This window comes from Lithobates pipiens, unplaced genomic scaffold (genome assembly GCF_037356315.1).
Source record: "Lithobates pipiens isolate NorthernLeopardFrog02 unplaced genomic scaffold, aLitPip1_a1.2 Scaffold_22, whole genome shotgun sequence".
NCBI lineage: Eukaryota > Metazoa > Chordata > Amphibia > Anura > Ranidae > Lithobates > Lithobates pipiens.
The window spans coordinates 280758816-280902994 of NW_027507784.1; the positions used below are offsets into that span (position 1 = coordinate 280758816).

Here is a 144179-nt window from a genome sequence, read left to right on the forward strand (position 1 = left end):
GTAGCCGGAATAAGGTCCCCAGAAACCGGGCCTGGGGTCTGCTTAAACCACTTCCCGTACCCGACCGCCCCTGGCGGATGATTACGATGGACTTCATTGTGGAACTTCCCCCTTCTGAGAACTGTACAGCCATCTTTGTGATCTGTGACCGTTTGTCTAAGATGGCCCATTTCCTACCCTTGAAGGGAACACCCACCGCATCGGAGACGGCTCACATCTTCATCAAGGAGATAGTCAGGCTTCACGGGGTACCTTCCAATATTGTTTCTGATAGAGGGGTGCAATTCACCTCTCGTTTCTGGAGAGCCTTATGTGAGGCCCTGAAAATAGAATTGGCCTTGTCTTCCGCCTACCACCCGCAGACCAACGGACAGACGGAACGCACCAACCAAACCCTTGAACAATACATTAGGTGCTTTTCATCCTTTGTTCCGGACGATTGGGTTTCCCTCTTACCTTTGGCGGAGTTCGCCTATAACAATGCCAGCCATGCTACCACCGGCCAATCCCCGTTTTTTGCTAATTTTGGTTTTAACCTGTCCTTTCTTCCTGATATTCTTTCAGAATCCCACGTTCCAGCGGTACAGGACACCGTATCTTTTCTGCAGCGGAACAACCAAATCCTCCAAGAGACCATAACCAAGGCTCAGGCGGATAGCAAGAGAAACTTCGATCGGGGAAGAAGGGGAGAACTGATCCTTCAAGTCGGGGACCAGGTATGGCTTTCCACTTCTAACTTGAAATTAGCTTGCCCCTCTAAGAAGTTGGCACCCAAATTTCTGGGTCCATTTCCAGTTAAAAGGAGGATCAATGAAGTATCCTATGAACTGTCTTTGCCTGTTTCCATGAAAATTCACCCGGTCTTCCATGTAGTTCTGCTTAAGCCTGCTGTACCTGATCCTTTTCCCGGTAGAGGAACAGGCCCTCCTGATCCTGTGTTGATCGATGGCAATGAGGAATATGAAGTGGAGGCCATTCTGGATTTTAGAAGACGTCATGGACAAGGTCAGTTTTTAATTAAATGGAAGGGTTATGGTCCAGAGAATAATTCCTGGGAACCTGCTGCCAACTTACATGCAGATAGATTAATTAAGGCCTTTTTTACTTCACACCCTGAGAAGAGAGTCGTTAGGGGCACCCGGAGGTTGCCCCTTGTGGGGGGGGCAATGTCAGGAATCCGCCCGTTCTGCACGATCGGGTGTCCGTTCGCGCACGCGCGTTCGTGCCGCGGGTCGTCGTGGGCACGCGCGTCTCCAAGCATGAGCGGGTGCACGTCGTTCGGATGTGCGCGCGGCATACGCACGCACATGTGTGCGTTAGCGCTATTTGGCGCCAGTGGCCCTTTTTAAAGGAGCAGCTGCAGTCGTTCTGTGCTGTTCGTCTGCAGCTTGTGCCTGAAGAAACCTGTTGATCCGTCTGCTACCAACCTGATACCTGACCCGGCTCCGTCTGACTCTGTTGACCTCTCCTGCCCTGACCCCGGCTTGTTTGACCTCTCTTGGACTGTCTACCTGTTGCCGAACCTCTGCTTGTACCTGACACCTCTGCCAGTTCCTGCTTGCTCCTGCATCTGTACCTTGCATCCTGAAGAGCCTGCCATCCTGTTTCCACGGTCTGCAGTCTTCTCCTAGCTGCCTTCCTGCCACTGCGAGTTCCTGCTCCAGAGGATCCTCTCCTATCCAGTGCCTGCTGCTGCACCTGGCTGGACTCTCCTACCCCGCTGTGCTCCGGTCTCCCTGTTCCCATTCCAGTGAGACCAGAACCAGAGCCGTAAGAGCGGTCCCCTTCCACTAAGTCAGACTCACCACCTGAAGACCTTAACAGCAGCCCTCCTAAGCTGCCCAGCTGCCCCCCCCCTCACCCATCCACTCAGCGCGGGTACCCGCGGAACCGGCCGCGCGGGTACCCGCGGAACCGGCCGCGCGGTTACCCGCGGAACCGGCCGCGATTGGACCCGCGGAACCGGCCCGCTGGTACCCGCGGAACCGGCCGCGATTGGACCCGCGGAACCGGCCGCGATTAGACCCGCGGAACCGGCTTTGCAGGTATTCTCGGAGGGGGCAATTGACCCGTTGCCCCCCCCCTGGATCCGCCCCTGCGGGCACCCGCAATCGCTCGTGACAGAGAGAAAAACAGTATCTGTGTGTGTAAACACACAAATACCGGTTCTCTCAGGGGAGAGGAGACAGATTGTGTGTTCATACTAAGTATGAACACCGATCTCTCTCTTCCCCTAGTCAGTCACATCCCCCACAGTTAGAACACACCTAGGACACACAGTTAAAGGGGTTGTAAACCCTTGTGTTTTTTCATCTTAATGTATTCGATGCATTAAGGTGAAAAAACACCTGGCAGTCAATAACCCTCCAGCCCCCCGTTTTACTTACCTGAGCCATGGAAATTGGCCCGACAGGAACGCGCTGCCCGGGGTTCTCGGCTCATGATTGGATAGATTGATAGCAGCACAGCCATTGGCTCCCGCTGCTGTCAATCAAATCCAATGACCGGGGGGGCAGGGGCAGAGTCTAACATTCTTGTCTGTGGACGCAAATGCTGGACTCGGGAGCGTGCCCGCAAGCTAACCCCCGGGAGAGACATCTCCTAGAGGGTTATCTGATAAGAGGAGGAGCCACGAGAGCTACCGGGGGACTGGAATTCTGGGCCACTCTGTGCAAAACGAACTGCACAGTGGAGGTATGTATGACATGTTTGTTATTTAAAAAAAAAAAAAGCAAACCTTTACAATCACTTTAACCCAATAATAGCCCCCTAGTGTTAACCCTTTTCCTGGCATTGACATTTATACAGTAATCAGTGCATTTTTATAGCACTGATCGCTGTATAATTCTCAATGGTCTCAAAAATGTGTCAAAAGTGTCCAATTTGTCTGCCGCAATATCGCAGTCCCGATAAAAATCACCGACATTACTAGTAAAAAAAAAATATATAATAAAAATGCCATAAATCTAACAAACACAGGAAATTTCCCCAGGGGTTTTTTAGCAGCAGAGAGTTGGTGTGAAAATAGTTGATGTAAAAAAAATCATTTATTTAACAGACAATAGTAATTCCAAATGAACAATAATGCATCATCCATATAGGTAGTGTGACAAATACAAACATGGAACATCACTCATAGCAAAAAAACTCTATGTACAGGCATGGTTTGCCAATTGTATTCGTAACATATGTATCCGCATGAAAAACCCTGATGCATTTCGACCCTTGCGATTTCCAGTCTCTTCAGGGGCATTTATATTCTAGGGAAATGTCAAAATATCTAATTAAAGACTTTGGACAATATAAATATATATATAGGTATAGTATTTCAAATTAAGCAAAATTATGTCTCCATGCATATAGAGATATAGTTACCAATGGGTGTATGAGGACATGAGGATGTGTCGCACGAGTCAGCATTGCAGGATTATAGCCATCCAGTGATCCCATCGCTGCCACATGTTCCCCCCGCGCCCTCTGGGTGGGTGCATAGTCCACTGAGCTTACAGGGGGCCACGTTGTGGGACCCAGAGAGGAGGATGGGGGGGTAAAACACATGCAGATGGACATGCAAAAAAAATTTTTGTAAGTCATCATTAACCACTTGCTTACTGGGCACTTAAACCCCCCTCAGTCCCAGACCAATTTTCAGCTTTCAGCGCTGATGCACTTTGAATGACAATTGCGCGGGCATACAACACTGTACCCAAATGAAATTTTTATCATTTTTTTCCCACAAATAGAGCTTTCTTTTGGTGGTATTTAATCACAGCTGGGAGTTTTATTTTTTGCTAAACAAACAAAAAAAGATGCAAAAAAAAAAAAATCACGTTTAATAGTTTGTTATAAAATTTTGCAAACAGGTCATTTTTCTCCTTCATTGAAGTGCGCTGATGAGGCGGCACTGATAGGCTGCACTGGTGGGCACTGATAGGCTGCACTGGTGGGCACTGATAGGCTGCATTGGTGGGCACTGATAGGCTGCACTGGTGGGCACTGATAGGCATAGTTAAGGCGGCACTAATAGGCACAGATAAGGCGGCACCGATGGGCACAGATAAGGCGGCACTGATGGGCAAAGACGGGCACAGATAAGATGGCACAGATGGGTGGCACAGATGGGTGGCACGGATGGGTGGCACTAAGGGGCACTGATAGGTACCACTGATAGATGGGACTGATGGGCACTGATAGGTGGCACTGATAGGTGGCTCTGATAGGTGGCACTGCTGGGCACTGATGGGCGGCACTGATGGGCACGGATATGTGGCACTGGGGTGCAGCACCTTTGTTGAGGCAGACTGTGGGCACTGCTGGGTGGCACTGTGGGCACTGCTGGGTGGCACTATGGGCACTGCTGGGTGGCACTGACAGGGGGGACACATTTTTTATTCAGGCAGGCAAAGCAGGGGGCAGGTGGGCACTGGCAGGGGGCAGGTGGGCACTGGCAGGGCTGGCCGTGATCGGGACATCAGTCGGGGATTGGCTTTTTTTTTTCTCCTCGCGCTGTCAGCGCGAGGAGGAATAATAGCCGATTGCCGGCTCCGTTATATCACATGATCAGCTGTCATTGGCTGACAGCTGATCACGTGATAAGGGGTCGGGATCGACCCCTTGCACGGATCGGTGATCAGACGAGTCTCGTAGACTCGCCGATCACAGAGCGCGCCGCGCGCGCCCCTCAGGGGGCGCGCAGGCCGCTCGTGCACGGGACTACGTCAATAGACATAGTCCCGGAAAAGGAGATCCGCGCTGTAGCCCTCATTCGGCTATAGCGCGGGTCTCAAGTGGTTAAATAATATTAGAGGGAGTATATAGAAGTGCTTGGCAGCTGTAGGCTTATTATTACTTGGTCATTAATGGATTCATATTATAAAAGAATTCTAAAAAAACAAAAAAGGCAGAGGTGATCAAATACCACCAAAAGAAAGCTCTATTTGTGGGGGAAAAAAATATGTCAATTTTGTTTGGGTACAGCATTGCACAACTGCGCAATTGTCATTTAAAACGACGCAGTGCCATATCGCAAAAAATGGCATGGTTATTGAGCAGCCAAATCTTCCGGAGCTGAAGTGGTTAAAGCAAAAAGAAAAAAAATTCAAATGGTCCCCTGCAGGTTAATGCCATAATGTGCTAGCATGCCCAAACAGAGCCCTCCAGCAGCGTGCTACTACTTCCATCTTTGCACTGTCTTACTTCCTGACTCACGCTCTCCAGCCATTTTAATGGCTGGGCTGCAATGACGTCATTCCTGCACATTCGCATGGGAGTCACGATTGTGGTATTGTGCTCTCTGCTTTCATGACACACTCAGTGTTCTGTAAATGCAAAGAGTACTGTACATGAGCCAGTGATGCCATTGGCTTGAGCCAATATCAGTTCAAGCCATTTTAAATACACCTACAGGTAAGATTTTTTTAAACTCTTACCTGTAGGCCTGTCAGGGCTGGCTTCGCCCTTCCTCCTCTGGGCTGGCCGCTCAGCTGTCGGCTAATTGCCAGCTCTCCTCTTTCCACATTTAGCAGCTGTTCCCGATGATGCTCGTCTGACCTGCCTATCTAAAGCCTTACAGCTCACTCTTTCCTTTGCCTTTGTGTGGTCACATCACAAGGAACCATCTCCTGCTATTTGTTTCAAGACTGGCTTGCTGACATACCTCCTGGCTTCTTATCCTGCTTGCAGTTGCTCTCCTTGGATCCCTGACTTCTGGACTGGCTGATTACCCTATCTGGTTTATGAACTTTGGACTGGCTGACTACCCGATCTGGCTACTGGACTCTGGCTATGCTTGACTACGCTTTTTTCTATTTACCTTTTTATTTTTATTAATAAACAAGTGTGATTTGATTGTACTTCTGTCTCAGTCTGTTTCATGGTTCCTGACAAGGCCAAATTTGAAATTTTAACTTTGCTCCCACTTTAAGAGGGGACAGGGGAAACTGTGTGTAGGATAAGTGAATGGGGCGGGACCTATCAATGGTATGTGTGCCTCTGGTGCATTCCAGTTAATGACAGTTTAACTGGAATATGGAAATGGTTGCACTGCTGGTAGTGTGTCGTCTCTGAGCCAGTGTGTTGTGGCTGGAGGCCTATTAGGAGAAAGGTCCCACAGTGTGTAATGGAAGGTATTCTTGGGGTGCCTCAAAGACCAACAGGCTTAGAGCCTTATATGTTTCTATTTTCATGAAATGTTTTTTCTCCTTATGTCAATTTAAGTTGAAATTGTTATTAAAAGGCTTCTATGACCATTTTTTACTCCACTCACTGTGTGGTCTCAGTTATTGGGTTAGGTATATAAAGTGGTTGGGGGGTCAGTTGAGTTTGGCCGTTCAGCCAAGGTTCGGGACATCTGTTCTACACTGGTCAAGTTCCCCCCATCCTGCACCTACTATATAACACTTGATCATTACTGTATATCGCTGCTTTGTATCATTTGTGTGGTATTATTTGTCGTATGTTGACTTTTTTGGAAATAATATATTCAGTATTATGAGGGTGTGGGCATAACTCCCAACTTTCCCTGATTTCAAAGGACAGATAAAGATATGTTTGTAGGTGGGGTGCAGGGCGGTGGAATAACACACTCAGTCCAAGTGCAATTAAAGAACTTGTTGAAATAATGCAGAAACAGTTCACAAATAACGCGCTGGGAAGGCAGCCAAACCGGGAACACAGCATGTAGAAAGCAGAATGTAGCCAAGCTGTCAGCATCTGCAGAGAGGAGAATAATGCAGTCTGGTCATCTTGTGCCCAACAGGCGGGTGTCTAGAGAAATTGCAAGCCCTACCCTTTCCCTCCTAGTCAGGATAGTTTCCCTGCCAGTAGTATTGTCCCTACTAGGCAGGGTACCTGTCCCTACTCTACCAACTTGCAAATGCATGCCAAATCTGGGAGCCATGCCCTTAGATAGGCTCTGCCTGACCCAATATGGCCTTCAGAGTCCCATGGGGCTGCAGAATCCAATGTTTTCCCAGTACTCAGGAAACCATAGAGGAACTGTGTTCCTCTTAACTTCCTTTCCAGCGGCAGTACCGCTCTGGAAGAGCACAACTTGCAGTGCAGAAAGTAGACTGCACCTGCCTACATGTTAAATGTACTTTTATTCATATTAGTGGTTTTCTGCTAATTCCAGGTAATCTTTGCACTTTAAAAATCCCATATGTTTTCTGTTTTTGTGTTTTTTGATATAGTTAGGGATGCAGTGCTATATACAGTTTACCTGCTCACACCGTCATTCTTGTAAGGTTTTCATTTTATTACTGAACTATTCTTCGATTTAACATAACTGTCACTTTTTAAAAATAAGGATCCTTTTCCCTGATAGTTGTCTAGTGTCCCAGAATCCTGTGGAACAGTCCTAGGATTTTTGACACTGTCACGCTGTATTTGCATCTCGCATGATGTCAAGCAGGATCCAGAACACTGTGCAGAGTGGCAGCGAATGCCATTTGTTCTACAATCCGGCACTCTAATTATGCGCAATCACCTGCCTGACAGTAAAAGTATAGTTTCTGCAGCAGAAGCAGCAGTGCAGAAGTGTGCGAGCAGTACCACTGCACAACAATGCTGGGCTAGGGCTGAACTGACACCAATGATGAGGGTTATATTCTCCTATTGATACCAACACTAAGGGTCATATTGCTCCCACTGACTTCAATAATAGACTCATTTTCATACCACAGAAAGAAATTTTGCCCATGGGACTTTATTAATCACATTCAATATACAAAATACACATAGTGAAAAAAGCATTATTTTATAAAAAAAAACATGCTTTGATGTACATTATACAGTAGTGCTGTAGGATTGCTGCTCAACGCGTTTCATGAAACAAAGTTCACTTCATCAGAAGATAAGGCAATTTTCCATTTAATTACCCATATTCAGCAAATATAATGTTGGTGTTGGAAAAACAGCTTGTATATATTAGCAAGTCTTCAACCAAAAAATCAAAACAGGATATTCCCTCACAAAATAATAGGTGCAGATGGCTGAATGTCAGTCTGGGCAGTCTTGCCTGGGAACTGTGGGTGGACCCGGTCACCAATGAGGAGCCCAGTTGACAGATAAAGAGATCGGCATACGCTGATACTGGGATACCTGGCAAAAACAGTATCCAAGTGAAAGGTAGACCTCCATGACTCTAGTTGGAAGCGGTAGTTTTCTTACCACTGGGATCAAGGATGGGCTTCTTTTAAACCTTCTGACATGAACAATGAGACTTTTTTTTACTGCCACTGACACTAATGATGGGCTTTTTTACTTCTACTGACACCAATTATAGGGTTTATTTTACCTTCCACAAACATCAATGATGGGGATTATTTCCTCCCACAAGCAATGACAATGGGGATTATTTTTGCACTCACTGGCTAGCCATCAAAAGGGGAATTAAGTTACCAATATCTGACCACTGCACGTTCTACATTTTCCTGCACTGTACATATGTTACATATTTTTTACTAAAGCATATATTATCAAACCTGCTGTTTGATCATATTAAAATTTGACTTTTTGTTTTTGAAACAAATGCTTTTAATTTCATTTAAATTGTAAACCCTCTTTACTGTCTTAGCCTTAGGTACTTATTATGCAGCTGGACTCCTAGATGTGTGTGTGGTTAAGACAATGCGATTTGTTTAGAAGTGTAAAATTTCCTCCAGTTGTGTCATTTACAGAAATTAGCCCACAGTCTAGCCTGAAAACAGGGGACATTTGCAATAATGTCAGTTTAGCACGTACCCCACCTACACATTACATCTGTAGACCACCCAAAGCCCTACCGCCTGGTAAACAGTAATTGCCTTGTGCTTTTTTTTTTTTTTTTGAACTTTTCTTATTACTCATTCATATGTTTAACTAATTTTAATTTACACATTTACTAAATGGAAACGTGTGTTGGTTAGCATAGCATATGTAAAGTATGGCATAGATGGTTAAGAGGTTGATTTACTAAAAGTGCAGCTCTGCATAGAATCTAATCGGCTTCCAGGTCTTTTTTGTCAAAGCTTAAAGCAGACCTTCAGTAATTTTTTTCAACTTTCCATCTATTAAATCTTCTGCACTTGTTGTTTTAACTTTAGATAGTAAAACATTTTTTTCTGCTATTTAATACCTTATACAAGTACTAATATCACCAAACAATATAAAAATATTCCTCAATGATCCCAGCGCTCAAACGGAAAGGAAGTTATCAAAATCTAATCCAATTATAAGCTGCTATCATAAAATAAATCATATATCATATAAATATATAGTATAAAATGTTTCTTAACCCTCCATCATATAAAATATACTATATTGACAGCGCTAAATATTTAATAAATTTCAAATCAATATATATATAAATTATATATAAAAAAAGAGACGACAGTTCGTAATTTACAAGGGATCCACCAAAAAGGTTTTTTGAAGCCCAAACACGTGATTATGAAATCTCCACTTCAGTGTTCACAAAGTGAGGAAAAGAAAGTCCATCTCCAAGCCAAAGACACCAGTGCAGAGCAGCTTCACGATCAGTGACACCCCTTATGGTAAAGAACTTACCAGAGCCCGAAGGGTTACAGGCACATCACAAAAAAATTATTGGTTCCTTGGATTCCTTGTAGCGATGCTTCCAATTAAACCAATACCCATCAGGTTGTCACATTGAATAGTTAAAGATTCCTTAATTTCCTTAAAACTCTATCTTTGGTTTAATAGTACTCCACTCAGCAAAGATTCACATGTAGAAGAAATAAAAAACATGTTCCATAGTGCAAACCGTCTTTTATTATATAAACTTCTCATGCGCTAATAGAAATATACGTACACAGTTTAAAATTGTAAAATCATTCATCATCATTAGTATCAATCACAGTAAGTTCAGGTTTGTCTCAACGCAGTCCTGAGAATGAAAGATAACACACAGTCTCAGCGTCCACGGCGGGTCCCGGGCTATCACTCAAACCCTCTCCTCTGCGATGACGTACAGCTGCTTGGTCTCGTCGGTTTCGTCACTACGTCTTCATCTGTGGGCGTCTGATACTAATGATGATGAATGATTTAACAATTTTAAACTGTGTACGTATATTTCTATTAGCGCACGAGAAGTTTATATAATAAAAAATGGTTTGCACTATGGAACATGTTTTTTATTTTTTCTACATGTGAATCTTTGCTAAGTGGAGTACTATTAAACCAAAGATAGAGTTTTAAGGAAATCAAGGAACCTTTAACTATTCAATCTGACAACCTTATGGGTATTGGTTTAATTGGAAGCATCGCTACAAGGAATCAGAGGAGCCAATAATTTTTTTGTGATGTGCCTGTAACCCTTCGGGCTCTGGTAAGTTCTTTACCATAAGGGGTGTCACTGATCGTGAAGCTGCTCTGCACTGGTGTCTTTGGCTTGGAGATGGACTTTCTTTTCCTCACTTTGTGAACACTGAAGTGGAGATTTCATAATCACGTGTTTGGGCTTCAAAAAACCTTTTTGGTGGATCCCTTGTAAATTACGAACTGTCGTCTCTTTTTTTATATATAATTTTTATATATATTGATTTGAAATGTATTAAATATTTAGCGTTGTCAATATAGTATATTTTATATGATGGAGGGTTAAGAAACATTTTATACTATATATTTATATGATATAATACCTTATACAGCCCACTTCCTTTTTCTTGTCTAGTAAAAAGCCCAGGCTTATGACATTATGCACAGCTCGCTCTCTCTTACTCTCGTGAGATTTTGGCAGGAAGGGAGGGGGGATGAGTCATAAGAGGGCCAATGAAAGCTGCAGGGCTGCAGAGCTGGATGTGTGTCTGTCTAAATCCAGGAAGTGAACAGGTAGCAGCTTTAGCTGCCCACAGTTAAAATGGCTGCAGCCAGACTCAGTGGAGGGAGATTTCTGCAGCATATTTGGCAAGCACGAAATCACAGTATATATAAAATAATATACAAAGTGGTTGGAGCGAAGCTTCAGAATGGCACAGATGTTTTTATTACAAATTGTGAGCAGACTGCAGTTCCTCTCTAAAGTATAACTAAAGGCAAAACTTTGTTTTTAATTTTGGATAGAGTGGAGAGGGATTAGAACACCTGTCAGTTTTTATTGCTGTCTGTGCCACCATTAAGGAGAATTCCATGTTTATACCGCCCTGACAGTGGAAAAACCCCTACGCAGCTTAAAGTTAAATTGCTTCTCTTCCAGTCTCATTGTGTGGCCTTTCTTTCCAGCAGACTAGTTCAGACGGAATCATTCCGTCAGACATTCCGATTGTGTGTGGGATAGTCTGATCATTTTTCTTTAAAAAATCAGACGGACCTAGAAATAGAACATGTTTAAAATCTGTCCGACGGAGTCAATTCCTATCGGGAAAACTGTTTGTCTGTATGCTGCTCCGACGGACCAAATACAACGCAAGGGCAGCTATTGGCTACTGGCTATTGAACTTACTTTTCTAGTCCCGTCGTACGTCATCACGTTCAAAACGAATGGACTTTCGAACGGATTTTAGTCCGTTCGTGTGTGGGCAAGTCCGTTCAATCTGAAGTCCATCGTAACTCCGTCAAAAGTCCGTCTGGAAGACCGTCGGACCTTTTCTGCCGGAAAGTCCGGTCGTGTGTACATGGCATTACACTCCCTGGGACTGAGAAGTTTCATATTTATGCTGGGATCATTGTTGAGATATTTGTATATTGCTATCATATCTCCTCTCCTCCTTGGGTGAATAAATTTAGCGCTTGTAGTCATTCCTCATAATTGAGGCCCTCCAGTCCCCATCTTAATTTAGTTGCCCTTCTCTAGACTCTCTCCGGCTCCAGCACATCCTTCTTGAGGACTGGTGACCAGCACTGGATGGAATACTCCAGATGTGGCTGAACCAGTGTTTTATTAAGTGGCAGGATTATTGTTTTATCTCTGGAGTAAATTCCCTTTTTAATGTGTAGCACCCAGATGTTTAGGCAGGGTTGTTATCAAATTTAGTTGCAAGGTGATAGTTGCCTTGGCCAATTGTTAGGAGATCAATTGATTTCCCCCTAATTCTGGAATTGCTGCACTTTTCTCTTCTGTCATTAGGTGGCGTTGTAGCTGGTGACATTAGAAACGACAAGGGCATAGCAAGGACAGATTATGAAAGAATGGGGTGTTTCAGCTGGTGGACGGGGATTTTCTTGGGTCCCTTGGCCTGCTGGGAGAGCCTATTTATTTGGGTGGAGTCAGGTGATCGGGGTTCTGTGCCACCCGAACAGCTGTCTGTGTAGCTGTGTGTTGTATTGCTCTGGGCTGCTAGGCCAGAAACCTAAGGCCTATTCCAGGAGGACATCTGGCTGCTAGGCTGTCTGAGGGCCTATCCAGAAGTACCTCTATAAGGTTATGGGCTGAAAGCACCAACAACACCCAAAGACGGATTTTTCTGCAACTGTTTTAAGGGTGCATCAATTTTTTCAAAGCAAGGCCAATTCTTGCTTATATCAAGATTGCCTCTGTAGGGTTATGGTGTGGAGGCACTACCAACACCCAAAGCCCAATTTTTCTATACTTATCCAAAGTCTGTGAAAGAGACACCAGACTTTATCTAAAAAAAAATGTTAATCTTGGTCTGAGTGTACTATAATTTTGCTTCTTCACATAAAGCTTGCTCGCTGTGGTGCAAAAATTTGTTATTTCCATCCAAAGTCCACCAAAGAGACACCAGAATGTAGCCAAAAACTCTCTAATCTTGTTCCGAGTGTACCAAACTGTGGCCTCAGACTGGCTCCCCGAGCTGTTGTTTAAAAAATAAAGAAAGCTCCCAGGGAAAAGCAATTTAAATGTCATTTTTTTCGGTATAAATGTCAGTTTTGCTGCAGCAGGTTCTATACACGCGCCACTTTACAGACATACTAAGGGTACCCCCAGGCACTATATTTAAAGGAGTTTCTCATTTTTATTGTTTCACTTTAAGCATCAGTAAACTCAGTACTTCTTTAAAAACAATCTTTTTTAAAAGTTGTTTTTGCATTGGTACATGTCCCCTATGGCAGTAGCCAGGACCCCATACTCTTTTTATTGCCAATAACTTGCATAAAAGCCTTCAAAATGGGGAATTTAGATTTTTTTCTGGCCCTTCAATAGGGTTTGCATTCGGGTCCGAGCTTTTGCAATGTTTGAAAGTTCTGGCACAAACCGAACCGAGTGTTCGGTCCATCTCTACTTAATAAATAGCATTTAAGAATTGTTAGCTAGGCTGGTTAGGGATTTATATTCTTCATCAACTCATACACAGGCTGTCCCAGCTTCGGTTATTATGCCTAGCGATAATGCTACTGCAGAGATTTGGGGCGCCATCTAGTGGCCTTTTTGGTAATGATGCTCAGGTCTCTTTCAATACTTCTGAGCCTGTGCTTTCTTCTAATGTCTTATCCGGTTTTCAGTAAGCCAAGTGTCAGAATATTCCCGCTAACATGTTTCAAAGAATATTTTCCTTGTGAACTTTCACTTTTAGGATAACATCTTTCTTTGTCAGTTAAGGAAAAGATTTGGCGGGAAGAGTTTGCTGACATTCTCTCTGCTCACTTCCGCCAAGAATTTATTTTGAAAAGTGAAAAAAGATGACAAGGCCGATGATTACAGGAGGAGACCTATGTCAAGGACTTTTAACAACTGGCTTCAGGCCTTTTGTGATTTCTCTAGTGTCTTATGTGAGAAATTTCAGGAAAAGAGTTTCAGACTTTTACAGCATATTGACATCATCCTCGAGGCATATAAGAATTTCGGTGGTATCGGTTGGTTTAAGTTTGACAAGGCTTTTCATCAAAAACTCTTGGTCCATCTTTCTCTAAAGTGGGGGTTAAAAGATGTTGGCCTGTGGTTCAATCTTTTTCTACCTCAAAAGCTCTCTTATTCTAGGCAATCCACCGGTGCCCAGTCTTCTGCACTGTCTGTCTAGAAGAAGGGAATATGCTTCAGTTTGAATGATGGGCAGTGTAAATGGCCAAACTCCTGTAAGTATAGACTAGTGTTGGACAAACGGTTCGGCCCAAGCACAAATTTGGGCCGAACATTAGCTGCCCGACAAACACCCGAATTGTCAGAGCGTTCGACCATTTGTTCAGCCCACTGTGCCCCTCACAATGCACTGCTCGCTGCATAGTTTGGCTAAATCAATTAAGGATTTCCCCAGTTAGTTAACAGAACACTATCAGAGTGATGATTGGAGAAAGTAATGATGATTGTGCCCAATCATAGCTCATGGACCCACCCCCCTCTATAAAAGGATCTTTCCCACAGCAGCCATTTGCAGCATGATATTGGAGTAGAGATGGATAGAACAGGGCTCTGTTCATTACTCATAGCAAGTTAGTGTGCTATAGTGTGCTATTGTGATTCTGTTGTGAATGTAGAGTGACAGTTTAGCGTGAATATAGTGATAGTGCAATGTGAATGTAGTGTTACCATTCATTTTTACTTTAATGTCAGTTTAGTGTTTCAGTGCAAGTTTACTGCAATATATTGAGGTGTGTTAGTGCATGTTTACTGCAGTATATCGAGGTGCCTTAGTACAATTTTATGGCGGTATATCAAAGTGCCTTAGTGCAGTATAATAAAGTGCCTCAATGCGCCTTTACGGCAGTAAATATAAGTGCATTAGTGCAGTTTTACTGCAGTATATTGAAGTGTGCCAAATTGGGCTATTTCACTTCTGGATTCTCAATGGCTGGGAACAGGGTTTAACTATACAGATGAGATTGCAAATAATATTGACCCCTTTGATATCCCTTTAAAATGTTGGAACAAACTCTTCTGCATGCTTGAAGGGGCCCTAGTTGGTGCACATCAGGGTTGAGTTCCTTTTATGTAGGAGCAAAATTTCCTGAGAATGGTACAGCAATAATAAAAGTTCCCCATGGCCTGATGGTGAGAAACTGGGAAAGGTATATGTAGAATGGCTAAAGTTGAGGAAGGGGTGGAAGTAGACTTCAGAAGAATTGAACCCCTATAGGTGATGAGCTGGTCTGATGCACACTTCCAAAACGTCCTGGATTTTTCCCGGGATTTCAAGTAATACCCGGTGTCCTGCGAATCTGAGCCCATAGCGGAGCCCAGTCCCGGAACATGTTCTGGCACTTGACTCCACTAATCCGTCATTCAAGTGCACACCATGCCATGCACTGCCCAGCCAGCAAAAATCCCCCACCTCCCCCACCCACTCATGCACATGCCCGCTTGCTAGCTCGCCTGCCACTCTACAGGCTGCATAATGGGAGAGATGGGCTAGGTCTGCTCCACCTCCTGCCCATGTTCTCCCTGTGTCCTCTAACAACCCCTTGCACTGTATTCTGATGAGTAGGTGGAGGGCAGATGGGCTGAAGGGAGCCCACCCCTTCTTAAAGGTACATGTGCACACTGAGCATCCAGCAAATTGCACAATGGCTGCAAAGGTGTCAGTGCGTTGCCTGACCAATATAACATTGTAGCAAAAAAGGGTCCACTACCTCCACCTATGACTAGCCATTACAGTAAGCAGCATCATCAGAATGCATGTGCTTCCACTGTGGAGTCACTCATCAGTCAGTGATAGGAACTACAGACACCAGGTCAATAGGGAGTCACTAAGCAGTAGGTTGCAGGTACTAAATGGGCTAGGAAGTCTGTGTCTCAGTGTGGCAAAATGTGATGCAAGATGTACTAAAATGAAACAACTGGAAACAACATAGCGCATGCACAGTGCAGTCATCTTGTCCCGCATCTGGCCTTGCTGGCCGGATGGGGGTTATTTAAAGCCACTTGTTCTGGTCACTTGACACTGCTGGAACCACAGTGACACATGCGCCATTGCAGGACACCAGGTATTTGTCTTATGATCGAAGGTCTCTCTATTCTTGCATCCTATGCATTTAGTAGAGTGCCTTAGCTTTATTTCCTGTTGTTTGGGAGATTTGTTACTCTGTGGAGCATTCATTTGAATGCTTGATGTCTGTGATGATCTTTTTCATTGCATATCATTTAAGTTTTTCCATGTCTATTTTTTCAAGTTCTAGACACGATTACCCTGCTTTGGAGAGTCCCTGGTGTTGAGCGTTCTTGCAAACTATTGTTTGTAAGTTTATTTATTGTATTGTTTTTTGTTTGTTTTTTGGAGAATTATTCCCATCCTTTGTTACATAATTTAGTTACATTATCATTATCTATGTTATCCTTAGCTGGTCCTTGAATGCCTCTGTAGTTCTTTGTTTTCCGTGGCGGTTGCAGACTCCCTGAATTATCACTGATCGTAGTATATACTGTGGGTAAGTAAGGATATCCTCGGGTTGAATGTGCACATGTATGTTAAATTAATTTCATTATATATAATTTCTCTCAATTTGTAAATAATAAATACATTTCCTTTTCTTATAATCAAACGTTTTGTATTGATATGATTGTTTTTTTTTTTTTTTATGAGAATGCTTGTACTTCAATCGAACATCCCCTGAGGAAGAACAGGTTGTGGGCAAAACATGTTGGGCATTCCATCTAAATTGCTGTACCCATAAGGATTATACTTTATGTACTTGCTGTATAATTGATTTTATCATTGTTTAAATAAAATAATTTTATATTATCCTTCTGGATCACCGTATTAATATTTGCAATATTAAAAATCCCACAAATCCTCTTGTACCTATTCAAATTAAGGGATGTTATTGTAGTGGTTTGTCCATGGCTAAGAATTTGTCCAACAGAATCACTTTCTAGCTTGTGATGGATTGGGTTTTGGAACCCTCTCACCCAGTTTGTAGACTTAGCAGAGCGAAGGAGGGGTTCTGTCAGTCCCTGTGGTAGAAGCAATGCCGATACCACAATCCAGCAGTCTGCAGGGTCGACTCTCCTGCCTCTCAGCAATGCAGTGCCTCTTTCTGGCTTTTTGATGCAACCCAACCAGGCCTGAGTCCTCCGAGTCCCACACTGCCGTCTCGCACACATCCTGACCCCCTCATAGTCTCCTTCCTTCTTGCCCCGAAAGTTCCCAGGCTTTAGATTATATAGGCTCCCACCCCTTTGGCAGATCTTCTGGGAAACGTAGTCTGCATTCAGCTTGCCTGGGTAAAGAAGTCCTGTTATCAGCATACTTGTGTTTTTTTTTTTACATCATGCAATCAGTCCCCCTGTCAGAATACAATAGTTTAGCGGGGGAGATCGCTTTACTAACATTGAATAGTTAGTACAGCGTCTTCTTTCGAACTCTTCAGGTTTTTTTCATTCAGCCCACTCGGTTGAACAAAAAAAACCTGCTAGCGTGCAACAGGCATTAAGCAGGTCATAGATTATGCAACTTTATTTCCTGCAACCACAGTTAGTGTTGATCAGGCAATCCCTCCTACTGAGCTATTGTGTTCTTCCAGCAAGGGGGCGCAGGGATCTGTCTCTGCCAGGACAACACAGTGATTGCTGCTAGCAACTATAGCTGTTGGCAGTAATTGCATGCTAGAAATTCAACATGCTGGTTGTACCCAAGTCAATTGATGGATCAACTTGAGTACAATCAGCCTGCCCCCAGATGGATTGAATCTCGACCCGTCTCTGCTGAATCGGTGAAGATTCGATCCATCGATGGCCAACTTCAGATGAACACATAGTTTTATTCTGATACAGTCAGGCTATTTATAGAAGCAGAATGTTGTTGAATGGAGCACTGTCCACTGGGTGTGTTGGACCTCTGGAAATTTTGGCCGCTAAACTCTGTGTGGGAGCAGAAATCTGAATCTTCTGTATTCCATTTTATTCTCATTTCACATGTTTGGTCCTTCCTAAGAACACCAGCCCCAAGATGCCTACTATTACCTTTACTAGAAATCCCTACAGAAAAGTATTTTCAATGCTCTTCACTGATTTAGTTATGATTAGTTACTATAGCCATACTTTCACAGGTCTGATGGCTGATCCCTGTGAACTGTCTTTTTACTGTTAATGAGATTGAATTTATGGCCACTGGCCAGTAAGGTTTCTGACACTGGACCTGGATGGGGCATTTTGGGAAATCTCAACCTCAAAATCATGCAAAGTGAAGAGGACCCAGTAAAAATGGGAACTAAATCAGAGCAGGGTACAGAGGAAACATTATAGCTTATAAACGTAATAGTAGACATTTTGTGGTGTCTGTTCTTAGCAAGACCTTTTAGCAAGGCATTTTTCCCTTTTGCCTTTACTGTTACTGTGGCCTGTATTAGAGCTAAGCCCCCTTGTGTAGGTTTACACTAATTAAAGTGGCTGTAAACCCTTACAAACCACTTTGACCTACAGGTAAGCCTAGATTAAGGCTTACCTGTAGGTCCAAGAAATATCTCCTAAACCTACACAGTTTAGGAGATATTTGCCAAAAGACAGCGGCGCACAAGCGCACTGAGCGCGCCGCTGTTAACGACGATACGCCGCGAGTGGTGGCTCCCGTGCGCATGCGCTGGAGTGACGTCATCGCGGTTCCATCGAATGACAGCACCGGAGCAGCGAGACCCACCAAGAAGATGGAGGCTCCGTACACAAGGGGACAGCGGTGACTTCGCTGGCTCCTGTGTCAGGTAAGTGACACATAATGGACTACTATGCGATGCATAGTAGTCCATTATGCCAGCGGCGGATCCAGGGGGGGCAACGGGGCAATTGCCCCCTCTGAGAATATGCCCAGCGGGTGCCAGCGCGGCCGGTTTCGCGGGTACAATCGCGGCCGGTTCCGCGGGTACCCGCGGCCGGTTCCGCGGGTACCAGCGCGCCCGGTTCCGCGGGTGACTGTGCAGAGTGGACGGGTGAGGGGGGCAGCTGGGCAGCTTAGGAGGGCTGCTGGCCAATCAGGAAGCCAGCGGGCAGGGGAGCAGAGAGATGACATCATCTCTCACTGCCCTGCATCCCTCCAGTTCTGCCCTCACTGTGCAGGAAGCTGTGTGCAGCAGAGAGATTACACCATCTCTCTGCTGCCTATCTTCACTCTAAACTCAACAAAAGAACACCTTAGCAGAAAAGTGACACAGTAGGTGACAATCCGCAATGTGTGGCAGGCTACGTGGCAAGTGGCAATCCGCAATGTGTGGCAGGCTACGTGGCAATCCGCAATGTGTGGCAGGTGACGTGGCAAGTGGCAATCCGCAATGTGTGGCAGGCGACGTGGCAAGTGGCAATCAGCAATGTGTGGCAGGTGACGTGGCAAGTGACAATCCGCAATGTGTGGCAGACTACGTGGCAAGTGGCAATCCGCAATGTGTGGCAGGCGATGTGGCAAGTGACAATCCGCAATGTGTGGCAGGCTATGTGGCAAGTGACAATCCGCAATGTGTGGCAGATGACGTGGCAAGTGACAATCCACAATGTGTGGCAGGCTATGTGGCAATCCGCAATGTGTGGCAGGTGACGTGGCAAGTGACAATCCGCAAAGTGTGGTAGGTGACGTGGCAAGTGGCAATCCGCAATGTGTGGCAGGCGACGTGGCAAGTGACAATCCGCAATGTGTGGCAGGCTACGTGGCAAGTGACAATCCGCAATGTGTGGCAGGTGACGTGGCAAGTGACAATCCGCAATGTGTGGCAGACTACGTGGCAAGTGGAAATCCGCAATGTGTGGCAGGCTATGTGGCAAGTGACAATCCGCAATGTGTGGCAGGTGACGTGGCAAGTGACAATCCGCAATGCGTGGCAGGCTACGTGGCAAGTAGCAATCCGTATTTGGTGACAAGTGACGTGGCAAGTGACAATCCGCATTTGGTGGCAGGCGACATGGCGAAAGACACCCTCAGGGCTCCCATTGATTCTGCATTATGGTGAGTTGAACCATTTAATTTTATATTACAATGTATTAATAGAAATAATGTGCTTCAATCATCCTGATACCATAACAACCATGGTGCTGTAATGATTGAAGTGCCAATATCAGCCATTTCCCATATAAATTGCCCCCAAAAAAACATATTTTATAGAAGTGCCCCTCCCGAGACTAGACTCTGGATCCGCCCCTGCATTATACTTTACCTTTTCAGGGAATCAAAGAGGAAGTAAACCCATCAGGGTTTACTTCCTCTTTAAGGCCTCATGCACACAGAAGTTTTTATTTTTGAAGTGTATTAGGTTTTGCAAGTTTTTGAAAACACACAGAGGTTTATTAGCTTTAATGTCCTCAAGAGTAAACATCATACTTCCCAACTTTTTTAGATGGGAATGAGGGATATCTATTAGCAAAGGTATGTAGACATAGGATACATCTTCTGCCACACCCCTTTAAAGGAGAAATATACAAAAAAAAACAAAAAACACTTTTTACTATTCTTTTTAATATTCCTTTATATTGTTTTTTGAATTTTACAAATGCAGCAATTTGGAACTTGGGTGAAAGGTTTAGCACTGCAAAACTCTTTTTTAAAGATAAAAAATGCATTTATATACAGTTATATAGATTAGACCAACATGAGGGACAAATGAGGAGGAAAGAGGGACAGAGAAACTTTGTTCCAAATCTGGGACAGTCACTCAAAATCAGGGACAATTGGGAACTATGAAACATCCAGGGGCTTTCTTGCACCCAGGGAGCTGCATGTGCTGCATAACACTCCAAAACAAGTGGATGGTTGTATGTAGCCATACCCATGTAAATGATGATGATGTCTGCATCAGTGTTTACCCATGTATGCATGTACAGTGTATTTCCCCAAACGGGAATGGTGTGTTTGGGGAAATGCACTTTACACGCATGTAGGAGTAAATGCTGATGCAGAAGCAGTCAGCATTCACATGCGTATGGCCATGTACAGCAATTTGCATGTATTGGCAACAGTATACAGCACATGCAGCTCCCAGGGTGGGAAAAAGTGCTGTGAATTTCATGCTTGAGCACATTGGAGCTAATAAAAATCCATGTGCATGAGGCCTAAAATGATCAGTAGGATTCAGCTGTTGGAATGAGCTTGGGTGTGGTCGGTTTATAGTCTGAACCCATGTAAAAAAGCCCGCCAGGAAGCTGTCACTGTTCTATGCCAATCATAAGCAGCCGAGGCATTCCCTGCCCCTCAGGTACACTTATATAAGCCATTGGTATAAGTCATGCACATGCCGGTGAGTGTATATTCTTACCTCTCTGTTTCTGTAAGTTCAGCATACCACTACTACAAAGATACTCCTGTCTTTCTATGAGCCCTGCACTCCAGTGCAGAACTTTGCCATATACCTCAGGATTAACCAGGGGGTGCTTGGATATCTTTTCCTCATTGGAGCGCAAGTGCGGCCCCTTGTGGTGGATGGTTTAAACTAGCTATAAGAGTCCTGTGATAATTTCTCCATCCTGGGCTGTGGTCCAAATCCAATACGCTGTGTGGTCCCCTGTAATAAGGGACCATTGAGTTCCGGTAAGCGGCAGTTTGTCTATATGTGGTGGAGGTGGCTCACAGACATCTTTGGGTGTAAGTTTAATCGTCACGTTGGTGTTGAAGATCTATAGAATATCTGTGGACTATTATTTAATGGATTAATTTTTGATTAATTTACACGTGATAGTGACACATGGTCCTGTTTATTGGATCTATTTACTATTGTTTTGTGTGCTATTGACACATGAATTAGGCATCTATATATAATTAAATTTTTGAATTATTTATATTCATTTATCTGTTTTCATTTTTGTCACTGTTGATTTGCACTATATGTATTTGATATTTTTGAAGCACTTTATGTCACTTTTTGCACTTTATATTTCCAGAGCACTTTATGCATAATTTGCATGTTATAGTAAATTTTAAGTGTTATTATGGTGTTTTTTGCACTATATTGAATTGATGAGTGTTGTCATATTTTAGCGCAGCTCCTTTCAAGTTTACATATATAGGGCCACATACGAATAGCATAGAGCAGTTATGGCTTCCTATGTTCATTCCTATTCAACCACTAATCAGGTTATGGTGATTATTTAATACAACAACAAAAGCAGCAACACTTATAAATACAATCTTTTATTTGGATTGTTCTCTTCTGTCACATAAATCCATTCTATGTAATGGCAGGTATAAGTCTTTATTGAAGTAAAAGGCAAGCCACTTTATAAAGCAAGTCAAAGAGTAAAGAAATCAAGTGCAAGTAAAAAAGAAAATAATGATGAAAAATAATTTAATACTTTTGATTCTGGAGAAGGGGTTGATTTACTAAAACCGTAGAGTGCAAAATATGGTGCAGCTGTGCATGGTAGCCAATCAGCTTCTAACTTCAGCTTGCATGGATGTAAACCCAATTCATGAAATTTGAGCTGGGCACATATATCTGCATTGTTTTCTTATCTCTCTTTGAGAATGCCCTATGTCCTGTAGCTTTCTGCTGCTCTGTTCTTCTGTTATCAGCCTGATAACTTCTGACAAATTCTCAGACACGAGATAAAAGCAGGCTGCATTTTGTGTGGAGGGAGCTATAAATAGATTAGCAGACAGCTTGCTGTGTCACAGAACACCTCTGAGAGTTTGCCTATGTGGAGAGGGGGTGTGTGCCTTTCCTCCAATCAGCTGTCTTGGCTGTATGCCCAGACTTCACACTCTGTGTTAAACAGGAAGAGAAAATCTCCTAAAATGATCTGAGGTTTCAGTATATAAAATTGAAGACAGCAGATATACATGTAAAACTTATGTAGGAGGATTTGTTTCATCCCTGTGTATCATCTGAGGCTGTTCACTTCACTGGGTATATATGAGGGTTTACATCCACTTTAAACTTTGACGAAAAAAACCTGGAAGCTGATTGGCTTCTATACAGAGCTGCACCAGATTTTGCAGTCTTTGTAAATCAACCCCTAAGTGCTGGAGACCTATCACATCACAGTTTTAGGATTTTCTCTTTTCTCCCGCTTCAGTGAAAATCTATTTATAAATCAATTATTCATTAGGAGAATTTACACCTTTTCCTTCTCATCTGATATATACATACAGAAGTAACTATTTACAGGGGCTTTCCATTTCTAAAAACTAAAACTAAAATATATTTGTAACTTTAGACCTTATGCCGATTTTCATATTCCTTTAGGCTACTTTCACACTGAGGCATTTTTCAGGCGCTAAAGGGCTAAAAATAGCTAGAAATACCACCTAAAGCTCCCCCCCGCCCCAGTGTGAAAGTGCCCTTAAAGCTGAAGGGCCTTCATGTGGGTTTTATGTACATTGGTGGTTATTTACAAAGTCAAGTGCAATGACAGCCAGAACAGGACTGTAGCATTGTGTAACTATTAGTTACAAAAGATGAGTTTGTATTTGGCTTGGGTTCAATCTGAACCCAGAAGAAAGCTGTCAGTAAAAGTGTCAGGAACTAGATCACCTGCTAGTGGCACTGTGGTTCCCTGGGCTGAGGATGGTAATTTCAGTGTCCACCACTGGGTATGGCTCAGCAGCCAGCAGACCCAATAATCAGTTTCCATCTGATGTTGGCTGCTGTGAGAGTATTTTGCCCCCCCCCCCCCATTAAGTGCCTCTGGCTCTAGTGTTTTGCTGCTGCCGGATTGTATTTGCCTAGACGCTCCTCTTGCTCCTACCCCGTACCCTGCCACCTTGTACATGTTCTCCCTTGTTCCCGATCCCATTGTTGTTTCCCCCTTCCTATTTGCTCCCTGCACCTTTAGTTTTTCCATGCTTTTCGGTGTTCCCCATTTTGTATATATTGTATATAATTAGTTGTTAGGCTTCTGTTTGTTAGTTATTAGTATACTGTGATTGTGTGTTTTGGTTCACTTATACTTTCATGTTTGCTGGTGTTTGGAAGAATTTTGTTTTCCTGTAAATAAAATTCACGTAAAGCATATATTGTCTGGTCCTAATTTCCTGAGTGTAGCCTTTGACAGACCTAGCGGGGACAGGGGCTTTTGGAGAGAACTGGGAAACCTTTTTCAGCCCCCCCATGTTCCTCTTATGTTTAAGTCATCCTGTGTCTATTAGGGGCACAGGGTGACCAAGAAAATGGGACAGTAATATTTATCCATAATGTTTCCCAGGAAATATTCAAAGACTATTCCTGGTTTATTTGATTCTGAACTACACATGTTAATTAAAAGAGCTGATCACATTGGCCTCTGTACAATGTAGGAGACAGACAGTCTGCTATTGGGAGCTCCTGCTATTGTGTAAAGGTGTCCTGTGTTTTGACTTATGATAATGTGGATTGCGTCTTCTGAGCTAGAAGACGACAAGGCTGACCTGAAAAGTCAGGCCTCTGAGTCACCTAGGCTGTTTAAATAATTAGTTAATTAGCTCATGTGAATTCAAGTTTCTGGTTACAGTTGTATTGTTAGGGTAATATGATCAGGAGGGGGTAACCTCCTCCTCAAGTGTATAAAAGCCTGTATTCTTGTTCCAATAAACAGTTCTATTTCTGGTGTACTACAAAACTGGTGTTGCCTGGTTCTTGGGGTTACTATAGCCATATCCATTGGTCTTGTGTTCCAGGACTTGAGAAGCAGCTTCTTGGCAGAAATACCCAACAGGGTGTCTGCAGTCCATCTGGCCATGCTGCTGATCCTAACAACCAGGCATATCAGTAATGTTAATAAATTAGGTGAATGATATCATAAGCATCCCCATCCCTTTGTGCATGGGCAACTGTGGGGCAGCGAATCATTTTTCTGCAGTTAGTTGGCTTGCCACTGACAGCTTCCTTCTGGGATCACACGAACATGGGTTCAGACCAAACCCAAGCTGAATACAAGCTCATCCCTATTAGAATCAAATTTGTTATCGATTCATGGCATACCTGTGCTTTTCCCCTGCAGACCAAATCACCAGGTTTGATTTACTACCACCCTCAGCAGTATATGCTCTTTTTTTCAAACTCCCCCATTTAGCTACTGTTAGTAAAGGAAACACCTGGTGCATCCAGATATTGGAAGAACGCATGACTCAGTCCCCTTCCTGTCACATTACAGCATTGGTTATATATTGTCACAAGTGGTTGGAGAGATAGTTCTCAGCCTTGTGTTACCTCTGGCCAAAGCGACTGTTCCTTCATTGTCCATTCACAAACTTGGGGGTATGGAAGAGACATGTAAGCATTACTGAATTGCAGCACAGAAGAACAGGTATCATGATATGCACAAAATGGTTATGTTGAGTAGTAGAGCTGTGTAAGTCTCAAAACTGCATGAACAGAAGTTCAAATCCTTTGACAGGTTAAGCAAGTCTCATACATATTTTCTTTAAGGACCTTAACATTGAACCTGGATGTGCTAAGTAGGATGGAATTCCAGATTTAATAAACATGTTTCTTATGTGCCTAGCACATGTGCATTACAATTTGTAAGATTTTTCTGAAAAGGAAATCACATTCACGGTTAGAATTTTCTTTGGATACGAGATGATAAACTTTTTCTATCCTGCTCCTCTGAATTTTGTCATTACTAAAATGACTGTTGATTTGACACCACTAACCATTATACATTCAAACATTCTGAAAATTAACATTATTTAATTCAATTCTACTGGTGTATGGTCAACTTTACATGTCCAGTTTAAAAAAGGCTTTTAGGGAAAGAGTTGGGGCCCATGTCACTGATTTTATTTTTTTCAGATCAGAACTACTTTCCCCAAACAAGTCAATGGGAAAGCAAAAGTAGTTTGGGGCAAGGAGATGCAGCTTAAAAGTATAGTCCAGAAAGAGGTCAAATTCATATAAAATGCACCTGTCAAAGAATTCTAACTCATCTCAGAAACTGATTTCAAATGCAAGTGTGCACTTTAAAGTATTTGCACATATACACAAGCACTTATACTGTATCCACTTGGCTGTTTATACTGTTAGCCCTTCCCTGAAATCAGTCCTTCTAAAGCCGCGTACACACGGGCGGATTGTATGGCCTACTTAGTCCGTCATACAATCCGACGGACATTCCGTCATACTTTCGAATGAACGGACTTGACCACACACGGATGCACAAACAGTCCGTCGAAAGCTTGCGCGATGATGTGTACAGCACGTTCGACGGGACTAGAAATAGGAAGTCGAATACACAGCAATGCAACCTTCCGCCGTGTAAATCCTTTCTGAGCATGCGCCATTCTTAGTCCGTCGAACTAGCCTACTCACGAGCGGATTGTCCGCTGAAACCAAAGTACGACGGACAGAATTTCGAAAATTCCGAAATACTTAGTACGCCAGACTGCACGCTGAAAAAGTCCGCTGAAGCCCACACACGAGCGGACTGTCCGCTGAAATGTGTTTCGACGGACTAAGTAGGCCATACAGTCCGCCCGTGTGTACGCGGCATAACACAAATTAGTTGTTAGGGAAGATGCTGCCATTGGTATTACTAGACGTGAAGAAGTACCCATGGCTGCACCTCTAAAAACAACCAATCCGTTGCAGCACCACTGATGAGTAAGCCATAATAAAGGGCCATACACACATGCCAAATACCTGGCAGTTCAATAGAAACTGGCCGATGTTTAGCCCGTGTGTACGGCAGCCAGTTTGACAGAAGCTGATCAAAGGTCTGGCTTCTGTCAAAGGGGCATGACCAAAAAAGGTCTGTCGATCACCATACTAACATCAGATTGTTAGTACAGGACCTTCTTCCTGAGCACCTGTTTTTTTTTGTTCAGCTCGCTGGTTTGAATGAAAAAAAAAACTGATAGTGTGTACTGTACAAGGCTTAAGTAGCCTTTTTATAAAGAGTGGAGAAAATAACATAGGAACACAAGGACAGTTGTTGCACATGGTGACCAATGCAGTATTACCTATTATTCCCTAGGATAATCAATTAGGGAATAGAGTTGCTCACTGTTAGCAAGCACTCCAGTTTTATTGCTGTTATCGTTTCACTTTTTCTAATTATTTCAAGCTGCAGTTTTCCAAAATCCATAGAAAAAAACTGCTTACTGGTACTCTTGGTAAGCAGTGAACAAGCATGGTCAGCAAATGAAAACCATCCATTGATTAAAACAGAGAGATTTCAAGCATTTAGGTGCTCACATGTCTTAATTACATAGAACATACCCTACATACATTCAATGGTGGTTTTCATTTGTACATGCTAGCTATGCACTGTGTTCAGTGCTTAGCAAACAGAGTTCTTTTTAGATGGAAGACAGTTAATATATTTATTATAGTACTCAATGGAGAATGCAGTGGGTGGAAACTCCATTCTGGCTACCTTGTCCGATTTGAAACAATGGCCATCAAGGCAGGAACACCAGCAATCAGTTATAGGTAGCTATTATTGATACAATACTCTGACCTTCCTATTGATTTGAAATATATTATGCTTTATGTCTAATCAGAGTTGTCGTTATTTGCTACATCAATGGGACTGAAACTGTATGACAGGAGGCAAGGTTAGTTAAGCTAAGGCAAAATAATAATAATAATAGAAAATACACAAAGAAATTTCAGCTGAAAAGTGAAACTATATCTGAAATATTTTGATTTGAATAAATTGGATAAGGGTTAGTGCCTCTATTAGGCTTTAATTGTTGTCTGTGTCCCCTGTAGGGAGTAGAGTTGATTGTCAAATTTGGATGACATTTTCATGAATTCAAAAGTCCTGACCAAAATTCCAATATCCGTATTAAATTTAGCATTTTAGATTTCCAAATGGATTACGGGAGAAAGGGACCAAAGGCTTTATCGAAATCTGTTTTTGCCTTATGCTATTGCATGGATGACCTTCGCTTGGCTCTCAGTGCCACCAAATCCCACCCTTCCATCTTCCATCATTTTGCTGGTGAAACTTTAAAGAAAAGTGTCTGCATAGATCAAACCATTGCATTCAAAGATACACATCAAAGTATTTAAAGACCCAGATAAAATACTTTACTCTGTTAGTTTTTTTGTTGTGGATTCAGTTAATACAGAATGACTTGGCACCCACTGTTTCACATAATTTCTTTCATAAATTTCTTCTTCTCTACTGTAGGTGTCCGAGCTGAGTGGTTTTGGCGGTGTGTCTTTGCTTCCAAAATCACTGTCCACTGGGCTCCCACATTCAGAATCACAGAAACCACTGTCAATGGTGTCCAAATCTAAGCAAATCCTAGGATAGCCAAAATCAGCACTATCCCCTGAGTCTGGAGAAAAGGCATTATAATTGTCATTGTAAAAAACATTTTCATCATCATCCTGGCTTGGAGAATCTTGAAACTCCCATCCTTCTGGTGAAGCTGGCACCAAGTCCAGAATACTTATATTTTGTCCCAGGAAACCTTCATGCAGACGAACGTTAGAGTGAGCTGAAAAGTTTATGGCAGCTTGAGAATCTGATTTCTGTTCAAGCATGGGGTTCAACAGTTTGCTGCTGTTGCTGTCAAGGTTAACATAAGGGTAGCTGTCATCTGCATTCTCATCCATGGCAGCTTCCAGACCATCCCTGGTGTTGAAGTGAGGACAAGGCTGAGTGCCCATGGGTAGATTTTCAAAGACCTGGTCTAGAATTGTTTTATTACAGTCACACTTCCTGAAGTTTTGGTTGTCTCTACTTGGGCATGGCTTGGTAAGTAAAAACTTCTGTTTTTCGAAGCTGTTGAGATTCTGCTTAGATGCATTCTTTAGTAAACCTTGGCTGTAGACTTCAAAGATTTCTGGGAATGCCATGCTATCAAATGGTGTTGATTGGTAGTAAGAAGAACCCAGCCAGCTCTGAAAAAAATGAATATATAAACCACTGATTATGTGGCAGCAGAAGGCACTTTCTGGTTATTTCTGTCAGTTCTAATTATTTAGCTAATGAAAAATATTTTACAAGTAAAGGGAATTTATAGAAAATTGTAATTCTCTATCTGCAATTACAGATTTTGCCTGCTGATATCTAGTATTAAAGCCTAAGTTTAGTTTAAATAAATTAAAAAAATCAGTGCAAGGGATTGTACTAACATTCAATGAGAAGTATCCCTTGTGCTAGTGGCTGCTGTCTTAGTTGAAAATTTCAGTCCTTTGCTGGGTGGGATTAATACAGTTGATAGTTGATGGACCTGTTAAAGGCACCTATCAAGTTTTTGGCTTTCTGCCGCTCCATTCATAGAAGCTGTACTATAGCTTCCATCTATGTAATGTGTTCTATGAGTGGAGGAGGCGGGCCTTTCATTTATCTGCCTGCCCTATATTCATCAAGGCTCTTTTCCTTGATGAAAGCTATAGTACAGTTTATGTGAATGGAGGAGGGGGTAGAAAGGGTAGAAATAGTCAGTACTCTTGATGATTGCCTATACCGGTCCAACGGTTGCAGGGGTATGGGGGGGGGGGGGGGGGCAGAGGACTTAAGACTTTAACTAAGACAGCAGTTGCCAGCACAAAGGACTCTTCTTGAATGGGAGTACTGTCCCTTGTGCTGATAATTTTTTTTAACTAAACATGGGCTTTAATCTCAAAATGTAAAGCTTCAGCAGAGCAAACATCTTGCTACTGCTGTAAGATCTGGTGGTGTGTAAAGCACATGCCTACATATGGAGGAAACCCAATGAAAGCAGTAATTTCACCTTCATTTGGAAATACACATCTACATATCACAGAAGCCTCTCTATGGCGTCATTCACTTGTACAGGGCTGGGTGTTCCATGCAGGCAGTCCCATTGATTTCTGTAAGGACACAGCCACTGTGTCCCAATATGAAATCCTTGTGGTTGTGGGCATGTGACATGCATGCACACAGAGTGAGTTTGGGAACACGCCTGCACCCACACGGACATCATATTGGGACACAGCAGGGCTGTGTCCCAATAGACATCAATATGGCTGCCTTCATTAGAGATACATGGAACACCGTAAACGGTAAACGCGGCCCTGTTCAGGAATACAGTATTATATGCCCCATGTGAACGAGGCCTATATCAGAAAGCACCTGAAATAAAGTATACTGTAGTGTTCATACCTCTGGCCTGTAGATGTATGTTTTTTAAGTTGCTACATGTATAATTGTGTCTATATTCTAACAAGAAATGTCAAGTTTGTGTTTCTCTTTGTGGATGCCTGAAACTATTAATAAAAACTCTTTGAGGGGGATTTACTAAAATTGGTGCAGTCAGAATCTGTTGCAACTGCACAGCTACCAATCAGCTTCTAGCTTTCCTTTTGAATGCTTAACTTAACAAGTTTTAGCTAGAAGTCGATTAGCTACCATGCGCAGCTGCTTCAAAAAATTTCGGCCCATTTTAGTAAATTCCACTACAGCTACTTTGCCTTCCAGACTACATGACAGTTACCAAAAAAATGTATATCGTTCTGGTGCCCAATCTACTAACTTCACATTTTACCTGGGTTGAAGATGGGCCCAAGGAACCAGAATTAGAGGTTAGCTTGGCCCTGAATCACACCACTACTGCAATGCCTTTGTTCCCAAACATCTCCAATTTTCCTCCACTTAACGAGAGTGCATGACATATAGAAGATTTTCTATAGGAGAGATTGATTTTGCCTAGTCATCTAAGCATCTAGCATACACACGGTCGCACAAAGTTTTCGATAGATCCGATCGTCGGAACGCGGTGACGTAGAACAAGTACGACGGGACTATAAACGGGCCAGTAGCCAATAGCTTTCGTTTCGTAATTTATTCTGAGCATGCGTGGCACTTTGTTTGTCGGAATTGTCTACACACGAATGGAATTTAAAAGATCAGATTTTGTTGTCGGAAAATTTTAGATCCAGCTTTCAAACTTTGTGTGGCGGAAATTCCGACGGAAAAAGTCCGATTGAGCCCACACATGATCGGATTTTCTGACAACACGATACGATCGCACATTTTCCTTCGGAAAGTCCAACCGTGTGTACAGGGCATTAGACTTTTTGGAAGCCTAGCCACGTATAGGGCCCCGAAAACCAATCACCACCTTCAAGATTTCGAAGGGTGCAAATTTTTGATTTCACTCCTTACTACCTATCGCAGTTTCGAAGGCCATAAAATGCCAAGATAGCACAATGGGGAGGAAGTGGTGAGGAAGTGAAATCACCATTTTACTCCCTTAGAAAGCCTGAAGGCGGGGATTGGTTTTTAGGGTCCTGTACACGGCTAGGCTCCCAAAAAGTCTCACACATGAGCAGCAGAATACATTTTGGGGTTTAATTCCACATATAACCATGCCATGTTTGAACAATATATCATTTAGTGACAACTTTGTTTTAAAAAAAAAAAAGTGTAATTTTCCCGCAACTTGTGACAAAATATAAAATATTCTATGGACTCAACATGCCCATCAGAAAATAGCTTGGGGTGTCTACTTTCCAAAAAGGGGTCATTTGGGGTGGGTTTTGAACTGTCCTGGCATTTTATGCACAACATTTAGAAGTTTATGTCACACATCACTCACTCGTCTAACCACTTGAAGACAAAGCCCTTCTGACACTATTTGTTTACATGAAGAATTTTTTTTTGCAAGAAAATTACTTTGAACCCCCAAGCATTATATATTTTTTAAAGCAAAGGCTCTACAGATTAAAATAGTGAGTGTTGCAATTTTTTTTCACACAGTATTTGCGCAGTGATTTTTCAAACGCTATTTTTTTGGGGAAAAAACACACTTTTTTAATTTTAATGCACTAAAACACATTATATTGCCCAAATGTTTGATGAAATAAAAAAGATGATTTTATGCCGAGTACATAGATACCAAACACGACATGCTTTAAAATTGTGCACAAACGTGCAGTGGCGACAAACTACATACATTTTTAAAAGCCTTTACAGGTTACTATTTTAGATTTACAGAGGAGGTTTACTGCTAAAATTACTGCGCTCAATCTGATCTCCGTGGTGATACCTCACATGCATGGTGCAATTGCTGCTTACATATGACACCAGACCAAGCTTGCGTTCACCTTTGCGCATGAGCGCAGGGGGACAAGGGTGCTTTTTTTTTTGCTTATATATTATATTTTTAAACTGTTCCTTTCATCTTTTTTCTTTTTTATCATTTTCATTGTTATCTCAGGAAATGTAAATATCCCCTATGACAGCAATAGGTAGTGGCAGGTACTCTTTTTTGAAAAAAAATTGGGGTCTATTAGACCCTAGATCTCTCCACTTCCCTCAAAACATCTGACCACACCAAGATCTTGTGATAAAATGCTATGCTAATTTCCCAAAAGCGCTGAATTGCTTGTAGCTTCCGGTTTCTTACTATAGAGATGATTGGAGCCATTCTGGTCTCTGATCAGCTCTATGGTCAGCTGGCTGAACCACCGGCTGCATTCTTGGGTTCCCTGTTGGGACAGGAGAGCCAGAGAAAATCATGAAAGATGGTGGGGGGGGGGGATAGTTCCCTCCCACTGCTTATAAAAGCAGTCTAGAGGCCAATTAGCCGCTAGGATTTCTTTTATATGAAAGCCTGCAGGCATCATTCTGGTATAACCACTCAAAGCCCAGCAACATACCAGTGCGTTGCTGGTCCTTGTTGTATTTTATTGCAGCCTGTGGGCTGAATAAAAATAGAGATTGATCAGTGGGTATGCCCACCATTAGATTACCCCCCTTCATCCTCCCACTTCTAATGATGGGCATACACCATTTTTTTAACTATGGTGGTGAAATCACCTCCGACAGTGCTGGAGTCACGGTTTTATGTATTGTGGGAGCAAACACTGATGCTGTCAAAATAAATAAACCTGTGCTGCAGCTGAATTGTGTACCTGCTAAGCAAATGATGGTTAACAATAAAACAAACATTACAGTATAACAGTAAGACTTACCATACCTGCACTGCAAATACAATAAAACATAGTAAAAATAAAACATTGCAATCTGTGCCTAAAAAAATATATGCCGAAGCATGGGGGCAATCCGCCCCTAATGTTAGGAGTGAATCGCTCCTCCACGCCTGCCCCCATGCTTTGGTGTATGTGCTCTTTTTTTTTTTTAACTGTGGTGGTGAAATCACCTCTAACAGCGTTGGAGTCACGGCTTTATGTATGATAGGAGCAAGCGCTGTTGCTGTCAAGATAAATAAACCCGCGCTGCACCTGAATCCATGCAAAGCAAATACAACAAAACATAGTAAAAATAAAACAGAGAGAGAACAATAGATATAGAACAATAGTGAGCAAACAGTAGAGCAGACAGTAGAGAGCGAACATAAGAGAGAGAACAATAGAGAGAGAGAAGAAAAATACAACCAAACGGTTTTTGTGTGTCTGTTTTTTTTTTCACTTTTTTCACTTTTGTAAAAACTGTAAAAAAACTGTAGAGTGAACATGGCAGATTAGGGTCTCTCAAAATGTGATGGCCATCACATCTTTCGAGACCCTATGTTAGTGTGCCTAGGACTGTGTGGTACTATACCCTACGCTAATACTCAACTAGTGTGTGGTAGCGTTCAAAACAGTCACCAATGCAAAGACCAGGTTGGTCAGGACAGGAGGGACAATAAAAGCGGGTGTCATGCCTAAATCCGCGTTTTCTGCAGACGGGACATCTTTTTTTGGGGTGTTCTTTAGGTAGGAGTACTAGGGAGGACATGCGGAAAATGCCTCTCATGCAGCCGGCTCACTGCATTTGGCTTGGGAATTTGGGCAAGAGCAGAGTCTGTAAACAGAAGGGCTCTGACGATCTCTTTCTGGAATTTAAGGAAGGATCCAGTCCGTCCTGAAGCTTTGTAAAGCACAAAAGCGTTCAGCAAAGACCATTTGAAATATATAAACAGACACATTTTTGTACCAGCGTCTGGCCTTATGGGCAATTAGGAACGGCGCCAACAGCTGGTCGTTGAGGTACACCCCTCCCATGTTAAGGTCGTATTCGTGGACACAGAGGGGTTTCTCCACAACACCGGTCGCCGTAGGAATTTGGACTGTCGTGTCTGCGTGAAGCGAGGACAGAACAAAAACATTCAGTGATTCCCTCCACTTCACTGCTAACAAATTATTACACTTCAAGCAGGCTCTCTCCTCCCGTCTAAGTCTGGATTCTACAAGCTGTTGGGGGAAGCCCCGGTTATTAGATCGCACGGTGCCACATGCTCCAATTCCATAATCAAAAAGGTGACTAAAAAGTGTCACGCTCGTGTAATAATTGTCCACATACAAGTGGTACCCCTTTCCGAATAAGGGTGACACCAAGTCTTACACTATCTTAGCAGCGCTCCCTGTGTAGTCAGGGCAGTTCTCCAGCTCTATGTGACTATGTCTTGCCTCGTAAACCATAAAACTATATGTATAGCCCGTGGCCCTGTCACAGAGCTTATACATCTTGACCCCGTATCTGGCACGCTTGCTGGGAAGATACTGTTTGATAGACAAGTGGCCAGAAAACTTAATCAGGGACTCATCAACGTAGACAACTTGATTGGGAGTAAACAAGGCTGCAAAACGTTGGTTCAAGTGGTTTACGAGGGACCAAATTTTGTAGAGCCGATCAAATCCAGTATCACTCCAAGGACGACAGAGTTCATTGTCATTGAAGTGCATGAACCGTAAGATCTGCTCGTATCGTGTCCTGGTCATGGAGGCAGAGAACAAGGGCAATTGATGAATTGGGTCAGTGGACCAATATGACCACAACTCTTATTAGTTATGCCCATGAGGAGTGATAGGCCCAGAAAGGTCTTAAATTCGGAAACCATAATTGATTTCCAGTCTCTGGCAAGGGTCAGCTGGGGATTAGCAGTGATGAATTGATCAGCATACAAATTGCTTTGGTCCACAATAGAGCTATAGACTATTTCCACCTGAATTCTGGGTTGGCCAGTGAATGGAGGAAGTACGGGTGCTGCAAAAGTGGTGGGCTCCCAATTAGGAATGGCGAATACAGCAGGAAGGGCATTATTGGCTCGACGGGCCTGTGTTCATCTTCTTCTTGGTGGCAGCGGAACACTACTCGTGCTTGCCACCTCACAAGCTTGAACTGCACTTATGGGACTTGCCATATCACCAATTGTTACTGCAGTGCCGGATGTATGACCAGGATGTACTAGGCCGCTGGTGCTTGCCAGTTCACAAGAAGGAATAGCGGCACTAGTATTGGCTTTCTGCTCCATACGAGGGACCTGCGGTTCTTGTACCTCAATGACAGCAGAAGAAGATCGGGGTCTGGTACGCCTGACCTTGGCAGGGACCACAACTCCGTCGTCAGAACTATCTGTCAGGGTGCCTTATATGGTGATATGGTGATCACTGGTGAAAGGGTTAACTAGGGGGCAATCAGGGGGTTAACCTTTATTAGGTAGTATATGAGGGTACCTGATGCTATAAAAAGCTGACGGTGAACCTAAATAACTAACAGGCTAACTAGCGCCACCTGTGACATTTATACGGCGATCAGAAAAATGATTGATTGGGGACACTGGCGACAGGGTGCGAAAGGGTTAACTGGGGGAGATAAAGGGGTTAAACCTTTATTAGGGGGGTTAGGGGGGTAGGGGGTACCCTAGACAATATACTACTAAAGGGAGGTGTATGGTGCGTGTGAGGGTGTAACTGAAGCTAAAACCTAACTTTGATCACCCGCCAGGTGGTCAGGGGGTTAAATCTTTTTTGGGTAAAATACGGCGGCTGCCCTGACGCTAAAAAAAAAAATAGTTAAAGAGCGTCACCCATGACAATTATAAAGTGATCACTGGTGACAGGGGGTGATTAAGGGGTTAAACCTTTATTGGGGGGGTTAGGGGGATCTGATGCTGATCTGACGCTGCCTGGGGTGACGTAGACCATATCTGACACTAAAACCTAACCTTAATCACCCATCGGGTGGTCCGGGGGTTAAATCTTTATGGGGTAAAATACGGCGGGTGCCCTGACGCTATAAAAAAAATATAGCTAAACTGCGTCACCTGTGACACCTATACAGTGATCACAGGTGACAGGGGGTAATCAAGGGGTTAAACCCTTATGGGGGGGGGGGGGTTGGGGGGGTCCGTAGACCTATCTGGGTCTAATACTAATTGCCCGAACACTGATTAGTGTCACTAATGACACCAGTACAGCAATAAAAAAAAAATCTGAATGATGTACTGGGTGACGCAGTGACAGGTGGTGAAGGGGTTAACTGAGGGGGTGATCGGGGGGTGAATTGTGTGCCTACGTGACCTGGTGTCAGTGTAGTGTTGTGCAACTCACTCTGGGATGTCTTCTCTCCTCGGTCTGGAACAGAAAAGACCGACAGGAAGAGAGATGACATCACTTCTGTCAGTGTTTAAACAACTTACGTGACAGGGGAAGCAACTCATTCGCCAGGACCGATCACCAGGTCCAGGCCAGATATCATTGTCCTGGGCCTGGGGATTGATCAGTTGCTGATCGAATCCCATAGTCGCGGCCCCTCCCTCCCAGCCGACTGCACGCGAGACATATAGCTACGACATCTCACGCAGCCGGACCAACCTGCCGCAGTATAACTGCAGAACCGGTTAACCAGCACCAATCACAAAGCATAAAGGTGACGTTTGGTGAAACTCAGAATGCGGTGAGCATGGATGTCAAAATAGAAAGTCCGCTAACTGAAACTCCCTACGAAGTTGTAAAGGGTAATGCCTAGTACGCACAATGAGAATATTTGGCGAAAAAGAAAAAACACATTCGGAACGATCGTCCGATAATCTGTTTGTTAGTTCACAGCTTTTGAGAGACGATTATGGCAGTTTTTGCAAACAATATCTGAAGGAACATGCACAAAAATGTTCTCATAAGATAACAGAACGATTTTCGTGTAATTATTACAGTATTTGTACAATAAAAACTGTGTGACCATGAATGCTCAGAAATGAAAGCATACGTTACAATAAAATACAATACATTACATTGCTTTTCAATTTGTATTCTGTCATATGAGAATTTTTGTAACTTTAGTAACCTATTCGTTTTCGATATTAGACCAAGTAAAGCTAGAATAATTTTCACACCATTTGTACAAAAACATGTAAATCCACGCATTTACCATAGTACCCATCCTTGGATTTTTTTTTTACCCCATAATGGATTGCATTTTTATGCAGGAATCTTCTGCCAGTAATCTGATGTTCAATATTGTGTGCAAGTACCATGAGTGAGGCTCATCCAGCCATATATGTATATGTATTTGCTGAATAAAGTCTATTCTATAGTATATTGGGAAAACAATTAGGGTTAGGCTGGTAAACACAGAAAGAGCTGAAAATAGTTAATATATAAATTATTTATATGTGGTATTTTGTATTTACCTGGCTAAAAAGAAAAAAATTTAGAATTTTTTTTAAAGAAATGAACATAAACACTATTACTGTACATTTTTTTTTTAAAACGCAAAGGAAATATATTTTCATTGCTCATCAGACAGGTGTACATGCAGCCTTTTATGTTTCTTTTTGATAAAAAAACAAATACAATTAATATGGTTAATGGTTACTGTTGGTATATATTTTGTATTAACCTTGATAAACCACATCCTCCATGTGTGAAGTGACATTCACAATAAAAACCATGTGGGTGGAAAATGCATCACTTAAACATTTTTTAGTGGTTTAGCTGGTTATTTACACGTAATATAGTAGCTGTTGCATATTTGAGAAAAAAAGATAATTTTTTTACCCGTTCTGCCCATTATCCTTTCTAAAGTCGAACCAAACTTCCAGTACTGACTGACCACAGACATTAGATGGCTGTTTGCATGATGGATTTTACTGCCAAACCATTACTATTTAATGCTAAACGTACATAATCGTTCCTTGTACTAAAGTGGTCAAACTGGTTATGGGGTTAAAATTAAATAAATCCTCCCTGGAAAAAAAAAATGCTGCATACTTATCTATATTTTGTCAAATGCCTACTCCCCTGCTGCATGTTGTGGTTCCTCCCACTGGCTAGTATTTATTTAGAAGCTAGTGGAAGGAACTACAACATGTGATGGGGGGGGGGGGGGTATTTGGCACCCTGGAGGTGTGGATACCTACAGCCGATGGGGATCACAACACTTGTGGCTGTTTTTCACATGTTTTATTTGAGACAGCCCATCTGAAAGCAGGGAACTTCTGCTGTGCTCTACCATTAGATAATTCAAGATGCTCTGAGTACTCTTTGGGGTTGATTTAATAAAGGCAAAAAGACTGTGCACTTTGCAAATGCAATTGCACCTGCTCCAGAGCTTAGTAAATGAGGTAAGGCTTCACTTTGCAAAGAATAACCAATGATGTGCAAGGAAAATAAGAGAACATCTTTGTTGCTTGCACATGTATGGATGATGGAAATCAGCAGAGAACTGCTCTTGCAGAATGCAACTGCACTTTGCAAAGCGAACAGCCTACTTTAGTAAATCCACCCCATGTGTATAGCGCTACTCATAGTTCAAATTTAGGCAAATTCAGTAGAAATCTGCCCAAATGTAATCTGTGATTGGCTAGCTTAACTATAAAATACAGTGCATAATATCGTGCAGGCCTCCACAGCTGGAAAATGTGCATTAACCATTTCCCGCCTGGCCTATAGTCAAGGCATGATCTATGACCGCCTGTGTCTGCCAGACACAGCTGGTCACAGATCCAGTGTCTGCTGGACAAAGCCGATGACTGATTACTGTACCAACCCACTTCTGGTACCATGTGATCCCTGTAACCAATCATAGCAGATCACAATGGAAAAAAAAAACAAAAAACTTTTTTTACCCCTCTCTCTCTTCCCTAAATAATATCCTTATGTTTTATGATGTTGTAGTAATCTGTATATATATATATATATATATATATATATATATATATATATATATATATATATATATATATATATTCTTGTTTATTGATTTTGTTATGCTTTTTCAGCAAGTCCGTCTCTCTGAATCTCCTGAAGAAGCACAAGTCGTGTAACATGTAGAGCTCCAACAGTTGTAATAATCAGTTGCAAGTTGTTATATAATCTATTATTGTTTAATCTAATTAAATTATTTGATGAATTGCTATACTGGCTACACCTGGTGTAATCACCATTAGGTGCTTTAATAGCTAAAAGAGTGTATAGTTTACTTGTATACAGGCCTTGCACACTGATATTATATTACTCGATTTTGAGATATGGTCTTGCTCCAATGTTTTTAATATTTTTCTATGTACAATAAATTGAATTTTTACTAGTATACTAGAGTGTTTTTGCCTATACAGTCCGAGCCCCTTTAGTTCTTTTTTCTTTTCTCTATACACTGAGTATCGTAGCAGTATCCACAGTACCACTCTGTGGTGATACGTTTACTATATCCATTGCGTACAGTTGTATTGCTAGTTGCTGCAGAACTTAGTAAATGAGGTAAGGCTTCACTTAGCAAAAAATACCCAATCATGTGCAAGGAAAATAAAATAAAAGCAGTTTTGCAAATGATTGGTCAATGGTAGACAGCAGAGCTTTTGCTCATTTACTAAGCTCTGGAGCACCTGCACAGTCTATTTGACTTTAGTAAATCAACCCCTTTATGTTCTGGTAACACTGATTACTAGAACAGATAGAAAGGATTAATCTGCATGGCAGGAACACAGATGGAAAATAAAAACCTTACAGGAGTATCAACACATCCCGCTCTATCCAAACAATTATGACTTTAGATATACAGGGGTTGATTTACTAAAGGCAAATAGACTGTGCACTTTGCATGTGCAGTTGCTCCAGAGCTTAGTAAATGAGTGAGAGCTCTACTGACTTCCATCATCCAATCACGTGCAAGCAAAAATGCTATTTCCTTTTAATTTTCTTTGCACGTGATTGGGTATTCTTTGCAAAGTGAAGCTTTACCTTATTTGCTAAGCTCTGGAGCAATTGCACTTGCAGAATCAACTGCACTATTTGCCTTTCGTAAATCAACCCCACCATTTCAATTTCTTCGATAGTTTCCGCAATAGTATTTTCTACCTTATATTTCTTATGATTAATGAGTCAATTTTGTGTTCCTTTTACAAAACAGACACGACTAAACAAAGAAATGCTGAAAAACTGCCACATCAGATTTTTGTGTATGGTTAAGTGGCAAGGTTTGAAGGCATGCAAATGTTATTTTCTTCTAGTTAATCACTTCCTTTGAGGAAGTGGCAGGAAGCTGACATAACTATTGTGTGCAAAAGGTACAAAATAATTGAGTTTTTACACAAAAGTGTGCTGTTATTATACACAATAACATAGGTTTCTGTGTAATCACCACATTTCGCATCCTTCTATCTCAAGGGAGAACTGCACTACCACCGAATTTCCCCCCTTACTTTTTTGTGTTGGGTTACACACAAAACACATACACGCCCAGTGTTCTGTGCGGATCCAATGAAAATGGTGGTGTTAGATGGGGTGTGCAGCGGCAGAACAGTGCATCATTAGGGGCCAGCTACAAGAACTAGGTAGTGACAGCCAGTCCCCTGATGATGTGCTGTAGGGCATGCACTGTGGGTATGAATCCAAGACTTGTGGGGAAGATTCCTGAAAAACATTTAAAATGGAATGACAGAAAAGTGGGTGGAGAGGATGGACACTAGTGATCCTAACTGCCTTCCATATATCATAGCGACCCTTCCTGCCTTCCATGTGCCATAATGATCCTTCCTGCTTTCCATATACCATAGCAATTCTTCCTGCCTTCCATATGCCATAGTGAGCCTTCCCGCCTTCCATATACCATAGCAATCCTTCTTGCCTTCCATTTTCCACAGTGATCCTTCCTGCTTTTCACATGCAATAGTGATCCTTCCTGCCTTCCATAACATAGTGATCCCTCCTGCCTTCCATGTGTCACAATGCTCCTGTCTTCCATGTGTCCTAGTGATCCTTCCTTCTTGCCTTCCACGTGGCATAGTGATCCTTCCTTCTTGCCTTCCATATATCATAGAAATCCTTCTTGCCTTCCATTTGCCACAGTGATCCTTCCTGCCTTTCACATGCAATAGTGATCCTTCCTGCCTTCCGTAACATAGTGATCCCTCCTGCCTTCCATGTGTCACAGTGCTCCTTTCTGTCTTCCATGTGTCCTAGTGATCCTTCCTTCTTGCCTTCCATGGGGCATAGTGATCCTTCCTTCCTGCCTTTCATATACCATAGCAATCTTTCTTGCCTTCCATGTGCCATAGTGATCCTTCCTGCCTTTTACATGCAATAGTTATCCTTCATGCCTTCCATAACATAGTGACCCATCCTGCCTTCCAATGTGTCATAGTGATCCTTCCTTGCCTTCCATGTGCCATAGTGATCCTTCCTGCCTTCCATGTGTGACAGTGATCTTTTTTGCCTTCCATATACCCTGGTGACCCTTCCTGATTTCCATATACCCTAGTGATCCTTCCTGCTTTCCATATACCCTAGTGATCCTTTCTGTCTTCCATGTGCCATAGTGATCCTTCCTGCCTTCCATGTGTGACAGTGATCCTTCCTGCCTTCCATATACCCTGGTGATCCTTCCTGCTTTCAATATACCCTGGTGATCCTTCCTGCTTTCCATAAACCCTAGTGATCCTTCCTGCCTTCCATGTGCCATAGTGATCCTTCCTGCCTTCCATGTGTGACAGTGATCCTTTCTTCCTTCCATATACCCTGGTGATCCTTCCTGCATTCCATATACCCTGGTGATCCTTCCCGCTTTCCATATACCCTAGTGATCCTTCCTGCCTTCCATGTGTCATAGTGATCCTTCCTGCCTTCCATATACCATAGTGATCCTTCCTGCCTTCTATGTACCATAGTGATCCTCCCTGCCTTCCATGTACCATAGTTATCCTTTCTGCCTTCCATATACCATAGTGTCCCTTCTTTCCTCCCATATACCATAGCGCTCCTTCCTCCCTTCCATGTACAATATTGAACCCCTCCTTCCTCATACCATAGTGATCCTTCCTGCCTTCCATGTACCATAGTGATACTTCCTTTCTTTCATGTACCAAAGTGATCCTTTCTTCCTGCCTTCCATGTACCATAGTAATCCCTCCTTCCATGTACCATAGTAATCCTTCCTGCCATCTTTTCATGTACAGCAGTGAGCCTTCCTTCCTTTCTTCCATGTACAATAGTGATCCTTTCTTCCTGCCTTCCATGTACCATAGTGATCCCTCCTTCCTGCCTCCCATGTACCATAGTTATCCTTCCCTCTCTCTCCCTAAGGGTTTGTTCACACTAAAACACAGTGCAGGAAAGGTGTGTTCTGTGCGCATTTCCCACACTGCAAGCAACCATGCTGCCCTAGTTAGACAAACATGGGTGCCATTAAATGTTTATGGCATCATGTTTGGGAGGTATGCAATACCTATAATTACAACTCTGTGAGACTGAAGGCAAAATGTTTTATAAGTCAAGTGTATAGCACAGATTACTAAAAGGGCAATTTATTGTTTATTTCTTGCAATTTAGGAACAGCATTTGATATAATAATGGAATAAAGGCAGGTTGGCACCCAATGTTTTATTACATTGGTTTGTGGCACATGGCTTTTCAATTAGTTTGTGTCTTATACATATACAATTATTTTTTTTCAGTTTTATATTTAAAAAGTAATGTAGTATGAGTAACATCAGAGGTTATTTTCATCAAACCATGTTTTATATTTAACACATAGCCCGTGAAATGTGGAAGTAGCTGTTCACTTATTACAGATCATGTGATTTCTTGTATGTAATGCGTCTGGATCCATTTATAGAATCATTACTATACAGCAAGAATGAGCTAAGCAGCAAACCTCAGAACCCTAGCAGGCTTATGTCATTTTAACCTTTGCACCCACCCTGTGCATCATCTCACTCCCACAGACCTCTTCTATATATACAACTGTTCTCAGTGCTAAAAAAGTCATTGGATGCTAAAGCTACTAATGACTAATGGAACATTTTAGAATATGTATTTTGTTACCTTGAAATCTCCGTGATGAACCATGTAGAGTGGCTTAAAGAAAGATGCAGGGTCGGGTATGAATACCCACTCATTCTTCCATAGACTAACGATAGAAAAAAGAAAGCAGATAAAGATTTACTTATATTATTAGCAAGGTTGACACAAGGTCATTTCCTCTGTAATCAAAAGCAAATCAACAATAGTAAGTCACATATCTCTTTTAGTATACGTTTCCTTTAATTATACATTTTAAAGTAGATCTATTCCCAGTCACTACAATCTTATTCAATTAATCAATCAGCAGAGAACACCTTTTATCCATTGAAAATGAATGTGTGCCAAGGTCAAGCCACTCGCATTGACCCTAGAAGTTTAAAGATCTCACAGTACAGTGATTGCTAGCTTCCCTAGTGGACCGCCAGATATCAGATATGCATACCAAGCTGGCAGAATAAAAGTATGCAAAAATATCATTCCTGGAGTTCAACTTTAAAATAAACTTGTCATAACGGAAGCTGCCATTGCTAACCTCCTCCTGCTGTTTCTCTGGCTGTCTCTGGCATTATAATATGTATGATTCACAGACCCAGGGCAAACATGAAGAAAATGGAATCCAATGTAAAATCAGAAGTCCTTATCTCATTTCTGCTCTGGTCCAGTGACTAAGTACAAAAGCCAATGGATTATAACTGACAGCTAAACTGAGCAACTATTTTTTTCTTTAAAATGGAGAATAACCACAGTAGCACATCTGCTTCTTTTACTACACAATTCCTTCATTGATAATAATAATGATAATTTTATGAGAGTTATCATATGTTTGTAAGTGCAGGTTCACTTCAAAACTTAAGTTGACCATCAGCGTATATCTCAACAAAAGGGTGGAATGGGCATACTGTCTGTTCTGCTGCCTTGGAGCCCAAATATCCATCACACGTGCATAGAGAAAGTCAAATGGAGGCCAAGTGGACAAGACTGAAAAGAACCCTTCCCTTCTACTAATTATAAATTTGGTTGTTCTGTAGAAGGTACATATATACAGTGCTTAACCACTTAAAGAGCACCGCGTGTAAAAATACGTCGGCGGAATGGCACGGACAGGCCCAAGCACGTACCCGTACGTGCCTGCCTTCCAGCGGGCGGGGGGTCCGATCGGACCCCATCCCGCTGGCTGCGGCAGTCTGTTTCGCTTCAGGAGCGATCTGGGATGAGGGGATGGCCGTTGGTTTCTGGCCATCCCCTCTCGATCGCTACTGGCGAATGAGAAGCTTCCCCTGCCTGTGTAGTGTAAACACAGGCAGGAGGAAGTGATGTCACTCTCCTCGGGGCGGTCTTTTTGACCGGACGGCGAGGAGAGAAGACATAGTAAGTGTGCACCAACGCTACACTGACATGTAGGTGCACATAGGCACACTGTCACCCCCCGATCACCCCCCGACACCCCCTCCCTCCCAGTCACAGTGTCACTGATTGCAGTGATCATTTATTTACTGATCACTGCATTTAGTGTCAGTTGTGACTGTAAAAACTGTCAGGGCAGTTAGTGTTATGTCCAGGGTAGCCCCCTACCCCCCCAATAAAGGTTTAACCCCCTGATTGCCCCTAGAGTTAACCCTTTCACCCCCTTTTGTCAGTGCCACTAAGCGTTCGTTTTTCTGATCGCTGCATTAGTGTTACTGGTGCCGCTAGGTAGCTAGATATTTTTTAGGTTCACCACCAGGTTTTTATAGCGTTAGGTACCCCCATATATAACCTAATAAAGGTTTTAACCCCCTGATTGCCCCTAGAGTTAACCCTTTCACCAGAGATCACCGTATAAGTGTCACTGGTGACGCTGGTTAGTTATTTAGTTATTTAGGTTCTCCGTCAGGTTTTTATATAGCGTCAGGAACCCCCATATACTACCTAATAAAGGTTTTAACCCCCTGATTGCCCCTAGAGTTAACCCTTTCACCCCCCTTTTGCCAGTGTCACTAAGCAATCGTTTTTCTGATCGCTGCATTAGTGTCACTGGTGCCGCTAGGTAGCTAGTTATTTTTAAGGTTCACCGCCAGGTTTTTATAGTGTTAGGTACCCCCATATACTACCTAATAAAGATTTTAACCCCCTAATTGCCTCAAGAGTTAACCCTTTCACCAGCGATCACCATATAAGTGTCACTGGTGACACTGGATAGCCAGTTAGTTATTTAGTTATTTAGGTTCCCCGTCAGGTTTTTATACAGCGTCAGGGACCCCCATATACTACCTAATAAAGGTTTTAACCCTCTGATTGCCCCTAGTTAACCCTTTCACCAGTGATCAGTTTGCTTTTTATAGCATCAGGGCACCCACCATTACCCAATAAAGGTTTAACCCCCTGATCACCCGGCAGGCGATATCAATTAGGTTTTAGGGTCAGATAGGGTCTGCATCACCGCAGGCAGCGTTAGGTTAGTGCCAGTACCGCTAACACCCACATGCAAAGCATACACCTCCGGTAGTGGTATAGTATCTGAACAGATCAATATCTAATCTGATCAGATCTATACTAGCGTCCCCAGCAGTTTAGAGTTCCAAAAAAACGCATTGTTAGCGGGATCAGCCCAGATACCTGCTAGCACCTGCGTTTTGCCCTTCCGCCCAGCCCACCCAAGTGCCCACCCACTGTCACTTACAAAACACTAAACACATAACTGCAGCGTTCGCAGAGTCAGGCCTGATCCCTGCGATCACTAACAGTTTTTTTGGTAGCGTTTTATATTTAAATCCTGAAGGCAGTGCTTGGTTTTCGGGGTCCCGTACGCGGCTAGGCTCCCAAAAAGTCCCCCACATGTGATATCCCCATACTCAGGAGAAGCAGCAGAATTTATTTTGGGGTGTAATTTCACTTATGCCCATAGCATGTGTGAGCAATATATCATTTAGTGACAACTTTGTGCAAAAAAAAAAAAGTTTGTAATATTCCCGCAACTTGTGGCAAAATATAAAATATTCCCTGGACTCAACATGCCTCTCAGTAAATGGCTTGGGGTGTCTACTTTCCAAAATGGGGTAATTTGGGGGGGGGTTGTGCTATTTTGGGATTTTATGGCCTTGGAAACTGGGATAGGTAGGGAGGAGTGAAATCAAAAATTTGCACCCTTAGAAATCCTGAAGGCAGTTATTGGTTTTCGGGGTGCCATACGCGGCTAGACTCCCAAAGTCCCACATATGTGGTATCCCCGTACTCAGGAGAAGCAGCAAAATATATTTTGGGGTGCAATTCCACATATAACTATGGCATGTGTGAGCAATATATCATTTAGTGACAACTTTTTGTAAACTTTTTTTTTTTGGCATTATTCAATCACAAAAAAATATTCAATGGGTTCAACATGCCCCTCAGCAATTTCCTTGGGGTGTCTACTTTCCAAAATGGGGTCATTTGGGAGGGTTTTGTACTGCCCTGCCATTTTAGCACCTCAAGAAATGAGATAGGCAGTCATAAATTAAAAGCTGTGTAAATTTCTGAAAATGTACTTTAGTTTGTAGACGCTATAACTTTTGCGCAAACCAATAAATATACGCTTATTGACATTTTTTTTACCAAAGACATGTGGCTGAATACATTTTGGCTTAAATGTATGACTAAAATTGAGTTTATTTGATTTTTCTTATAACACAAAGTAGAAAATATCTTTTTTTTTCAACAATTTCAGTCAGGACAACAGGACAAACAGAGAGAGTGAATCTCCTTAACAGTGGGGCACAGACAGCAATAATAACTGACAGCTTTCTAATCCCTCTCCACTCTATCCAAAACCCCCAAAAAATATTTTAAGTACTTATTGTTTTTACAGCAATCAGTATTACATGCTTCCAGATGCAGCATGATTGACAATACACCAATCATTTATTTATTTATACCATATGTAGGCTGGAAATTTGTCACATCACTCCTAGGTCATCAACGCTTCTCAGTAAATAATATTATTATTGCTTATTAATATTGCTAATATTGCTTATTGCTGTTGTAATCACACCAGATAATCTAAAAAAAAAAAAAAAAAAAAATAGGAAAAAAAAAACCTACCACTTTCGCCTTTTGCAAGCACAGAGAATGGTAATTGCCACACTTAGAGGAGACAGCACCATTACTATAATGATGACCCATTTTTGCCAGGAGTTTTCTGAAACAAAAAAATAAAAGAAAAGGATTTTGTTTAAGGTTTTGAGAAAAACTCAAAACAAATGCATAAAATTAATTTTTTTTTTAAATCATTTAACATATGAATATTTTTATTACACTGAGATGACACACCACAACTGAAAATAAAAAGCGTGGGAAAGTGGTTAAAAAGCTGGATTCTTTAAATGTTGTTTATTGCTGTCATGCCGTAGTAAATAAAAAAGTCTTAATATTGGTTTGGCAGCTACACATTTTGGGTTGTGGATAAGTGAATTTAGAATTGAAGCACCACACCATGATATTTAAGTCCACATACAAATTTGTCACAATGATAGATTGTTTGCCATTTTATTCCAATATATACCTGGAGTAAATTGTATTTGGACATGAATATTACACTATGGTGCTTCATTTCTAAATTCACTTAAAGTGATTGTACACGATCACTCTGTAAAACAACCCATTCAGTTTAAAATAGAAACGTAAGGCAAAACAATTGTATACAGATATAAAAAAAACATCATAAATATATTTTTCCCTTTTTTTTTGTATGTGATCGCAATCCCTCTGTTTTTAACTGCATAAGAGCTAGAGGAAGAGAAACAGCAGCACACTGGTCTTTCCAGTGAAAGACTGGAAAGACAGTGAAAGACTGTGCAGGAGTTGTGTGTCAGGACAGGTCTGATCATTGAAGGAGAGCAGTCTGAGTTCCCAGCACAGCTAGAGAACTGACCATGGCGTGTTTTCCTGCTTAGTGTGGTCAGTTTTGATAGGAAGGCAGAGGGACTGGCAGGAACACCAGGGATTCCACACAAAGGAAGCAATATAAAGTTAACAGGATCATTTTTCATACAAGTACATAGTACAGCAGGCACGTATATGGAATATGGAATGTTGGGTTTACATATTCTTCAACTAAAGTCAAGAAATCAGAGAAAATGTAAGCCAATCGGTAGGTTGGTTACAGGAGGAACCATCTATAATCAGTATATATGTTACTACGTATTACCAGTGCTGATGCTATCTGCTGGGGTTCGCCATGACACCGGTGTACTCCAGCTACCCCAATGGCCACAATATAAGGTCTTCGGTTGAGCCCGGATCCTGGCAACATACATTTCATCATCTTCAAATAGTGATCGCAAGAGGACCAAGCTTTTCTCATCTTCATAAACCTGGACAGTCTTTTGGTTCTATAAAAACACAGTAATAGAAGAATTGCTCTGTAGCCACTGCTCAACCACAGACAAATTCACTGTATGCAAATACTCTTACCAGCCAAGATTCAGCATACTTCTTATAGCTCAATTCATAGGCCAGCGTATTACTTCTATATGTATCTGAGTCATAGAGTGTTCTCCAGGAAAAATTGTAATTCTCAGAAAAAGAGACGGTGAGATTGAATGGTGCCCGTGGTTTAACTGTTCATGAAAGAAGGTAACAGAAATAAAATATGAATATTTGACTAAAGCTGATCCCCAAACAAACAGCTGAATACACTATTGAAATTAAAATAAAAATGGGAATGATGTCATCTACCAAATGATTTGTAATTCCACTTAGCCACTTTTGCGATTGATAGACCTCTGCCAGACAGTGACACCACTTTCTCTGTGAGAGCTCTAGTTGAACTCTGGCAACGACATGTTTTTCCCACCCCACACACTCCTAGACATTCTGTTGCTTTTATTTAAAGGGTAAACCCAAAATCTACCTTTCAGTATTTTTGGCATTGTGCCTCACTGTATACAATTTTCCTAAATCGATGATTTTCTATCAGCTCCAGACTAGACAAATTGACATCTCTCCACAACTTGCCCACTCTCCTTTTGCATGAGAGGTGATACACTTGTATCTTACTTGTTACGGTCCCCGTATGTTGCACGGAGTTGGCCTCTCTGGATGCATCTACCTCTGTTATGCTAAGCTGGTCTGGATATGCTGCTGGAACATACTACTAACATACATCTGTTTTTTATACCTATGATGATTACTTTTGTAGACATATTGCGCCCTCATCTTCTCCCCGAGGATGGAAAATTACATAACATTTCAGAAAGTTGGGTTCGGGTCCAGCTGTGAACACCTTCGTAACCCTGGTGGCCTTTTACTCCATGAAAGGCTGGTTTGGTGCTCCAGCTTACCTCATGATCAGGGTGCTTTTGCATATATGTTGAATCATGTTGTGATTTTTATGTATTCATGTCCCCCCCTTGGGAATTTTTTTTTTGGATTGTAACCAATAAACTTTTGTCATACTTTTTTATTAATTACTATTATTACACTTTTTTTCTTACTCGCACCCTCCCCCTATCTGTCTATAAAGTCCTTGTTGGGCTTAAATTTTTTTGTAGTTGCTATTTGGGATGTTGACAGATTAAGTGGGTTCTTAGTGGTCTATGAAGCTCTTTCCTCTGTATACACTTATTAGAGATGTAGCTAAGTCAACTCTTTTATAATTTGTTTAAGGTGTAAGTGCATCTGCACACGCAGTGAGGTGAAGACTTTTGGAGAATGACCTGGTGTCAAGAAGGGCAGCAAAGAATCCACTTCTCTCCAGAAAAACATCAGGGACAGACTGATATTCTGCAAAACGTACAGGTATTGGACTGCTGAGGACTGGGGTAAAGTAATTTTCTCTGATGAATCCCCTTTCCAATTGTTTGGGGCATCCAGAAAAAAACCTTGTCTGGATAAGAAAAGGTGAGCGCTACCATCAGTCCTGTGTCATGCCAACAGTAAAGAATCCTGAGACCATAGCCTCAGCCAAAGGAGTGGGTTTACTCACAATTTTGCCTAAGAAGAAAGAATGGTACAAAAACATCCTCCGAGACCAATTTCTCCTAACCATCCAAGAACAGTTTGGTGATGAATAATGGCTTTTCCATCATGATGGAAAAACCTTGCCATAAAGCAAACGTGATAACTAAGTGGCTTGGGGAACAAATCATCAAAATTTTGGGTCCTTGGCCAGGAAACTCCCCAGACCTTAATTCCATTGACAACTTGTGGTCAATCCTCAAGAGGCAGGTGAACAAAACAACCCCCACAAATTCTGACATACTCCAAGCATTGATTATGCAAGAGTGGGCTGCCATCAGTCAGGATGTGGCCCAGAAGTTGATTGACAGCATGCCAGGGCGAATTGCAGAGGTCTTGAAAGAAGAGTCAACACTCTCTGCATAAAGTTAATGTAATTTAATGTCAATAAAAGCCTTTGACACTCATGAAATGCTTGTCATTATACTTCAGTATACCATAGTAACATCTAACAAAAAGACCTAAAAAACACTGAAGCAGCAGACTTTGTGTCATTCTCAAAACTTTTGGCCACAGCTGTACTGTTTGTGGAAGATAGTGTTCTAATATATGTCAGCATTCACTGTACCTGCCTGTAGTAAACCACTGACCTATTTCCTAAGTCTACCAACGTTCAACGTCTGTCTGTCTGTCTGAGTGGGTTTAGACAGGTATATTTACTGCTTTCTAGTCTACAGTCTAGGCCAGTGATGGGGAACCTTGGCACCCCAGATGTTTTGGAACTACATTTCTCATGACGCTCTACTACACTGCAGAGTGCATGAGCATCATGGCAAATGTAGTTCCAAAACATCTGGGGTGCCAAGGTTCGCAAGCACTGGCTCATGTATACTAGGGGCACTAGACGGATGATGACATTGATGAATGGATGTTTTCACTCACAGCTCTTGCAAAGAAAACAATTAACACTTAAAAAAGCAATATATCGATAACGTGACCTCCACTAAACTTGTTGGTTCTACTTTTTATTTTAATGACTGTCTTTTCCTGTCTTTTTTCCAATACTCTTTTCCATATTGATTGCTTATACTGTGTATTTTTTCATATATAAAATGTACATTTGCTTTAAGCTACTGAGGGACCCTTCCTCCTTTTTTAGGGCCCATGTACACTGTTGTGCTTTAATGCCCATTTTTGCAATTTTTCAATGTCCCCATAATAAAAATGATCTGTTTCTATCTCATTTCGAAAAATATGACATGTCTATTTTCTGGTCTTTTTGTGTGTTGGGAGACCCATTGACATCAGTCAGCACATCAAAATGCAAATAACATATGGCAAACAGGTATTAACAGCTTTGGTTAATGGCTGATAACCATATTCACTCCATATTCTAAATTGAAAAATGCTTTGGAAATGTGCATCAGCATGCATCAAAATGCATGTCCACATACAAAGCAAACAGACCAGCAAAAAATGCACCTCTACACACACTTAAATGGGCCCTTAATGGGGTGTTTAGTGAAAAAAAAATATTTTTTAAAATCAGCACAAGGGACAATACCTACAATGAATGTAATTTGTTTCTCGTGCTGATGGCTGTAGTTTGCATTTAAACCTTTCATCTCTCAATAACCCCCCTACCCCTGCTGCTGTAATCTTCCAATGCCACTCTCAAATGGGACCCGTCATATGTACTCAACAAGAGTGCCAACTGTGCCCGCCGTTTCTGCCACCCTTCTCTATTCATAGAGTTTTACTATAGCTTCTATGGATGAAACACAATCTATAAATGAGGAGAGGTGGATGAAAGAAAGATTGCGCCTTCAAATATAAACAGTGTTTCAATCACACATGTGAGGTATCGTCACAAAGTGAGAGCAACAATTCTAGCAAGAGACCTCCTCTGTAAATCTAACCTGGTAACCGTTAAATTCTTTTAAAGCATCGCTATGGAGATTTTTAGGTACCGTAGTTTGTCGCCATTCCATGAGTGTGCACAATTTCAAAGCATGACATGTTACATATCTACATTATAATAAAGTTGTGGCACGCTAATATGCAGAATAATTGGATGATACAACTAATAATAATAAACCTAAAATTGCTGCAGCTGTCACTAATGTGCTCCCACAGATAACAGTATGAAAAATGAAAAGTGTGGCAGCGCTGCAACATTAAAATCTATAAATAAACAACAAAACCACACTGACTGTGTAATATATGATTACATGAAATGAAAAAAGTCCAAACAATAAAGCAGCAATAATTTCTTCACCTGATGTAAAAAAATATAAGTGATGATTCTTCAGAAAACCTCCTTATCCAGAGTGCTCCCACCACCACATGGAATACTTACTTGATCTCCTTGCACTCATCAGGGTGGAAATTGCACTTGATGCACATCCAATGGATTCCAGCCTCTTCCTCTCAAGAACCAGACCATCAGTCTCAGAACTGCCGGGCAAGGGTGCAGAACTGTACCTTGAGAAAGAAGGTCCAGCTTGAGAGGGAGAGGTATGGGATCTCGAACACTGAGTTGGACCAAGAGGGGAAACCAAGGTCTTTTCGGCCAATAGGGAGCTACCATCACAACCTCTACTGCTTCCACTCGGAGTCTCTGAAGGAATCTGAGGATCACGGGAAGTGGAGGGAAGGCATACGCCCTCCTGAACCTCCACTGGTCCGTCAGAGCGTAAGTCCTGCAGGCCTGACTGCAACGACTTCGCATGTAGAACTTCTCCATTTTGAAATTGCAGGGAGAGGCAAACAGATCCACCTCTGGACTGACCCCTAATGACAGGATCCACTTGAAGGTTTGAGCATGAAGAGACCACTCGTTGTTGTCCCCCTGAGACCGGGACAGAAAATCTGCCTGAGAGTTCTGAACTCCTGGCACAAAGACCGCTGAGATGTTCATCAGGTTTTTCTGTGCCCATGATAGGATGGGTTTGACCTCCCGTAGAAGAGTAGAGCTCAGAGTACCCCCCTGCCTTTTCACGTAGGACACTGCCATGGTGTTGTCCATCCGTAATAACACAGATTTCCCTTTCAGAAGGTGAGAGAATTGCTGGAGAGCATACCAGGCTGCCCGAAGTTCCAGGACATTCGACCCCGGTAAGGGGAGACAAGCATCCCACTTGCCCTGTGCAAGATTCGATCTGTAGAGAGCCCCCCAAACTGTCCCACTGGTGTCGGTCGTGACCGTGACCCAGGAGATGATGGAACGACAGTTCAGCAGGTTCTTGCACTGTAGCCACCAGAAGAGGCTATCTCTCATGGTTGTGGTTATATGAATACTTTGATTTTTGTCCCCTGACTTCCACTGCTTGAGAAAACCTGCTTGGAAGGGGCGAAGTCTCCACAAAGCCCATTTGACCATCGGAGCCGTTGAGACTATCGTACCTATGATTTTGAGACACTGGGAAGCTTTTAGGTGCTGAGTGTATAGGGCCCAAGAGACTCCCTCGTATTGTTGGTATTTTTTCGTCCAGGAGAGAGATAGTACTCTGCAGAGTGTCGAATTGGGCTCCTAGATATATTAGCCGCTGGACCTGCTCTAGATGACTTTTTGCCAGGTTTAGAAGCCACCCGAAACTGGACAGAGTAGAGATCACCTGTTCCCGGTGTTCCAACAACTGTTCTCTGCTTTGGGATATAACCTGATAAAAGCCACTACAGCCAGGAGAACCTTTGAAAAAACTCGGGGAGAGGTCGTCAACCCGAAGGGGAGGCAAATAAATTGGAGATGGTCTTGGCCTACTTGAAATCTTAGGAATTTTTGAAAATCCTTTTCTACTGGGACGTGGAAATAGGCGTCCTTCAGGTTGATCGAAATCATCCAGTCCCCCATCTGTATGGCTTGTTGAATAGTCGACAGAGTTTCCATCTTAAATTTCCCATACTCTATGTATTTGTTTAAATAAGTGAGAGCTATCACTGGGAGCCAGGAGCCGCTTTTCTTTCGAACTATGAAAAGAGGAGAATAGACTCCCTGAAACCACTCTTCCTTTGGCACCTGAATTACTGCCCCTTGAGCCTTTAACAGATCCACATAAGAAGACAGTACTTGACTTTGTTCTTCCGAGCGAGGGAGCAGGGTGGGCACGAATCTGGGAGGAGGGGAGCTGGAGAAGGTCCATCTGTGGCCCAATGAGACCATCCTGACTACCCAGTAATCCGAGATCGAGGGCACCCAGACGTCCCGAAAGAGGGATAGCCGAGCCCCCACCCGACCCGCCTGGGCGGGCGCAATCTCAGAAAGACTTGGCCTGCTCCCTGAATGTTCATCCAGGGCATACCGAGGCAACCACCCTCATACAGGGAACCGTCCAGCCTCAAAGCTACTCGCCCGCCCATGGCTGGGTACTGAGCTTGCACCGCACAGGTATGCAAAGAGAGAAGTCCGAAATCCAAACGAACAGCATGTGTAGGTCCAAATGGAGGAGGACAAAAAAGGATCACCGTGTGGAGTGGTGAGTGTTCTTTTATTTGAATGGGGTCCTATAGCATTGGAGTGGAGGCGGGGTCAACCCACACGTAGGCTGCCATGGAGTCTCTCAGGGAAAGTGTCTTTTTTTCCCCAAAAAATCAGTTTGAAAGACCATGCGCAAATACCGTGTGACATAAAACATTGCAACAATCCCCATTTTATTCCCTAGGGTCTCTGGTAAAATATATATATATATATATATATATATATATATATATATATTATATATATATATGGTTTCTAAGTAAATTTCTAGCAAAAAATATGGATTTTAACTTGTAAGCAACAAATGTCAGAAACAGGTTTTGGCATGGAAGGTTTAATAGAGACTTTCATGCTGGTTATACTGGGTAGTAATAAGGAGCAATGTCAGTAAACATTTTGATTTGGGGTCCAAAGGAGTTTAGATAACCCTCTGCTGAATTGCCACTCCAAGAATGACTTGTTTAAAATACAATAGGATTAGGTCAACAATCACTCTAGACATCATGTTTCCGTAGTAGAAAATATAGCTTGACTGTTGGCTTACATTTTTTTCCTATGATGAATGGTCCACAATTCTGAATTAAAACATCATTCCCATTGATGGGTGCATTTATGAAAATTGTGCATTCAGTGTCATAAGTGAAGTCTTTCATATCAATGGTGCAGGTGTACTCATGTTTGTCACCCGATGCACTCAGTTCACAGTTCTCATGCTCATCTTCTTCAAGTGTCCTTTAAAAAAACATAAAAATATAAGCCAATCAGATATTTTGCATGTGTAATATTGAAGTATGAAAAGTAAAACTAGGCTTTAGATGGGGAGTAAGAAAGTACTACGAAATATTTGTTATTTTGACCAATCAAAATTTTGTTTCCATTTCCTTACTATACACTACATTAAAGATACTGGATTCTGACAGATCGCTATGGATGATGTGAGCCCTTAGTGCATGTCATTGTATGAGATCATTATAGCACAAAGAGATTTTACAGCATTCTTGAATAATAGCAGAGCACTCCTTTTTATGTGCAAAACAAAAAAGTTGCTTACACCAGACATGTGCTGCTAATGCCCATTGATTGAATTTGGAAGAAGGTTGTGGTCAGTCCTAGCAGGTACAACTAACCTGAGGATAGGAAAATGAGACTGTAGGAATGGTATATATTATGTATAATAAACAGACTGATTCCTATATTACTGTAGATAGGTGGGCAGGTATTCAGCACTGGCCTCTGCTAACCTGAGCTTTCTCATTTGATTCTTGATACTAACCAAAGTGGTCTCATAACCACTGCTTACTACTGATGCTAGAGAAAGCCTGGCATAAAATTAGCGTGTCTTCTGACATGGATTTTGGGCACCACCTTGGGGGAGCCTGTGTCTAAAGAGACACAGGGGTAGATTTACTAAAACTGGAGAGTGCAAAATCTGGTGCAGCTGTGCATGGATAGCTTTTAACTACAGCTTGTTCACTTAAAGTGGTTGTAAACCCTTACAATCCACTTCTTGCTACAGGTAAGCCTATAATAAGGCTTACCTGTAGCTACCCCGGATATCGCCTAAACAGCACGTATCTGCGTGTGCCGACGTCATCGGCACATGTGCACTGAAGCAATGCCACATAGTGTGCCGTTACCGGTGGCTCCTGCGCGCACGCCGGGACTGACGTCATCACGGCTCCGGCCAATCACAGCACCGGAGCCATGATACCTAGAAGTAACTCCGGGAGCGATGTTGCTGGCCGGTGCTGCGTATGGGCACCACAGCGGGGGGTTCAATCTCAGTATTTCATAATGAGCTGCTAGCTCATTATCCCTTTGTCTTCCAGGTCTTTTTTTATTTTTCAAAGTGGGTTTACAACCACTTTAAGCTTTGGCAATAAAAACTAGAAGTTGATTGGTTTCTGTGCAGAGCTGCACCAGATTTTGCACACAGAGGGGATTATTTACTAAAGGGAAATCCACTTTGCATTGAAAGTGCACTTGGAAGTAAAGTCGCTGTAGATCCGAGGGGGACATGCAAGGAAAATAAAAAACAGCATTTTAGCTTGCACATGATTGGATGATAAAATCAGCAGAGCTTCCATTCATTTCAGATCTACCCCTTAGATTTAGAGCGGCTGCACTTCCAAGTGCACTTTCAGTGCATTTTCAAGTGCAAAGTGGATTTTCCTTTCGTAAAAAAATCCCCAAAGTTCTTATAAGCATTGGGTGGTCATCTTGGGGAGACAGAGCGCTATAGCATTGACTGCATCGCAGAGGTGCCCAGCGCGGGAGGTGCTTGAAGGAAGAGGTTTCCCTACTTGACCATAAAAGCTTTGGCTATACTTTTTTTTTTAGGGACAGTTCACATATGTGCAGGGCCATTTGCCCCATGTTTTTTAATGCATAGAATACTTCAAGGATATGTGTCGCAAAAATAGAGTGTGTGATAAAATAAAAATAATTTAAATAAAAAACCCATTCTAAATTAAAGTAGTGTATAACATTAAAAAACGCCAGAATATTCATCAAAGAAACACTGTGTGAACTCAAGCCAATAATCACACATTCGTGGAGCCTGTGCTAAAAGACAACAGAGAGCAAAGTAAGCTAAGCAGTGCATCTTCAGCAGCAAGAATAAAGAGTGAAACAGCCAGAGACAGATTTTAGCTAAGATAAAAGCCAAATTGAGCAACAAGCATAATAGTGGGAGAGAATGTAACAACTGTGACCAAATGTAACAAAACACTGAATACCTTTGAAACATCATGCAATGCATCAGCGCCCCGACAGCCAGCAGAAAAGGCAAATCAACCATTCACTTATAAAGCCCCCCTTCTGATTGACAAGAAAATTGGCCAATCACACTACTTGAATTTAGTGTGGGTTTTTTATTTCAATTATTTTTATTTTCTCTCACTCTCTATTTTTGTGACACATATCCTTGAAGTATTCTATGCATTAAATTATTTCTTTGTTTTGTTTTATTTAGCCTTGTCTGGCTGTCTTCATAATTGAACCATCTGATTCTCTTAGAGCCAATTAACAATATGTTTGATCAGCGCCCCATTTATTCCAATCTATAATAGATTTTTGGTATGTATAGAGATGTATATATAATTAATTTTTTTTTTTTAATAAAATTAATTGAGCTTATTGCCTTATATATAATATATTATTTTTTAATTTACTATTTATTTCTCTCTACCTTTTATAGTATTTCACTTCAAGCCCCCTGCAGCCACCTTATATTGGCTGTGTTTGCTGGCTATTTTTTGGCGCCTGGGAGCATCTATCCTGCCTCGCTTGATGTGCATGGTATGTTGGCCAAGTGTTGATAGGATGGGGGTTACCCTCTCAGGGGACATCTGTGGGGGAGGGGCTAGGAGGAGGAGTGGCTAGGGCTGGGACCCTTTATAGCCGGACAGCTGGTCACTCGCTGTAACGTGCACTTTAATAATTATATTATTGTTCTTTCTCTCTTTAGTGCTAAAGTAATTTTTGATCATCACTTTATTCTACTCCCCTGATGAAGCCAATGTGTTGGCGAAACTAGTAGGGAAGAAGTTGGCCTGTTACTTACCATCTTATTAGCTGGTCATCAAAATTTGCTTCATTATTGATATGTGACTACTTTGTACTGACGGCACCCCTTTTTTAATCACATTTTGTATAATTTTGGATGAATAAAAGTTTTCTTTATAAAAGTACTTGTCGATTTATTTTTGGCACCGTGATAATCCCTTCCCTGTTTGCTCCAAATTATAGGTAGTAGAAATATCTCCTAAATGTGCGTAGTTTAGGAGATATTTCACTTGTAGTGCGCCAATGTCATCATCGGCGCATGCGCTGTGAAGAGACGGACCACGTGCGGTTTCTTCCCCAGCCTGTGCCGTGACTGACGGCTCCTACGGGCATGCACGGGAGTGATCTCACGTGGCTTCGGCCAGTCACAGAGCCAGAGTCCGTGGAAGGAAGAGGGGCGAAGATAAATGCGGCCTGCACAGGGGACAGCGCAGGCTTCGTTTGGAGGCAAGTGTCACATAATGGGGTAGTATGTGATGCATACTAGCCCATTATGCTTTTAATTGCAGGGTTTGCATGGAGCAAAAGAGGAAGTTAAACCCATAGGGGTTTATTTACTCTTTAAGGACAGGCACTCCTCCCACAATCCCTGACGTGTAACAAAGTAGCAGTAGGGATGGTGAGTAGTTTTCCCAAATCGTTCCATGCTTAAAAAATTCGCAGCAGTGACCAGGTCGCTCTAAAATCAGCAACATTAAGGTTTGAAACAGCAATAAATACAGCAATAAATACAGGGGTTGTACAAACATTTGGAAACACCCGGTAAAAGAACAAAATTGTTAGCTAATATGGTGTTGGACCACTTTTGGCATCCAGCAGCTTGAATTCTCATGGGAATTGATAAATATACACTCACCGCCCACTTTATTAGGTATTTGCTAGTACCAGGTTGGACCACCTTTTGCCTTCAGAACTGCCTTAATTCTGGTGTTAATTAAGGTTTTGGAAACATTCCTCTGAGATTTTGGTCCATATTGACATGATAACATCACGCAGTTGCTGCAGATGCAAAGTTCCAATTGGATTGAGATTGGGTGATAGTGGAGGACATTGGAGTACAGTGAATTAATTGTCAAGTTTAAGAAACCAGTGGTTAGAGGATTTGAGCTTTGTGACATGGTGCATTATTCTGCTGGAAGTAGCCATCAGAAGATGGGCACACTGTAGTCATAAAGGGATGGACATGGTCAGCAACAATACTCAATGCTCAATTGGTACAAAGGGGCCCAAAGAGTACCAAGAAAACCTACTTTAAACCACCACCACCAACCTAAACTGTGGATACAAGGCAGGATGGATCCATGCTTTCATGTTGTTTATGCCAAATTCTGACCCTAGCATCTGAAAGTGGCAGCTGAAAAATCGAGACTAATCAGACCGGGCAACATTTTTCCAATCTTCTATTGTCCAATTTTGGTAGCCTCCGTTTCCGATTCTTAGCTGACAGGAGTGGCATCCAGTGTGGTCTTCGGCTGCTGTAGCTCTTCTGCTTCAAGGTTCGATGTGTTGTGCATTCAGAGATGATATTGTGCATACCTTGGTTGTAGCGGGCTATTTGAGTTACTGTTGCTTTTCTATCCCAACCAGTCTGCCCATTCTCCTCTGACCTCTGACATCAACAAGGCATTTTCGTCCACCCAACTGCAGCTCACTGGATATTTTCTCTTTTTCTGACCATTCTCTGTAAACTCTAGAGATAGTTGTGCATGAAAATCCCAGTAGACCAGCAGTTTTACCAAGCAATGGAACAGGTTTACCTAATAAAGTGGCGAGTGTAAGTCATAGATGGTGGATAATGGAATCTGATGTCAGTTGACCACGTTGACCGGTCTTATGCTTACCAGACAACGTTTTCCCGGAAACTGTATATGATGTCATAACCTTTGATACTGTACCTCCCCACACCGCAGATAAATTGGCAACTTCAGCCACAGAGGTACCAGCTAAGCGGGCACCAACAATTTGCCCTCTTTGAAACTCTGTAAGCTCTGACATAACGTATTACTTGCAGCACACGCAGTGAATGACGAACACGAGGCTTCCCATCTGTGTCTCATCACAGAAGCAAGCGAATATGAGGAAACGGGAGATAGCCTGTTTTAAGGCCCCCCTTTTCCTCATGGGATGGTGGTGGTAGGAGTTTCAAGCCCCCCATTGATTGACTTCAATGGGGGGTATTGTGATAGGTAAAATGGGTCAGCTGATTGGGAATGTTCTGGAACATTTGTGGTTTGGAGGGTGGTAAATCCCTATAGTTCATTGTGGCCCGCGACCAGTTACCAAATCACTTAAGTGGTCCTCGTTCTTCAAAAGTTCGAGCACCCCTGCTTTACAGAATTCATGATATGCTGGAATGTTAGTTATTTTCTGACTACTAGATATAGCATAACCTCCCTTAACATAGGACAAAACAGAGGTTTTACCAGTAGCGCCCTCCCCCCCCATATATGCGCCCGGCTCTGTGATCTATATACAGGGACGCTGCACCATGGATTCCAATGGGGGGGGGGGGGGTGAAGCATGTGATTAGAGCCAGATGCTCTAATAGGTGTCAAGAAAGGGTGGGCTCCGGGAGCAGAACACTGCGCAACCCTTTTGGCCAAGGGGGAGGAGGAGGAGGAAGGAGATGCATTGAGGGAAAGGCCGACCCAGCAGCCGCCACAATGACTCACCCGCCATGGCTCCACTCCCCGGCTCGGACAGGGGAGGGAGGAGGACAGGAGATTTTTAGTCACCCCAGGCAGGCAGGCCATCTGCCTCCTAAGGTAAGAAGGCCGCCCGCAGGGGGTGGGGAGTGGTGGTTGCACTGTGGTGTGGTGTTGTTTTCTCTGCAATCATCTCCAGAGAGGGGGGGTGGGGGGGAATCAGTTTTTCACCTTTTGAGCACCGGCTGCCACTGGGTTTTACTGGCCAATACATATAATAATAAGCATTTCATGGAGTTTGCTCTGTGAACACAGTCGGTCACCCACTTGGTATGGGTGCCATTAGGCAAAGTGGAGAGCATGCATCACTTCTCCACCTCTCCACCTTGCCCAATGCCAGGAATTCTTCTTTTTGTTGTCCAATAAAGTGTCTGTGATTGTTTATGTGGTACATAAATAATTTAGCATTTTTGATACCCACACATTTTTGACAATTAGGCCTGGGTAACCATGATTCTTACCATTCTACAGCTGATGAATTAAAATTGATGCTGGTTCCATCTTTATCATTGTTATATTTACATGTCAAGGTGTCTATGTAATCGACATAACATAGGAGATGTTCGCAACCTGCAACTGCAAGATCAAGAGATATGAATAAGCATGGTAAAAAAGATGCTTATGCAAATGTACTATATCAATTTTAGCCAAAACATTTTTGAAAGATTGGGGTAGGCTTAAAGCATATGTCAGTTGTTCATTGTTGTTTGTATCAGTAAAAAAGGCACAGTTCACCTTTTGAAAATAAATTATAAATTGCACAAACAAAAAAATTTAGCATTTGTTCATTTTTTGCATTGGAGCCTGCAGAGCATTTCAACCATGATCAGTGCATCATGGGTGCTGTGCACAGGCATCTGAAGACTATTCCAGCTCCAGGTCCGTTCTGGGGTGTGGACCTTCAGTTATGGAGCTGGAGGAAATAATCAATGCATGACGAGGGCTGTGAAAATCATAATCAAGAACTACACACTGGGATCGACTACGTCATATGTCATTATTAATTCACAAGTATACAAAATGTTCTACCCAGGGACAGTCCCTCCTTGACGTGTTCACTATTAAACTGTTTAATCATCAGGATAGGATCTATCCTTACAATTAAAGGATAGCTAAAGGCTAAAGCTCTATTTTTTACTTTTGGATAGCGTGCAAAAGGATTGCAACATCTGTCGGTTTTTTACTGCTGTCTGAATCTCTGTTGTCCTGTTTACCATTATCACTGAAAGCAAAATTCTGGGTAGTCTCCAAAGTAGTAAAAGAGGGGAAATCTTCAAATGGGGAACTAGTTCTGCTGACTCTGGTGACATTTAGGGATTCCCTCACTTTGAATTGATTTCCTCTAACTTTGAAGCAATGGGAAGTCTGCCCAATAGGACACAGATGGCAAAAAAATCTGTCAGGGGCTATGACGCTACCTCAAGATATCGAAAATGGAAAAAAAAGTTTTGCCTTTAGTTGCGCTATAGGTGTATTATGGTGAAAAGCATCAAGGAGGGGTGGTCCCTGGGCAGGGATGTTTTGCCTGTGGCTATGCTACTTGTGGATTCATAAAGGTGTATGAAGGAGTCAATCCCAATGTGCGGTTTGTGATTATTAGTACCTTGGATGAGCCATGAGCACTAGCACCATGATCATTTGGGTTATGACTAAGGCCTTATAGGCTGAAATGGGTCAACCTTTCGTATTTGTGTTTGGTCACTGTGGCTTGTTAATAAATACAACATTTTTTAAGAGCAATCACCGGAGTGCGCATCATCTTTTCCTCATTTCTCTACTCAGCCAATGACTGTGGATCGAGCACCTGGGAGCTCTGCTTTCTATGTGACGTATGGGTAGTAGCACTGACTTTTTTGTTTATACCATGATCACTTGTGCTGGTACCCAGAGCATCCACAATGGAGAGGAGGCACAGGGCTGGAGTGGTGGCGTTTGCCTTAGATGTTTTAAGAGCAGTGGCGGCTGGTGCTCAATATTTTGGGGTGGGTGGCAAACAAACCTGCCCCCCCCCCCGCAGGAGATGGACCAATCGGCCCACTTCTTGATCGGTTGGAGGAGAAGCAGGAAGAAATTAGCGGATATTAACTAATATACTAATGTCACACAACTGGGTGGACTCAGGGTGCAGTACTCTGTGCCCTGAGTTGACCCTTTTTTTAAGCCAATTAGAGCCTCGGGCTCTAATCACATGCTTCAAAGAAAAAAAAACCCTATTGAAATTAATGCGTCAAGTGCCCTGCATGTAGATTAGGGGCCGGACGCATGGCTTAGGGGGGTGGCTCCCCTGCGCCCCTAATGGACGGGCTGCCACTGTTTAAGAGTGCTATGGTGTTACCACAATTGTACTTCATTGAGATCTACAAGTTCCTCTGTTGCATGGCAGCCATCCATGTGTACCTATCAAACTCAGCTGTCTGCATGCAGCTCAGTGCTAGGGCAGAAAAATAAAGCAGTTCTTCATGCGTTATGGGGCAGAGCACCTGTGTGAATAAACCCTAAATATAAATAAGTGGATGCCAGTATGATCAATCCACCACCGGCTTGCCTTATCATTTAGTGCAGCCAATATGTAAGGGTCTTATATGTGTTTTTTTTTTAAATAACAGTTTCAACAGGAGAAGTAAGGGGTGACCAGAGGCAGTCAACCTGGCAGCAAAACCTTTCCACCAAAGTTTAAAAATATATAATCAGCATACACCCGCAAGCCAAATATTAGCAACTAAAACCTCTATTTTTAGGGCAAAAACTTAGACAGTGTATTTTTTTTTGTTTTTTTACTGGCTAGATGGTAAGAGTCCTAGGAATTTTTTTATTTTTTTTGAAATAGCAGTTTTTTTGTTTGTTTTTTATGAACAGGACCTTTAAATATTTAACAGCGACAAATGAGTTTATACAGTAAATTTGGATTTAACGTAATGAGTCATTTCTTTGAAACATTTATTGCTGTCAGTATCTGAGTCAGCACAGGTTTTTGCTTAGAGGATTTGTATTGATGTGGCTTAACGGGGGAAAAAAAAGAGTCTAAAGTGTAGGTGTGGTTAAAGTATCAGAACCCAAGTAACACCGCGCTGAAAGCACAAAATACGTAACTGTACTTACCTGTCATTGATATGCTGCACAGAGATAATAACAGGACTATTATTGCTTTACTTCTCCTTTTCATCATTCTAATGGCTGTTTTTTGCTGAAACCAAAAAAAATAACCACTTTATTTATTTATTGTCAAAAGGCCATTCATGTGTTTAAAGTGTTTCTAAAGCCTTAATTTTTTAATTTTTTTACCTTAATGCATTCTCTGCATTAAGGTAAAAAAAAACTTCTGTACTGAGCATCCCTCACACATCCCCCATCACAATATATTCCACAATAAAAGAAAATGATTATTTCACAATAGTTGACCTTCCTGCCCTATTATATATTGTACATGTCTTTTATTGTATTAGAGCCAAATGATGAACAAGACTAGATGGCGATGAGAGGGGGGATTAAATAAGATGCATTTTGTGGGTTCCAATTATCCCAATTATCCCATTTCCAACGTCTATAAAGTCAGCCATGCTTGGTCAATAGATACAACGCATTTTGTGGGTTCCAATTATCCCACTTCTTCTGGTTCTGAAATGAAAAATGTAAAATTACACCACTCCGTGTGCCCTTATTCATTGATTCACAGTAGGTTGCACATTTTCCTGAAGGTAAAAGACTCTGATAGTATATAGAACCACCTTCAATCATAAAATCAATTGTGGCCACGCATGAATCCCTCCGGATCTTACATTAGTTTTATTACTAATAAAAGGAGACAGATTTACTTAAGGCCCAAGCCCAGGCAAAACCTTTGTTTTAGTTTTGGATCAAGTGGGGGAGGGAAGGGTTTTTGTCCTTGTTGACAAGAGTCCCCTACATCCTTTACTGGGGACACTTTGTCACCAGGGCAGGAAGTGAGGGGCGATCTTCCCAATGGGGTAAAGTATGTGATGTTAACTAACCGGTTCTAAAGCTAATGCACGCAACTGAAAAAAATATTTTGTTATTGTTTGCGTAGAGAGGAAACTAGAGGAAGTTTGCAGACAGCATTAAAAACCTCAGCAGGGTTCTACCCATTCTACACGCCTTCCAAAACAAAGTTATCTACAAAGATGTGTGCTGTATGAAATGCCCCTCAGATCCAATCAGCTTCTGAAATTTAGGTTATGAAAATTAAATGTGACTGCTGACTGTTGCTACGTGTAACAAGAAATGTTCCTGTTAGCAGACTTTTTTCATACATCAATTTCCTGTTATTTTCAAAAACCTTCAAAGCTCATTTCCATGTTTCCAAGCTGGTCCGAATGTACTATTTCCTTCACTAAGTGCTGCACTGGCTCTAAACACTTAATGTACCCACATAGAGTACACAGTGCTGGGTTCCAGTTGTTAAACAGAGAAAGACTTCCCATTTCACACCCAGTCTGAGCGCAGCCATTCAGAGGCAGCTTTGTATTCTGTGAATCAATACAAAGCTTTCACTGATTGGCTGAGGCAGAAAGAGTGATGTCATCAGCCCGCCCAACTCAGCCAATCAGTGGAAGCTTTGTATTCATTCACAGAATGACCAACTCATATTGTTCCGGGTGTGAGAAGGGAAGTCTCTTTCTCATAGCTAGAACCCAGCACTGTGTACTGTATGTAGTTGAAGCTTACAGTGCTTAGATCCAGTACAGCACTTAGTGAATCTTGGTCCAAAAAACAATATTAAGTGCCAGGAAACCTGGAGATCAGCTTTAAAGTGTAACTTTAGTCAGAAAATGAAGTCCTGCTAGATCACTTCAGGCTGGTCCCTTTTGCAGGTTATGGAAAACATTAAAAATAAGTATCTATACTGTTTAAAAGAGAAGTATGGGTTTGTACTTTTTTCTAGATTAATACTTACATAGGTGGATGCAGCATCAGTGAGATGCTGCATCTGTCCCCTGACGCCTCTGCACTGAGAACCGAGCAGTCGAACACTGCCAATCGCAGAGAGCTGCAGACTGTCAGTCAGCAGCTCTCTGCTCTGCCCCCTTCTTTGCTCACTGGAGCGCTGGGCTGTGAAAGGGGAAGATTGGCTGATTCAGGCACTCAGTGGCTCGCTCAGAGGCTGAGCCAGGTGTGGATCCAGGGAACTGGCAGATACCAACTTCCATTGTCGTGATTATACCGGCCATGGACCGTCTTCTGTGGCATCAGCAGAGAGCAGACTTCAACCCATTCTTTGCTGAAAAAGGGTCACAGGAGTGCAAAATGAATTGAGCTCCTGATCGATGATTCTCCTTTAAAATCCAGTATTACACTGTTTCACCCTGCCCTGCCCTGCACACACTCAGGCACATTGGCACTGTGGCAAAAATCAGAACCAGTAGAGGTCGATCTAATAACAGACTCTGCTCAGGGGTTCTGGGCTTCAGCAAAATGGCAGCCTCTGGCAAGATAAAACGGGAGCAATGCTAGAGGCAATTTACAGCACACACTAATCTTGGTAGCATAATTACTAGTGTGGAATGTAGGTTCCTTGCTAAAGAACATTATTTTTATCAAGTTGTTAGAGGTAAAGTTTCACTTTAATTACAATAGGGTAAAACCCAAAAAAGACACACGTAAAAATGTCCAATGGCCTCTCACTGACAGTAGGCATCTACTCTTCTATGGCCAGGCTTAGTACAAAGTCTATATTTTTTAATGTTAACTTAATGTAGCACCCTCCTAGATAGGTGCAATCATTAGGATTTAGTTTTGCCTCACTATAACCAGTGTGGCACTGATTTTTTTGGTCTAGTCTATGTTTCAGTAGTTGCAGGACTGACTGTTTCCCCTGACTAGGCCAAAAAGCTCTTGAAATTAGTGGGCAGGAAGAGTCTAATTGGAAACTAAATATTCATACAGCCCTGGCCAATCCCTGGGGAGGGTCCCTCAGACGGTAGCTGGATGCCTGTATAAATACTCTGAGACAGAGAGCAGCATCTTTTACCTTAGAAGGAGATCACAGCCTAAGGGGGGATGCTTGCTCCCTTAGGCCATCCCGCCATCCTGCCATGTGCCTGCAGGGCGGGCTACCTGAGGGTCTGCTTTGCTGGAAGCTGAAGAGAGCTGACTAAGGGACTGTTATCTGAGAATCTAATTTTGTATGAAAGGAAGAGAATGTTGCTAGGATATTGGAAGGTTGCAAACCTTTCTGAGGACATTTGTGAGTACATACTGGAGCTAGATCCCTGAGACATTTGGGCTGAGGCCATCCCTCGGATGTTAGAGTCAGCTGCGTGTATAGACATAGGGGGACATAGTGTCCAGTGTCTTGAAGAGCTTAGTCTATTTAATTCCCAGTGAAAGGATTTTGCTTGGATTGGCTACCAGAGGAAGATTACCATCCTGAAAGTTACTACAGGCTATTAGTTCTGTAGAAGATAAGTGTCCTCCCATTTCTACATAGTTTCTGGAGTACCTCACTCAATTCCCTAACCCCATTTAAGTTACCCAAAAAGAAAAACATCAAAGAGAAAACCCTGGGACTGTTCACTCAGACAAAGAGTGACTGCAACCATGTGCCTGGCAGTGGGGCAACTGTGTGGCAACTGTTGGGAAAATGAACCCTGAGCATCTATCTAGCAACTCCTATGGGGGGTAGAGCTTCATTAATAAGGCTAATTTTGTACAACTAATTTTGTATATTTCAAAAATAGGATATTAAATGTAAAATAGTGGGCTGCAGGAAATGACAGATATGTGAATTGTGGTTACTGGCTGTCACTACGACATATTCTCACACCCGGGGGTCAAGTCCTGGGGAAAAAAGTGTGGGAACTCCCACCCAAGATCCACTCCCCCCACCAAAAAATAAATAAAAAAAGATACGCTCATATGCACAAACGATTCAAAAGTGGTATTTTTCATCCAATTTTCGTATTGTGTGTATGAAGCTTAACTGTTAATACATAAAAAAAAACAATTCTCAATAAACATAAATACGGTAATTCTCTGAATAATCAGCATTCATTTAATTGTGCTTCCATGCAAATGTGAACATCATGTTCTGATCTTTATTGGGGAATTTTATTTTGTATTTGGAGTGTTTATGTGGTGAGTTTACACTTTTCATTGAATAGAGTTTGGATAACACAGGGTTAAAACGGAAAGGTCATAAATGAACTGCACATTATCTGGACAGAATGATTGGGGAGATAGTGATGTGTTCCTGCTTAGGAGATGTATGTTAGCTTGGGGGGGGCTGCAAACTCTGCAGGGCTCCAACACACACTCGCTGCTATTCCAACCCTTCACATATTTCCACATAAACTTCCCTCCTGGCATTAAACTTTGCCAGGTATTGTGCTCAGCTTACCACCCCAAACTGATGTTCCTCCCTCAGCTCACCTCTCTCCCTGCATGTCCTGTGAGCAGAATAGCTGTGCTCCTCCTCTGGGTTCTCTCATCATATGGCACTGAAGATAGAGGAGGGGGGATTCAGCAGGACACACAGAGCAAGTATGCAGGACAAGGGGGGGAGGAAGAGGAGACAGAAAATCAGGAGGGGCCGGCAAGGAGGAGCACATCATGAGAGGTCTGACTAAATACAATCTCTTAGCAGCAGGGACCTGATCTACCCATCAGCTAGCTGTGATTGACAGATAGATCGAAGCGGAAGCTGTCATGGGGCCCCCTACTGGCAATGCCTGAATGGTCAGGTGTGCGGCACTTACTATTGCGAGCTGTGTCGGCGGCTGCTGGTGTAGCACCTGCCACACAACTCGCATACTTCAAAGTCTTGCAGGACGCGGCTGCTAAAGAGTTCCTGTTGTGGAAAAAGTACAGGAACTCCGTTCCTGTGAGTTCCCGCAGGACTTGAGCCCTGCTCACACTCCCACATGGATGGAAGGTTACAACAAAGCCCACAACACAATGAGGTGGACACTGTCATCTATTCCCTTAGACACTTGCAACGGGCCCAGAACAGAGGTACATTTATCAAGCAAATTAGCAACAAATGTAGAAACAAATCAGCTGCCTGTCAGTTACTGGCGATATATATTTGTAGATTTTTGTCGAACATTGGTAAAAAAAAAAAGTACATTCGATGGCTTGACAAATGTTATTTGAAAGTGCTTCAAATTTTCCTTTGCTTTTACCTTTGATTTTGGAATGAATGGACTTTCCCAAATGAAAACCACACTCACTGTTTGAGAAAAATGTTCTATCCTGTTCCTTTCTTGTCACTGCAGTTGACAATAAACATCGATCTGATCCCAATAACCATTAGAAAATCAAACCAACATTATAACCACTTCCCAACCGCCTCACGTAGATCTACTACGGCAGAAGGGCACATACAGGCAGATTGACGTACCTGTGCGCGCCCGCCTGGAGCTCTGTGACCGCGATTGCGGGTCCCGCTAACCCAATGTCCACGGGGATACCCGTGATCATCTCACGGTGAGGAAGAATGGGGCGATGCTAATAAGCATCGCCCCATTCTGCCTAGTGACACTGTCACTGATCAGCTCTCCCTGTAAATCGGGAGCGCTGATCAGTAACGTGTCACACACAGCCCCTCCCCCCCCCACAGTTAGAATCACTCCCTAGGACACACTTAATCCCCACAGCACCACCTAGTGGTTAACCTCTTCACTGCCAGTGCCATTTTTACAGTAATCAATGCAATTTTTTAGCATTGATCGCTGTATTAATGCCAAAGGTCCCAAAAATTTGTCAAAATTGTCTGATATGTCTGCCATAATGTCGCAGTCACAATAAAAATCACTGATCGCCGCCATTACTAGTAAAAAAAAAAAGATCAATAAAAATGCCATAAAACGATCCCCTATTTTGTAGACGCTATAACTTTTCCGCAAACCAATTAATAAGCGCTTATTGTGATTTTTTTTACCAAAAATATGTAGAAGAATACATATCGGCCTAAACTGAGGGAAAAAAATGTTTTTTATATATTTTTTGGAGATATTTATTATAGCAAAAAGTAAAAAATAATGTGTTTTTTTCAAAATTGTCGCTCTTTTTTTGTTTATAGCGCAAAAAATAAAAACCACAGAGGTGATCAAATACCACCAAAAGAAAGCTCTATTTGTGGAAAAAAAGGATGTCAATTTTGTTTGGGAGCCATGCCACATGACCGCGCAATTGTCAGTTAAAGAGATGCAGTGCCGAATTGCAAATCGTGCTCTAGTCGGGAAAGGGGTAAATTCTTCTGGGGCTGAAGTGGTTAAAATGAAAAATTCTACTAGTGTACAGTCAGATTCAGCAAAGCCTTTGTAACTAATTTTAATGCACATTTTGACTCCTATCCTTCCATTCCTGGGGCAGCACAGATCGGCAGAAGTCTTTGACGAATTTTCCTCTAAAGATGAGACAGATTTTTTATGAAATTGAGACAGATTTTTACTCAAAACAGGTGCACATTTTAGAAGTTGTCACGGCAGGTTTCATTCTGCCCCAGTGCTATTTTCCAGTAGCTGAGGGGAATTTATGAGTAAGGCCCCCCTTTTACATTTAGTCTCTTTTACCGCAATGTGAATAAACACGCCTTACATGCGTTGACACATTATGGTGCCATTCATTTTGAATAGCACTGCAATGAAATATAAGGGACGTTTTGGTGTATTGGAAGACCACTGATTTGTCATTGACTGATGTGGCATAATGCGCATTAATACATGTGTATTAACGTACCACACTAACGCTAAGTATATTTAAAGTGGTTATAAAGGTTGATGTTTTTTTACCTTCATGCATTCCATTCATGAAGGTAAAAAACTTTCTGAGACCTCTCTCGATCCAGCGATGTGCACGGGAGCCTCGGCTGTCCCAGGTCTCTCTACTCCTGATTGCTTGTTAATCACAGCCAGTGAGCCAGTGAGGAGAGAGCAGGGGTGGGACCAAGCCGCGGCTCTATGGACGCATGGAGTGGGGCTCAGGAGCGAGTTCACACCAGTGACCCCATAGGAAGTATCTTTCTTTAGGGGCACTCTTCAAGGGGGGGAGCCAGGAGCACCAGCAAGGACCCGAGAAGAAGAGGATCAGGGCTGCTCTATACAAAACCATTGCACAGAACAGGTAAGTGTGACACATTTGTTAAAAAAAAAAAGCTGAAATCCGCACTGCTCCCGTTTATCACTGACTGACTTTGTGCCAGAATTAATTAATGAATGTCCCACCACAGTGTAGTAATCCATTTCTTTCTGTCCCTTTTGAGGGCAGTGGGAGATGTTTCAGCACCCCCACCTACCCATTACTTTCACCCGGTGACAGTGGACAGAGTTTCCTCTGATTATAGGTGCAAACCTTCTGTTTGCAGCAGCCCTCCCCCCTACTGTCAATCAAAGCCTGTGAGCCAATGAGGAGAGGGAGGTGCGGGGCTAAGTAGTGTCTCTGAGTGTGAATAGACACGCAGAGCAGTGGCTTAGGAGTGAGCCTACTTGGGTGCCCCCATAGCAAGCTGCAGGGAGGGACCAGGAGGATCAGGGCTGCTCTGTACAAAACCACTGCACAGAGCAGGTAAGTATAATTATTTTTTTTTATTTGTTGTTTATTTGTTTTTTTAATTGCCTTTAATATCACTTTAATGTTATGTTCACCCTGTTTCGACACGGAAGTTGCACAACATCTAATCTGATTTTGACCTGCGACTTCCTGTCTGACTCCCATGTGACTTCATTGAACGGGATCTATCTTTAAGTCTGGTATGGATCCTGAGGGGGAACCCCCTGCCAAAAAAAAAAAAAAAAAAAGGTGGGGGGTCCCCCCCAAGACCATACCAGACCAGACCCTTATCTGAGCATGCAGCCTGGCAGGTCAGGAAATAGGGGGGATGAGCGAGTGCCCCCTCTTCTAGATCATACCAGGCCACATGCCCTCAACATGGGGGGTGGGTGCTTTGAACTGCTCTGTGCCCCCCCACCCCAAAGCACCTTGTCCCCATGTTGATGGGGACACGAGCCTCTTCCTGACAAGACTGGGCAGTAGTTGCGGGGGTCTGTGAGCAGAGGACATCACCCAGAGACCCCGCCCCTCGTGACAACACATGGAGACCCCGGGTGGCCACGTCCCATGGCTATATAAGAACTGGCAGACACTTGACCTGACACAACAGCGAGAGCCAGTGTCAGAAGAGGATCAGGTCGTGGGAGGAAGACATAATCAGCTAATCAGCGGAGGTAGAAGAACCGGGAAAAGAAGCAGAGGGAAAAGAAGCGGAGGGAGAAGAACTGGAGGAAGAAGACATGAAGCTATGACGGGGGATATTCTTCAATTTTAATAAAGGACTTTTCCAAAACCGTCTCTTGCTTTTTGTAACTCTACACTTATTTTTTGGTGAATGGGTACTTGTTAAAGGGGCTTACAGATTCCAATAAGCCCCCTGCCTGCAGACCCCCACAACCACCTCCCATGGTTGTCAGGAAGAGGCCCCTGTCCCCATCAACATGGGGACAAGGTGCCTTTGGGGTGCACACACCCCCCCACATTGAGGGCATGGTCCAGGAGAGGGGGCGCTCGCTCACTCGCCTTTCCTGACCTGCAAGCTCGGACAAGGGTCTGGTATGGATATTTGGGGGGGACCCCACCCCGTTTTCATTTTTATTTTTATGGTGTAGGATTTCTCTCAAAATCCATGCCAGACCCTTCGGCCTGGTATGATCTGGGGGGGATCCCATGCCATTTTTTTTTTATTTTGCTGTGGAGTTTCCCCTCAAGATCCTCAGAGCACAAGTCGCATACCACAAGTCGGATCAGTTAAGATGATGATCCGACTTTAATGTGACTTACATTCAAAGCAATGGGCTGAAATCATGCCCAAGTTGGACCAAAGTGGTACAGGAAGCATTTTCAAAATTGGACCAGATATGACGGCTCTCATAGGGAACCAATGATTTTGACATGTCATGCGACTTGTGCTTTGGAAGTCAGAGTGTATGTCAGACCAGTGTGAACCGGCCCTTTAGGCAATTTTTTTTCCTACACAAATATGTGCAGTTATTATTTTTTCCTTAAGTCCGCTTTCACACTTGTGCGACTTGTCCTGCAACTTGGGACTGCAAAGATGCATGACAAGTCATACATCCTGATTTCCAATGAGTACCATTCATATCTGTGCGACTTCAAGTCGCACTGACTTCAAAGTAGTTCCTGTACTACTTTGGTCCGACTTTGATGTGAATTGAGGTCAGTTTATACAGGCATTCCCTGAAAACGCAGCAAAATCGTGGCCGCAAAATCGCAGAAAAATCTCGTGATTTTCAAGTCGTTGCAGTGTGAAAGGGGCCTTAAGGTAAACTCTTTAAATCCCTTTAGGATAATCATGGATGTAATAGCATGCTGTGCAAACACATAGTTATGGTTTATATGGCTATAATTGCAAGCACATACTTATAACTTAAATAGTTTAAAATGGCCAACATAGATATTTTCCATAATATGAAAAAGCAGAAAGGTGTAGTTTTATACACTCTAGTCTTTAGGGGGTAAAACAAGTTGAAAGTATTTATAAAAAAAAAAAACTTTCAGTAGGCTACTGAAGTCAAATGTTTTAAGATTTGGTTAAAGTGTAATTTATGGTCAAAGCCCTATGGCCGATACGGATATGATCAAGTAGCCTCTACCATAAGATTAACCACATGAAATGGACCTGAAGTGTGCCCTGGTCTGATGGTCGGTATACCAAAATAAGGGGGCATACCCTAGATTAGAAATTAATGTATGTGAAGAGAAATGAATTTGAGAAATGCCCTGAAAAGGGGAAGGGAGGGTGGGTGCCGCGCACCGGAAACCGACAAAGACCACAGGCGAGCGGGCTGGTTAAATACCCTCCGGGCTCCTCCCATAAATTCAGGCCACCACACTGGCCTTCTTACTTATGGTCAAAGCCCTATGGCCGATACGGATATGATCAAGTAGCCTCTACCATAAGATTAACCACATGAAATGGACCTGAAGTGTGCCCTGGTCTGATGGTCGGTATACCAAAATAAGGGGGCAAAACATTCAGGTAGGGGTGCAGTTTTATTAGTTTTAGCTTAATTAGTTGAGCGAGTTTGGTGAACGCTTGTGCCATTTCCACCCGAGGATTGGGAATGTACCGGGCGAGGTAGGCAGGGTCCCAACTGCTTAGTCTTTCAATGACGTGACTTGGGACCCACGCCAACATGCTGCCAAGGGTGCTCAAATACTAAAGAGTGTCCACGGTATGGACCGGGGACGAGGTGTAGGCTGTGTAGAAGAACCCCATGTGTTTGGGAAACTGGCAGGTACACAAGTGTTGGCACGAAAGCAATAGGGAACTAGAGTCTACGCGTTCCGGTAGGAGTGACAGTAGGTAGTCAAGTACGGTTACTTGATACCAAGCCCTGCTTCTCTATAGAAATGGACGTCCATCCTGGAGTCAGATTTCTGGGTTTTAGACACTGCAAGGAGGAGGATGAAATGAAGTTGGTAGCGAGCCAAGTAACGACTATGCAGAACTTGGCCTGCGGGATTGCTGAAGGCCTGGAATGAACATACAATGGACATTAAACTGGTGCCACCGGGCTAACTGCAGCGGTCTGCGCAGGAAGGACACGACCGAGAGCGGTCCAGACCTGGCTTCAATAACAAGATGAGCCTCGGCCCAGTTGTCGGTGGTGAAAGCCACAGCCTGTCCTGTCCTGACATGACCCCAGATACGAGAGGCTGTCATGACCGGGTATAGCCTGAAGAGGGAGGAAGTCCAGGTAAACCGGGGTTTAGGAGTATCCCTGATGCCATGGTCCTGTAAACCAGTGGTGGCCAAAAATTTCCGCGAAGCCTGTGTAGGCTGTGGCATCTGTCACTACCAGGGGCGACAGGGGCATCGTAGACGGTCTAAACACCGATACATCAATCCATGCAGTAAGGAACCTTCCGACATTGACAGGTCTGCTATTGCCATGGCATCCAAATTAAGGATCTAAGAAGGGTCCTGTGTCCGTGAGAGGAGGACTAGGAGGCGTGACATAAAGATTGATCCTGGGGAATGGCCCGTATTGCAGATTTGAACATTCGTCAAGTAGTGTCTGTGTAGAACCTGGCTGCCAGTGCTACCAACAATAAATTGGCTAGGCCATGGAAAACCACAAAGGGCCAGGTAGATGGCCGCTTGGATGACTAGACTGGAGAATATGCGAGGATTTCATGTCCCTAAAGATGGCAGTTGTGATGGGCGAGCGTTTTCCGTTGGCTATGGGTGATGCCTCTGGATGCCTCGAAGTGGGGATCTTGCTGTATAAGCCATAAAGACAGGTGGCTCTCCGGGCCCTGTAAGGATGAGAAATGCTGAGCGCTGGCTAGGTATAGCCTGAGCGTGTTACAGGAAGAAGCCAGTTGCGTGTGTCAACACGATCCAGGTGCTGGATGGAAGTTGAACTCAACTATCCTAAGGGAGAGACCGACAGACAGGAAACGGTGAGTGGCTTGTAAGAAAAGCCACAGGAGACAAGTGGCCAACTAAGTGCTGCTGAAAACGACGTGTAGCCAGTTTGTGTGCCACTGAGAATGTGTGCTTGCAAAAGAATGATTGCAAGACGTTATGCTAAGTCGCGAGCCTTGGCACGATTGCAAAAGTAGTGTTTAAACGTGTGCTTGCGACAATTGCGTGGGAGTTTGTCACTGGAAATGTGTTCATAGTGACTGTGAGAAATTCGTGTTATCGCATGTGCTTTGCGAAGACTGCAGGAGTTGTGCTTGAACATGTGTTTGGGTGCGTGCTTGCAACGATTGCAAGATGTTATGCCAAGATGCGTGCTTGCAACGATTGCAAGATGTTATGCCAAGATGCGTGCTTGCAACGATTGCAAGATGTTATGCCAAGATGCGTGCTTGCAACGATTGCAAGATGTTATGCTAGGATGCGTGCCTGCAACGATTGCAAGGAGTTACACCAGGATGCGTGCTTGCCATGATTGCAAGATGTTATGCTAGGATGCGTGTGTGCAATGATTGCAAGAAGTTATGCCAGGATGCGTGCCTGCAACGATTTCAAGGAGTTATGCCAGGATGCGTGCCTGCAACGATTGCAAGAAGTTATGGTAAGATACATGGGTAGCCAGGTCGGAAAAGACAGAAGTCCATCCAGTCCTAACCACAAATCAAACAAATAAATATCGCACAACCCGACACACCCAATTCTATACCCACAGCTGATCCAGAGGAAGGCAAAAAACCCCAGCAGAGCATGGCCCAATTTGCTACAGCAGGGAAAAAATTCCTTCCTGATCCCCCGAGAGGCAATCGGATTTTCCCTGGATCAACTTTACCTATAAAATAAGTACCCCGTTACAATGTACATTTAGGAAGGTATCCAGGTTTTTCCCAAAGCAATCTATTGAGCCAGCCGGAACTGCCTGCTAGCAATGATTGTAACAAGTTTGTGCCTGGACATCTGCTCGCAATGATTGCAAGAGGTCTTATGCTCGAATGCGTGCTAGCAATGATTTGCCAGAGGTCTATGCCTGAATGTGTGCTTGCAATGATTGCAAGAAGTCTATGTTTGGATGCGTGCCTGCAACGATTGCAAGAAATCTACGCTTGGATGCATGCTTGCAATGACTGCAAGAAGTCTACGCATGGATGCGTGTTTGCAATGATTGCAAGAAGTCTATTCTTGTATGCGTGCTTGCAACGACTGCCAGATTTCCATGCTTGAATGCGTGCTCGCAACGATTGCACGAAGATTTATGCTTGATGCATGCTTGCAATGATTTGCAAGAAGTCTATGCTTGGATTCGTGCTTGCAACGATTGCAAAAGTCTACGCTTGAATGCGAACTTGCAACGACTGTACGACGTCCATGCTTGAATGCGTGCTCGCAACGGTTGCAAGAAGTCTACACTTGAATGCGAGCTTGCAACGCTTGCGAGAAGTCCAGGCTTGTATGCGTACTCGCACCAACCGCAAGACGTCCATGCTTGACTGCGTACTAGCAACGATTGCAAGAGGTCTATGCTAGGATGCGTGCTTGCAACGATTGCTAGAAGTCTACGCTTGGATGCGTGTTTGCAACGATCGCAAGAAGTCTACGCTTGTGTGCGTCCATGCTTGGATGCGTGTATGCAAAGATTGCAAGAAGTCTATGCTTGAATGCGTGCTTGCAACGATTGCCAGAAGTCTGTGCCTGGGGATGTGTTTGCATGTCAGATGCGACCCACTCGAAACGGGGCACTGTATACTACGGTCCATTTAATGAAAACCTGTTATGACAGAGGCATAAGCCGGTCATGCCGTGATTGTGACTGATGATGAACCGGACTCTGGAGCATGCACTGAAATGAGGCTAAAGCACTGGGGCACACCGTAACGAATCGGTGCATGTATGCAACTGGATTCGAAACGGAGCGCGGTACGTGGCGGTGAAATTTATTTGATTGCCATGACAGAGGCATGAGTTGGTCGTGCCGCTGTTGCGACTATCCGTTAATCGTGCATGCTGTAAAGCAAGTACTGGAATGTGGCTGAAATACCTGGGGCGCCGGGACGAATCTGTGCGTCGTAGATGCGACTGGATTCGTATCGGACGTCCTACGTGACAGTGAAATTGATTTCCCATGACAGAGTCATGAATCAGAGAACCGAAACCTGCAACCAACAATGAATCCTGACTCTGGAGCATGTACTGAAATGAGGCCGTAACCAACTGGGGCACACCGAAACGAATCGGTGCATCACAGATGCGACTAGATTCGAATCGGAGCGCGGTAAGTGACAGTGAAATGAGTGACAAAAGTATGCCATGACAGAGGCCCGAATCGGTCGTGCCGCGATTGCGACTGACAACGAACGGGACTCCGGAGCATGTACAGAAATGAGGCCGAAAATACCTGGGGCACGCCGGGACGAATTGGTGCATCGTAGACGCGACTGGATTCGTATCGGAACGTGATATGTGACAGTGAAATGATCCCATGACAGAGACCCGATCGCTTAGCAACGAGCGGGCTCTGGAGCATGTACCGAAATGAGGCCAACACAACTGGGACACGTCGATCGAACCTGTGCGTTTTCCTGAGGAATGCGACTGGTTTCGACTCGAACGTACTAGGTGACAGTGAAATGATTCCCATGACAGAGACCCGATCGATTAGCCACGAGCGAGCTCTGGAGCATGTACCGAAATGAGGCCAACGTAACTGGGACACGTCGATCGAACCTGTGCATTTTCTTGAGAAATGTGACTGGTTTCGACTCGAACGTACTAGGTGACAGTGAAATGATTCCCATGACAGAGACCCGATCGATTAGCCACGAACGAGCTCTGGAGCATGTACCGAAATGAGGCCAACGTAACTGGGACACGTCGATCGAACCTGTGCGTTCGAAAACTGCGACTGGTTTCGATTCGAACGTACTAGGTGACAGTGAAATGAATTCCCATGACAGAGACCCGATCGATTAGCCACGAACGAGCTCTGGAGCATGTACTGAAATGTGGCCAAGCAGTTAGGGGCACACCGGAATGAATCTGCGCATTTAGCGGATGCGACTGGATTCGAATCGGAGCGCCGTGCGTAACAAAATGAGTGAAATGATGAAATGACCTACGTGAGCCAGCCATGGCAGAGGTAGGAGTCGTTGTGCCGTGAGACGCGACTGGCAACGATTTTGACTGTGGAACACGGTAACGAGACTATAACAAGTACTAAAACAGAGCAATTTTTCCTACCAGCAATATCTACCGAAATGACGCCCGTGAAATGAAGGGCGCTGCGAAATTGGAGCGTATTGAGTGATAACAACCGGTATCACAACAAACGATTCGATATTTCAGGTTTTAACGACACTAAAAATAGTACAGGAAGGTCAATCGAGACCCTTACCTGCGGCAGTCGAGCTGGCGACATTGTACAGAGCCGGCGACGTTGTACAAACGAACGGGAAAGAAAACCACGAGAGAGACGTTTTGTCCGAATGGAAACGAAACACGAGCCGTCGGCCTAGTGACGTAGTGCCGCGCACCGGAAACCGACAAAGACCACAGGCGAGCGGGCTGGTTAAATACCCTCCGGGCTCCTCCCATAAATTCAGGCCACCACACTGGCCTTCTTACATATTCCAGCCTAGTTGCCCTTTGATGTAGTGTCTGCATTAGTTTCCTTTTCTCAGCCTTTTTTTCCCCTTTATTTTTACCTGGACCCCCTGCCAGTAACAAACTGTCTACTCTAGGGTGACAATGCTCACTTACTCCACTGTATCTATGGAGGACCAGTGTTGTCACCTTAGGACAAGAAGTGTGTTAAGACTACAGAATACCCCTATCCTCATCTTCAATACATAGGGAGGTATTCTGTCGTTTACAGAGAGAACAGGGAACAAAGCAGATAACAGAGCTGCAGAGAAAGAGAGCCCAGGAAATAGTCAGCTCACAACATTTCTGGCAGAATCAACAGGTTTTTTTTTTTGCACTTATTGAACAGATATAACAAAATACTTTGAAAGGAATATTTAACAGGCCAAAAGGGCTCAGTGAGAGAAATTGATTAGAAATGACTTATCTTCAACAACTCGTTAGTCCCCTGATTGTATACATACCCCGTTTCCCCGAAAATAAGACCTAGCGTGATTGTCGGTGATGGCTGCAATATAAGCCCTACCCCCCCAAATAAGCCCTACCCTGTTTCCCAGAAAATAAACCCTACCCTGAAAATAAGACCTACAAGGACATTAACTAGGGCTTATTTGGGAGGTAGGGCTTATATTGCAGCCATCACCGACAATCACGCTAGGTCTTATTTTTGGGGAAACAGGGTATTAATTCAATAGTCTAGGTAGGTATTCTTATTATTGCTTTGCTAATTCTAAAGAGATTGTGATTGAGGTTGTGCAAAATACATTCAGATTTTAAAGTGTTTGTTAAGCTTCAGCCCCCCAGTCACAGTGGTGCGACTTGCCAATGCGATTTGACAGTTTGAAATTGTATGACAAGTCGCACCTTATTGTCCGCTTTAGAAGCGGTCAAATCGGTCCGGCTCCATCAGAGTCACACTGATTTTGAAATCAGTTCCTTAACTACTTTTTTCACGTTCAGGTGCGACTTGCATAGACATCTGTGCATGAAGTCGCACAGATGTCTTCCAAGTCGCACCTGAAGTAGCACTAAAACACTACTTTGAAATATGGCGATCGGTGTGACCGGGGTGTTATGCACGATGGTTCCTATTTCTCGGTTGCTGTCTTCCATGCCTCTCAGGTCTTATATCCTGCTAGCTTTCTGTACACAACAAATTAATACAAGTATATAAGACACAATTCATAAGGAATATATACGATTTCAAAAAACATGATACTGAAAAAGAGAAAATATCAAATGTGGTCTCCTTTAAAAATGAAAGTGGTACCGTATTAAACCCAAAGCAATCATTAATTATATTGCAGGTCACCAATTCTTAGATGTGATGGCTGCATTCATTTTCTTTTCTAGGCTTTCTTTTTTTGTTTTTATAACTATCCTCTGAAATTCGAAGTTCAAATTGAATCAATTTGAATACATAAGAAAAGAATAGAGTAGAAAAGAATAAAATAGAAAAAAAAGAATAGCATAGAAAAGAATAGAATTCAAAAAACAATATAATTAAATAGAATAGAATAGAATAGAAAGAATATAATAATCTCCCAAAATTCAAATAGAATCAATTTGAATAGAATATAAAAGAATAGAACAGAATAGTATAGAAAAAAACAGAATCGAATAGAATAAAAATAATATAACCATCTTCTGAAATTCAAATTTCGAATATAATAAATCTGAATTTGAATTGAAAAGAAAAGAATATAATAGAAAAGAATAGAATAAACAAATAGAAAATAATAGAATAGAAGGTATATAACAATATAACCATTTTCCAAAATTCAAATTTCAAATAGAACAAATCTGAATAGAATAGAAAAGAATAGAGTATAATAGAAAATAATAAAATAGAAAATAAAGAATGGAATATAAAAAAATAGAATAGAATGGAATAGAAAGAATATAACCATCCAAAATTTGAATTTTCTAATGCAATTCGAATCTTTTGATATTTGAAAAAATACACGAAACGAACTCTGAAAACTAATTAAATGAATTTAACTAGACTAATTTATATAAATAACAAATCAAAACATTTTTTTTTCACTCTGCCTGTCTAATCAACATTTATTTATTTTTGAAAAAAACCTTTATCCCAAAAGGAAAAAAAAAATGCTGCTGTAACTGAATATAAAGACGCAACAAAAAAAGCCAAAAAGGGTTCAAACTCTTCTGTGCTCAATCAAATGTAAAAAAAAGAGTTAAGCTGGCCTTACACTAATGGATTTCTATGAATTAATGTCGCACGAACATAAGTACGAAAATTCAGATCTGATTACTTGCCAAATGTCATTTGAAAGTACTTAAAAAACAAGAATTTTCCAACAAAATTGTACTAGTATATGGACAACTTGATACATAAATAATAAATGATAACCAACAAAACAAAATACAGAGTTTATCATACTCATTCAAAAGACAGATGGGTCATTGGTGACAAGTTCAAAAATTACCTGTGTTTAATTGTCCATCATAGGGAATCTATTTAGATGATCACAGGTACGTATAGTGACTCTACAAACACAAGACAGCCGACTGAAGAGACAAAAAAATGATATAGATCTCAGTAGGCTTCTGTGTAATTCTCATGTCACTGGTGTCATACGTAAGGATGTGGTGGTGTGGGATGTTTAGACAAAACTGAACCTACATGTTGTACTTCTGTCTGAGAAGGTGGGTGAAAAAAAAAAATACATATTCATGATGACGTCAGAGCAATCAACCAAATTCACAGTAAACATTAACCACTTGCCTACTGGGCACTTAAACACCCTTCCTGCCCAGACCAATTTTCAGCTTTCGGTGCTCTCACATTTTGAATGACAATTACTCAGTCATGCAACACTGTACCCAAATGAATTTTTTGTCCTTTTTTTCCCACAAATAGAGCTTTCTTTTGGTGGTATTTGACAGTTGCAGCCGTTGATCTCTCCCTTCTCACACGCTGTCTGTGTGAGGAGGGAGAGCGGCGATGAGAGATGATCTCATATGTTTACATATGAGATCATCTCTCATTGGACACGCCAATCGCGCTGTAAACCGCTGTGATTGGCCGTTTACAGCGATCTGTGACTGGCTGTGTCCAAGGGACACAGGCAGCACAGAACTTCCCCGATGCATGCTCGCGGGAGCGTGCATTGCGGAAGTAAACAGGAGGCCTCCCGGCAGTTAGCGTCCGCTCTGTAGCAGTCTTATAGGCTATAGGGCGGCGCGAAGCAGTTAATTAATTAATAGATTTTTTTGCTTTATTAATAAATATAATTTAGCAAAGGAGGAATCATGGGGGAGTATTTTGTCCTTCAAAGAAGGTTTTATTGTATAGACAGTACTATTTACTTGTCACAACTTTGAAGGCTGCCAGAAGTTAATCCACAGCTAAGTTGTACCCCTTCTCCAGAATAAGCATTGATACCTCAGTCTTCTGATCCCTCTTCCTGCACTAAGAGCCAGACCATACAACTAACGCTGTATCCTGGCCTAGGCCGACGAGGCCCAGCCCTAGGGCAGCACTTTGCAGGGGGGCAGCACGGAAAAAGTTGTTAGTGTTAGTGTAGCGCCAGTCTTATGGGGCGGACTGGGTTGAGAGGCAAATTAGTCTAGCACCCCCATAAAACGGCCGCACTGTTTCTGGTATGCGGGCGGCCGGCATTCCGCAACTGTGGGGGGCGCCGCTTCTAATTTTGACTGTCCTATCATGCTGGACCACAAACCTTCCTCACTGTGCTATATGTTTTCTGCTGCACCACTGGCATGGATATATCTTCTTAGTCCTCTCCATAAAATTATTAGAAATTTGTGTTCAAAGTAGAACTATAGGTGACACTTTTTTTTTCTCATTTTGGATCGAGTAATGGAGGGTTATAGCCCCTGTCAGTTTATTTTTTACCATCTCTTCCCCATTGCAGAGAATTCCCTTCACTTCCTGCCCCACAGCCAAACAGGAAGTGACAGGAAATATATGCAAATTAAGGGAATCCATTGCTCCACCCCACCCAGGCCCTCAGAACTAGTGTCCCCACTCGAAAATTTCAGGGCGGGTCTTAAACAGCAAGGGGTGTGGCCTTGACAGGGGGGGGTGGGTCATATTTAAATGAGGAGATCGTGAGTTTAGTCAGGCCTAGGGCAGCACAAAACCTAAATACACTACTGCATACAACTTCCCTGTATAATATACTGTATATACTGTACATATATTTTTATATATATAGTCCACAGGGTCTTCCTGTTATTTGCCTGTTAATATTGCAAGTCTAGGAAAGTAGCTTAAAGGCTAAGCTCACCTTTTTTTTCTTGTAAATTCCAGCTCCCCTATGCACCAATATAGCATTCATGTACTTTTTTTTGCAAAAATATCAAAGTTTTCCATAAAATCTACAGACATGTACCTTACTGTAATCCATCCATGATTCCAAAGGTATCTATTGCTTCTTTCTTATGTCCTTACAGACTGTAGGTCATGCCACAGGAAGGAGTTGACCAGCTGACCTCATTAGCACACACCCTGCATCATCCACCCACCCACTCCCAGCTGCAGGTTTTTTAAATGAAATGCAATCAATCTGGAATTGAGCTGGAATTTAGAAAAAAAAAAGTGAACTTAGCCTTTAAAGTGGTTTTGGTCATTTTTATTTATTCATTTGGAGTTAAAAAATATTTTAACCTCTTCCGGATCAGCCACTGCGGTTATACTGCGGCAGGTTGGTTGCTCTACGCGAACCGTCGTAGCTGTACTTCGGCACTTTAAGACGCTTCCAGCATTTTAGACTTGAAAAACTTAACTTAAGTAAGTCACCGGGACCAGATGGCTTGCAGCCGAGGGTCCTTAACCACTTCAGCCCCGGAAGATTTGGCTGCTCAATGACCAGGCCATTTTTTGCGATACAGCACTGTGTCGTTTTAACTGACAATTACGCGGTCATGCGTTGCTGTACCCAAACAAAATTGAGGTCCTTTTTTTCCCACAAATAGAGCTTTCTTTTGGTGGTATTTGATTACCTCTGCAGTTTTTACTTTTTGCGCTATAAACAAAAGAAGAGCGACAATTTTGAAAAAAAACGATATCTTTTACTTTTTGCTATAATAAATATCCCACTTTTTTTTTATATATATATATTTTTTTTTCCTCAGTTTAAGCTGATATGTGTTCCTCTACATATTTTTGGTAAAAATCGCAATAAGTGTATATTGATTGGTTTGCATAAAAGTTATAGCTTCTTCAAAATAGGGGATAGATTTATGGTATTTTTATTATTTATTTATTTTTATTACTAGTAATGGCGGTGATTTTTATCGGGACTGCGACATTATGGCGGACACATCCGACACTTTTGCCACATTTTGGGACCAGTGACGCTATAAAAATGCACTGATTACTGTATAAATGTCACTGGCAGGGAAGGAGTTAACACTAGGGGGGGACTCAAGGGGTTAACTGTGTTCCCTATGTGTGTTCTAACTGTGGGGAGGATGGGACTGACTAGGAAGAGAGAGAGATTGGTGATCATGCTTCATGGGGTTCAGACGATGTCTATGAGGACGAAACGTGTCGGGAGAACTCCACTACCGCCATTTTTTACTGAAAGCGTTTGATAAACTACTTTAATGTGAGTTTGTTACCTTTTTTTAATAAATGTATTTTTAAACGGAATTACACTATTTAGCCTTATCTTTCCATTCTATATGTTTACCATTTGGAGTTGGGAAGAATGCGTTTGGAAAGAACCTGTTTATATCCATTTGTGTTTGGAAGAAATTTCTCTGTAGATCTTGGCATTCCAGCACCTGCGAGTTTGATTTTTCTACAGTTACCATAAAAGCGTGTATGACCCTTGGAATATATATTCTTTTGGGTCAGAAATATCCGGTAAGCCTGCATCTGCTAAGGTGGTGGTATTGGCACACGGGTGTTCGCACGTCATACTTTTAGGATTGGATGGTTCATCTGATATTCAATCGTACACGTGGGACTTGAATTTCTCCTTTTAAAAATGACTCTTTATTCACCATTTTCTTTTTCAAGTTGATTATTTTCATTTATGTGTATATTTGAACGCATACAAGTACACTTTTATATGGAAGTGGTATAACACTTTTTGTTGTCAATCAATGTAACATAAGGTATAGGAATCACGTGAGTCTACGTGGCTATATACGTGGATGTGATATATTTTTTCACAGATTTATGCACAATATTTTCTTTTTAGCGCTACACTTTTTGTAATTTATTCTCAACAAGTGGGAAAGAGACCCGTGAATTACTTTCTCGAAGAAACAAAAGAGCAAGATTTTATTTTTCACTCAGAATCTATCTGCAATAAGTATCAATGATCTCATACAAGCTGGTGACCAGATAGTATAGGAAACCAGCAGTACTTTCCAAACTTTTTCCACATAGTAATACATTTTTCTGCCGTTTTGACACCCATCCAAGCTCTCTCATAAATATATTCTGGATAGCCATATATATTATGCCCCTTTTGAAGATCAGTCCTGGAGATCATCCAGCAGGTAACTGGTTTTGATCTAACTGACAAATCATAAGCGGTATTACTCCACCTTATGCCCATGTCCTAAAAGAGGTATAAAAGGTCGTTAGTAATCCACCACTTGAATGCCATCAGGGCATGAATCCCGAGTTCCTAGGAACAAATCAGTCCTCCATCCTTAAAACAATGATTCGCCAGGGTTAATGACATTCAAGAAATGGAAGACCTTACTGTGGCCCTTGGAGACAGAGGCTCTCAAAAAACCTCAAAATGGTTTCACTGGGAAAATTACAAATACTTGTCCAAATATAAATAAGAATTATGAACTTTCATTACAGCCTTTGCTTATTCAGCCAGTTCTCAGACCGCTGTATACTTTTTCGCTGTGCAGTACTGCTGTAGAGACGTATTGATGGTTTCATTTCATGTTAAGATTTCAAAATATATATATTAGAAAAATGCATATAGGTAATTGCTGGACTTGACATTTTTCTGATAATTATATAGAAAAATAGGGAACAACCAGTTCCCATAATTGCCTTTTCTGTGAGGCCTTGGTTGTATTTCTCTTCACTTACTGGGTTGAGGACAGGGGGAATGGGGAGGAGAGAGAATGCACCCCCCCGGACTTTTATTTTCTTACCTTCCTCCCCTTTCCCTCACCTCTTCCCTTTTAACGTCTCCCTCCCATTTTTTCCCCCTTGTTTCGGCAGCCATCTTTTGGTCTTCTTGCCTGATTTTTTTCCCTTTAGAGGGTTACCTCTTAATTCCTTAGGCCCCTTTCATACGGGGCTGTCCATTTTGACAGATTCCGCTTGCTCAGCGGTGATCGCTCCGTTAATCCCCGCTGAGCCGACGGATGACAGGTCAGTTTCTGCTCATTGTGCAGGGATGGACCTGTCAGAGCTCCGCTCTAATCTATGGGGGATCAGAGGAAAACGGACCGCCTGTCAGTTTAATCCAATCTGAACCGCCAGATGGATGGAAAATAGGGTTTCTATCCATCTGGATTCAGCAGATCGGAGCGGATTGGATGTCAGCAGACATGTCCCCGCTGACATACGCCGCTTCATAGACTAGCACGGGGCGCCCGTTCAGGTCCACCTTAAAAATTGACAGGGAGACCTAAATGGTCCACCCATGTGAAAGGGGCCTAAAAATAAATGTAAATATTTTTGGGAATGTTCCCTAACTAGTTAATGCTGATAATTGCTTCCTTCTCTTTTGAGACTATATTATGTTGTATACCATGCATACCATGCCAATGTACTGAGAGACTCTCCTGTATTTTTTAAGAGATACAAATCTGTATGTAGCCTGGATCTCTAGGGTAAAGTTACTTTAACAGTCTTAGTCATGATGATGCTATATGTGAAATACATGGGGTTTGATTTACTAAAACTGAAGAGTACATCATGTGGTGTAGCTGTGTATGGTAGCCAATCAGCTTCTAACTTCAGCTTGTTCAATTAAGCTTTAAAGTTTGGATAGAAAAATCAAAACCTGGAGGCTGATTGGTTTCTGTGCAGTGCTGCAACATTTTTTGCACTCTCCAATTTTAGTAAATCAACTGCATGTATTTCACATATAGCATCATCATGACTAAACTGTTAAAGTAACTTTTAGGACTTACATTGATGGTTATTAGTTTGACATCAGTTTGAGATGCTTATTAAATAGTTCAGATTTCCGGTGCATCTGCATTTGGCTTCCTTCTTACCTGCATTTGACTATTCTACATTTCCAAAGACTTGTATAGGAATGCAAAATCTGTCTTATGCAAACAAAAGCCCACTAACATACAATATGCCTTAAAGTTGTACAATATTTAATTGCCTGTAATAAAACTAGTACCCTGCCTAGAGCCTCTGCTCTGCCTCTTACATTAGCTAAGTGCTTAAAGTGGAACTTCAGTCATTTTTTCATCTTTCCATCTATTAAATCTTCTGCCCTTGTTGTTTTAACTTTGGATTTACTGGATTCTGCCAGTAAATACCTTATACAGCCCACTTCCTGTTTCTTGTCTGGTAAAAAGCCTAGGTTTATGACATCATGCACAGCTCTCTCTCTCACTCTCGTGAGAGTTTGCCAATAATAATAATAATAATAAAAATTATTCAATAATGTAATCAAATCAAAAACACTGAAATATGCTGAGTTGCAGAATTGTCGCTGTCATTACTTTTCAGTGTTTGATAATAAATTTCCCCACAAATTACTATCGCTCAATTCTGCGAGTGATTCTAATTTATTATCGCTGTTTTCTAGCTGGTCTATAACCACTTTTGATGTAAACTGACATTTTTTGGTTGCTATGGACAATCTCCAGTTTCCTGGCATAAAGAATAATATTTATAAAATAAAACTGCATGCAGGACACTGGACAAATCACTAGGGACAAAGGGAATGTGTAATTATTTGATACAGTACTGTAATCTGTAAGATTACAGTATACTGTCTCTATACTATGTTTTTTAATTTTTTTAATTTGGCGCCAAACTCCATCCCTATGCATTGCAATGCTCGCAGGGAACGGAGCTCAGCACTGTTACAGATCAAGCGAGACACGGTGGCTCGCTGATCACAGCGGGGAGACATCGCTGGATCCAGGGGACAAGGTAAGTACTACATTGATCCAGCGATGCGATCCCTAGTCTGGCTCGGGAATACCGCTTATGGTAATTAAATCTCACCCCGAGCCAGATTCGGGAATACTGCCAGGGAGCTTAACAGTTATCTCTCCTGTCATTTATCTTCAGGCAAATGACCCCCTACACATTTTGTCCTTCAGTATTCTTTGAACACCGCCAGTCAAAAAATATACTGAGTGTAATTTGTAACCATTTTATATTAAAGAAAACTTGTCATAAGAGGACAACAGGCCGGAAGTTCTTTACTTCTCTTTGTGAAATTGCTATTGCCTGGTTATTGTGTTGATTCAATAGTCACAATACTTTCTGATGACCTGAAACCAGCATAGAGAATAAAAAAATGGTTTCTGACTTTCGGTTGCGACTGCACCTTTAATACAGATACACTTATTTTGTAACCCTCAATCCTGGATCTGCCACCAGCACCTTTCCCAGTCTTATTACTTATCCAGCGAGAGTGGGCATTGTGCATGCATGGTCAGCAGCCGCTGCCACACTACTGAGATGCCCCAGGATTTTGAAAATGTTGCAACATTACCTACTTAAGTCCTAGCTGCCATTTCAAAATTATATCTGGTCTTAGTGACTTCTGTGGCCAGCATCCAGAGCTAAGACCTGAGGCTGATACCATCAGCTTCTTGCCTTCTAATGCCTCTACAGACTGCTTCATAGTAGTAGCTGTAGAAGTAAATGTAAACACAACTGTAAATCATTTTTGATTTAATGTTCATTGTACAGTAGCAACAAAAGGGGAATAAAGCTTTCCTAAAGAAAAACACATACTTTTACTTACCAATCTGCTACGTTACGTAAAAATCACGCTAATGTGAAAACATTTTAATCAGCATATTTTGTTGATTATATTTTGGGGTAAATATATGGCAAATTACGTCAACTTTGTTTTGGTAAAAATTGCAAGAATAAAAAAATTGTTTCTAAATGTTTTACTGTTTATTCCTCATAAAAAGCTAGCAAATAAAAATATATGAATTCAAATTTGCTACTCAGTTAAACGCCTATCTATCCCTGAAAAAAAAAAACATTGTTTAAATACTAAGGGCAGAATTCAAAACTTAAAAGATATAACGCACAGAGCATTGCTAAAATGAAAGAAAAAAAAAAGAAAATGCTTTGTGAATCAAAAAGATTGATTTAGGAAGAAAAGGACTATTTATATGTGTAATTATTTGTAGGGTAGGCCGTTTTATCCAGACAATCTGGACTTTTCCTTTTAACTGGAAAAGGCTACCTTATTTATAATGATCACTTTATAAATGAGAAAACAGTGGGTGAATTCTGCCTAAATATTAGAAAACTAAGAGTGATTCATTTTGCAACTACTTCATGCATAGGCGCTAAAGATGATATCTGTGGCAAAGTAAATCATGTACTGCTCAGTAGCTGTTTGATAGCTTAAAAAGAGTTGAGATTAGTGTAGAAATTTGCATTACATCAGCATTGGGTGACATTGATGATATCGTCATTTTGGAGAACAGGTTAGGGAACATCCAAAAGAGCCTTATGCTAAGACTGCTTATAACTATGGTTCTATATGTACAAACAATTATACTTTAGCAAAGAATTTCATATCACTTCTCTTAATAGAACCTTTAAAATTGAGCAATATATTATTTGCAATATCTTATGCATTTTATTCTTAATCCTATCTAAATTATATATTTTATTTTTGGGCATAGTTAAATATTTTTTTAAATCAAATATGATGGGTGCACCAGAAGATGATTAACCGCTTGTGCTTGTGACCACTTAACTGTCAGTGTAAAAAGGCTTATCATATTATTATTTGCACAAAAATGGTCACACCGATTAACTAAAATAATATTTATGCATTGTTGTATTTCTTATACATTATGAACAGCAAGTTTATAAAACATAAAGCTAAAAAAAAAAAAAAAAAAATCTGCTCCTCCAGGCAATTAAACAAACAGGGTTTCCCCCAACACAACAACATAAAAAGGCAACGCCCATACCTTTTTAGTGTTAGGTCAGCAGTGAGCCTTTTTTCCCACAGCAGGCTCCAAAAGCAGAGTGAGCAAAAGAAAAAGCATCCCAGAGCATAATAAACTCACAAATATGAAGGCTCGTAGCTCTACAGCTTCAAAAAAGTCTGGCTTAACTTAAAAATTGAGTCTTTATTTCAACCAAATCTCTACAGAGCCTCTGAGATCCAGGACCCAGTCAGAACTTATCAAGATTCAGAAAACAAAAATATTATTTTCTTTATATTAGTCATCAACCCTGGAACCCCTCACCAAGTGTATATGAGAAACCTAAATGACACAAACACACCATCCACAATTCTGCCAGCCAGTGAATTGTATTCCATCTGGAGTTCTCTTTGTTATTTATATTTTTTTTTATTGAAATGTATATTTTGCACATGTAGATGTTATATAAACTTGATATAGATTTTCTGCTCATAAGATATACAGTAATCCCTAATATTGTCATTAAGGAATATTTACTTTCAATATGTTTTTATTGAGAATAATTTATAACAGACATATGAAAACAAAATCAAACCAGTTTCGATATATCGAAAATAGGGTGAGTAATGAGTTATCTTGGAGCAGCGAATACAATCATTTTTAGACTTTCCAAGAATGAAGCAGCAAGAAAATAGATCAGCTATATAACAGAGTTTAGAGTAGAAATTTACCGAAATGAAATAATAACTCCAAAAAAACATAGGGAACTAAATGTAGCAAGTTTGTGCGAATCAGAGTATACCAGTATTATACTGAGCTTACAACCATAAAAAAGACATATAGTACATGGTCCCTAATGATTTGACTCAGTGGTCATAGGAGACCTGATAGACCTAAAATCTAGCCACTATTTATGGTCAAAAATTCAGATTGAAGCAATCCTGATCCAATATGAAAAGAAAAGGGGACAGCAAAAACCCGGTAGGGGGGTATCAAGAAGAAGTGAAAGCAGATAGAAGAAGAAGAAGAAATAAGACGAAAATAAACTAGAAAATGGTGAGAGGACAATAAGTGACTGACCGGCAGGAATTTGGTAGTATTAGCTAACTGGTGTATGGATCCTAGCTTCAGGGAGATATGCATGTAGGTCGCCCAGGGTTCCCAAATGGCTTCAAATTTCTGTGTGGAGTCCAAAAGCATACTGACCATCTTTTCCTGAGACATTATCCAGGATAATTTTCTTTTTGATCGTAATTAAGGAATATTTAAAGCTAAATGTTTTTATTTTTTTATTTTTTTGGATAGAGCAGAAAATGGTTAAAACTACTACCATTATCTTTTCACCTGCTTGATATTATTGAGATAATTCCCCCATTAGACACCTGTCATTGGAACATGTGTCCTCTTTAGAAGATTTTTCCTCTACCTCTTTTTCTGGTGAAAACTCACAATGTTGGCTTTCATCACTTTCAGACAACCGTCACAGGACAGAAGATGAATCTACCCAGCGTGCTGTGGACACACACAGCAAAAAACAAGAACGGAGGTTCTAGCTACTTATCACACTACCGTAAACCAAATGAAACAGTTTTGGCTTTGGATACACTTCAAGTTGCTTACTGTATATGATTCAATACATTGGGGGTTATTTACTAAAGAAAAATCCACTTTTCACTGAAAGAAAGCACTTGGAAGTAAAGTCACTCCGAGGGGGACACGCAAGGAAAATAAAAAATCAGCAGAGCTTCCACACATTTCGGATCTACCCCTTAGATTTAGAGTCACTGTACTTCCAAGTGCACTTGCAGGGCAAAGTGGAGTTGCCTTTCCTAACCAACCCCCATTGCTGTTAATATTCACTATATTTGGCAGTTCTTTATAGCATAATGTGCTGGCAGTGTGAAACATCTGTGATGCAATCATTTGTGATGCAATAATTTGAATTTTCTCTGGTGGTTAATCTGCTGGCACACTCTTCTACCTTTGTGCTTTTTCGTTTGGAACCCATTCAGTTTCATGCTGGAAACCACAGGTCAAATAACAAAAACTGCACTGTCAAGATCATTTGTCTATGGTAACACGGGCTAACACTTACGGAAATGCTCATATAAGAAAATCAGAACATTCAAGCTGGCTTCTGTTTTCATTAGCCCATGCATTTATCATAAAACTGCCAAAGACAGCATCTCTTTGGAACAGAAATTCCTTTCTCTCATTGCAAAAACACATCTGTAGTCTCTACTATCTTTACCTATAATAGCTTTATTTTTCAGATGAGGGCATGGGTGAGGCATCTCAGACCACAACAAAAACAAAGTATGGCCCTTTGAAAAAAATCAGTGGATGAAACGCTGAGTCAGGGTGCAGCGGCATGGCAATCTGTACTGACACTACAAATTATCCTAGAGGTGTTGCTGAAGATGTGTGGGACATCCAATTGCACTGCTAAGTGATCAGCTTGGATATATGATATGCCTTCAACATCTTTATGTCTGTGAATAGTTATTGGATGTTTAATACATTTTAATGTTTTTATGATAATACACTATGCGGGTTCCCTTTTCGTTGCCCAATAAGGAACCACCGGATTATCATTCATACCAGTGTATGGGAAGACTCTTCAGAGGTAGTGGTACATCCTGAGTGATTTATGATGAGCATTTATATGTGAGGGAAAACGATTTGGTGAGTGAAACTCACAATTCACATAGGGGGATCACTTGAAGTGATTGCTTGTGGAGTGGAATAATCACATCATCTTTCCTGCAGGATTGGAACACAGCTAATTACAGTTATATTATGTGTGGGACTTTTGCACGGACATTTTAATGGACTTTAACACTTCTAGCGTTTTTCCTGGCACCTTCTGGAATTTATTAGCATTGATTTGATTTCATGGGAGAGACATATTTCTTATAAAGGAGGCAGCGAGGTTGTTTTCACTGTTATAGATTAATTGTTAAAGCACTTTATTTATCACTTTTTATTATTGTTTGAGTTATAGGATTTAGGTTAATTTTTTACAGAGCGGTGCTATTAGAGGTTTAATAAAAATAAAGTACATGTATTCATTGGAATCTCAGTCCTGACAGTAAAGCATGTAGACAGTATGTAATCTGACCATAAATGTATAGGGTGAACAAAAAAAGTCAATAGATTCACAGATTCCTCCATCCATGCTATAAAGGGTGGAAAGACAAATCTCCCTTTGCAGAATAACCAAACAGAACAGTGCCTGCATCTGATTGGATGTAGATAGTGTTCATCCAACAATTTTTGACTTGGCTCATTTAATTAATTGAAAATTTGATATTTGTTGATGCGGGTGTTGCTGCCATGCCCACCAACAGAGTTAATTTTGGCAGATTTAGCAAATCAGAATTTCATGCACAAATGACCAGCTTTAGATTTGGTCAAACAGAAAGAGAATTTTTTTTTCATGTAGGTAGAAACCATCATAGATTTCCTTTTAGGAGTGTTTTATTAGCCCTTACCTTCACCAACAATGATGGGACACCTTGGGAATGTGCTCATATCCAAAGTCAAAGATGCCAGTACAAGCCTTCATCACAACAAAATATCGACTTGATGAACAAGCTGTTATATAATCCACATATAGGTGAAAGCCAACGACAACTCATAGCCACTTAAATTTGCTGTCTTCTGATAGAAAGAAAAACCTGTGAATACAGAGTCCTGATATGTGATGATACCTAATAGTGAAACAATAACCTTTAAAACACAAGCATCACTGAACTTTTTCAGATGTTATTAGTCATACAGTATTGTCTTCCTGGGCATATACGGTAAAGACTGTCTGTGCTAGTTGCCATAAAGTACTTTCAGCCACTAACAGTGTCTCTATTAGGGAAATTCAGTTTCATTTCTAATACTTGGCATGGGGCTGGCTGATCTGGTCATGTGGCCCAAATATATGATAAACCATACTGCTAAGTGGAATGGCCGGAAAGGGAATTCTGCCCAGGGCAAGGAGTTTGTATACTGCTAGCTCTGGGGCAATGTATACAGCTAGCAAAAACAATGTCTGTCACTCAAAGCAACATTTAAGAAGGAAACCAAAGTTCAGAACCTGGTACGTCAATGAGAGAGAAGACAGACAAGCACAGAAAAAGCCAGGAGACTAGAGGATTGAAATAAACTGACTTACAAACACAAGACAAGTCTCCAGTGGATGATCAAATGCTCTCACTGAGCAGCACAGTCAAAGGGTATCAAATTAGAGAAGCTGTTTGCTGGGTACCAATGCCTACAAATTCTAGAATGGACTTTCTGGTGACCAGTGATAGAAAGAAAACATAAACAACCAACAAGACAGGTGGAAACCAAGGGCTGCCAATTATTAGAAAACAAGACAAGGCAAATGCTAGACAGAAGAAGTACATCCAAATGTGCAGACCAGGCAACAAAGGCTGGTCTAAAGAATAGCAAGAGCTAAAGAGGAATTTTACCTCCCGGATTTATTTTAATCATATCCCCTACCATCTTATCTACTAGGTTAAGCTGAGATCACATACTAACCCGCCCAGCAATTCCAGTGCTGCCCGCTGTCGTCCACTGCAATCCTCCACATGCCAGGTTCCACGTCGCCATCCACTTTCCTGATGTCATCAGGAATTCAGCTGTCTCGTTTAGGTCCTAGCAACTAGTCCTCTGATGATGCTTTACTGGGGATGCACAGTATGTTCTACAGAGTCACAAAGTCTCCTGGGATGTGTGACGCATGGTATATGATTCTCGCCTAGACAAGAAAGTCTGAAGCGCTTTGTTAAAAAGGGGAGAGGCAAACAATGCAATAAAGATGTAAAAATGATTGAAAGTTTGCTTCAACATGAACTGAGGGCTCACATAACAAGGAAGAATAAATAAAGAAACCAAATCATGAGGAACTAAAAATAAGGTAACAGGAAAGGCAAGACTAGAATTCCAAACAAGGCAAAGTGTTAAGGACAAGGATGCCAAACAAGAAAGCACATAGCAAAGTTTGGATGCAGACATCTAAAAGCAAGGATAATCACATCAATGTTGTTGTCTTTCTCATGGGAAAGATCAGACCACTACTGAAACCACAAAGTGGGAAAGTATGCTTGGGGGTGCAAGAATGACAAAAGACAGATTAGGCTAAGTCAGCAAAAGCAACAATGTGAAAAGCCAGGGTCTAACAGTATAGTATAATAGGCAAATGAAAAACATGGTGATCTAGACAAAGCAGGATCAAATCCATGCAAAGAGAGCTTTAATTTACAGGTAGACAATTATTATTTGAAACCACTTAAAGTGGTTGTAAACTCTGTCGCACCACTTTTTTTACCTACAGGCAAGCCTATAAAAAGGCTTACCTGTAGGTATCGTGAATATCTCCTAAACTTGCACAGTTTAGGGGATATTTAGTATATGCATGCTGCCGACGTCATTGGCACATGTGCACTGAGGAAACGGGCCGCTGGTGCCATTTCTTCAGGACTCGTGCCATGACCGGTGGCTCTCGCGAGCATGCGCATGAGTCATGTCATCATGGCTCCGGTGAATCAGAGCGCCGGAGCCGCAAACCCAGAAGTAACTCTGGTGGAAGATGTCGGCCATGTACTCCGAGTGCCGACGTCGATTCAGAGCATTGTTCTGAGGTAAGTATTTTATAGTGAGCTATTATGCGAGGCATACTAGCTCATTATGCCTTTGTCTTGCAGGGTTTGTATTTTTTTGTTTTTTTTTCGAGGTTTACAACCTCTTTAGGACCAAGTCTATTTTTTACACTTGGTTTTTCCAAGTTAAAACCAGGAATTTTTGCTAGAAAATTATTTCGAACCCCCAAACATTATTTAATTTTTTTCAGACACGCTAGAGAATAAAATTGTGGTCGTTGCAATGTCATACCGTATTTGTGCAGCAGTCTTACACACACAATTTTTAGGGAATAAAATACACTTTTTGAATTATAAAATAAGAAAGCAGTAAAGCTAGCCCAATTTATTTTATTTTGTGAAAGATGTTACGCCGAGTAAATTGATACCCATGTCATGCTTCAAAATTGCGCCTGCTTGTAGAAAGGTGATGAACTTTGACACTTAAAAATCTCCATAGGCGACGTTTAAACATTTTTACAGGTTACAGAGGCGGTCTTTTCGTAGAATTAGTTCACTCGCTCTAACGATCGTGGCGATACTTAACACCTTTTACTTATGCGGGCACGACTTATGTATGCGTTCGCTTCTGCGTGCTAGCGCGGATGGACGGGGCACTTTAAAATATATTTTTTCTTATTTATTTTTCTTTTTGTTTCATATTTTTACACTGTCCCTTTAATAAAAAAATTTGGATCACTTTTATTCCTATTACAAGGAATGTAAACATCCCTTGAAATATAAAAAAACATGACAGGACCTCTTTAATGTGAGATCTGGGGACAAAAAGACCTCAGATCCCACATTTACACTTAAATGCAATAATAAAAAAAAAAAATTGGCCCTTTAAGGTTGTTGGATGGGAGGGACGTTTGATGTCACTTCCGTCATCCAATGGCATTGACCCAGTGGGGGCCATAATTCCCTCACTCGACTTCCTGACTTTCAGGGGACAGCATCGGATTGTCTCCGCTGCTACCGATGGCTCTAGTAAGCAGCGGAGACAACATTGACGTGGCAGGAGGGGGGTGGGCACCTCTCCTGCTGCCGATAAAAGTGATTTTGTGGCGAATCCGAATATTAAAGCGAACCGCCCGCCGTTGAAGAAAATACCGGGGTTATGGCAGCTGTCTGCTGCCACAACAAGAGTATTTAACGGCAAAGTAGCGATGTAAATCCACGGTGGGGGGGGGGGGGGGTCCCAGGAGGGGTTAAAATGCATGCAGGTGCAGTTCAATTTACAATTTACAATAACATCACTACCTCCAACTAGAGAATCACTAAAACACGCTATATTTTTACTAGAGAATGGCGAATTATTGAACGTTCACTCCATCTGTGATCTGCCCAATCCAACAAAGTGATCCAATCCACCATTGTAATGAAAACTATTCCTATTTAATTTAATAACATACATACGAGCACAGAAAATAAATTATGCTAGCAGCCTAGTTTGGGAGAGAAACTGATTTGCATATTGCATGTTGGATGTTATTCCAGCTGTAGAAACTGAGACAAACTTGCTAGGTTATATAGAGATCCAAACGGCTTTTACCAGAAATAGTATAAATTGTTGAAAAGTTGTAATTTCGACCAGAAATGTTTTTCTACCATGTAAATAGTATGAGCACCCTTTATAAATATGGTTTTAGTGATTGGTTGAAAAAGTAACCCACTTAATAAAGGTACCCCTGTAGTATATGTGTCAGGTATTATTATTATTATTATTATTATTATTAATAATAATAAATGCATTCTACAGTTTATTAATCATACCCTGTAATGGGTATTTGCTCAATTTTAAACATGAACTTTTATTTTATTGTGGGTGCAGCTTAAGAAAGCACTTTGCCTATGTGCAGGAGCTCCATGTAATAAAGACCAATCACTGCTGTGTTCTCTCTTTGTACAGGGTGACTGGTCTTGTATCTTCCCCCTGCAGTTTTCTACAGGCAGGCATTAGTGGGTATACTTACTGGGTGTTCTGCACAGTTATGACATCACTACTATATTAACTGGGTAATATATGAGTTTGCAAAGGTATTTGATGCACACAGAGTGGGTTTACAGTATATCCTTCATGGCTACTGCTGAATATATATATATATAAAAATTTACATTTGTGCTGCTTATATTTTTAAGATATTAGCAATTGTTTTTTCCAGACTATCACATCACCTAGCCCCCTTACAACATCCAAATGGCATGAAACCGGTCTCATTGGTTAGTGCTAAGTTTTTGTCGTTTTTTGCTGCTAAAATTTCCGGTCTATCTTTTATCGTTTTTGCATTATTAATGATTTATTAGATCACCAAAGGTCACTCAGCCCCCCTGCAACACCCAAATGACATGAAACTGAGCCATTTGAACCAGAAACGAGTGCACAAGCCATGGCGTCGGCGGCGTGGATCCCGCCGATGGGTGGGTCAGAGGCAACAAGGCTGTCTTCTGTGTTCAGGGTTGATCCCCCTGCGACAGCGGTGCCCGCCGTAGTGGCAATTGACAATGAGGGACAAGGCTGCGTCATCAGGGGAGGCCGTTACCAAACAGGATTCAGTCAGATTGTAGGGCTTTGTGAAATGTGAGGTTTACGTTTGTTTTGAAGGGCCTCTGGGTGCGCACCTGAAGCCGTAATTCTGCGAAAAAATTTGGAAGGGTGAGTAGGTGAGGATATTCTCTCTGCTACCTCTGGAAAAATGTTATCTGGATGGGGTCAAGCCAGAGGAGAGCAAAAAGGAGGATGAAGAAAAACAGCTGTACAGGCTTATCCCACGGACTTTCCCTAATTGGCTGCAGGCTTTTGCCATTATGGCAAGTGTAGTTGGGGAGAAGAATTCGGAACACTGTTCGGTGCTCTTCTGTTATCTTGGGATCAGGGAGGCCTACGGGGCTATGAGGAATCCGCATGGTTGAGGTACGACAAGCAGTTCCGGCAGCAGAGATCTATCCGCCCGTCCTTGCGGTGGAATCACAAGGACATTAGTATGTGGATGCGACTTATGACCTCGGCGCAAGTCTCTAATCAGTTTTTTCCAGGGAGGGGGGGGGGTGGTGGCACATCTACCCCCGGACAACCTGGCCACAAAGAAAAGGAGTGTCTGCTGGCAGTATAATGAGGGCTCCTGCAAGTTTGGGGGGGGGCTTTCACTCTGATGTACAGATAAACGATACTTCAAGGATTACAGTGTTGCCGGCTCTTGTTACTACTGTTGCATTGGAGTATGTTGGGACACATTGAGCCTTGGCACCTGTGAGTAGACCTGGTGTATGGATTGAGTTGTCCCTGCAGAGAGCGCTGTTACCTTTCTTCTTTCCCGATTATCAACTTGTTTGCACATTTTCAGTGGTCGGCGTCAGCACAAACAACCCCCCCACTCGCTTATCAACTTGTTGTCACTTTTACGGTGGTCAGCGGCAGCCCTCGTCCGCTTAATAACTTGTTTGCACATTTTCGGTCGTCGTCGGCAGCACCTGCCCGCCCCCCAGCTTAACTACTTGTTTAAACTTTTGAGGTGGTCAGCGGCAGCACATGCCCCCCCCACCCCGCCCAAATGTGATGTACAGGTTGCAGAATGCAGATATGTGCGACTTAAAGGTTGCAGAATGCAGATATGTGCGATTTACAGAATGCAGATATGTGCGATTTATAGGTTGCAGATATGTGCAATTTACAGGTTGCTGAATGCAGTTATGTGCGATTTACAGTTTGCAGAATGCAGTTATGTGCGATTTACAGAATGCAGATATGTGCAATTTACAGGTTGAAGAATGCAGATATGTGATTTACAGAATGCAGATTTGTGCGATTTACAGGTTGCAGGATGCAGATATGTGCAATTTACAGAATGCAGATATGTGCGATTTACAGGTTGCAGGATGCAGATATGTGCGATTTACAGAATGCAAATATGTGCGATTTACAGGTTGCAGAATGCAGATATGTGTGATTTACAGGTTGCAGAATGCAGATATGTGCGAGTTATAGGTTGCTTTAGTAGAGCCCTGTGTATAATGTGCAGCCTGGTATATGATGTGCAGAGCCCCATGTATAATGTGAAGCCTGGTATATGATGTGGATTCTATAAGGGGTGTGGCTTATGAGAAGTGGGAGGGGCCAAATCTGGACGGGCGGGGTCTTGCGCCCCCCATCCTAAAACTTCATCAGCCACTGTACTTGGGGATACCTTTGGGGTGACGGGGTACACCTCAATGTGGTGGGAATTGATTTGTGGGCCCTGGGGTTGCAGGATGGTATTCAGAGAGCTTTGAGGGAGTGGAGGGGCACTCAAGGGTAAGGTCTTCCCCTTGTGCGCTGTGGCCAAGGTTGTTCTTTGCTGGAGAATGAAAAAATCTTGGATAAGGAAGGATTCAGGACCCATCGGTGGTATAGGTCCCTCTGGTGTATTCTAGGTAATGTGGTTTAGTTGGAATTGGTTAATGGGTGCACTACGGTTAGTGGGTTATCGCCGAGCTAGTATGTCAGCTGGAGGCCTAGTATAGTAAAAGGTACCACAGTGCATTCTTGAACATATAGTTTGAGGTTCGTGAAAGACCAGCGCAATTAGTGACTGATGGGTTTTTGGTTTAATAAATGTTTTTTACAGTTTATGTTCATTTAAGAATATTTGTTAATAAAGAGGCTCCTACAGCCAATTTTTTACTCCATTTATGGTGTGGTCTCCATTAATGGGATTTAATGGTATGAGTGGAAAGAAGCACAAATCAGCAAATGCGGCACAAACGAATAGTATATTTTTATTCAGGTTTTACCAACATGGGGTGCCAAATTAACACAGCTAATGCCAGCTCATCTGCCACCAGCCGGTTCTGCTGCCACATCCACCTGTTGACTGCTGACACCACGCAGTCTACTGCACTCATACCTCGCTATGCTCCCATGGCTGCTGTCTAACCAGGAGCTCACTAATCAGGTACGTGACAGAAGGGCAGGGTGATGTCATTGTCTAGAAAAAAACTAATTGCTATTATCTTAAAAATAAAAGCAGCACAAATTTTTATTTTTACGACACAAAAAAGCACAAACGTAGCACTAACAAATAGTGTGTTTGTTTTGTGGTGCAAAGTGGGTGAGGTGTTATAAAATATAAACCAGCTGTTATAACTAAAAAAACATAACAGCACAAATAAAATTTTTAGCAGCACAAACCAGCACAATTTTGTGTCTTTTGGGTATTGTAGGGGGGCTCAGTGACCTTTGGTGACCTTTAATAAATTATTAATAACACAAAAACGATAAAAAATAGAACAAAAATTCTCGATACAAAGAGAGTGGGGTTTGAAAAAAAATAATAAATTGTTATAACTTTAAAACCATAACAGCACAAATAAAAATTTTAGCAGCACAAACCAGCACAAACATAGCACTAAACAACTAGACCAGTTTCGTGTCATATGGGCTTTGTAAGGGGACTGAGTGACCTTTGGTGACCTTTAATAAATTATTAATAACGCAAAAATGATAAACGATAGAACAAAAATTTTAGCAGCACAAAACAGCACAAACATAGCACTAACCAACGAGACCAGTTTTGTGCCATTTCGCTGTTGTAGGAGGGCTTGGTGATGTCAAAGCAGCACAAATGTAAATTTTTACGGCACAAAACAGCACAAACGTAGCACTAAAGAAACACACTTGAGTTTTTATTTGTGCTGATTGCAGGGGGCCAGCTTCGCTGAACTGTTCTTATTCAGGTTTTACAAACATGGGGTGCCAACTTCACACAGCTCAAATGTAGCACTAAGCAACGAGACTAGTTTTGTGTCATTTGGGTGTTTTAGGGGGGCTGAGTAACCTTTGGTGACCTTTAACCACTTAACAACCGCCCCATAGCCGATTAACGGTTACAGGGCGGTTGTTTAACTGTGAGAGGCCGTTAATTAATGGCCTCCCAGAATTCCGCTCTCGCGCGCCCCCCTGGGGCGCGCACTCGAGAGCATCCATGACCGCTGGGATCACGGTAAACGCCCTCTCATTGTGGCCGTTTACCACGTGATTGCTCTGTCAAATGACGGAGCAATCACTTGTTAACAAACCGGCGTCATAACACGTTCCTCCCTCCCCTCTCTGTACCGATCGGTACAGCGGAGGGGGAAGAGATCTGTGTCAGCAGCGCTGTGGGGCTGCATCTGCAGTGCCCACATTGCTGCTCACTGAAATGTAACCCCTCAATTCCCTGCCAATACTCTGCAAAAACCCAATACCCTGCCAATACTCTGCAATACCCTGCCAATACTCTGCAATACCCAATACCCTGCCAATACTCTGCAATACCCAATACCCAGCCAATATTCTGCAATACCCAGCCAATACTCTGCAATACCCAATACCCAGGAAATACTCTGCAATACCCTGCCAATACTCTGCAATACCCTGCCAATACTCTGCAATACCCAATACCTAGGAAATACTTTGCAATACCCTGCCAATACTCTGCAATACCCTGCCAATACTCTGCAATACCCAATACCCTGCCAATACTCTGCAATACCCTGCCAATATTCTGCAATACCCAATACCCTGCCAATACTCTGCGATACCCTGCCAATACTCTGCCATACCCTATCAATACTCTGCCATACCCTGCCAATACTCTGCAATACCCTGCCAATACTCTGCAATACCCTGCCAATACTCTGCAATACATACCCTGCCAATACTCTGCAATACATACCCTGCCAATACTGTGCAATACATACCCTGCCAATACTCTGCAATACATACCCTGCCAATACTGTGCAATACATACCCTGCCAATACTGTGCAATACATACCCTGCCAATACTGTGCAATACATACCCTGCCAATACCCTGCAATACCCTATTAATACTCTGCTACTTTTTTTTTGGTGGGGGAGTGGATCTTGGGTGGGAGTTCCCACACTTTTTTCCCCAGGACTTGACCCCTGATTACAGACTCTTTTTCATAATTGTTTTATCACTTTTGGGTAAAATTATAGCTCATCACACTAATGTACAGTGATTTGAAGATATAGTATTATTAGCAGGGATTCCCTGAGATCAGAAAGTTATGACAAGGGTTACTCCATGTTAAAAGGCTTGACAAAGACTTCCCTAGATCTTGCATGTTGCTGGGAGTTAAAAGATTACTGCTTCTGTCAGAAGTCGGAGCTGGAGTCCAAGACATAGATCTCCAATGGTTCGCATCCTTCCTAGGAAATCGGTCACAGACAGTGAAACTAGGAAAATTCCTCTCCGAAACTCAGGCAGTCACCTGCGGAGTCCCTCAAGGCTCTCCTTTGTCACCCGTTCTCTTCAACATTTACATTCGGCCACTCCTTCAAATCATCAGATGCTCAGATCTCTGCTTCCACTCTTACGCTGACGACACGCAACTTTATTTCCGGATCAATGGAAAAAAAGATCACCAACAACAACTTGAAAACTGCCTCAAATCAATAGAGGACTGGATGACCACTAACTCCCTCCAGCTGAACGAATCAAAGACAGAGCTTCTTATCTTACACCCAAATCATAAGCCCACAACCAAAACCTCCTGGTCTCCACCAACCGTCTTTGGGCAGACTATCTCCCCAAAGACCAAAGCGAAGAGTCTCGGGGTTATTTTAGACACACAAATGTCAATGGATGCGCAAATAGGAGCTGTAGTCAGTGGATCTCACCATCTGCTGCGCATGCTTCGCAGACTCATCCCTTTTATCCCAAAGAATGACAAAGGAGTGGTAGTTGGAACAATCATTAATTCATGACTGGACTAGGCAAATTCACTTTACATAGGATTACCACAATATCAACTTGCGCGATTACAACTGATACAAAACACGGCAGCAAGGCTGGGAATCCATCTCTCCTTCGCTGAGGAGCTTACATTGGCTAACCGTAAAAAATTGGATCACGTTCAAGACCCTTTGCCTCACCCACAAATGCGTGCATAGAGAAGCTCCGCAATACTTAATGGAGAAAATAAATCATTACACACCAAACTGCAGTCTTCGATCAGCCAACAAAAACCTCCTCCTCGTGCCCAAAGCCCGGTATAAATCCAAGGGGGATCGGAGATTCGCTGTCCAAGGGCCTCGGCTATGGAATGCTCTACCAATCAACATCTGCCTGGAAGAAAATCACCTGGCTTTTAGGAAAAAATTCAAGACCTTACTCTTTTAGCAGATGATCAAAGCTCGCCACAGTGCCTAGAGGCAATTCAGTTCGCATTGTGCGCTATACAAGCATTTCATTTATTCATTTATTCATGCCAATACTCTGCACTACCCTGCCAATACTCTGCAATACCCAATACCCTACCAATACTCTGCCAATACCCTGCCAATACTCTGCCATACCCTGCCAATACTCTGCCATACCCTGCCATTTTTTTTTTTTTTTTTTTTTTTAATTTCAGGCTTCCCAGCCTAGAGGTGAGATGGGGGGTCTTATTGACCCTATATCTCACTGTAAAGAGGACCTGTCATGCCTATTCCTATTACAAGGGATGTTTACGTTCCTTGTAATAGGAATAAAAGTGATCAAAAAATTTATTTTTGGGGAAAAAAATGTCAAACTAAAATAAATAAAGTAAAAAGAACAATTAAAAAGAAAAAAATAATTTAAAGCCCCCTGTCCCCATGTGCTCGCATGCAGAAGCGAATGCATACGTAAGTCCCGCCCACATATAAAAACGGTGTTCAAACCACACATGTGAGGTATCGTGGCGTACGTTAGAGTGAGAGCAATAATTTTGGCCCTAGACCTCCTCTGTAACTCAAAATATGTAACCAGTAAAAAAATGTAAAGCGTCGCCTATGGGGATTTTTAAGTAGCGACGTTTGGCGCCATTCCACAAGCGTGTGCAATTTTGAAGAGTGACATGTTAGGTATCTATTTACTCAGCGTAACTTCATCTTTCACATTATGCAAAAACATTGGGCTAACTTTACTGGGTTTTTTTTAAGCACAAAACAGTTTAAAAAAAAAAAAAAGAAACGCGTTAGAAAATTACTGCGCAAATACCGTGCGTGATAAAAAGCAATGACCACCATTGTATTCTCTAGGGTCTTTGCTAAAAAAAAACATATATGATGTTTTGGGGTTCTATGTAATTTTCTAGCAAATAAATTATGATTTTTACATGTAGGGGAGAAATGTCAGAATTGGCCTGGGTGCTCAAGAACGCCTGATCGTGCTCCCTGCATGTTGGGCCTCTGTATGTGGCCACGCTGTGTAAAAGTCTCACACATGTGGTATCGACATACTCAGGAGTAATAGCAGAATGTGTTTTGGGGTGTAATTTGGGGTATGCATATGCTGTGTGTGAGAAATAACCTGATAATATGACAATTTTGTAAAAAAAAAAAAAAGGAAAAAAAATCTTGATTTTGCAAAGAATTGTAGGAAAAAATTACAACTTCAAAAACCTCACCATGCCTCTTACTAAATACCTTGGAATGTCTTCTTCCCAAAAAGGGGTCATTTGGGGGGTATTTGTACTTTTCTGGCATGTTAGGGTCTCAAGAAATTAGATAGGCCGTCAGTCCTTCAGGTGTGATCAATTTTCAGATATTGGCACCATAGCTTGTGGACTCTAACGTTCACAAAAAACAAATAATATCCACCAATTTTTACTTATTTTTACCAAAGATATGTAGTAGTATAAATTTTGGCCAAAATTTATGAAGAAAAATTACTAATCTGCTAAATTTTATAACAGAAACTAAGAAAAAATCTTTTTTTTACAGAATTTTCAGTCTTTTTTCTTTTATAGCACAAAAAATAAAAAACCCAACGGTGATTAAATACCACCAAAAGAAAGCTCTATTTGTGTGAAAAAAGAACAAAAATTCCATATGGGTAAAGTGTTGCATGACTGAGTAATTGTCATTCAAAACGTGAGAGGACCGAAAGCTGAAAATTGGTCTCGTTATTAAGGGTGTTTAAGTGCTCAGGGGTCAAGTGGTTAATAAATCATTAATAACGCAAAAACGATAAAAGTCAGAAAGGAAATTTAAACAGTACAAAACAGCACAAACGTAGCACTAAAGAAACATACTTGAGTTTGTATTTGTGCTGATTATGGGGGGGGGGGGGCAAAGTGTGTTGGGTTTGAAAAAATAAACTGCTATAACTTAAAATCCATAGCAGCACAAATAAAAATGCTAGCAGCACAAACCAGCACAAATGTAGCACTAACCAACAAGACAAGTTTCGTGTCATATGGGCTTTGCAAGGGGGCTGGGTGACCTTTGGTGACCTTTAATAAATCCTTAATAATGCAAAAACGATAAAAGATAGAATGGAAATTTTAGCAGCACAAACCAGCACAAACGTAGCACTAACCAACGAGACCGGTTGTGTGCCATTTGGCTGTTGTAGTGGGGCTAGGTGATGTCATAGTCTGAAAAAAACAATTGCTAATATCTTAAAAATAAAAGCAGCACAAATGTAAATTTTTATGGGACAAAACAGCACAAACGTAGCACTAAAGAAACACACTTGAGTTTTTATTTGTGCTGATTGTAGGGTGGCCAGCTTCGCTGAGGTTCTATTGTTTGCAATGCTGTCTTCTAGTCACAGTCAAGTCAAAGACATGTTTTCTTTAGGGTTTACTTATCCTAATTTTCATCAGTATCTATGTTTCTTGATTGTTGACAGTTTTTTATTGAACAATTGATGTCCCCTTGCACTGTAATTTGCCCAATGTTCTCATGTACCTTGTACGTCTGGTTAACTTTCCCATTGTTTCTGTATCTTAGAGTGTAGCCTAGAATGACCCAGCATTTGTCTGTAATTACAGGTTTTGCGGTGCTGTTGCAGGAATGTACCATGTAGCACATAAAGGTGGCAGCAGAAAAACTGAGTCTTAACAGGTACCACACTTATGCACTCATGGAGGTCTGAGGCTGTGTGCTGAGAGCAGGGGCGGACTGACCATTGGGCCACTCGGGCACTGCCCGAGGGCCCCATGCCACTAGGGGGCCCCATCAGGGTTGCCAGCCTCAGTAAACCAGGGACAGTATGTAAAAATTTTTTTTTTTTTAACAACTGTCTCTGAAATGGCCTTTACTGACATCCTTTTGGTCTAAAAATCCTGAGATTATAGCTGCCCCACCTCTCCAGTACCTTCTCAGCTAATAGAAACATGTCTGTGTATGCTGTGTGATTGTATACTGTGTGTGTTTGTTTGTGTTTACTGTGTGGCCCCATAATCTCTGATTGCCTGAGGGCCTCATAATCTCCTATTGCCCGGGGGCCCCATGAGTTGTCAGTCTGCCCCTGGCTGAGAGTGTGCTCACTGCGCACTCCCAGACCACTTACTAAGCTGTTGCTGACAGACTCCTAATCGTGTGACCACTGTGAGAGCCAATCAAAGCAGTCACGTGGTCAGAAAGATACTCTGCAGCCATTAAATTCCACTTGAAGGCTATTACCTCTTCGCATAAGACTAGGTTCACATCTGAGCGAGTGCAGGGTAAAGAACGCCTTCTCACACCCCTGCAAAAATGCAATGCTTGTAGCAGATGTGTGGGAGTGCCGTTTATCCTAATGACACCCCCACGCACTCGAAAGCACAGCGTTTCCTGTTCTGGGAACTGCACAGCACTATGCAGTTTCCCTGAAGCTGTGTTTTTGGAAAACACATAAAAATAAAAGCAACTCTCATAGGGTAATATATTTAAAACCAACTGACGATTTATTAATCCAAATGCGAACTCAAATATTAAAAACTGGTGAGTGGTGCCTATACAAAGAATCTGTATACCGTTTTCTCTCTATAATGCATGGGTCATCTCCAAAACGGAAGGATTTAAAGCCTCGTACACACGATGGCAGTGTTGGCGTCAGACTTTTGTTGGACAAGATGTCAGACTTTTGGCCGAAGGGAGTGTGCTGGGAACTGGTTTGCATACAAACGGTGCACAATTGTCGGCCAACAAACATGAACATAGTGACGTACTACGTGGAACTTCAGCTCTTGAGCGCCACCCTTTGGGCACCTTCTGCTAATGTTGTGTTTGGTGAGCATTGATTCCGAGCATGCGTGTTTGTACTTTGGACTTTTGTGTGACGGATGATACGTAAATCTGACAGCAGAGCGTTGTCAACCGAAAATCTATTAGCCTGCTATCCAACATTTGTTGGGCGATAGTTGTACAACAATTGTCTGAAGGAGCGTACTAATGGTCAGATTTTGGGCAAACAGTCTGTCATCACACAATTTCCTGCCGAAAATACAATTGTGTGTACGACGTTTAATTCTATATGGTGCACAGTGGTCAAATATATCCTGTAAGGATTCTGTGTTGGCACTGCGTGGAGCACTGACGTGTTTCTCTCTTTATCCACTCACTATCACAACTGATTGGATCTTTGGAAGCTTTGGAAGCTGAAGTTCTTTCAAACATTATATTTTGTATGTTATAGACATGCTTGGGGTTCATGGACTAAGATTTGGACTTTAACTAAATTTTGGATTCTATATGAGATATTTATGCATAATTGACACACTTTGAGAAATGGATATTTATATATGTATTCCTTTTTTGAGTGCTGCCCGTTTTCAATTATTTATAAAACATAGGTAAAGGGCCCATTCAGACACAGGAGGTCCTTTGTGGTTTATTAACCACACTCGTTCATTTACATGCATTATGTTGCTCGTTACTGTGCATTGCGTTAAGACAACACAATTTTTTAAGGGACTGTCAGCGCACCAAAAACACAGCACACAGTAGTGTGTTGCTATACATTGTGGTGCACTGCAATGACTTAGTATGTTAGAGGGTGCACTTGAAAATGAATGGTACCACAACACACTAATGTGTAATTCATGCATTTTTGAACATGTTACCGCAAAGCACCTCAAGGGACATATGTGAGTGGGTCCTAAAGGTGTCCATAAACATTATATAACAGTTTCTTGATCCAGTTGTTTTATCTGGAATAGGGCAATGATCTAACATGCAGGGGCAGCCTCAGATAGTCCTAAACCACTGTTGTCAGAGGAAAAAGACTTTACGATTCCTTCAGTTTCCCAGCTTGGAGTTTACACTAAGGACTCCAATATGTTTCAGTATGGCAGCAATAGGTGCCCCAGGGGACAGTTGGTAAACTTTAGGGCCATCACATTTGAGGAAAGGAAGTGAGCTACCTGCTCCCCCACAAGTGAAACTAGTGGGTATGTAATTTCAGTATCCTGGGCAAACATAGTAGTGGGAAACAAAGGGGGATATTAAATTAAGTATGCTGGCATTAATGTGAACCTATTGCTTCGCCCTGCATCATCAGGGCATGGTCTGGTTTAACCAAAGCCTCACGGTAATTCTAAAGGCCCCTACACACTTGTACATTCTAATTTAACAAGTCAGGTTTATTCTAAAGCCCCATACACACTATCAGATTTTCTGCTGAGTTTTTCCTTCAGATTTAACAAAACCATGTAGTAGAAGGGCCTGCCCGATTGCATACAAATTGAAACTCCTAAGGTTTGACCTCATATTATATGGTTTTAGTAAATCTGAAGGAAAAAACTCAGCAGAAAATATGATAGTGTGTATGGGGCTTAACTCTTAAAACTAAAACTGGGTACACAATGGAACTGCCCAAAATTCACTAGCTTAATAGCCCTGTCTACCACCTCCCACAGACATAATTCAATTAAAACATTGAATGCTTCAGACAAAAAATTGTCAACCCCACAGCAGCTAAATCCAATCAGAAGCAGTCAATGTTTTTGCTCTTTCTGACAGGTGCATGCAGTAATTATCATCCCTTATGCTGGCCATACACGGTTAAAATATCGTTCGGAAAAACGTCCGTTATGCTCAATCGTTCGATGTTCGAAACGTTAGTGGTTACATTTAGATTCTCGAAATGTAAATTTTGTGCCGAAAAAAAAAATTAACATGTTGGATTTTTTCGCAAAAACAATTGATTTTCAAAAGATTAGTAGTGTAATCGAACGAAAATAGTTTTAAAAATCGACAGCGCATGCGCATTTCCGCTGATTGTATAATCGATCGAGGGCAATTGTACTATTGATGTTGTTATCGATCGCTAATGTGTCGAATATTGGGCGGCATCTATTGATACAATGTTAGCGTTCTCGCATGCACGTTCGACAAATTTTACAATTTGCAAACGTTTTTTCTGAACGATATTCTAACCGTGTATGGCCAGCATTAGTTGTCAGAATACATTAGCCCCAACTGCGCTGTATAGCGTGGATGAAGCCTTTGGGCTGAACGAAAATTATATGTGTATATCCAGCTTAACAATGAAAGTGAATAAAATCACTAATCTTAAAGGATAAGTTCACCTTTGGGAATATGTTACATGTGAATATGTTCCATCCATTTTTAGGGTGGAACATGTAACATGTTCCCACTCCTGCAGCCGATCTTCTGCCTCTAATGACAGCAAGCCATGGATCTTCTCTCCGAACATTCATCCACAGGGTTTTGTGAATGGCAGAACGTCAACTACCCATAGTCTTTGTGGCTGTTGGCTTGTAGTCCTCTATGAACTACCAGGGCACTGTTGAGCGCTCAAGGTAGCTCATTGTCTTTTCCTGCCAGTGTGTAACTAACCACTCATACGAGGTATAAGTAGACAGCTTACACTGACAGTTTGCTAGATGGCACCCGTGATCAGCCACGATCAGCAATACTTTCCTGGCCCCGAGAAAAAAAAAAGAAAGAATGCACATTTTTTTACCTGCAAAAAGATGACCATTTATATTTTTTTTACAAGGATGAACTTATCTTTTACAGCAGGGATAAGCAATTAGCGGACCTCTAGCTGTTCCAAAACTACAAGTCCCATCATGACTCTGCCTCTGGGTGTCATGCTTGTGGCTGTCAGAGTCTTGCTATGCCTCATGGGACTTGTAGTTCTGCAACAGCTGGAGTTCCGCTAATTGCATATCCCTGCTTTACAGTACTATTATATTACCTATATGTTATTATGATACCAAAGATAAATGGTCACGCAATTGCATCTCAACCATTCCTCTTAGCCCTTGTACACACGGTCGGACATTCCGACAACAAAATCCGTCGTTGTCCGAAACTTGTGTTGCATACACACGGTCGGACAAAGTTGTCTGAAAATCCGATCGTACGTAACATGGTGACGTTATTTTGTTACGACGGGACTACGTTCAGGCTAGTAGCCAATAGCTTTGGTCTAGGAATTTGATCTGAGCATGCGTGGCACTTTGTCCGATCGGAAATTCTCTACACACAATCGGACGAAGTCCGATCGGATCATGTTGTCGGAAAGTTTTATAGCCCAGCTCTAAAGCTTTGTCCGTCGGATATTCCGACGGAAACAGTCCGATGGAGCCCACACACAGTCGGATTATCCGACAACACGGTCCAATCGGACATTTTCTGTCGGAATGTCCGACCGTGTGTACAAGGGCTTAGACATGGCCTCTTCATGGCATATGCCACATTGACTTTTCCTCCAGAGAATTATGTCTCTCCTTTCCTTGATGGATGAGAAAAAGATTTAGCTCTACACCCGAAACCTGAACAAAGAGAGTTCTTTCTCTATTTACACACAAGTCCTCCATCTCTTTGAGGCTTCAGTGCATATTGCCAGATGTTGGTTCTGACTGATGGAGGTGTGGCATGGCTAGGGGTACAATATTCCACAATTTTTGTACATGTCCGCGGATCCACTGCTTCTCTCGAGATGTCTGTGCCTTGATTCACAATCTCACTGATCTGTCTCTAGAACAGAACCCAGCTGCATGCATCCTACACCTCACGTTACTGTCCAAAGAACGTACCACCTGCTGAGAAACCTCCTCAACGCAGCCAGGGAATGTACAATGGCATGATGGAAATCTCTGTCCTCCCATGGTGTCTCAGTGGAAAAATTTGGTGAATGATACAATGAGCATGGAGGACCTTACATCATCCATGAGAAAACAAAAAGCTAGACATGGGTTTACTGGAATTAGTTTACCTTCCCTGAGGGTTACCGGGAGCTCCTCACACCTAGTCTTGTGTAAGCCAAAATTTAATGGCTATGGGAAGGAACGTTTGCTGCCTACTCACCCCTAATACTCCCCCTATTTCACTCTGCTCCTTTCTCTTTCCTTTTTGTGACTCTGTATCTCTTTTATTTTCTCTGTGAAAACATGCAACCATTTTGGCGGGAAATTGGATTCCCCTTCCCATCTGCGACCTATGTTCCTGTCAAGCATCACATCCTTTTACTTTTATTTCTGAAACTTTACAGTCATCCTGCTTTCAGCGAATTCACTAGCTCCGGTTTAAGAATTACTGTTGATTTTTTCTCTTATGGAATATCTTTACTTTGGTAAACCACCAAAAAACTATGTTTTACCCATCTAGTCACGACCAGACCTATTATACTGATGCTTGCTATGTGTACTTTCTTTGTGCAAATTGTCACTGAAGTAAAGAATTAAAATAAAAATTTGCCACACTGATAAAATAATACATTCGCCAAACTGCATCCAGATAAAAATAAATAATATTATAAAAATATAAAATAAAAAATAACTACTGCAATAAAATAGTGATTCAAGCTTTAGTAAAACAACGACATTTACTAAGTCAAAACAGGGTAATAAAAATGTTTTTTTTTTTGGTGATTAAAATAAAAAAAGCAACATTAGAAAGAAATAACAATTTTCAAAAAACAGTAAAATATTGCTTTTGAAAAATATGTCTAAAAAGCAACACTCCAAGAAACACGAATATTACAAATAATATGTTAAAGGAAATGTCTTCTGTTAAATAAGGGGGCTACCATTGAAGATTCCCTTCTAAAAATGCTGATTTCTGGCTGCTGTAATGATTCTTTGGCTGTAATACTTAATAATTAAATGTCACTGACCAGAAACATGTACACAGGTTGGGAAAGTAAGAGGAAAGTCAGCAGTCCTTATCTAAATTCTTGTTTGAGATCGGAGATTCAGTGAATCACTCTCCCCTGTGTTGACACCTGAGATTCAGCGTGACAGTCAGGCAACTAGAATTTTCAGGAGAGGTCAGCAATAGGAACTTCTATGTTTCTCTTATTACTTTTTTTTAACTGCACTTGTCTATTTTATATAGATAAAATTAAAATGCAAAACATAAATAAATAAATAACTGACCTGTTATACATAGTAGTCATCGCATAATATCTTGTCAGCTGAAGATGAAGAACACATCACATCAAGAACATCCAAAAACTGAAAGAAAAATCAAGTTCTCATTGTGTAAATGATGTCACAAACCTCTAACTGTCTCACAAATGCTTCTATTGTGTGGTTTCATCTTTAGTCAAGCCTTACAAGCAATGATTTGCATGAGACTCTAGATGCTGATTAATAATGAAATTTACTTTTTCTCCCTCAAGAGAAAAAAAAGTGTGTGTGTGCGTGTGTTTGTATATATATATATATATATATATATATATATATACACACACACATATATATATATAGAAAGGCCAGTATGGTGGCCTGAAATTATGGGAGGAGCCCGGTGGAGTATATAACCAGCCGTCCGCCCGTCTTCCTCGTCGGTTCCGGTGCGCGATACCTGATACGTCAGATATCAAGGGCCGACTATCCTAGACCAGACGCAGTGAGCCCGTTCGCGTTGTTCGTCTCCATCTTGACCGTCTTCCCGTTCATCAGCGTCCGTAGGTTTCGCCGTCGGAGTGTCGTCTTACCCATCGAATTTGGCCGCCTGTCGCAGGTAGGGCTTCGGCACCCCCTTTTTCGGTTTATGTATTACGATGTCCCTTCAACGTTCCCTGAACTCACGAACCGCTCGGATGTTACTGTGGCTCTCGTACTCATGTCACTGTTGCTACTTTCGATGTAGTCGTTATCACCTTCGGTTGATCACGCCAGGCGATTCATTCGCAGGTACGACATTCGAAACCGTTCGACTCCCCGAGCATTTCTGTTTAGTATCGGTCGAATCGTTCGACTCACAGCCGACTGCTTGTTACGACAAAGCAAGCAGTCCGCACGTATCGGTTGGTATCTGCTCCAGTTCGGATATATCTCGTCATTCATGCAGTTGTGTTATGTATCTTATTTCATCTCATTCAAGTCATTTCAGTCCCACTCATTTCTACCGTTTCAAAACATTTCTGTCACTAGCCGCGCTCCGGCGCGAATCCTGTCGCACCTCTGGTGCACCGATTCGCTTTGAAGTGCCCCAGGGTTCGGCCTCATTTCTGTACATGCTCCAGAGACTGAGTCACTCGCAGGTTCACGCACGGTCCCTGATTCTTGTCTTTGTCATGGCATACCATTTCTGTCACTTATTACGCTCCAGTTCGAATCCTGTCGCATTCCTCTATGCACCGATTCGTCCTGGTGTGCCCAGCTGCTACGCCTCATTTCGGTACATGCTCCAGAGACGGATTCTTTTCCGTAACCGCCAGTCCAGTCGTTGAATCCGGCCTCTGTCATGGGATATCATTTCTGTCACTTATTACACTCCAAATCGAAACCTGTCGCATTCTTGTATACACCGATTCGTCCTGGTGTGCCCAGCTGCTACGCCTCATTTCGGTACATGCTCCAGAGACGGATTCTTTTCCGTAACCGGCAGTCCAGTCGTTGAATCCGGCCTCTGTCATGGGATATCATTTCTGTCACTTATTACACTCCAATTCGAATCCTGTCGCATTCTTGTATGCACCGATTCGTTCTGGTGTGCCCAGCTGCTACGCCTCATTTCAGTACATGCTCCAGAGACGGATTCTTTGTTGTAACCATCAGTCCAGTCGTTGAATCTTGTCTCTGTCATGGCATATCATTTCTGTCACTTATTACGCTCCAATTCGAATCCTGTCGCATTCCTTACGCACCGATTCGTTCTGGTGTGCCCAGCTGCTACGCCTCATTTCAGTACATGCTCCAAAGACAGGATTCATCTATTTGGTTCAAGGGCTCGTCCTCTGATTCTTGTCTTTGTCATGGGTTTTTCATTTCATTTCACCTATCACGTTCCGGTACGAATAGTCACATCTGTGTACCAAATTCGTTTCGGCGTGCCCCAGGAATGGCCTCATTTCAGTACATGCTCCAGAATCCGTTTCGTGCTCGGTCGCAAGTTGTGGCATGGCGATCCGGATCTCTGTCATGGCAGGTTCTCTCATTTCACTGTCACATACCGCTTCCCGGCTTGGGTCCAGTTGATTCTTCAATGTTGGATGCCTGCCGGGGGCCTTGCTCCTCGGCCTCATTTCATTGTAGATTGCCTTCAAAAGGGAAACACAGCTTCGTTTAGGCGTGTCTCGCTGTTTTCTCCACATACAAGCGTAGACTTCTTGCAATCGTTGCAAGCACACATCCAAGCGTAGACTTCTTGCAATCGTTGCAAGCACGCATCCAGACATAGACTTCTCGCAATCATTACAAGCACGCATTCGAGCATAGACCTCTTGCACTTATTACTAGCATGCATTCGAGCATAGACCTCTTGCAATCGTTGCAAGCACGCATTCGAGCATAGACCTCTTGCAATCATTGCAAGCACGCATTCGAGCATAGACCTTTTGCATTCATTACAAGCACGCATTCGGGCATAGACCTCTTGCAATCGCTGCAAGCACGCATTCAAGCATAGACCTCTCGCGGTCATTACAAGCACGCATTCGAGCATAGACCTCCTACACTCATTACAAGCATGCATTCAAGCATAGACCTCTTGCAATCGTTGCATGCAGGCATTCGAGCATAGACCTCTGGCGATCATTGCAAGCACGCATTCGAGCATAGACCTCTTGCACTCATCACAAGCACGCATTCGAGCATAGTTCTCTTGCAATCATGGCAAGCACGCATTTGAGCATAGACCTCTTGCAATCGTTGCAAGCAGGTGTCCAGGCACAACTTGTTGCAATCATTGCTGGCAGGCACTTCTGGCTTGCTCAATAGATTGCTTTAGGGAAGACCTGGATACCTTCCTAAATGTACGTTGTATTACGGGGTACTTATATTTATAGGTATAGTTGATCCAGGGAAAATCCGATTGCCTCTCGAGGGGTCAGGAAGGAATTTTTTCCCCGGCTGTAGCAAATTGGCCTATGCTCTGTTGGGGGTTTTTTGCCTTCCTCTGGATCAGCTGCGGGCGTAGAATTGGGTGTGTCGGGTTGTGTGATACCTTATTTATTTTGATTTGGTTGGACCGGATGGACTTCTGTCTTTTCCGGCCTGGCTACCCATGAAGCCTACCATAATTCCTTGCAGTCGTTGCAGGCACGAGTCCTGGCACAACTCCTTGCATTAGTTGCAGGCACGCATCCTAGCATAACATCTTGCAGTCATGGCAAGCACGCATCCTGGGTAACATCTTGCAATCATCGCAAGCACGCATCCAAACATGCATTCAAGCACAACTCCTGTAGTCTTCTCAGTGCACATGCGGTAACACGAATGGCTCACAGTCACTACGTATACATCTCCAGTGACAAACTCCCGGGCAATTGTCGCAAGCACATGTTTAAACACAACTTTTAGTCACGCCAAGGCTCGTGACTTAGCATAACTTCTTGCAATCATTCGTTGGCAAGCACGTTCTCAGTGGCACACAAACTGGCTACACGTCATTTTCAGCAGCACTTAATTGGCCTCTCGTCTCCCGTGGCTTTCTTACAAACCACTCACTGTTGTCTGTCTATCCGTCTCTTCCTTAGGACAGTTGAGTTCAGCTTCCGTCCCGCACCAGGATCATGTTGTCGCACGCAACTGGCTTCTTCCTGTAGCACGCCCAGGCTATTTCTAGCCAGCGTTCAGCATTTCTTATCCTGACAGTGCACGGAGAGCCATCTGTCGTTACGGCCCATACAGCAAGATCCCCACCTCGGGGCATCCAGAGGCATCAGCCCATAGCCAACGGCAAACGCTCGCCATCACAACTGCCATCTTTAGGGGCATATTATATCCTCGCATATTCTCCAGTCTAGTCGTCCAAAAGACACCTACAGTCCCTACACGGCATGTTGAGTTCGCTATGCGCATCATCCCTCAGGGTCGCGCCTTGTGTCACGCCTATTGGTTTTACTGTCCCGCAGCAATAGCAGTCCTTGCTATGCCTGTTCATTCCCTCCGTGTCTTCCCTTTCGCCCCAGGTGATGACCGACGCAGCGGCCTCCACGGGCTTGCGGCTGTTTTTTGGCCACCTCCGGCTCGCAGCTCCCTGGCCTCCCCAGTTACTGGCAATTCCTGGCTGCGCCAAGGCGTCCTCTCTGTTGATTATGTCCTTCCTACATCAACTGGTCCAGCTCTTGTTGTTGTTTCAGTTCAACATCTATTGTTCCTTTATCCACGGTAAGTTCAATCAGGCAGCGGACGCCCTCTCCCGCTGTAACCTTGTCTCTTTTCCGATCAGGTACCCGGAGCCGGACCAACATCAGCAGCTATCCCGGACTGGTCTCAAGTAACCCTGGATTAGCCCCTCACCTCCTAGCGGCTACCCAACTTATCGATCACCCCCTTTCCCGCAATACCCTCAAGGCCTATCAGTCAGCCTGGAGGGCCTTTAACCGCTTGATCACGTATCACAGCACAGTGACGTCCCGTGTCAAGCGAGTCGTAGCCTTCATTTCCTACTGCCACTCGCAGTTGGTGTTATCCGTTAATACGATCCGGCTATACCTGACCGGTGTACAACATTTCACGTCCCTCCAGGACCCTACCGTACCCTCCTTATTTTCTTACCACACCGTCCGGGCTGTTATGCGCAGTGTCCAGAAGCGCCAGCCGATGGCCAGCACCAAACCACCGCCTTTCACAGGAGACGTTCTAGAACTATGTCAGATATCCTGGCCACTTCACCTTTCGGTCTCCACATGAGTGGCATTTACAAGCAGCCATACACCTGGCCTTCTACGGCTTCTTACGACCAAGCCAGTTTACTTGTAGTAGCCTCACAGCACGCATGCTGTACAAGCACCACCTGGTCCGATACGAAGACCATTTCATCTTACACTTAGCAGTCTCCAAGACGCAGCAGCTTGGCTCGGGTATGGACATACACTTCTATAAAACCAACAACCGCTGGTGCCCGGTCACTGTTCTCATCCGCTTGTTGACCCTTTTGGCCAACCAACCAGGAACTGGCCCGCTTCTGCCTTTTCACACGAAACCTCTCGACGCAGCCCAGTTCATGGAGCATGTCAGGATACTCCTGGGCATCCTTCACCTCAATCCTGCTCACTACTCCGGACATTCATTCCGTATCGAAGCAGCTTCTACTGCCTCCCGCCAAGGGGTCCCGGTCCATGTTATCAAGAGATTGGGTAGATGGAAGTCCTCCTGTTTTGCCCGTTACATACTCAAACTGCAAATAGAGATGGCCCAGGCCTTTGTCAAACTCACCCAGTGAAAGTCTTGTCTCAATAAAGTGCAACCCCTACCTGGATGTTTTGCCCCCTTATTTTGGCATACCGTACGTTAGACCAGGGCACACTTTCAGGTCCATTTCAAGGAAGCGAGTTTATGTTAACCTTGTTTGTCATCCTTATCCGTATCGGTCTGAGGGCTCTGGACCATAAATAGAAAGGCCAGTATGGTGGCCTGAAATTATGGGAGGAGCCCGGTGGAGTATATAACCAGCCGTCCGCCCGTCTTCCTCGTCGGTTCCGGTGCGCGATACCCGCCCACCCATCCCCTTTATCAGGGCATTTCTCTAAGCATACTCCTCAAGTGAGTACTCATTTCACCCATTTCATATTCATTTCATTTTAAGGTATGCCCCCTTATTTTGGCATACCGTACGTTAGACCAGGGCACACTTTCAGGTCCATTTCAAGGAAGCGAGTTTATGTTAACCTTGTTTGTCATCCTTATCCGTATCGGTCTGAGGGCTCTGGACCATAAATATATATATATATATAGTGGTGTGAAAAAGTGTTTGCCCCCTTCCTCATTTCCTGTTCCTTTGCATGTTTGTCACACTTAAGTGTTTCGGAACATCAAACCAATTTAAACAATAGTCAAGGACAACACAAGTAAACACAAAATGCAATTTGTAAATGAAGGTGTTTATTATTAAAGGTGAAAAAAAATCCAAACCATCATGGCCCTGTGTGAAAAAGTGATTGCCCCCCTTGTTAAAACATACTATAACTGTGGTTGTCCACACCTGAGTTCAATTTCTCTAGCCACACCCAGGCCTGATTATTGCCACACCTGTTCACAATCAAGGCATCACTTAAATAGGAGCTGCTTGACACAGTAAGGTCCACCAGAAGATCCTTAAAAGCTACACATCATGCCGAGACCCAAAGAAATTCAGGAACAATTGGGAAAGAAAGTAATTGAGATCTATCAGTCTGGAAAGGGTTATAAAGCCATTTCCAAAGCTTTGGGAATCCAGCGAACCACAGTGAGAGCCATTATCCACAAATGGCGAAGACATGGAACAGTGGTGAACCTTCCCAGAAGTGGCCGGCCGCCCAAAATTACCCCAAGAGCGCAGCGACGACTCATCCAAGAGGTCACAAAAGACCCCACAACAACGTCCAAGGAACTGCAGGCCTCACTTGCCTCAGTTAAGGTCAGCGTTCATGCCTCCACCATCAGGAAAAGACTTGGCAAAAATGGCCTGCATGGCAGAGTTCCAAGGAGAAAACCACTGCTGAGCAAAAAGAACATTAAAGCTCGTCTCAATTTCTCCACAACACATCTTGATGATCCCCAAGACTTTTGGGACAACATTCTGTGGACCGATGAGACAAAAGTGGAACTCTTTGGAAGGTGTGTGTCCAAGTATATCTGGCGTAGAAGGAACACTGCATTTCATAAAAAGAACATTATACCAACAGTAAAATATGGTGGTGGTAGGGGCTGTTTTGCTGCTTCAGGACCTGGAAGACTTGCCGTGATAAAAGGAACTATGAATTCTGCTGTCTACCAAGAGATCCTGAAGGAGAATGTCCGACCATCTGTTCGTGTACTCAAGCTGAAACGAACTTGGGTTCTGCAGCAGGACAATGATCCTAAACACACCAGCAAGTCCACCACCGAATGGCTGAAGAAAAACAAAATGAAGACTTTGGAGTGACCTAGCCAAAGTCCTGACCTGAATCCTATTGAGATGTTGTGGTATGACCTTAAAAAGGCAGTTCATGCTCGAAAACCCTCTAATGTAACTGAATTAGGACAATTCTGCAAAGATGAGTGGGCCAAAATTCCTCCAGGACGCTGTAAAAGCCTCATTGCACGTTATCGCAAACGCTTGGTTGCAGTTGTTGCTGCTAAGGGTGGCCCAACCAGTTATTAGGTTTAGGGGCAATCACTTTTTCACACAGGGCCATGATGGTTTGGATTTTTTTTCACCTTTAATAATAAACACCTTCATTTACAAATTGCATTTTGTGTTTACTTGTGTTGTCCTTGACTATTGTTTAAATTGGTTTGATGTTCCGAAACACTTAAGTGTGACAAACATGCAAAGGAACAGGAAATGAGGAAGGGGGCAAACACTTTTTCACACCACTGTATATATATACACGCAGACAAACAATTTATTTATATATACAGTATCTCACAAAAGTGAGTACTTCCCTCATATTTTTGTAAATATGTTATTCTTTCTTTTCTCTTTCAATAATTTTTATTGAATTTCATTCTTTGGTAAATACATCATGTATAGACAGAAAATAGAAATAAAGCAAAAACATAACATAAAAAAAAACAGAGAATTCAAATAAAGCAGGATGCATCAATCAGAAAAAAAGTCAAGATATACAAGGTATCTTATACAGATATAATTTGGGGCTATTATATGTCAAGAAGGGCTTGGAGTGTATAGATCCACTTCATTGAAAATTTGTAATAAAGATGTATATAAGAAAAAGGAACACAAAAATTAAAAAAATATATATATATATAAATATATATATATATAAATATACATACAGAAACATAGATAAAAAAAAAAGGAAGGAATTTGATTAGATTTAAATGTGAGGTGTAGAAGATTTAAGATATAAACATATCGGCAACTTCTAAGGAGACCCCCAAGGTCACCACTCCACCCCAATGGGCTCACACTGTGGAGTGGGATAGCTCGGGGGACTCCCGCCGAAGAACTCCCCATCTACGTCCCTCTAAACCCCCGGACAGCACCCAGAAATTGTGCTCCCCGGAGGGAAGTGAACAGCTGGACTTCAAAATTCCCAATTAAATTCCAAATGAACTCTTTAGAACTAGTAAACTCCAGTCCGAACCACAAAGGTTAACTAAGGAAAAATGTAGTAGAATAAGGTAACATCTGATCAATTACTAAATATGAGAAATCCTGCTTAAAGAAAAACAACAAAAAAAAAAGGAAAAGTAGAAAGTGTAGTCAGGAGAGAAGAGGGAGGGTAAGGAAGGGAGAGATGTACAGGATTAAGGGTCCTGGCTCCATCCATGTAGAATTTAAGACAGAAGGTGTCCTGGAAACAATTGTACTTTGATGTGTTGGGCCCATGGAACCCATGTCATTTCAAATTGTTGAGTGGTATTCCGTAATTTAGCTACTATTTGTTCCTGAATCATAATCCATGAAATTTTTTGCCTGGTAGCCACAAGAGAAACCCTAGAAGTTTTCCAAGCTTTTGCTAAAGTGATCTTGGCTCCCAAGCACATAAAAAAGATTAGTTGTTGAGTATGTTTAGGGGTATTGTGTAGCCTGCGGTTCAGAAGGATATATGAAGGATCTTGTGGGATTGGGGCTTTCGTGACCTTCCTCACTAGATGTATAAAGTTATTCCAAAAGTTTCGTATGCGAGGACAAGACCACCATATATGTAACATTGTACCTAAAAGACCACATCCTCTGAAACAGAGCGGTGAAATCTCTGAGTACATCTTTGAAAGTCTCACAGGAACATAATACCATTTCGTTAGAATTTTGACATTAGCTTCGATTAAGGAAATATTTAAAATACCTTTAGAAGAACGTCTAAAAACTTGAAACCACAATTCCGTATCTAGTTGGATGTCCAAGTCTTCTTCCCAAGAACGAGCATATGTCGGTTTGTCACTCCTATCTGCCAGGGACGAGTAGATAAGGGAAATACCTCCTTTGCGATGACCATGTTTTAAGCACCATTGCTCGTAAATCGTAACATTGTAACTATTTGGTTTGTCAAGTTCAAGAGAATGTATAAAACGTTTAATCTGTGAAAGTCTCAATTGTTCTGAATCGGGCATCTCTAGTTTGGAGTAGCAGTGTCCCATTGAGATGGGTCCATTTGGTGTAATGAAATGTCCAATTCTGAAAAGGCCCTTGTTCAACCACCAATGAAAATCTTGGATGTTCAGGCCAGGAGGGAAATCAGGATTATGGAATAAATGTACGAGAGGTCTCAGTGGGGAAATCAGGTGTTCGTTTTTGTATAGTCTGTCACAAAGTTCTAGGGATTGAGAAAGCGTTGGGGACAATATGGCAGGTCTTTGCTTTGTTGGTCTCCATATTAGATGATCTAATGTGTAGTCAGGTACTGCCTGGTTCTCAATAGAAACCCAGTCTGGACAATTGGTTTTAGTATATATTGCTGAAAATTGTGCTAGATGTGCTGCTTGATAATATAAAAAGAGGTTAGGAAGTCCTAAACCACCTTGGGTTGTCCGGCGGAACAGGATGTCACGCGCCAGTCTATGTCCCTGTTTTCCCCAGACAAATCCAATCACTTTTGATTGGAATTTGTTGAGATTCGACTTTTTAATAGGTATGGGAAGGGCTCTGAATAAGTACAAAATTCTAGGAAATAAGTTCATCTTGACTGCATTGAGCCTGCCCAGCCAAGACAATCCTTCTTTAGACCATTTAGTTAAATCTGCTTCTAAAGATTTGAAGGCGGGTGGGTAATTAGCATTGTATAAATTACTGACACATTTGGTGAGAGAAATACCCAAATAGGGAATCCTATCTGTAGCCCAGGAAAAGGGAAAGAAGGGCGCAAGTCGGGAGATGGTTAATGAGGGAACCGAAATATTGAGAGCAACTGACTTGGAAATGTTAACTTGGAGACCTGAAATAGTTCCGAAATCCCGAAGGAGATGAAGTAAGTTGGGGGTGGAAATTAAGGGTGAGGTCAGAAATATAAGCATATCATCAGCAAAGAGAGCACATTTATGCTCTTCTAAACCACAACGAACACCTTTAATATTTATATCTGCTCTAATGGCGATGGCTAGAGTTTCTATAGCTATAATAAAGATTAACGGTGACAAGGGACAACCCTGTCTAGTACCTCTATGGATATCTAATGGTTGAGAGAGGTGGCCTAATAGACGTACTTGAGCAGAGGGGGTTGAATATAGGGATTTTAGAATGTTCATAAAATTTGCTCCGAAACCCCATTTGGTGAGAATTTCAAAAAGATATGGCCATGAAACAGAATCAAATGCCTTCTGCAAGTCCAAAGACAGCAGAAGGCCTTCTTGTGCCGGGCCCCCGTCCCAGTGCGAATTCAATAATGATATTAAGTCAATTGCCCTTCTCACCTGATCCGTTCCCTGTCTCCCCGGGATGAAGCCCACCTGATCCTTATGAATATAGTTAGATATAAAACTGGACATTCTGTTGGCTAATATTTTAGTCATAATTTTAAGGTCATTATTGATCAGCGAAATGGGTCTGTAATTTCCCACTTCACTAGTATCTTTACCAGGTTTCGGAATAACAGAGATAAATGCAGTATTAGAATCATTCGGGAGGGGGGCTCCATCCCGGAGAGAATTAAAGAAACGAGCCATGTAGGGAGCTAATTTTGGTCCAAAAGTCTTATAATATCTGACTGAGAAACCGTCGGGGCCCGGTGCTGATTCTGATTTAAGGGCTTTTATGACGTCAAGTATTTCGGCAGGGGAGAAGGAATCATCCATTAGTTCTTTATGAGTTTGATGTATGTAAGGTAGATCGAGGTGATCGAGGAACTGATTTCTAGCTTTGGAATGTGTATGAGTTGTCTTAGAGTAGAGGTTTTCATAAAAATCATGAAATGATTTCAAAATTTCTACCGGATTTTGTGTAAGGGTACCCGACGATTGTCTGATTTTAGGGAAGACGAAGGTACGAGTTCGAGGACACAATTTACTCGCGAGTTTGGCACCTATTTTATCTTTTTGATAATAGAAGCGAGCACCTGTCCATCGCAGATGTTTTTCTGCTGAGGTAGTGAGTGAGAGATTAAGTGCAATGCGTGCTCTATCAAGTTCAGCCAGGCTCTCTGGGGTAGGATGTTTTTTATGACTTTTGCTAAGTGTTTGGAATTCCTCTTTGAGTCGTATAAGCTCTGCGGAGTATTCCTTTTTGAGTCGGGCTGAGAGTTGAATTATTTTACCCCTCATGACCGCCTTGTGTGCCGCCCACAGGGAGCCTGGCGAAATTGAGTCTGTATTATTATCTGTAAAGTAGTCCGAAAGGGCTGAGTTTAATACCGCACAGTGAGCTGGATTGTTTAGAAGAGACTCATTAAGCCTCCATTGGAACGGTCGTTTATCTCCTCCTCCCCCTCTAATAATTAATGAAACGATGGAATGGTCAGAGAGAGAGGAATCATAAATTTTGGAGGATTCAACCAAAGAGATGAAATGTGGAGGAATAAAGATATGGTCTATTCTGGTTAATGTATTATGAGGGATAGAAAAGTGAGTGTAGTCTTTGGATCGGGGATTCATTTCTCTCCATATGTCTATTAGGCCTGCTGATTGGATGGAATGTGCAACCCTAAGACTGCATTTAGGAGGTCTTTTGGGCATTGGCTTAGTAGGATTGGATCTGTCTGAGGAAAGGTCAAATGGGATGTTCGAATCTCCCGCCAGAACAACAATTCCCTTCAGATGGGATTTCAGCGTCAAGAGAGTCTTTTCAAAAAAATTGTCCTGGCGGGAGTTTGGAGCATAGTAGGAAACAAATGTGTATGTTACTGTATTAATTGATCCAGAGACCAGGATGTATTGGCCTTCTGGGTCTCTAATTGTTTTAGAATGATGAAAATGAACTTTGTTGGCAAAGCATATCGCAACCCCTTTTGTTTTATTGGAAGCATTAGCTAGATAAAATTGAGAAAAGTTTTTGTGAAGGAAAATGGGGTTATAAGAAATGGGAAAGTGTGTCTCCTGCATCAAGATAACATCAGCTTTGAGGGCATGAAATTGTTGCATGATTTTACGCCTTTTCACTGGGGAATTAAGGCCTTGAACATTATTGGACATTATACATAGATCAGATTGTACCGGTGAGGTAGAGTTCATGGGAAGAGCATGTAGGAGTTAATACTATGAACAAAAGGAATACCTGTCTTTGTGGTGATCCCTGGCAGATAGGAGATGACACCTGTTCTTTTGAGGAAATGCTTGTGAGAAAAAAACGAGGAGAATCCAACCAGGCCCTGATCCTGTACAAGGGAGATGGGAAGGAAGATGTGATTAGACTGGGAAGGGTAAGAAAGGGAGAGTGGAAAGGGGGAATAAGAAAGTAGGGAGATAGAAATAAAATAAAAGTACATCAGAATATGCATTATATAAAATAACAATTCAAGCCAAAAAAAATTAGTAATGTATACAATAAATAAAATAGGAAGGGAAAAAAAATCCCAAAGCGGCCCAAAAGGGTCGCTGTAAACAAACCCCGGTAGGAGAAATAGTTCTCCTATCGAAGTAAACAGGGGGGTGCATTGTACCCACCCTGGACAACCTCGCCACATAGGTTGATTATCTCAAAGGCACTAAAACAAAAAAATCTGAGCCCAGACTATAATAAACATAGGGGAAATATAAATAATGTGCAACTGCCCCCCTCTTCCTCTACAATATGAGTGACCGTGACTTAATGTCAAAAAGAGCCATTATAAGAATAAAAATAAAGAAAAAAAAACCATCAAATAAAAAGCCAAAAGGTCAGTTGGAGAGAAAAATAAAATTATAGAGGAAGAGGGGTTTAATACAGGCATTACAGTAAATTTATATGTCAAAAAGGAGAAATATTTTGAAATTTTCCACTTTAGAAAAGAGAGAAAAAAAAAAAAAATATCCTTTTTAATGTCTTCTGTGGGAAAAAGCCTGGAGAAGTTTCCAGGAAAAACAGGACCAAATGTCAACCCGGTCCTGGTAAAGGTTCGGCCCTAAGGACAAACCGTAAGGAAGACAAAAAAAATTTTCTTCCTTTTTTCTGTCCTTTTTTTTTCCTTCTTTCCACAAAAATTGGACAGTTCAGGTGTATCTTCAGGTTGGTGGAGATTCCCTCGATCTCTTGGGCATCTGTTTCTGCCATATTTGCGTCAAGGGGCTTGTCGGTGAGGGGCGTTTGGATGACGAGGATCCTTTCGGTGTAGAAGTCTGTGGAAGTTCCTGGGTGATCATTCCCAATTGAAGCAGAAGCCGTTCACCATCTTGGAACGTCGAGAAGTGGTATGGTTTATTATTATAAGAGAAATTCAGGCGGAGAGGAAAGGCCCATCTGTAAGGGATTTCATTGCTCGTCAGAACTTGAAGTAGAGGTTTAAGAGCTCGTCGTTTTTGGACTGTGTATGGTGATAGATCGGTAAAAATTTGTATGGAATGATCCTGAAATGTCAGAGAATCTGAGGTTCTGGAAACTCTCATTATCTCTTCTTTCACTGAATAGTAGTGAGGTTTCACTATAATGTCTCTAGGAAGACCATCTGTGCGAAGAGGTTGCAGAGCCCTGTGAGCCCTGTCTAATTCTAGACGATCTTGTGAAATAGTGGGAATTAAGCTTTTGATGAGGTCTTGGATAGCGAGATGAATGTCCTTGATAGATTCAGGAATGCCTCTAACACGGAAATTATATCTCCTCGACCTATTTTCGAGGTCGTCAATTTTGGCTGTGGCTGTTTCTAAATGATCCTGGAGTTCTTGAATCCTGGCTGTGTTTTGGTTAATGCGTAGGCATGACTGATCTGATTTTTGCTCTATTACATCAATCCTGGTTCCTAATTGTTGCAAATCAGCATGGATGGAAGCTGTGATCTGTGTGGCAGTCTGAGATAAACCTCTGGACAACATTTGAGAAAATGCGTTCATCATAGAGGCAAAGTCTGTGGGAGGTGAGGGCGCATCTTTAGGAACTATGTCCCATGGGGTAAAGCTTATAGGTAAAATATGCTGTATGGATGAGTTACTTTCCCCCCTAATATGACTCAGAAGAGGGTCTGTGGATGCTGGGGATAGGGTCCCGAGTTGAATTTCACTCACTGTGCCGTTTGAAGTTGAAGTTGAGGTTGAAGAGAGGTGCTTAACTGTGTAGTCTTGGTCCGCTATGGATTCCTCATTGCAGGCTGTATTTTGTGAGGTAACGGCGGCCATCTTGGATCGGCCTGACCTCTCTAACGCTGTGGAAAGCGCGGGTTTGGGGTTCCGTCGGGACTTAGAACCGGGCATTTGTGTGAAGCCTGCGTTTTCCCCAATCCGAAGTGACTGTTTGCCGGTAGAAACGAGGGCTCAGAACGTCGTGGCGGCGAGCGTTAGTCCAGGGTGGCGCGGAGCTCCCGGTCTATGCGGCCATCTTGGACGCTTCCGCGCATGCGCCCCCCTTATTCTTTCTTTTCATGTGACAACACTGAAGAAATTACACTTTGCTACAATGTAAAGTAGTGAGTGTACAGCTTGTATAACAGTGTACATTTCCTGTCCCTTCAAAATAACTCAACACACAGCTATTAATGTCTAAACTGCTGGCAACAAAAGTGAGTAGAAGGCTAAGTGAAAATCTCCAAATTGGGCTGAATTAGCCATTTTCCCTCCCCGGTGTCAGGCACCTCATGGCAAAGAACTCTCTGAGGATCTAAAAAAAATAAATTTGTTGCTTTACATAAAGCTGGCCATACACCTATAGATTATCTGCAGATTTTCTATGGTTAGATGTAAAAAGTGGGAGATTCCTCCATCCACACAGTTTAGCGAACATGGAGAAATCTGTTGCACTTTTTCCATCTAATCATAGAAAATCTGCAGATAATCTGTAGATGTATGGCCAGCTTAAAGATGACATAGGCTATAAGAAGATTGCCAAGACCCTGAAACTGAGCTGCAGCACTGTGGCCAAGACCATACAGCGGTTTAGCAGGACAGGTTCCACTCAGAACAGGCCTTGCCATGGTCAACCAAAGAAGTTGAGTGCACGTGCTCAGCGTCCTATACAGAGGTTGTCTTTGGGAAATAGACATATGAGTGCTGCCAGCATTGCTGCAGAGGTTGAAGAGGTGGGGGGGGGGGGGGGTGCTCAGACCATAAACAGCACACTGCATAAAATTGGTCTGCATGGCTGTCGTCCCAGAAGGAAGCCCCTTCTAAAAATTATGCACAAAAAAACCTGCTAACAGTTTGCTGAAGACAAGCAGACTAAGGACATGGATTACTGGAAGCATGTCCTGTGATCTGGTGAGACCAAGATAAACTTATTTGGTTCAGATGGTGTCAAGCGTGTGTGGCGGCAACCAGGTGAGGGGTACAAAGACAGGTGTGTCTTGCCTACAAGTGACGCCACACAATTCCGGGCAGTCACACCGTGGGAGTCTGCAGACACGGAAAGAAGACGGAGAGTTACAGAGGAGGTTTTGTACTACAATTATTTCCCTCACTCTAACAATCGCGGTGATACCTCACATGTGTGGTTTGAACACCATTTACATATGCTTGCGTGACTTGTGTATGCATTTGCTTCTACACACGAACACGGACGGATGGGGAGCTTTATTTTTTATTTTTTCCAATTTGTTTTACTTTTTATTTTTACACTGTCCTTTATTTATTTATTTTTGAACATCCCTTGTAATAGAAATAAGAATGAGAGGTCCTGTTAATTGAGAGATCTGGGGTCAAAAAGACCCCACATCTTTTGTTTACCTTTAACCTCTTCCCGCCCGCCCGCCCTATAGCCGAATGACGGCTATAGAGCAGGCGCTTTCGTCCGGGAGGCCGCCCCTGGACGTCCTGGTGTTTACTTCCGCAATGCGCGCCGCCGCAGGCGCGCATCGGTGAAGTTCTGTGTTTGCCGTGTCCCCCGGAGACAGGCAAACACAGATCGCTGTAAACGGCCAATCACAGCGGCCGTTTACAGCACGATCGGCATGTCCAATGTGAGTTGATCTCATATGTAAACATATGAGATCATCTCTCAGCGCCGCTCTCCCTCCTGACACAGACAGCGTGTGAGAGGGGAGAGATGAACGGCTGCAGCAGCCGTAAGTGTGGAAATAAAAAAATAAATAAATAAAAGTGCCATCTGCACCAGTGCCATGCTCCCCCAGTGCCATCCTCCCCCAGTGCCATCCTCCCCCAGTGCCATCCTGCCCCAGTGCCATCCGCCCCAGTGCCATCCACCCCAGTGCTACCTGCCCCCAGTGCCACCTGTTAGTGCTATCTGTCCCCAGTGCCACCTGTTAGTGCTATCTGTCCCCAGTGCCACCTGTTGTCAGTGCCATTTGTCCCCAGTGCCATCTGTCATCAGTGCCACGTATAAGTGCCATTTGTCATCAGTGCCATGTGTCATCAGTGCCATTTGTCATCAGTGCCACCTGTCAGTGTCACGTGCCATCTGTTGTCAGTGTCACGTGTCATCAATGCCACTTATCAGTGCCATCTGTCATCAGTGTCACGCGTCATAGGTGCCACGTATTAGTGCCATCTGTCATCAGTGCCAAGTATTAGTGCCACGTATTAGTGCCATCTGTCATCAGTGCCACGTATTAGTGCCATCTGTCATCAGTGCCACGTATTAGTGCCACGTTTCATCAGTGCCACGTATAAGTGCCATCTGTCATCAGTGCCACATATTAGTGCCATCTGTCATCAGTGCCACGTATTAGTGCCATCTGTCATCAGTGCCACGTATTAGTGCCACGTGTCATCAGTGCCACGTATAAGTGCCATCTGTCATCAGTGCCACATATTAGTGCCATCTGTCATCAGTGCCACGTGTCATCATTGCCACGTATCAGTGCCATCTGTCATCAGTGCCACGTGTCATTGTCCTGGTGCTCCAGGGCCTTCAAAAGTGTAATAGGTAGTCAACAAGTTAGATGTGTAATTTATGCTCCTAGAACACCTGATGGTGCTCCATGCATGTTGGGCCTCTCTATGTGGCCAGGCTGTGAAAAAGTCCCACACACGTGGTATTGCAATACTCAGGAGGAGTAGCAGAATTTTTTTGGGGGTGTCATTTGTGGTATACACATGCCATGTGAGAGAAATAACCTATTACAATGACAATTTTGTGGAAAAAAATAAAAAAAATGAAAAATCTTAATTTTGCAAAAAATTGTGGGAAAAAAATGAAAACATCAAAAAGCTCACCATGCCTCGTACTAAATACCTTGGCATGTCTACTTTCCAAAAAGGGGTGATTTGGGGGGTATTTGTATTTTCCTGACTTGTTCGGGTCACAAGAAGCGAGATAGGCCACCAGTACATCAGATGTGATCAATTTTGTGCGTTTCGCACCACAGCTTGTAGACTCTCTAACTTTCACAAAGACCAAATAATATCCACTAATTTGGGTTATTTTTACCAAAGATATGTAGCAGTATAAATTGTGGCCAAAATTTATGAAGAAAAATTAATAATTTGCATAATTTTGTCACAGAAACAAAGAAATATGCGTTTTTTTCAAACTTTTCGGTCTTTTTTCATTTATAGCGCAAAAAATAAAAACCCCAGAGGTGATCAAATACCACCAAAAGAAAGCTCTATTTGTGGGGAAAAAAGGACAAAAAATTTATTTGGGTACAGTGTTGCATGACTGAGTAATTGTCATTCAAAGTGTGAGAGCACCGAAAGCTGAACATTGGTCTGGGCAGGAAGGGTGTTTAAGTGCCCAGTAAGCAAGTGGTTAAAAGCAAAATAAATATTGATTTTTTGTAACTTTTGCTTAAAAAAAAAAAAATGTATTATGGTTGAGTAACCACAAGTAACGTCAGACATTGCTCTGATCCTCCAAGGGCATAGAGCAGTGATGGCGAACCTTGGCACCCCAGATGTTTTGGAACTACATTTCCCATGATGCTCATGCACTCTGCAGTGTAGTGGAGCATCATGGGAAATGTAGTTCCAAAACATCTGGGGTGCCAAGGTTCGCCATCACTGGCATAGAGACAAGTGGCAGCCATCTTGGCCTCACTTATGCCGCGTACACACGATCGAACTGTATGACGTACTTAGTCCGTCATACAATCCGACGGACAATCCGGCGTACTTTCCACTGAACGGACTTGACCACACACGGATACACAAACAGTCCGACGAAAGCTTGCGCGATGACGTACAGCACGTACGACGGGACTAGAAATAGGAAGTCCAAGACACAGCAAAGCACGCTTTGGGCTCCTTCTACTGACTTTGCGTTAGTGGAAGTTTGGTTAGAGACGATTCGTGCTTTTCAGACTTCAGCTTAATTCGTCCGTTTTTGTTTTTTAAATTTATTCTCGAATTGGAATATTAATCATAGGATGAGGATGAATAAAGACATTTGTGATAACTCTGTGTGAATATAAGCAGCAAAGCAACTTCACTTTTCTTGCATTATGAAAAAGAAAAGAATGTGCTATATTAAAAAAAACACAAAATTAGCAGCATGACGAATATGCTAGCTTCAATACGAACACTAGTTTTACAAGACAGAACGCTTCCGCCCTGTAAATCCTTTCTGGGCATGCGCCATTCTTAGTCCGTCGGACTAGCATACTGACGACCGTATTGTCCGCTGAAACCAAAGTACGACGGAAAGATTGTTGTGCAAACCGAAATTCTTAGTACTCCGGACTGCACGCTGAAAAGTCCGCTGAAGCCCACACACGAGCGGATTGTCCGTTGAAATGTGTTTCAACGGACTAAGTACGTCATACAGTTCGATCGTGTGTACGTGGCATTATAGTCACAATGGATCACTCCCAGGCTTTATGAATGGGTCAGGTAAGCCTGGGAACGACTGGGAAGCAGGTAGGTGCAGCCATAACACTAGTATTTAACATCAAAGTAATAACGTATTTTTACTATGGGCCACTCGGCAACACAGCAGAGTTTGGATGCGCTGCACCTCAAAAACAACTGCAGTCTTCTACTGCAGAAACAATGTTATAAATTTTTTTCGTTGGAAGGAACAGAGTCAGATAACATATTCAGAGTCCTCTACTGCAGAAGCAATGTTCTAGATTTTTTTGGAAGCAACAGAGCTGTTTTCAGATTATCAAATAACATGTCAGAGAGCTCAAAGATGTGCAATCAACCCTGCAACCAACACAAATTCTGCAAATTAGTAAGGTCACTGCTGACTTCTGGTTATGGTAAGTTATTGTACACTACTGCTCTCTATGTTGTAGCACTAAGGTTGAAAAAAAAAAAAACATTTCCACTTCCCCCTCTTAGAGACCTCTAAAAAAATAAGAATAAAGACTGCAGATCAGACGAGAGAGATAAGCCCAAAGTAAAATAAAATATAAAATAGGTGTGGGGCAGGGAAAATACGAAAGGAAAGGGTTAATTTTTTCATGGCTGGGGTAGTCCCTTACCTTATTGACTGGTTGTTGCTATGTAGGTGGGGTTGCTGGGGGGTTCATAGTGCGACCCATCTAAGGTATGGCGTCCTCTCTTGGATCTCAGTTAATCCACCAATGATAACAGTAAGGCCGCGTACACACGCGGGGACTGTTCGCCCAACTTTGTCCGTCAAACAGTTTCGGCAAACAGTCCGCTCAAACTTAGCATGGATGGACATGGCCACACACGACGGACGAACAGTTTGCTGAAACCGTGCGCAAAGACGTGAACGGCACGTACGACGGGACGAAAAATACGACGTCCTATACACTGCATTATAGCTTTCGCCGTGAAAATCCTTTCTGAGCATGCGCGCAACTTTGTTTGACGAACAAGCCTACACACGAGCGGACTGTTCGCTGAAACAAGGTTTCAGCGGACAGTTTTTCGGAAATTCCGAAAAACCTTGTCCGTCAAACTGTCCGCTGAAACTGTCAGCTGAAAGCCCACACACGAGCGGACTGTCCGCCCAAACACTGTTCAGCGGACAAAGTTGGGCGAACAGTCCGCCCGTGTGTACGCGGCCTTAGTTATCTGTGGAGAAGTGTGTTTGTCCCCGAGCTGGTGTTGTGTGGCTGGGGATCATTATCTAGTAACGCAGATACATAACCTGATTTTGGTTCTTTGGTGCCTCCCAAGACCGGCAAACTTTTATGTTACAGGTACTGGATTTTGTATATTGTTTCTGTTTTAAGGAATGTTATATTTATTTACCTTGTTAATAAATGGCCAACCTGGCCAAATTTTCTCCAACTTGGTGTTGGTCCCAGTTATAAGCGGGGGAGGTATATGTGGGAACTATGTACAGGCTTGGTGACACCTGGGGTACCTTAGTCATCTGCAGTAGCATGTAAGAGGCCAGCGCATTGTTTGTATTTGGACTGGTTGTCAGCTTAGTGCAGTTCTTCATCTGCACTGGGGAGTTGCCAAAACTTCAATAGGCTTTATTGGTCATATGCCAACCTTAGTATTGATCTTCTGTTGGATATTTTAAAGAGGATTGTACAACCAGATTGTAACGCTGAAATTTTTGTTGCGATTTATCTGCTAATCTTGTATTCAATTTACATTGAACATTATGTGACAAATAGTAAAAACATATATTTTTTCTAATGCTACAGTTAGGTTACAAATTTACTTTGCAACTTGTGCAATCTAGTAAAAAGACGTATTGTAAAACATATATATATATGTTTAGTTCATTGCAGTATACAATATTCTACATTCTTTAACGCCAGATTGTTATTAGAGTGAGCAAGCGAAGCATAAACATCAACCCAAAAGAAAAAGGTGGGTATTCAAGAAAGAGTATATGTGTGTATATATATATATATATATATATATATGTATATGTATATGTATATACAGTATATATAAAATCTTCTGAAGATCAGTGGTTTTTAATTTACAAATAGGGATGAGCCAAACACCCCCCCCCCCCCCCCACCCCCAGGTTCGGTTCGCTTTGCACTAGAAAATGCGAACAGGTAAAATGTTTGAGCAAACATGCAAACCCTATTAAAGTCTATGAGACACGAACATGAAAAATCAAAAGTACTAATTTTAAAGGCTTATATGCAAGTTATTACCATAACAATTGAGTGGGGACCCGGGTACTGCCCCAGGGGACATGTATCAATGCAAAAAAAATGTTTTTAAAACAACCATTTTTTCAGGCGCAGTGATTTTAATAATGCTTAAAGTGAAACAATAAAAATGAAATATTCCTTTAAATATCGTGCCTAGGGGGTCCCCTTAATCTGCCTGTAAAGTGGCACATCTGTGTGATATATAGAACAGTGCCGCAGCAAAATAACGTTTCTAAAGGAAAAAAATGTAATTTAAACTTGCTCACGGCTGCAATGTATTGCCGGCTGCCGGCAATATAGTTGAAAAATCTATGAAAAAATCAGAGTGGGTTCCCTTTGGGTCTGGCATACATTTTAAGGGGAACTCCACAGCAAAAAATGTTTTAAATATTGCCACGGAGTCCCCCCCAAAATCCATACCAGACCCTTTAACAAAGGCCCCCCAGATCCTGACCCCCCCACGTGAATGGGTAGGAGTACATTGTACCTCTACCCATTCACCAAAAAAAAACTGTCAAAAAGTAAAAAAACGCAATACACATTTTTTGACAATTCCTTTATTAACCACTTTCAGACTGGACCATTTTGCAGGGGAATGACCAGACCATTTTTTGCGATTCGGTACTGTGTCGCTTTAACTGGCAACTGGCAACATGTCCTGCGACATGGCTCCCAAACAAAATTGACGGGCGAGTAGGCGAGCAGACAGGTGATGGCAGCAGGCAAGGAAGCGTCGGTAAAACTGGCAGAGGCCGGCAACGGAATCACAGGCAGAAGTGGTAGCAAGGTCAGGCAGGCCGGGTTGGGTTTGGAGAAGGAAGAGAAGTCAGACGAAGCCGGGTCGGTAACAATAGCAGATGATCAGGTTCAGGTTCAGGTAGTCAGATACACAGGAGCTGAGACGAAACAGCGCCGCACCAGCGCACTAGGAGAACATTTATTCGTTCAGTGGCGGCAAACAGCGCTATCGTGCACACACGCGCGCCCAATGCACGCGCCTAACGCACGCGCACACCACTCGCGTACGCGCACGTGCCGGAAGCACACGCCGACGCCTGCCAGTGTGAACACGCTGAGGCTCAGTTTGAGAAGAAGCACGCGTGCGCATGCGTGCACGCAGCTGTGCCTGTCCATCGCTGGTAAGTCCCTGACATTGCCCCCTCCCAAGGGGCAGCATCCAGATGCCCAGCAAGTCCCTCTTTTCTGGATGGGCAGATAAGTAGGCACGAATTAACCGCCTGGCATGGATATTGCTGTCAGGTTCCCAGGAATTGTTTTCCAGACCAAACCCCTTCCACTTAATCAAAAACTGAATACATCCCTGTCTTCTTCTGCAATCAAGGAGGGCTTCCACCTCATACTCCTCGTTTCCATCCACTAAGATGGGTTCTGGAGGTCTAGTTCCTCTATCAGGGAAAGGATCAGGGACGGCAGGTTTCAGCAGTGACACATGAAACACAGGGTGAATCCTAAGCGACTCGGGCAGGGCTAACTCATAGGAAACTTCATTGATTTTCCTCTTTACCGGAAATGGTCCCATAAATTTAGGTGCAAGTTTCCTGGAAGGACAAGCCAATTTAATCTTATCGGTAGAAAGTCATACCTGGCCACCAAGCTGTAGGGTCAGTTCCCCTCTTCTTCTCCGGTCAAAGGCTCTCTTGCTGTCTGCCTGGGCTTTAGCCACTGCCTCCTGCAACACCCGGTTATTATGGCTGAGGAACTCCACTGTCTCCTGGACCGCCGGAACTGAGGTTTCTGAAAGAAAGTCAGGCAGAAAAGTTAAATGAAAGCCATAATTGGTGAAAAAAGGGGACTGACCGGTGGCTGAATGACAAGCATTATTGTAGGGCAGCAGGGAGACCCAATCATTCTGTACAAAAGATGTGAAACACCTAATGTACTGTTCAAGAGTCTGGTTGGTCCTTTCCGTTTGTCTTGTCAAACCGTTGGTTTGGGGACGATAGGCCGAGGACAGGGCCAGCTCAATTTTCAGGATCTCACACAGGGCCCTCCAAAAATGTGAGGTGAACTGAACTCCTCTGTCGGAAACTATATTTGCTGGAATTCCATGTAACCTCACAATTTCTTTAATGAATATGCAGGCAGTCTCCACAGCATTTTGGACAGCCGGTCTACAACCACAAAGATAGCCGAGCACCCCTCAGAGCATGGAAGCTCGACTATAAAGTCCATGGTAATCATTCTCCAGGATCTGTCAGGCACAGGTAAGGGTTTCAGCAGTCCCCAAGCCCGATTTCTTGGCGTCTTGTTCTGGATACAAACAGGACAGGAGCTGACGTACTTCTCACAAAAGTCCTTCAAGTTGGGCCACCAGAACATGCTTCGTACGAGCTCAAGGGTCTTACGGACCCCAAAGTGGCCTGGATGATCGTGAAGAAGGGACAACACTTTGACTCGAACATTCTTGGGAACAAAGATTTGACTTCCCCTCCAGAACAAGCCATCCCTGGACGTTAAAGTGATCCCGGGGGGTTTTGTGGAGTCAGAGGACGCTTCTTTGATCAAAGAGAGAAGATCTGTCTGTAAGAGTAAAAAGGATGGTATCAGGAACAGATGAGTCCTTTGGATTGTCATACATGCGTGACAGCGCATCCGGTTTCACGTTATTCGATCCGGGCTGGTATGTTATATGGAAGGAGAAGCGTGAGAAGAACAGGGCCCAGCAAGCTTGTCGGGGTCTCAGTCGTTTAGCAGACCTTAGGTACTCTAAGTTCTTATGATCTGTATATATGAGTACCGGATGAGCAGCGCCCTCCAACAGATACCTCCACTCCTCCAAGGCAGCTTTAATAGCGAGCAGTTCTCGATCGCCAACGTCATAATTCCTCTCTGCAGAAGAGAGTTTCCTAGAGAAGAACCCCACAGGGGGCATTAGGTCCTTGTTACCTCGATGTTGAGAGATGACTGCTCCTACGGCCACTTCAGAAGCGTCTACTTCAAGAATGAAGGGTAAGGACGGGTCCGGATGACAGAGGATTGGGGCAGACGTGAAAAGTCTTTTAAGCTCTTCAAAGGCACTCTGGGCCTCCTGAGTCCAGCAGAAATGAGAGCTTTGTTTGGTTAGTTGCGTGATGGGCGCAATTATAGCTGAAAAGCCTCTTATGAATTTCCTATAGAAGTTCGCAAAGCAGATGAAGCGTTGTACACCCTTCTTATCCAGAGGCGCCGGCCAGTCTAACACAGCAGACACTTTTTGGGGATTCATCTTAATGCCCGTTGGGGAGATCACTAGCCCCAAGAATTGGATCCTCTGTAATTCGAATTCGCATTTCTCAGCCTTTGCATAAAGTCTGTGCTGACGAAGACGGCTTAGGACCTTGCGGACATGCTCCCGATGCTGATCGAGTGATCTGGAAAATATTAAGATGTTGTCCAGGTAGACAATCATGAATACATCAAGAAAGTCTCTGAATACATTGTTAATGAGATGTTGGAAAGTGGCTGGAGCGTTGCAGAGCCCGAAGGGCATTACCAAGTATTCATAATGCCCGAATCGGGTTCGGAAGGCTGTCTTCCATTCATGCCCGGCCTGAATGCAGACTAGATTGTACGCCCCTCTTAGGTCAAGCTTAGTAAATATGACAGCAGACCTCAGTCTCTGGAAGAGTTCGGGTATCAAAGGTAAGGGGTAGCGGTTCTTAACCGTAATCTTGTTTAGCTCTCTATAGTCCACACATGGTCGGAGGGTCTGATCTTTTTTGGTGACGAAGAAAATTCTGGCTCCCACTGGGGAAGTTGAAGGGCGAATGAACCCCTTTTCCAGGTTCTCATCTAAGTAGATCTTAAGTGCCTCCTGCTCCATTTCTGACAGAGGAAAGATGTGTCCGAAAGGAATGTCGGCCCCAGGGAGCAGTTCAATCGGACAATCGTAGGGGCGATGAGGAGGTAGAGAGTCTGCTCCTTTCTTGCTGAAGACATCAATAAACTCGTGATAATGCTTGGGTACAGTCTGGAGTAGATTCTGGTCAAAGTCTACACATAAAAGGAAGGCAGAAGACTTGGTGGAGTCTGTTAGGCAGTGCTTCAGACAATAGGGAGAAGAAAACTTGACTTCTCTAGTAACCCAATTGATGTGAGGGTTATGGGCTTGGAGCCAGGGTATGCCCAGGATGATCGGAAACATTGGAGAGGAGATTACATCAAGGGTCAGGAATTCTTTATGCTGAGAGGAGATGATGACAGGCAGGGGAAGAGTCTCTTGAGTTACCTTCCCAGAACTGATGCTAGATCCATCACCCAGGAAAACTGAAAGTCCATGAATCTTGTCTTGTAACGGGTTGCCCTGTTGGCCAGCAAAGATGGAATCAATAAAGCAGCTGCACGCCCCGGAGTCAATGATAGCGTTGACTGTCACCGTCCTTCCTTGGAGCTGTAGCAAAAGAGGAATAGCAAGGTGGGTTGAGTTGGCAGACAATGCAGAGAGACCGGTAGAAGCAGAAGATAGGCACTTACTTGTCTTGACAGGGCAGTTATAGACATAGTGACCTGTACCACCACAGTAGAGGCAGAGATTCTGCTGCCAGCGACGTGCACGTTCTTCTGGGGGTAAAGCAGGGCGCATTAGTTCCAACTGCATGGGCTCGGAGGTGTCAGGAGCCGAGCAGGCCGGATAAGAGCTGGGCGGAGGTAAGTAGCGGGAAGCAGGCGTTGGGGTCTTCGCTGTCATCCAAAACGGGCGGGTTTTCTGAGCAGAGCGCTCTGATCGTCGCTCCCGGAGACGACGGTCAATCTGGATTGCCAAGGAGATCAAGGCCTCCAGGGTTTCTGGTATGTCGACTCGAGCAAGTTCGTCCTTAAGCCCTTCGGATAACCCCATGCGGAACTGATGCCTCAAAGCCGCATTATTCCACTGAGTGTCTGCGCTCCAGCGTCTAAAGTCCATGACATAGTCCTCGGCCGGTCTGCGGCCCTGCTGGAGCGCAAACAGGGCAGATTCAGCTGTGGCAGTCCTTTGGGGTCCTCCTAAAGCTGAGCCATGGCTTCAAAGAAGGATTGCAGAGAGTGAGTCAGGACTGAGTCTCCTTCAAGTAATCGGTGGGCCCAGGTCTGGGGTTCTCCTTGTAAAAGGGAGATCACAAATCCTACTTTAGTGGCTTCCAGGGAGAAAGTCCGTGGTTGTAGGGCAAAATAGAGCTGACAGGCATTCCGAAATGCCCGAAATTTGGTTCGATCCCCAGAGAACCTCTCTGGAATGGGCACTTTTGGCTCAGGTGGAAGCACGACAACAGATGGGGAGGCAACAGACTGTACTGGTGTGGAGGATGGAACAGAAGCTGCGTGACCAGCATCAGTAAGGTTCTGGACCTGTCCTTCAAGTCTGGTGTAGCCATCCTGCAGCGACTTTACAGCTTGGGTAAGGGCCGCCAGATGCGTGCAGATCTCCTTCATGGGAGAGGTCTCTCCTGCGGGCTCAGTCATGGCTGTTTCGTACTGTTAGGTACCTGGTGTTGAATCCCGACTTGTAGAAGGAGACCTCTCTTACAACACTGGTTCAGGAGCCACTGGAATGGGAACAGCGGTCTCGAGAGCACAGTGGGTAGGAGTGCCTACTGGAATAGGGCCGCTGGGACTGATAGCGGAGAAGAGATCCCTCTGGATGGCTGGACGGCTGGAAGTTGATAGAAGAGCTGAGAAATGCAAGCAGCAGCTACAGGAGCCGATGAGAGGAACCACAGGCACAGCAGAACACTGAACAGGCAGCAGGTTGGAGCAGGGTCGGAACGGGGCGGGCGAGCAGACAGGTGATGGCAGCCGGCAAGGAAGCGTCGGTAAAACTGGCAGAGGTCGGCAACGTAATCACAGGCAGAAGTGGTAGCAAGGTCAGGCGGGCCGGGTTGGGTTTGGAGAAGGCAGAGAAGTCAGACGAAGCCGGGTCGGTAACAATAGCAGATGATCAGGTTCAGGTTCAGGTAGTCAGATACACAGGAGCTGAGACGAAACAGCGCCGCACCAGCGCACTAGGAGAACCTTTAAGCGCTCAGTGGCGGCAAACAGCGGTATCGTCGAACGCGTACGCAAGCGCGCACGTGAACGCGTACACGTGCGCGCCGGAAGCACGCACCGATGCCTGCCAGTGTGAACACGCTGAGGCTCAGTTTGAGAAGAAGCACGCTTGCGCATGCAGCTGTGCCTGTCCATCGCTGGTAAGTCCCTGACAGGAGCATCCTCCTTACAGTAATGTCACATGGGTATCCCAAAACATAAAAGGCTCCACATAGCGTAAAATTATTATAATTTTATTTAAAAGGCCATTTAAAATTGCACTTACATGATAAAATTATATCATGAACACCTTAAAATCAATAGCACCAGCCAGCACATATACAGCAAACCGTCCTTCCAAGACACGGGCATTGCGGTGACATCAGCACATCGCTCTACACTGTGCATTTCGTCATACGATGACGTCACAGATAAATACAGTATCTCACAAAAGTGAGTACACCCTTCATGTTTTTGTAATTATTTTATTATATCTTTTCATGTGACAAGACATTAATGGCTGTGTGTTGAGTTATTTTGAGAGGACAGGAAATTTACACTGTTATACAAGCTGTACACTCACTACCTTACATTGTAGCAAAGTGTCATTTCTTCAGTGTTGTCACATGAAAAGATATAATAAAATATTTACATAAATGTGAGGGGTGTACTCACTTTTGTGAGATGCTGTACATATATGTTTCTTAAGAAGATTGATGTATATATTTATATACTTTATCTTTATATTATGTGATTTCATAGGAGTGTAACGATACATTCATGTACTATATTTGTTACCTCTCATTTTGTTATTTTAATCCTTTCAAATAAAAGTTTGTAATAAAAAAATGCTAATGTTTTTCTTTTTTTTCCTTGAGGAAAAGAACCCTAATATTTTTAAGTGTACAATACAAGACGTTGGGTTAGGTATTGTATATTATAGTGTATTTCTGTGACTAGTGAATTGGCCCATTTGAGTCACAGTTGTCAAAGATCAGGCCACTTCACGTGCATAAAGGTAATGAGTGAAGTGAACCACGCCACCACAATACACACCACTTTACTCCCACAAATATTCAGTTATCTGTACTGTTGACTGATTTCATTAAGCAACAATTTACTGGTTACATTCAGTGTAGAACTAGTCCATAGTAGATTTTGTATGATGCCTTCTGAATCAGTTGCAATTCAAGTCATGGGGGACCCTGTCAGCACCACCTGGCCGAACAAATGTCGATTTAAAAATTCTTGGCCTTATCAGATGTAGTCACTGTTCAGGTATTCGGGCAACTATGTATGCCACGGCTACCTGAATGCAGTAGCCCGAATTTAGATTTTCTCTATATGTAAAAGTGTATTGCTAGTTATCTGACACTCACACTATATAAAAAGAATGTTATTTACAAAAAAAAGTATAAGCTGTAGATATACTGTGTATATACAATATATACAGTATATATATATATATATATATATATATATATATATATATATATATATATATATATACACTGTATATACACATACAAACACTGCGGGTTGTAATGTATACATTCACTTGTTTTATCATCCAACCCCTATCTTTGCACATGTAATTGATTTGCGGTTCTTAGGCTAATTGCTGTATCTCTGAGTTCATAAAACAAAAGAAAAAGAGAGAGAGGATGTTAAACTGCATTTCAGCCTTTTTACTTGAGGTGATTGTAGCCGTATTAGTACAATTGTGACAGAGAAATTTGAGTAGTCCGTGATACTTTTTTTATTTGCACTAACATACAATTTTTCAGGATAAGCCTTCGGGTATGTCCCCTTCTTCAAGGTCCAAGCAGTACTGATTCACAAAAGTTTTAGTAGAATGTTAAAAATGTAAAAAACAAAAAAAAAAACACAATCTCTAAAGGGAAAGGAAAAGAAAACAGAGAAAGAAACACATACAAATCAATATATATGGCAATAGAATAGAATTACCGCTCCAAGGTAATGACTTCTCCACAATCCCACAGGGTGCCGACTCTGTTTGCAACAGGAACTGAAGTAGAAAAGATGTAGCTGGATAGCCACACTCCAAATTATTCAACTTTATTTCATAGCTATGACTAAGCACCATGTTCGGTGTGAAACATGTCAGCGGCTGTGCAGTTAGTCTGTATACAAGCCTAGATGCCATGATTTTAATTACATTTTTGAAATAAAGTTGAATAATTTGGAGTGCAGCTATCAAGCTACATCTTTTCTACTTTATGGCAATAAAGCTAGCAGCAGAGTTAGTGAGATAAGACTGGGGGGGTGACAGTCACAGAGGGGGTCTTAAAACTGTAGTATAATGAGTAAGGAATCTAAATTTAGGCCGTTACTTTTTGTGTCAAAAAAAGTAGTTCAAACGTTCTTAGTTCTAACTTTTTCCTTTCCTGGATAGTTCTGAAATTCCCTTTAAGAACTACAACAGTGAGGTCTTTTATAGTGTGGTCCGGTTGTCAGAAGTGATGTTCCACAGTGAAGTCTTCTTTATGTTCCTTGATGTCTGTGCAAATTCATCCTCACTTGAAACTAGCCTCTTTACTGTATTTCTTTGGCTGTTCAAGTTCAATCTATTACATACCACAGTGTGGTTTCAGGAAGTAATCATGAGATATCTGTATGTGTGATAGCTAGATATGCCTCATCTACATAGCAATGTCAGTCCATCACCTTTATCCTCAGCTTCTTTGGCAAGGCAGTGGTCGTCTTGGAGCTGTATTTTGAGTTGTTATGTTGGAATACTGCCCTGTGGCCCAGTCTCCGAAGGGAGGGGATCATGCTCTGCTTCAGTATGTCACAGTAGATGTTGGCATTCATGGTTCCCTCGATGAACTGTAGCTCCCCAGTGCCGGTAGCACTCATGCAGCCCCAGACCATGACACTCCCATCACCATGCTTGACTGTAGGCAAGACACACTTGTCTGTGTACTCCTCACCTGGTTGCCGCCCCACAAGCTTGCCACCATCTGAACCAAATAAGTTTATCTTGTTCTCATCAGACCAGAGGACATGGTTTCAGTAATCCATGTCCTTAGTCTGCTTGTCTTCAGCAAACTGTTTGCGGGCTTTCTTGTGCATCATCTTTAGAAGAGGCTTCCTTCTGGGATGACAGCCATGCAGACCAATCTGATGCAATGTGCTGCGTATGGTCTGAGCACTGACAGGCTGACCCACCACCCCATCAACCTATGCAGCAATGCTGACAGCACTCATACGTCTATTTCCCAAAGACAACCTCTGGACATGACACTGAGCATGTGCACTCAACTTCTTTGGTCGACCATGGCGAGGCTTGTACTGAGTTGAACCTGTCCTGTTAAACCGCTGTATGGTCTTTACCACCGTGCTGAAGCTCAGTTTCAGGGTCTTGGCAATCTTTTTATAGCCTAGGCCATCTTTATGTAGAGCAAGAATTCTTTATTTGCTTAACTGTTAATGCCCAACTCCAGCTTATAATTAATATAAAATATTCATTGCCCTTCATATTTTAAGATAAAAAAATACTCACTTCCTCTTTGGTGCTACCCCTTGCAGACTCACAGCTCTGTTATCCAGGTTCAATGTTAGCCCAAATCATCAAGAGCCCACCCCCTGGGGGTATGTCACTAAGCCATCCCTGCCAGCTGTTCATGGTGCCATTAACATTTGAGAGTCTTTATCAATTCTCCTATTGCATCTCATTGTGATTTTAATAACATCCACCGTTTAAACCATGGGGAAGGCCTTTCCCCTGAAAAAAACATTGGCTGTATTTGATACTCTAACAAATAAACATTTCAAAAAGACCTCTGAGTGATATGAACTTTTGTAGTAGGTACTCCTCAATACCCTCCCAGAGTTCATTATGCCAACCTTGGCTCATAAATGAATGCTGCAGCATCCGATATATGCCCACTACCAGAGAGTTCAAACTGGATATGTGACATCCAATGGCTGCTGGTGGTTTTTTCTTTGGGGGGGTGGGGCGGCAAACAACCACCCACCCCTGGGGCGGAAACACTACCTCCCTCCCGCTGTCTGCCAGTCGGTCTAGCACTTACCCCATCTAGGTGGTGGGTGACGGGTGGCGGGCTGCAGGCAGCGGCTCTGGCGTCCTCATCTCCAGCATTGTGGCTTTCGCGGTGCGTGTCCTCGCTCCTCCTCCTAGGCGCTAAGCGTCCAATAGGATCGCCTGCCATTTTGTCTAATTGGGAAGCTAGTCTTGTGACCCACTTCCTGATTGGTGGGGAGGATATTTAGTGTGAAAATAGCAAATATTCATTCACTATCGTCACACAACTGGGTAGGATTGGGTTGCAGTGCCATGTGCCCTGAGCCCACCCTTTTTTGAAGCCTATTAGAGCTTCTGGCTAATCACATGCTTCAAAAAACACACCCACCCATTGTAATTCCTAGTCCGACACTCTGTATGTAGATGAGGGGGCTTGATGCATGGAAGGGGTGCCCCTTATGGATGGGCCGACACTGGTTACATCATATAAATGGAAGTAGACTGGACTGCCGCACTCTTCAGAAAAAACACTGTTCTTTATTAAAAAATCACATCAAAAAACACAGCCGACAAAGATGGCTATGATTAAGCACTACCGCTAGTGCGAAACGTCAGCCTTCTTTGTCTGCTGTGTTTTTTGTTTTCTTTTTGTGATTTTTTAATAAAGAAAGGTGTTTTTTCTGAAGAGTGCGGCAGTCCAGAGTATACTTCCGTTTATTGCTATCGGCAATTACCAGCAGCTGTGGCCTCCGGGCCAAGAGAGGAGTTTACTATCTGCATGTGTGTTCCTGGAGTGGTGAGACTTTCTCTTCTCTGTACTGGTTACATCATATCACCAGTCTAAAAACCCATTGAAAAAAGGCACTGTAAGTATACAGACTTTTTAAAAAGAATAGAAGTGGGGAC

At 42.6% G+C, this 144179-nt stretch overlaps 1 protein-coding gene across 2 annotated transcripts; it reads right to left on the reverse strand.

The window, feature by feature from the left end:
• Positions 1–21913: 21913 nt before the first annotated feature.
• IL21R (interleukin 21 receptor) lies at positions 21914–112394 on the reverse strand. 2 transcript variants are annotated; one of them, XM_077449104.1, is made up of 10 exons: positions 112269–112394; positions 92995–93180; positions 63421–63505; positions 60783–60897; positions 54594–54781; positions 48088–48233; positions 47822–48005; positions 46717–46813; positions 42682–42766; positions 21914–28572 (listed from the first exon to the last, which is right to left on the reverse strand). In XM_077449104.1, exons 3-10 carry the CDS (start codon positions 63485–63487, stop codon positions 27751–27753), a joined length of 1704 nt encoding a protein of 567 aa, XP_077305230.1. In that variant the 5' UTR covers positions 63488–63505; positions 92995–93180; positions 112269–112394; the 3' UTR covers positions 21914–27750. The 2 variants fall into 2 exon arrangements, with proteins under 2 accessions (XP_077305230.1, XP_077305231.1); XM_077449105.1 differs by lacking the exons at positions 92995–93180; positions 112269–112394 and adding an exon at positions 80869–81032.
• Positions 112395–144179: the final 31785 nt, after the last annotated feature.

Bases quoted from the DNA above. Each gene is read 5' to 3' on its own strand.
- IL21R (XM_077449104.1), bottom strand. From the start codon at position 63,487: ATGATGAAAAGGAGAAGTAAAGCAATAATAGTCCTGTTATTATCTCTG. The intron at 48,234-54,593 runs GTAAGCCAACAG...TTTCATGAACAG, and splicing joins ATTCATCATAGGAAAAAAAT to TTAAACCACGGGCACCATTC. The intron at 48,006-48,087 runs GTAAGAGTATTT...GTGTTTTTATAG, and splicing joins AGTATGCTGAATCTTGGCTG to AACCAAAAGACTGTCCAGGT.